At 43.9% G+C, this 144,179-nt stretch overlaps 3 protein-coding genes, 1 long non-coding RNA gene and 3 other non-coding genes across 13 annotated transcripts in view; 5 read left to right on the top strand and 2 right to left on the bottom strand.

The window, feature by feature from the left end:
* Positions 1-5,143, top strand: part of RPL4 (ribosomal protein L4) — a 9,799-nt gene extending 4,656 nt beyond the window's left edge. The window contains exons 5-10 of the mRNA XM_075858328.1: positions 1,654-1,778; positions 3,447-3,576; positions 3,753-3,909; positions 4,502-4,585; positions 4,793-4,913; positions 5,021-5,143. Of these exons, the coding sequence (XP_075714443.1) occupies positions 1,654-1,778; positions 3,447-3,576; positions 3,753-3,909; positions 4,502-4,585; positions 4,793-4,913; positions 5,021-5,089 (686 nt within the window). The 3' untranslated portion in view covers positions 5,090-5,143. The remainder of the gene's footprint in view (positions 1-1,653; positions 1,779-3,446; positions 3,577-3,752; positions 3,910-4,501; positions 4,586-4,792; positions 4,914-5,020) is intronic.
* LOC142751348 (small nucleolar RNA SNORD18) lies at positions 3,604-3,674 on the top strand. The gene has a single exon (XR_012882895.1). It is a non-coding gene; the product is annotated as a small nucleolar RNA SNORD18 (small nucleolar RNA).
* LOC142751346 (small nucleolar RNA SNORD18) lies at positions 4,355-4,425 on the top strand. The gene has a single exon (XR_012882894.1). It is a non-coding gene; the product is annotated as a small nucleolar RNA SNORD18 (small nucleolar RNA).
* Positions 4,650-4,719, top strand: LOC142751349 (small nucleolar RNA SNORD18). The gene has a single exon (XR_012882896.1). It is a non-coding gene; the product is annotated as a small nucleolar RNA SNORD18 (small nucleolar RNA).
* A 45,032-nt stretch (positions 5,144-50,175) lies between the features above and the next one.
* LOC142749827 (uncharacterized) lies at positions 50,176-75,069 on the bottom strand. 4 transcript variants are annotated; one of them, XR_012882469.1, is made up of 4 exons: positions 74,566-74,591; positions 73,993-74,129; positions 63,559-63,730; positions 50,176-51,977 (listed from the first exon to the last, which is right to left on the bottom strand). It is a non-coding gene; the product is annotated as an uncharacterized LOC142749827 (long non-coding RNA). The 4 variants fall into 4 exon arrangements; XR_012882471.1 differs by lacking the exons at positions 73,993-74,129; positions 74,566-74,591 and adding an exon at positions 75,046-75,069; XR_012882470.1 differs by lacking the exon at positions 73,993-74,129 and having other exon boundaries at positions 74,566-74,656.
* SNAPC5 (small nuclear RNA activating complex polypeptide 5) lies at positions 74,749-80,908 on the top strand. 3 transcript variants are annotated; one of them, XM_075858322.1, is made up of 4 exons: positions 74,749-74,937; positions 75,175-75,330; positions 76,039-76,119; positions 78,450-80,908. In XM_075858322.1, the coding sequence occupies exons 2-4, from the start codon at positions 75,241-75,243 to the stop codon at positions 78,558-78,560; spliced, it is 282 nt and encodes a 93-aa protein (XP_075714437.1). In that variant the 5' UTR covers positions 74,749-74,937; positions 75,175-75,240; the 3' UTR covers positions 78,561-80,908. The 3 variants fall into 3 exon arrangements, with proteins under 3 accessions (XP_075714437.1, XP_075714436.1, XP_075714435.1); XM_075858321.1 differs by having other exon boundaries at positions 75,088-75,330; XM_075858320.1 differs by having other exon boundaries at positions 74,749-74,971; positions 75,088-75,330.
* Positions 80,486-121,372, bottom strand: MAP2K1 (mitogen-activated protein kinase kinase 1). Of its 2 annotated transcripts, XM_075858317.1 has the most exons (12): positions 121,130-121,372; positions 109,146-109,229; positions 105,185-105,395; positions 104,467-104,613; positions 103,614-103,691; positions 103,059-103,110; positions 101,497-101,621; positions 96,393-96,600; positions 90,908-90,972; positions 86,307-86,368; positions 81,985-82,030; positions 80,486-81,839 (listed from the first exon to the last, which is right to left on the bottom strand). In XM_075858317.1, exons 1-12 carry the CDS (start codon positions 121,207-121,209, stop codon positions 81,726-81,728), a joined length of 1,272 nt encoding a protein of 423 aa, XP_075714432.1. In that variant the 5' UTR covers positions 121,210-121,372; the 3' UTR covers positions 80,486-81,725. The 2 variants fall into 2 exon arrangements, with proteins under 2 accessions (XP_075714432.1, XP_075714433.1); XM_075858318.1 differs by lacking the exon at positions 109,146-109,229 and having other exon boundaries at positions 121,130-121,370.
* Between the last annotated feature and the right edge of the window lie 22,807 nt (positions 121,373-144,179).

Genomic DNA, 144,179 nt, shown 5'->3' with positions numbered 1-144,179 from the left:
GAACTACCGTGTTTCCCCGATAGTAAGACACCCCCGATTGTAAGACGTATCGGGGGTTTCAGGGGGGTCGGCTAATATAAGCCGTACCCCGAAAGTAAGACATATGTCTTACTTTCGGGGAAACACGGGGGTATTGCCGCCTCCTGCCCACTTCCGCGCCGCCCCCCTCTCCATACGTCTCCATCAGCGGCAGGAGCACGGCTGTTATACACAGCCTGGCTCCTGCTGCAACTGCCGGAATCGAAGCGCGCGCCGATTCCGGCAGTTTAACCCATTAAATGCCGCTGTCAATAGTGACAGCGGCATTTAATGTGTTTGACAGAGGGGGGAGCTCCCTCTGTCACCCGATCGGCGCCCCCGCAAACAAATCGCGGGTCGCCGTCGGGTTTCCATGACAGCCGGGGGTCTAACAAAGACCCCCAGGTCTGCCTTCAGCATCTGCCTGTTAGGCGATGCCGGAGGCATGACCTAATAGGTTGCCTGTCAGTTTTACACTGACAGGCAATAATGCTTCGGTATACTAAGTATACCAAAGCATTATATATGCGATCGGCACATCGCATAGTGAAGTCCCCTGGTGGGACTAAAAAAAAAAATGTAAAACAGTTAAATAAAGTTTGTGAAAAAAAAAAAAAAAAAAATTCGACAATTTTTTTACAATATAAGACATACCCCGAAAGTAAGACATAGTCGGGCTTTTGGGGATAAAAAGAAAGTAAGACACTGTCTTACTTTCGGGGAAACACGGTAGAAAAAATCCCCTGGCCAAATCACCTTAAGAAGTCTCCTACTGCCCTGCCGTTCCATAACTGTGTACCCTTCTATACACTGACTTTAGATGATGGGAGTCTTACAAATGTATAATATGGGTAAGGGCATGTTCACATCACCGTTCATTTCCGTTCCGGGGGTTCTGTCGGGTGAACCCCCCAACGGAAAGTGCCAGCACAGCTTCCGTTTCAGTCACCATTGATCTCAATGGTGACGGAAACATCCCTGATGGTTTCCGTTCGTCACCATTCCAGGTGGTTTCCGGCTTTCCGACGGAATCAATAGCGAAGTCGACTACGCTATTGATTCCGTCTGAAAGCCGGAATGGTGACGAACGGAAACAATTAGCGATGTTTCCGTCACCATTGAGATCAATGGTGACTGAAACGGAAGCTGTGCTGTCACTTTTCGTTGCGGGGTTCACCCGACGGAAACCTCCGACGGAAAGCGAATGGTGATGTGAACAGGCCCTAAGTTGCATTATGCTGCTTGCTCTGGTATCTTAATGATCTCTCACCACAATTAATATACTGAAAGATGATGGAGAGCTCTTTAGGCATATCCTTGATGTTGGTTGCTAACTACAGACCAGCCTCTAAGTTTTTGCTCTAAACAGGATCAACAGTGACAGCATTTGCTATTATAAATCTTTCTATACTGCAGCTTTTTGTTGTCCATAGGCTGTATTGTATGGGTGCTAATGGATAATCTAGCTGCCAGTCTTTTATTTAGAATTTACATTGAAGTTAACACTTGTTTGAAAACTCCCTTGAAGTCTTAAGTCATCTTGTATTATCTGTGCTAAACCCGCCTCAAGACGTGACTACGTTGCTTCATTTATTGTATTACACAGAGGGCAAATTATTTGCGTGTTATATTTAGGCCACCGTATTGAGGAGATTCCAGAGGTCCCTTTGGTTGTTGAAGATAAAGTTGAAAGCTACAAGAAAACAAAGGAAGCTGTCCTGCTGCTGAAGAAATTGAAAGCCTGGAATGACATCAAGAAGGTGAGGTAATCATGGTGAAACAAGTCAAAGCTTCATGCTATAGTGTTTTTTTTGTTCCTTTCCCTTTCAAACCGGTGACTATGTAGCTATCCACTATTTTACACAAGAGTTTCCCATTGCCTGCTACTAGGTGTTTTAAGTGTAGGAGTCATGATAGATGGAATAGTTAAAATAAAAGCTCCCCCACTTTTTTTTTTCCTCCCACTTATTTTAGGAGCCGGTCCTTATGTTATCCTTTTATTTGTCATTAGGAAAGACTGTCTTTGATTAGATGGCTATATTGAGATGCTCTGTTCAGGGGCACAGGAAGACATTCATATGAGGTCACTGTTAAAGCCAGTCTAAGGTGATCACAGTTGCAACAACATTCTGTCAAGACTTCTGATCACAAGTGAAACATTGAGCCTTCATGTATGATTTCATGTCAAATTTCTATGTATGAATTATTATGTAAATATACAGATGTGTCCACCCATACCGTTGCTGTAATTTTATTAAAGGCTATGTACACCTTTCATAGGGTTTTTTTCTTATCAAAAATATCTGTTTGGTGCAACTTCCTAAATACATTTTATTAAAAATTACTTTTACTTTTTGTATAGAGCAGCTGTAGCGATCAGGCCTACGGGACTGACTGTTTCAGTGTCAGCGGGTCCTGCATGTCTGACACGCAGGACCTGCTTTCACTGAACCAGACAGTCCTGCAGACCAGACTGATTCAGGTCTTGGCGAACGACAACTGCTCTGTATACAAGGATACAAAGCAGTTGTATCTCAAAGTAAATTATTTTTTAATAAAATATTTGGGAGGTTGCACCAATCACACTGATACAAATTTTATTTAAAGAGGACCTTTCACCCTTCCATACTGTGCAGTATGTAATGGGCAGTGCTTCGAACTTCCTGTTTACATATTGGTGCCGTTCTATATTCGTGCCGATATTGTAAATAAGCCCCTGAACTGTCAATGGGGCGTGTTACTGACACTGGCCAGTGGCGTTGGAGCTGTGCGTGCACAACTCCTGCATCGCTGCAGGCCATACTCCCGCCGCCATGGAACACAAGAATTCACCTCTTCTGTTCCACAACGGCGGTGTTGCGCGTGCACACGCTCTCCTCTCCATCTCGTCAATCAGTGAAGGAAAGACTGATCTTGTGAGATCACACAGCACAAGCAGCTGTTACACTGCTTAGCTGATTGGACAGTGTCACAGCGATGGTAACATGCCCCATTGACCGTTTAGAGGGTTATTTACATATAGGGTGCCAAATATAACCGCACCGATATGTAAATAAAGGAGTAAGTTTGAAAAATTTCAAGTGAAACAGGGTTTGCGAAGCACTGCACACGTATGGGCAGGTGAAAAGTTCTCTTTCAAATAACAAACTCAAAGGTGTACATTGCCGTTAAGGACCCCAACTTCTCATGAAATTCAACATGGGATGACATATCACTCATCTCGGGATTTGTTAAGGAAAGTTACTGGAGGACACCTCTGTAATACACTGGACTACTATGGATCTGAATGATGTGAATTGTCCTGAAACTGCATATAGGTCAGGCTCAATTTAACTTAACATTCTGCCTACCCATTTGCCAGACGTCTATTTGTTTTAGATTTTCTATCTTCAACATTTACATAACTGTTTTATTTTTTTTCTATCTAGGTCTATGCTTCTCAGCGTATGCGTGCTGGTAAGGGTAAAATGAGAAACCGCCGCCGCGTCCAGCGCAGAGGACCTTGTGTTATCTACAACGATGATAATGGCATTGTTAAAGCCTTCAGAAATATCCCAGGTACTGAGAGCTCTTAAGAAGTGATCCAAGGAATGATGATTTTCCACTTCATTGGTCCGTGTTTCTGAAACCTGTGATTTCATGGAAGTTCTGACCTTGCTGTAAACCTAATGAGTAATGGGTTTCTGGATGCTGTGGTGTGTCCAGATAGAATAATTTATTTGTTCACCTTCTAGGAATCACACTCCTCAGTGTAAACAAACTGAACCTTTTGAGGTTGGCTCCAGGTGGTCATGTTGGACGGTTCTGCATCTGGACAGAAAGTGCCTTCCGCAAGCTGGATGAACTCTATGGCACATGGCGTAAATCAGCTAGCCTGAAGGCAGATTACAAGTACGTAAACTAATGAAATTTGTGCAAAACTCTATTGGACTATTCTTTTTTTTTTTAGTAGGATCAAAGTCCTGTTTCCTCAGTGTCAGGCTGGATTCACACGACCATGTTACATCCGTAATGGACGGAACGTATTTCGGCTGGAAGACCCGGACCGAACACAGTGCAGGGAGCTGGGCTCCTAGCATCATACTTATGTACGATGCTAGGAGTCCCTGCCTCGCTGCAGGACAACTGTCCCGTACTGTATCATGTTTTCAGTACGAGACAGTTGTCCGGCAGCGAGGCAGGGACTCCTAGCATCGTACATAAGTATGATGCTAGGAGCCTGGCACCCTGCAGTGTGTTCGGTCCAGGTCTTCTGGCCGAAATACGTTCCGTCCATTACGGACGTTACATGGTCGTGTGAATCCAGCCTTACACGTTTGCTGTCAGATATCTAGCTGTTTTATGATGAGCTACACTTCATGGTCCGTGTTTCTGATACTCCATGATATTAGTGGAAGATCTGAATAACTGCAATCTGCCATCTACTTCATAGATGAATCTCAAGAGCTACGCTTGCTTACTACTGCGATTTTTCTTTTTGCAGCCTTCCCATGCACAAGATGACAAACACAGATCTGAGCAGAATCCTGAAGAGTCAAGAGATCCAGAAGGCTCTGCGTGCTCCAATGTATGTTTGTTTGTCCACATTGTACAGACTTTTAAAAGTACTTATAGTATCTATTAACACTTCAATTGTATGATGATTTCCACTTCATTGGTCCGTGTTTCTGAATTTGTGACGTGAATGGAAGCTCTGACTGTAATATAGATGAGGGTGCAGTGTCTTTAGTGTCAGTAAATGATAGAACTGATCTTGTACGCACTTCAATTGCAGTAAGAAGGTGAAGCGCAGAGAGCTCAAGAAGAACCCACTGAAGAACTTGAGAATTATGATGAGGCTCAATCCATATGCAAAAACAGCAAAACGCAATGCCATCCTGCGCCAGGCTGAGAACGTGAGTGATCTTTAGAGTTCTATTCACCCACCTATTTACACTTGTAATTATTGCACCGACTGTAACAGAAAGTTTAATGGTTTGTAATATCTTCATTTTTATTTCAGATTAAGACAAAGATAACGAAACGGGAGGCCGTAGCAGCCGCTGCAGCAGCCAAGAAATCTAAAATCTGACTTGCTGAAGCTCAGCACTTTAGATTTATTCTCAATAAATGCTGTTAATATGAAGCGTTTGTTTTTATTTCGGTCTACAAACCTTACACGGCTACATCTTGAGTTGGTGTGTAGAAGCAAATCATGCTTAAAGGGGTTCTCCAGGACTTGGTAAAGGCCATCAGTTTCAAAGTATAGTCTTTATTGTGGAGCGAGTTATTTTTGGATTTCTGTCTCCCTCGACTGCATTGCATCCAAGAAATTTACACATGGTGCTGTTCCAATCTTTGGTTATTTTGGATATGTACATGTAGACATAGGCAGAATGTGTAAACTTTGCTTGGCTTAGACAGAAACAATATTTGTGTGAACAGACAGGTTTCTATTTTATAGTGTAGAAATTTAGGTGGTGTAAGGCATTCTGTACAGTGCCTTAGTTTCACACATTGCCAGAATATGCACCTTTTGTGTGGGTTTGACTCCAAGTAAGATTATTGCTACCCTTAGGCCCTGTTCACACAGAGTTCATTGACGCGGAAACCGCTCTGCAAAACGCCAAAAAAACACCTGAAAATGCCTCCATTGATTTCAATAGGAGGCAGATGAGGTTTTTACCAGGGGTGGAAAATCTGCATCACCGTAAAAAGGTGACATGACCTATCTTGAGGCAGTTTCCTCCTCCAAAACCATTTAAATTAGTCAAACTGGAAATAAACTCGAGTATTGACAAATTTTTGTCAAACCACTGTGCAAAAATGTCCAGTTTATGCAGGAGGAATTTTCCTCCTGCAAAAAACTGAACACAGCTGTAAGTACTGTGTTCACCACTAGCTGTTTGGACCTAGGTAAGGCTTTGTTAAAACTCTTATTAGTTTTGTATTTACAGGAGCCATGAGTAATCACTTTTGTAATGGAGCCTAGCTGAGTTTCCTAAGGTTTCCGCCTACCTCAATGGAGATTTACCTATACTTGAAGGAGGTTAAGGACAGTCAAGAGGATCTGATAGAACATAGTTTTTAGAGCGTCTATATAGATGTTAAAGGGAATGTATCTCAAAAAAAAAAAAAAATACTTTTTATGTTAGTATATATGATTACATATTTTAATTTTTTCACAAGTCAGGAAATATTATAAATTAGATTCTAATTTAAAACTTTTCCATGTGCTGTTCATTAGAGGGAGCAATTCCCAAAATTGCAGCATTGGCATGTGGTAAAGCAATGAGGTTGCTTTATGCTGCAAAATTGGAGAAGACACTAGTGGCCTCAAACAATTCTCCCTCCTTTATCCTGGCTTGTGCCAGGAGAAAGGAGGTGGTTTAATGTTCAAACCTCCTACACTGTGTGCTGCCATTTTTTGAGCGAATGCACAGTGTAGGAGGATTAGATACAGTGGGAATCACACAGTAGAACACGAACATACATGCATACATACCTTACTTGCTCCTGCTGCCTCCGCTCCTAGTCCTTGCTTCTGAACTTAAGGACGGAAGACGCGATGAAGTAGTCATCTTACTGTCCGGCCGCGGTTTCCGGTCCACATGAAAATGGAGCTGGATGGCACTCTGCCGAAGACCTTCCCTTTGGACTGTGGGCTATAGTGAATGGAACGGCTCCCGTTCGCATTCACTATGGGGATGTATGTGCTGTATTACATCTCTGTATGTGTTAATCGTTAAAAATAAATTGCAGCCCCCATAGAGAAGGAAAACACAAATAAATACAATTTATTTTAATAACATACTAAAAGCAAAAACATGTGCTGTGCCATGGGTTTTTGCACATGCTTCACACTATTGAATGCCATTTCTTTAAGGTTTTTAGACTTCCACAAGACATGGAACATATAATAATCTTTATATAGTGTCAACATCTCACAAAGTGCAAAATCTTACAGTGACAAGTAATTACCAATTCATGTAAGTTTAGTGAGAGCCTTGCTTACAATCTGAGGAAATACAGGTAACACTAGATGTAAGTGATTTGTACTATGGTCCAGCAATCTGTTATGCAGAATTGAGCCAGTCACCCAGCTAAGATTTGAGCAGTAGTAAGAGGAGTGAAGAGATGAGTTTTTGCACACGCTTAACTTGGAATTAGACCACTTTCACGTTAGTCTGTTTTGCATCAGTATTTGTAAGCCAAACTAGGAATGAGTCCCAAAAACATGAGTACACCCTTTTATTAAGTTTATGTTCCATTCCTGGATTTGGTTTACGAATACTAATGTAAATGGAGGGAACCAAAGGTGCTCAGTTTTTAAGTGTTTCAGACCGGGCATAATAGACAGCGGACAATCACTGGTGTATTAGAGCGGGGGTGATGTCACGGAAAGAGGAATATAATCGGGTGTCGCCAATGTACAAATGTTAACAAAGGTCAAGTCTACTGTCCTATAGGGGCTGTGTAGAGAGAAGAGGACCCTAGCCCTGAACTCAGGAATTCAAACATTAAGTGAAAGTAGTGCTTGCAAACGATGCACTTAAAGGGAACCTGTCACCAGCGGTTTACCTATTTACCCAGCCATATCTGGAGGAAGTGGGTGAATCATTTTTATATAACCCATAATAATCTTCGAAGTAGGCTCTACCATTTACGAGCGTCACAGACGCCTCGCATAATGCGAGGAGGAGCTTTTACGCCTGAAACGAGGCAGCTGGTTTGTCCTGAAAACAGTCTGTCTTTTCAGACGTATAAGCCACTTCTCGTGTGCACATACCCTTAAGGGTAAAGCCACACACCTTATGCAGGTTTTTGCAAGAGAAATGAACATGCTGCAGATTAGAGGCTCTGTCACCACATTATAAGTGCCCCATCGCCTACATAAGGAGATCCGCAGTATAATGTAGGTAACAGCAGTGATTTTTATTTAGAAAAAAATGATCTTGGCTTTATGCTAATTAGTTTCTTAATGCCCAACTAGGCGTGTTTTTACAGGGGAGTGTATGACGCTGACCAATCAGCGTCATGCACTTCTCTCCATTCATTTAGTCAGCGCATAGTGACACTGCGTTGTTCACTATGTGCGGTCTTATACGGACACATTAACGTTACTGAAGCGTTTAGACAGTGAATAGACATTCCTTCCAGCCAGGACGCCATGTCTATTCACAATCCTGGCACTTCGTTAACGTTTCTGAGGTACTTAGAGCAGAGCAAGCGTAATCTCGCGAGATCACGCTGTAAATGACAGGTTACAGCGAGATTACGCTTTGCGCTGCTGTAAATACCACAGAAACGTTAACGAAGTGCCAGGATTGTGAATAGACGTCCCGTCCTGGCTGGAAGGAATGTCTATTCACTGTCAGGACACTTCAGTAACGTTAATATGTCAGTATTCAGGTATGTTCACACACTAATTACGGACGTAATTCGGGCGTTTTTGCCCTGAATTACGTCCGAAAAATGCGCCTCAATAGAGTTGACAAACATCTGCCCATTGAAAGCAATGGGCTGACGTTTGTCTGTTCACACGAGGCGTATATTTAGGCGCCGCTGTCAAATGACGGCGCGTAAATAGACGCCCGCGTCAATGAAGTGACCTGTCACTTCTTGGGGCGTAATTGGAGCCGTTATTCATTGACTCCAATGAAAAGCAGCGCCAATTACAGCCGTAATGGACGCGGCGTTCAAGCGCCTGCACATGCCGTTACGGCAGAAATTACGGGGATGTTTTCTCCTGAAAACATCCCCGTAATTTCAGCCGTTACGGACGCTGCCGTGTGAACATACCCTTAGGGTATGTGCACACGATTTTGACAATTACGCCTGAAATTACGGAGAAAACAGCTGCATTTCAGACGTAATTGCTCGTACTCGCGTTTTGCGAGGCGTCAATTACGGGCGTAATTTGGAGCTGTTCTTCATTGGATTCAATGAAAAATAGCTCAAATTACGTCCCAAGAAGTGTCCTGCACTTCTTTGCCGAGGCTGTAATTTTACGCGCCGTCTTTTGATAGCGATGCGTAAAATTACAGGTCGTCGGCACAGTACATCGGCAAACCCATTGAAAGCAATGGGCGGACGTAACGTGATCGTGTGAACCCAGCCTTAGACAACACATAGTGAACAACGCAGTGTCACTATGCGCTGACTAAATGAATGGAGAGAAGTGCATGACACTGATTGGTCAGCGTCATACACTCCTGTACAACGCCCACTTGGTCTAAAGTAAAAACACACCCAGTTGGGCATTAAGAAACAAATTAGCATAAAGCTAAAATCGCTCCTAACGTAAAAATAGATCGTTTTTCTAAATAAAAATCACTGCTGTCACCTACATTATAGCGCCGATCCCATTATGTAGGAGATAGGGCACTTATAATGTGGTGACAGTCTCTTTAAAACCATAAACCACTCAAGGTCAATTTCCGCCCTTGTTTTCTGCAGTTTTCCACTGTAAGGCTACAGTTAGCGTAGCTAACCTTGGATGTGAAAAACGGCAGTGCACCTGTGGGGTGCAGTGTCACTGATCCCCCATAGACTAGTCTGGAGGGATGTGTGACATGCAGGAAAGTAGGGCATGTCCTATTTGACGGTGGTGTGAATGGCCCAATTGAAATAATTGAGTCTGTGACGGCCGTCACATGGATGAGATATACGCTCATCTGAATGAGCCCTATGTCAAGGAAACTTCTTCAAATCTCATCCACTTTGCTGCTACTGTAGTACACTGGCGTTTCCACACTGCAGTGTTTAGTTGTGTGTGGACTCCTTTCCATCATAAGCATTTATGGCATAAGCACATGAAATGCCAGAAATGCTTTGCTTGTTTCTCCATATGGGTACAATTACACGCAGCAGATTCTATTGCAGAAATTTTTGTGACTGAAAATAACTTCTATTCATCTAAATGAACTTGCAGAAATCCATGCTTACTGCAGAAACAACCAATTCGGATGAATGGAACTGATTTTCAGAAATTTTTGTAACGCAATCTGGTGGGTGTCACTGCACCCATGAAATCAAATGACTTCTTTATTGTACTGCTAGAGACCTAGTTAAGGCAGGATAGCAAATGGAAAACTTACCAGTGAAATTTTATGTTCTTTGAGTCCGTAGGTAGCACACCAAGAGATAATGATATTCCTTACACCATCGAATAGGGCGTAAAAAAATCCACCTGAAAGAATTGAAACCTCTTACATACAGTTAGGTCCAGAATTATTTGGACAGTGACACAAGTTTTGGCATTTTAGCTGTTTACCAAAAAATATTGAATATACAGTTATATAATCAATATGGGCTTGAAGTGCAGACTCTCAGCTTTAATTTGAGGGTATTCACATTCTAATTTGAGGAAGGGTTTAGGGATTACAGCTCTTTAACAGGTTCCCGACCGCTGGCCGTAAATATACGGCCAGCGGTCAGGGTCTCTAAAGTCCGGCGTATAGTATATATACGGCCGCACTTCAGAGACTGTGCACGCGCGATCGCGTGCACACAGCTCTATGCCCTGGCTGTTGCTAACAGCCATGGGCACTGGGCAGAATGTCAGGGGTCAATCTTTTGGCCCCTGAACATGTGATCGCTGTGACAACCAATCACAGCGATCACATGCATTTCTGCATAGAAAACAGTGTGCACGCGATCGCGTGCACACAGCCCTGTGCCCTCGCTGTTACCAACAGCTCTGGGCACTGGGCAGAGTATCAGGGACCAATCTGATGGTCCCTGAACATGTGGTCGCTATGACAACCAATCACAGCGATCACATGCATTCCTGCTTATAAAACAGTGTGCACGCGATCGCGTGCACACAGCCCTGTGCCCACGCTGTTACCAACAGCTCTGGGCACTGGGCAGAGTATCAGGGACCAATCTGATGGTCCCTGATCATGTGGTCGCTGTGAAAACCTATCACAGCGACCACATTTGTTTTATTTTGACTTTTCTGGCAGTAAATCTCCTGCCTCTTTTCTTCTCCTCAAACATTGTTTCAGTTTGAGGAGAAGAAGAGACTCGGGAGAATTGCTGCCAGAAGATTACAGTTACAGTTACAAAAAAATACAGTTACACTCTAAAACATTCTCTGTATAGATAGATTTCTATCTATCTATACAATCTATCTATCCATCTATCTTTTTTTCTATCTATCTACCTTTCTTTCTTTTATTCTATTAGAATAGGCAGGTAGGGAGTATATAATTATATATATATCCACATATATATAATATATATAGCAATAGCGGTTTATTTTTTTGTTAGCGGTAGTGTAGATATATATAGCAGTTAGTTTGTGTGTTTTATAAAAAAAAAAAAATTGTTTAGTTAGTGTTAGTTACGTTATGGCGAGGAAGTTGTTTAGCGCCGAGGAGGCATACGCCATGCTGTGGTCTGAGTCGGAGACCGCATCAGAGATGGCGTCCGAGATGGAACCTGTTTTGGGCAGTGACAATGACAGCGTCACTTCAGGTTCATCTTCAGGGGACGTTGTCCCTGATGCAGTCGAAACTGCAGAACATGAAAGCGCAGGGCCAAGTAGCGCTGTAGCACGGGACAGCCTGGTCCCTCCAGTCCAGGCTCTTGTATGGGCACCTGCCCCATCTTTTGGGCCTAGAATCCACGGATTTACGGCCACTCCTGGCATAACCGTGGACAATACAAATTTTGTCCAAATGGATTACTTCCATTTATTTATAACGGACGACATCCTAAATCAGATTGTCCACGAAACAAATTTATATGCCACGCAATATATAAGGCAGAAACCTTCATCCACCCATGCCAGAGATTGGACGCCCACCAATTTGCAGGAATTAAAATTTTTTTTGGGGCTCACCCTAAATATGGGTATTGTCAAAAAGCCCTCCATTAGGTCTTACTGGTCAACAAGACCCGCCCAAGCCACCCCAGTATATTCTGCAGTAATGCCCAGGTCTCGTTATGAGACAATAATGAGGTTCCTCCACTTCAATGACAACGCACAGGCCCCCCCAAGTACCGATGCAAACCGGGATCGGTTGTTCAAAATAAGACCGCTAATAAATTCCCTGAATAATTTATTTCTGCAACTCTACACCCCTGAGCAGAATGTAAGTGTGGACGAATCCCTCCTCAACTTTCATGGCAGACTTAGCTTTCGCCAATATCTACCTTCCAAAAGGGCAAGATATGGCGTTAAGCTCTACAAATTGTGTGAAAGCGGGTCAGGATATACCACCGCCTTCAGGATTTATGAAGGGCGGGACCGCACAATAAATGTTCCTGGATGCCCCCCTGATCTTTCCACCAGCAGTAAGATTGTGTGGGAGATAATGCAGCCTCTGCTTCACAAGGGGTACCACCTGTACTGTGATAATTTTTATTCGAGTGTGCCCCTGTTTAGGCATTTGCATGCTGCAAGGACTGGGGCATGTGGTACCATGCGCAAAAACCGAATTGGTTTTCCACAGCAATTAGTGGGGAAGCGCATGGTAAAGGGGGACTCCTGTGCTTATGCATCTGAGGAATTGCTGGCGGTCAAGTTCAGGGATCGCAAAGATGTGTATGTGCTAAGCACGATTCATACCGCAGGAACAGTGGCAGTGAGGGAAAGAGGGGCATCATCGGACAAGCACAAACCAGTGAGCGTGTCCGAATATAACAAGTACATGGGGGGGGTGGATTTAAGCGACCAGGTTTTACAGCCCTATTTAGTAAAACGCAAAACTAAAACCTGGTACAAAAAGGTGGCCATTTATTTGTTACAGGTGGCCATCCACAACTCATTTGTGCTCTATAAAAAAAACAGAGGCAGAGACACATACCTGGATTTCCAGGCAAAAAATTATTGAAGGCCTCATATTTGATGTTCAGGACACCCGAGAATGCCCCCAGTCTGAGAATGTCACGCGACTGACTGAAAGACACTTCAGTCGGATCCCCCCAACACCAACCAGAAGCAACCCCCAGAAAAAGTGCCGCGTCTGCAGAAAAGACGGGCACCGCAAAGATTCCCGATATTTCTGCCCATCATGTCCCTCGCAACCAGGCCTGTGCATTGAGCCATGTTTTAAAAAATACCACACTGTTCTGAATTATTAGATTTTAGTTAATTCGTTGAAAATCTATTTGCCCTACATTACTTTTTTATTTTTCCCCTGATTTTACTCCAAGGGTGAGGGAGGGAAGTCATGTTTGATGTTTTCTAAAGTTCATCTGCTGGAGAGCTCCATTTGCATAAACCTGCAATTTCTGATTTTAGAAAACGCAAAAAAATAAATTCCCATTATACCCCTAGATGAATATTTTGGGATTTCTGCTTCAAGAGCAGATATTTTGGAAGTGTTATAGAAACTCTGTTGAGTTTTGTAAAACCAGCTTTGAAAAAAAGAGATTTGTGAAATAAGCTTCTTCTATCGTCCGCCCTCCTACATCTCTATGTGATAATAAGGCACACATATTTGGTATCCCCATGCACGGGAGAAGTAGCAGAATGTGAAAGGAGATGAATTTTGTCCGTGGTCTATACTGTGTGTGAAAAATACTAGCATGAACTGACGCATTTGCTAAAAAATTGCTAATTTTATTTTGATCCATCTTATTCAAGAAACTTTCAGAAGAAAACGGGACTGTCTAAAAATATGATAAACCCCTTGAAGGAAACCTTGTGGGGTCTACTTGTGTGAATGAAGTCATTTATGGGGTGATTCTAATGTTTCAGCAGCATTACACCCCCCAGAAAACAGTATGCGGCTATAAAATCAAATGCAAAATTCCTGGACCGAAAAGGCCAAAAAGACTCCTTTTATGCCAAGCCCTGGCACATGCCCGTGAATAAAGCACACATATTTGGTATCCCCATGCACGGGAGAAGTGGCAGAATGTGAAAGGAGATGAATTTTTTCCGTGGTCGATACCGTGTGTGAAAAATGCTAGCCTAAACTGACGCAATTGCTAAATTCTTGAATTTTTTTCCAATTTTACCCACTTTAGAGAAAAAAATAAAAATGATATATACTGACAAATGCCACTAAAACAAAGCCCTATCTGTCCTTTAAAAAGAGTGTAAAATTCAAAGATGAACTTTATTCACCTGCTGAGTTATAGTCATCTAAAGAAGCGCATAGCAAAATTGTGAAATTTGCTCTGGTCATTTAGCTGTAAAACAGCCTAGTCCTTAACCGGTTAATATGTAGCTGCCTCTTTTTCAAGGGACCAAAGGTAATTTGACAATTATCTCAAAACCTATTTAATGGGCTGCATGGGCTATTCCCTCGTTAATCCATCATTTAACCCCTTCCTGACATTTCACCTATCCATACGCCAAAGTCGGGTAGGGGAAGTATGGAACGGGCTCATGGAGTAAACCCGCTCCATACGATGCGGGTGTCAGCTGTTTGTTACAGCCTACACTTCAGAGTAAAGAGCGGCATCGCGCTCGTTTAACTCGTTAAATGCTGCCGTCAATAGCGATTGCAGCATTTAAATAGTTAGAAAGAGGGGGTGACTCCCTCTAACAGCTCATCGCGCCCCCTGCAATGCAATCTTGGGGTGGGGTGTGATGGTTGCTATGGCTGCCTGGGGGCCTAATGAAGGCCCCCAGGTCCGCCATCTTTGTGCACCTAGGCTTAATAGAAGCCTGTCAGAATCACAATATACTGCAATTAGGGATGAGCGAACCGGGACAACCGAACCCGGTTTCGGTCCGAACTTCCGGAAAAGTTCGGTTCGCAGTGAATCCGAACTTCACCAGGTTCGGCCGAACCCGTTTTGACCGAACCCGGCTACATTTTGGCGCCTGCCACATGTTACATCTAAAATGGAGGATTTCACAAGATCACCGGACATCAGGCTACCCCATAATGCCTTGCAAACGGCTCTCCCAGCCAATCGGGAGGCAGCATAGGGGCGGGCTCAAACCTGCAATAAAAGTCTATGCACGGAGCTCAGCGGCCATTTTACAGACAGGAGCTGTAGGGATAGCATCTCTGCAGTAAGGGAAAGCTTTAGGAATCTAAAAGGCAGGAATCCAGCAATCGAAGGGGCTCATCCACTACTCACTACTCAGCCAGTGTGTGAATACGCTTTTATAAGGGGCTCATCCCCGTTGCATCCAACTTGCAATACAGGCATGCTTTGTAGTACTACAACGCCCAGCATTCCCTGAGTCAGTGCACAGTGGCTGATAGAAATTCTCATTCATTGCCATTTGCCAAGCCAGTGTCAGTGTGAATACGCTTTTAGAAGGGGCTCATCCCCGGCCGTTAACATAACAAACAAATAACAATCCAACTTGCAATACAGGCAGCCATTGTAGTAGTACTACAAGGCCCAGCATTCCTTGAGTGCACCGCGGCATGGCTGATAGAAATTCTCATTCATTGCCATTTGCCAAGCCAGTGTCAGTGTGAATACGCTTTTAGAAGGGGCTCATCCCCGGCCGTTAACATAACAAATAAATAACAATCCAACTTGCAATACAGGCAGCCTTTGTAGTAGTAGTAGTAGTACTACAAAGCCCAGCATTCCCTGAGTGCACCGCGGCGTGGCTGATAGAAATTCTCCTTCATTGCCATTTGCCAAGCCAGTGTCAGTGTGAATACGCTTTTAGAAGGGGCTCATCCCCGGCCGTTAACATAACAAACAAATAACAATCCAACTTGCAATACAGGCAGCCTTTGTAGTAGACGTAGTACTACAACGCCCAGCATTCCCTGAGTGCACTGCGGCTTGGCTGATAGAAATTCTCATTCATTGCCATTTGCCAAGCCAGTGTCAGTGTGAATACTCTTTTAGAAGGGGCTCATCCCCGGCCATTAACATAACAAACAAATAACAATCCAACTTGCAATACAGGCAGCCTTTGTAGTAGACGTAGTACTACAACGCCCAGCATTCCCTGAGTGCACTGCGGCGTGGCTGATAGAAATTCTCATTCATTGCCATTTGCCAAGCCAGTGTGAATACGCTTTTAGAAGGGGCTCATCCCCGGCCGTTAACATAACAAACAAATAACAATCCAACTTGCAATACAGGCAGCCTTTGTAGTAGACGTAGTACTACAACGCCCAGCATTCCCTGAGTGCACTGCGGCGTGGCTGATAGAAATTCTCATTCATTGCCATTTGCCAAGCCAGTGTCAATACGCTTTTAGAAGGGGCTCATCCCCGGCCGTTAACATAACAAACAAATAACAATCCAACTTGCAATACAGGCAGCCTTTGTAGTAGTAGTACTACAAGGCCCAGAATTCCCTGAGTGCACTGCAGCGTGGCTGATAGAAATTCTCATTCATTGCCATTTGCCAAGCCAGTATCAGTGTGTGAATACACTTTTAGAAGGGGCTCATCCCCGGCCGTTAACATAACAAACAAATAACAATCCAACTTGCAATACAGGCAGCCTTTGTAGTAGACGTAGTACTACAACGCCCAGCATTCCCTGAGTGCACTGCGGCGTGGCTGATAGAAATTCTCATTCATTGCCATTTGCCAAGCCAGTGTCAGTGTGAATACTCTTTTAGAAGGGGCTCATCCCCGGCCATTAACATAACAAACAAATAACAATCCAACTTGCAATACAGGCAGCCTTTGTAGTAGACGTAGTACTACAACGCCCAGCATTCCCTGAGTGCACTGCGGCGTGGCTGATAGAAATTCTCATTCATTGCCATTTGCCAAGCCAGTGTGAATACGCTTTTAGAAGGGGCTCATCCCCGGCCGTTAACATAACAAACAAATAACAATCCAACTTGCAATACAGGCAGCCTTTGTAGTAGACGTAGTACTACAACGCCCAGCATTCCCTGAGTGCACTGCGGCGTGGCTGATAGAAATTCTCATTCATTGCCATTTGCCAAGCCAGTGTCAATACGCTTTTAGAAGGGGCTCATCCCCGGCCGTTAACATAACAAACAAATAACAATCCAACTTGCAATACAGGCAGCCTTTGTAGTAGTAGTACTACAAGGCCCAGAATTCCCTGAGTGCACTGCAGCGTGGCTGATAGAAATTCTCATTCATTGCCATTTGCCAAGCCAGTATCAGTGTGTGAATACACTTTTAGAAGGGGCTCATCCCCGGCCGTTAACATAACAAACAAATAACAATCCAACTTGCAATACAGGCAGCCTTTGTAGTAGACGTAGTAATACAACACCCAGCATTCCCTGAGTTCACTGCGGCGTGGCTGATAGAAATTCTCATTCATTGCCATTTGCCAAGCCAGTGTCAGTGTGAATACGCTTTTAGAAGGGGCTCATCCCCGGCCGTTAACATAACAAACAAATAACAATCCAACTTGCAATACAGGCAGCCTTTGTAGTAGTAGTAGTAGTAGTACTACAAAGCCCAGCATTCCCTGAGTGCACCGCGGCGTGGCTGATAGAAATTCTCCTTCATTGCCATTTGCCAAGCCAGTGTCAGTGTGAATACGCTTTTAGAAGGGGCTCATCCCCGGCCGTTAACATAACAAACAAATAACAATCCAACTTGCAATACAGGCAGCCTTTGTAGTAGACGTAGTACTACAACGCCCAGCATTCCCTGAGTGCACTGCGGCGTGGCTGATAGAAATTCTCATTCATTGCCATTTGCCAAGCCAGTGTCAGTGTGAATACTCTTTTAGAAGGGGCTCATCCCCGGCCATTAACATAACAAACAAATAACAATCCAACTTGCAATACAGGCAGCCTTTGTAGTAGACGTAGTACTACAACGCCCAGCATTCCCTGAGTGCACTGCGGCGTGGCTGATAGAAATTCTCATTCATTGCCATTTGCCAAGCCAGTGTGAATACGCTTTTAGAAGGGGCTCATCCCCGGCCGTTAACATAACAAACAAATAACAATCCAACTTGCAATACAGGCAGCCTTTGTAGTAGTAGTAGTACTACAAGGCCCAGCATTCCCTGAGTGCACTGCGGCGTGGCTGATAGAAATTCTCATTTATTGCCATTTGCCAAGCCAGTGTCAGTGTGAATACGCTTTTAGAAGGGTCTCATCCCCCGGGTTTTGATTCAACTTGCTGCACTCCAGCAGTGAAATGTCTGGTAAAAAAAAGGTTGTGAAAGGACGGGGTAGAGGAAAAAACACCCATGCCGTCTCCTCTTCCAGTCCAAATGTTGGATCTGTTGGTGCCAGACCCAGTACCAGCATTTGTGACACAAGACATGTGCCCGGTTCCACCAGTAGAAGCAGCCATGTGCCTGCTGGTAGTAGTAGCAGTATCAGCAAGCCAGACTTGTCCATCTCCTCCGGTGGGCGGGTTACTTTAGACAATACGGCCATTGTGGACTGGTTGGCTGGCTCGCGGTCATCTCAGCAGGAAGACTCTGACGATCTGGCTTCAAGCCAGGTTTCGTTGGATTCCAGATCCTCTACAGTTCCTTGGCACAGTGACAGTAGTAATATAGGTATTTCTAGCGTTTCCATTCCATCATCTATGTCTTCGCTCCCCCTTCCTAGCGGGAAGCCATCTTTCCTGAGAGTCCTAAGAGACATCTCCTCGGGTGCAAAGGAAGATACTGAACAACATAGTGATGATGATGATTTGTTTTCCGCGAGTCAGCCAACGGAGTGTGTTGCGGTGGTGGTGGAGGTGGAAGCGGTGTCCGAGACGCATAGCTGCGGTAGTGGGGGTGTTGGTGGTGGTAGCCGTGGTGGCAGACGCAGTAATGAGGGGGGGCATGGAGCCCGCCATGATGTCACATCACATTCACAACACAGTGACAGAAGTGGCGGGGATGATGAGGAAGGCTATGATGATGATGTTGTTTTAGACAGGACGTGGGAACCAGGTGACGAGGTGATGACGGCGTCAGAGGAGGAGGGTAGTAGAGGCGGCACTGGCCGTGATAAACAGCCAAGCCGAGGTAGGGGCAGAAGTCAATCTGCAAAACGTTGCAGTGGTAGGGTTAGCTCAGGAGCCGGTGACGGCGACACTGATGCTGGTGTAGGCTCCCGAAAAAAGCCTGCCAGACAAAGGGCAAGCTCGGGTGATGGTGGTGGTGGTGGTGGACGTGGTACTACCTCTTTACGGTACTCTGCCGTGTGGTAATTTTTCTGTACCTTCCCTGAGGACGAAAACATGGCACAGTGCCGTATCTGCAAGCAGAAAGTAAGGCGTGGGCAGGGCAGCAATGTAGGAACTACCGCTCTACGTAAACACATGGAGCGGCATCACAAGGCCATGTGGGACAATCGACATGCCCCACCATCATCATGTACATCTAATGAAGACCCCTCTGCTGCTGCTGCTCCGAGTCCCTGTCATCTAAGTAGTAGTCAGGCCTTATCCACCATGTCGATGTCATCATCATCATCACGGTCATCTAGTGCTCCTCCTACGTCCCGTCAGTTATCCATTACGGAATCGTTGTCCAATAAGCAACAATATATACCCAGTCATCCACTTGTCGTGCGGCTTAATTCATACTTGGCTAAGTTGTTGGTGGTGCAGTCGCTGCCGTACCACCTGGTCGACTCCGCCGGCTTCAAACAATTGATGGCGTGCGCTCAGCCTAGGTGGCGAAAACCTAGCCGACATTACTTCTCCAAAACAGCTGTCCCTGCCTTGCACAAGCATGTGGAGGAAAAGGTGTGCCAGTCCTTGCAATTATCCGTGTGCAGCAGGGTACATGCCACCGTCGACACGTGGAGCAGCAACTATGGGCAGGGACAGTACATGTCTTTCACGGCCCACTGGGTCAATATTTTGCAGTCCGATGCACCACCGCAGCAATGCCAGGCATTACCACCTCCACGCTTGTATCTTTCTGGTTCAACTCCGGACACCAGGCGCCTACCATCCTCCTACTCCTCCTCCTTGCCTTCCTCCTTGGAGGTCTTCCAGTCCCCGACAGGACCCAGCGTATCTTCCACTCCTCCTCCCTCCTCTTTTCATAGGTGCAAGGTGAAGCGCCACAACGATGTCTTACACCTGCTGAGCCTGGGCGAGAAAAGCCACACAGGGCAGGAGCTGCTGCTGTGCATCAAGGAGGAAATCGCACGCTGGCTGTCTCCTCTGAAACTCACACTGGGCAATGTTGTCTCTGATAACGGCAAGAACGTTGTGGCTGCACTGCGTCTAGGTCACCTGACACATGCTCCTTGCATGGCACATGTGATCAATCTGGTCATAACATGCTTCCTAAAGTCATATGTTGGTTTGAAGGGTGTGCTGGCCATGTCCAGGAGGGTTTGCGTTCGCTTTAGACGTTCGTATGCATTTAAGCACGCCCTCCTGGACTTGCAGCGTCAAAACAATCTCCCAGAGACTTCCGGTTCTGGCGCTGGGGATGCAGGACGCGAGTGACTGAGCTCCCGCTCCCGTCCAGCCTATCTGCTTGCAATAGTCGCTTTGGCGGCGATAATCAGCGGTGAAGTCACCAGCCCTGCACACGGAATCATCACAGGTTGTGCCTGTATAGACAGGTACCTCCTCAGAAGCGCGCAGAAGCCAGCCATGGAAGACTCAGTCGTGGCCGTGGTAAAGGGAGGTAAGATGGCGGCGCTTCCCGCCACTGCGACCCTGCTATACACACAGGAAGACGAGCTGCAGCACCATCAGTCCCAGCTTTCAAGCCCGACAGAGCACATAATGTCCGCTCTTCCTGCAGCCATTGATTATGTAGCCCTGGCCCGAGAAGTAGCCAAACAGATAGCGCCAGACCTGCAAAAGGCGCTGGAAAAAACGGTGCAAGATTCCCTAAACCGCGTGCATGCGGAGCTTGCACAAGTCACTATCAGAGCTGATGAGTTAGAGCAGCGTATGACGCTGCTGGAGGATGAAAATCAGCGTCTGCAATCCAAACTCAGAGGGGTGCTGTCTGTTACTACGCAGTTGGGGGACAAGGTGGAGGATCTGGAAAACCGCTCCAGGAGGAGCAACCTGCGACTGGTGGGGCTGAAAGAAGCGGTGATATCTTCTGATTTGCAACGAGTGTGTGAGAGGACATTGCCAGAAGCTTTAGGTCTTCCCCGTCCCTGCCGGGTGGAGAGGGCGCACAGAGTGGGGCCGGACCCCAGAAACCTCCCAGCAACAGACGACCACAGTTCGCTTCGTCCCAGACAAGTAATCTTTAAACTGTTGGATTACAATGATAAGGTGGCACTTATGAAAGCATTCCGCAGCAGATCGCGTCCCTTGGAAATACTGGGCATGAAAGTGCTACATTTTGAGGATTTCTCGGCGGAGGTTGCAAAACGAAGGCGGGCTTTCAGCAAGATCTGCACCGCGTTGTTCCAAGCGAAAATAAGTTTTAACCTGCAGTACCCAGCCATCTTGCGGGTGTTTCAAGAGAACGGGCGGAACAAGGTTTTCACCACGCCACAGGAAGCGGAGGACGCACTTACGGAGCTTTGTAGGTACAGACCACAGCAAGAGGAGAGTCACAGTCCAGTACACAGTCCGAATCGCAAGTCGAGAGAAGCCAAACGGAACCGACTAAATATGGAGCGAACCTGGGCAGAAGCTTTAATGCCCACACCTGGAAGATCCCGGGGGGGTCGAGCCGGAAATGGAGGGGAATCTCCGAAACCGCAGAGGCGTACGCGGGACCGCACCCGATCCACGTCTCCTGATTGACGGACGAAGATCTTTTAAGCACATGTTTTTTCAGCTGATGTGATGATGATTTTGTGGACGCTGTAAACCAATTGCAGATTCCGACCAGATACAGATAAGTTTACAGATAATTTGAAAGTTTTGAGGGAGATATTTGGCGGTAGTATACGGCACTCTGTACCGGTCAACAGCTGGCCTATGGTTATAATGTTACAATGTTATAAGATTGAAATGTATGCACTCTGGTATTTCCCTGCATTTTCACTACAGGAGATTAGTGAGGGAGTTAGACCAGGCTCTGCGATTTTTCCTTGTGGGTGGGATTGACCGGGAATGAGACAATGCCTCCGCCACGCAAGGGATTAGCTGTATCTGTCACAGATGGCAGATTGGGGGAAATTGTGATAGAAGATATGGGAAAAGGAGGTAGGGAAACCTTGAGGCGAAGCAAGATTCAGGTGGATATGTGATTTTAAGTCTGTTTGCATAAAAGTCATGAAGATATAATCCAAACGGACGCTAGGCTGTTAAAATTAATGATATGGAAATGTATAAGAGTATGCACAGGCGACAAAGAGGTATTGAGGGGGCAAGGGCAGGTGTTACTTCCTCAGGGAAGGAGTCATATGTGCAGGCTGGGGGGGGAGGGGGAGGGAGGGGCGTGTTCTGACATAACAGAAAAAAGTGAAGTCACGTACACCAGTGGGTATGAAGGGGCTGCTAACCTTTGCCGCAGGTGATCTGAGGGTTTTGTTAGATAAGGGCCGGTTGGCCCTGTTGGTTCTGGCTTATAAGCCGGGTTTTGGTTATGTTGTTATTGTTTATACATGGCTCTTGGAAAAAGACGGATCTGACTCCCCGAACTTAGCACGACTTTTAGGCACTTTAGCTCATCTTATACATGGCCCAATAACATGAAAATAGTCTCTTGGAACGTTAAAGGGCTGAGATCCCCACAGAAACGGACCAAACTTTTATGACACATGAAAATATTGCACCCAGATGTGGCCCTATTGCAGGAAACTCACCTTACCGAGCCGGAGTTTAAGTATTTGCAAAAATTCTGGGTGGGTCAGGTTTTTGGCTCGTCGGCAAGGGAGGGTAAGGCGGGAGTTATAATTTTGGTAAATAAAAATGTTGTGTTTACACTGGGACAGGAGCGGGATGACGAGGGCCGTTGGATCCATCTAGTGATGGAGCATGCAGGGGAAACTGTCAGTATTCATAATGTGTATGGCCCAAATACGGTTAACACTGGTTTTTTTGGTCATTTGGAATCCCAACTCCAGCAGGATCGCACTAGGTTTTTGACTCTAGGGGGAGACCTTAACACTGTAAGATCTTCAAAGGAGGATAGGAGCGCAGGGACTAGTTCGCAGAGAAATAGAGATAAGATCTTGCCCGACTTTTTAAGACACACGGCCCTAATAGATGCGTGGAGGAGTCTGCACCCAGATGCGCAGGAATATACACATTTCTCCCATGTTCATCAGTCATGGTCGCGTATTGATTACTTGCTAGTTAGTGACGCATTATCGCGGCGTTTACGTGAAGCGACAATTGAAGATCTAGTCATTTCGGACCATGCTCCGGTTACCATTACCTTGGCCGACACAGTAGCTAGAGGAACGGATTTTATCTGGAGGTTTCCCGCCTTTCTGGCAAAGGATGAGGGCTTTATACAGAAGCTTAAGGGGTGGTGGATGGAATTTGATGGGGATAATGTATCGCATCGCTCGGAACCGTCATTGTATTGGCGTACAGCTAAAGCGGTAATACGAGGAAAAATCATGCAATATATGTCTAATCTTAAACGTAAGACGACCGAAGGATACAAGGCAGCGAGCGACAGATTACGGTGTGCATACACAGCATTTCTACACTCTCCATCACTGCCATTGGGGGAGGAATGGAGGGAAGCCAAGCGACAGTTTGATCAGTGGTTAGACAAAAGAGAGAGTATTTACCGGTCCCAATTTGATGGCGATTTAATGCGTTTCGTCAATAAAGCGGGCAAATTATTAGCGCGATTAGCAAAAGGGAGGTATGCACCGTCGCACATATCAACACTTAATGAATCAAATGGAACTCCTACTTCAGACCCCAAAAAAATCAATACCATATTAAGTAAGTACTACCAAGCCCTTTACTCAGAAACACCCATAGATCTCCAAAAAGGGAGGGAATTTTTGGAAAAGGTGAAGCTGCCAGGGCTCACCCAGGAGCAAAATGGTCACTTGAGCGCAGAGATTACATTAGAGGAAGTCTGGAGCGCCATTAAGACCTTATCTAACGGAAAGGCCCCGGGTCCGGATGGATTCACAGGGGAGTTTTTTAAATCTCTGAGAGAGGAAATCAGTCCTACCTTGGTGGCATACTATAATATTTTACTAGGCACGGGGGCTTTACCAGCAGAGGCTAAAGTAGTGCATATAAAGGTGCTACCCAAAAAGGGGAAGAATCCTCTTGACCCGGGGGCGTACCGTCCCATTTCGCTGATAGACCAAGATCAGAAATTGCTCACAAAAATTCTGGCCAATCGGCTGGCTATGTATCTACCCATACTGGTGGGAAAGTCCCAAGTAGGCTTTGTAAAGGGCAGGGCAGCAGTGACAAATCTACGCAAGGTGTTGACGGTGCTAGAAACAGTCAGGCATGATCCCCAGCCAGGTACCAGGCCGGCACTTTAAGCGCTAGACGCAGAGAAAGCCTTTGATAACATACAATGGGAATGGCTGGGGATGGTGCTAGACAAAATTAACATTCAGGGAGACTTCCGGCTCTTCCTGAAGCGAGTCTACAATAGCCCACAAGCACGTGTTCACTCCTCAGGGTTCCTATCAGATCCCTTCCAATTACATAAAGGAACACGACAGGGTTGCCCCCTATCCCCTTGTTATTCAATCTGGCATTGGAACCTATGGCTAGATACCTGGAGGAATCGGATATGTTCAGAGGCATTCAAGCAGGGTCCTGTGTAGTGAAATTAGCCCTGTTCGCTGATGATGTCATACTTTTTATGTCGAATCCTCAAGAGCATTTAGGGAAGGTTTTTCAATTTTTACAGGAATTTGGACAATGCTCGGGATATAAAGTAAACATAGCTAAGAGCGAACTGCTGGAGTTGGGCAGGCCATTGCCTAAGACCTTTTGGCAATCCTTGGGTTGCGGGATATCACCGGTTGAGCACTGCATTACTTACCTGGGTATCAAAATAGGGAGGGCACCAGACACTCTGTATGGCCTAAATTATCCCCCGTTAATTAAAAAAATACAAGCGGAACTCACTAGATGGGGCCAATTGCCGTTGTCCCTCCTGGGAAGATGCCATCTGATTAAGATGGTTAGTTTCCCCAGATTGCTATACCACTTTCAAACACTTCCTCTATTACTGAAGCATGTGGATGTCTCGAAATTGACGGCTTCATTCACTAAATTTATATGGGCAGGAAAAAGGCCGCGCATAGCACTTACCAAGCTTATGATGGGTAAACAAGAAGGGGGTGTGAACTTTCCGAATGTCAGGGGTTATAACGTGGTCTGTCTTTTTCGCCATGTAGTAGATTGGCTTCATGAGACAAGCAATTATTCCAACTTAGATCTGGAAGGGGAGTATGCCTCACCCTGGAACCTAAAAGCTTTGTTACATTGTAGAATTGCTTCTCTTCCGTGCCGTCTCAAAACCTCCATTGTATTGAGAGATACAGTTCTAGCTTGGAAAGTGGCACGTAAACAGTTTGGGCTACCTCACCTGGTCTCGAAATATATGCCGTTAAGCAGACATCCAGAGTTTTTACCGGGAATAGACAAGGGGGACGGAATTGCCTCATGGGGGAGGGTAGGCATGGGAAATGCAGGGGATCTTATGCACACAGAGGAAAAGAGGTGGTTAACTGGGGAGGAAATCACCACTAAACTCAGACACATAGCAGGGAGGGTCAATTTTTTGCAAGTACTTCAGGTACGAGCATTCTGCACCTCCAGGCTCAGGGATGTGAGTAAGGAAGCTACCTCGCACACTCTGGATGAGGTCATGGGTCCAACAACTGGGCGGGCGACCATTTCGGGGCTGTATGGAGCATTGAGAGATGGTTTTGTTCGGCCGCAATCAAGGATTAGTTTTAAAAGCTGGGAACGGTGGACTCAGGATCCAGGTATAGGAGAGATCATACTGGGGGGTTGGGAGACGGTACGGAAGAGTGTGATAAATGAGAGCTGGAGGGAAACCTATTTTAAGTTGATGCATGCAGCTATATATGGCTTTAATATTCTGCCTTCACAATCTTTCCCTGACCACATTACAAGTTGTCCCAAGTGCAATACACCACTGACGAATTTGTGGCATGGAGTGTGGGGGTGTGTACATACGAAACGATTTTGGGGGATGGTACAGAAATATATTGAGGATCATTGAAAAACGAATCTCCCAATGACGCCGCAAGCGCTACTATTCCATCAGGCGCGGCCGCCGGAGGAAGAGGGTGTTCGAGGAGTGAGATCACCTCCCGTGCTGGTGCACACGGTTCTACTGGTAGCCTTGAGATGCCTCCTGAGTAAATGGCTAGAGGCAGACATGCCGGGATTAGAAATGATTGTGTCGCGGCTGAAACAGTTATTGGTTCTTGAGAGGGTGGAGGTGGAAAGGCAGAAGGAAACGGGAACCAAGAAGCTATTTGATAAGTGGCAAACATTCATAGAATCGCAATGTACAGCAGCCGAAATAGCGGAAATTGTTAGGCCCTTCCAGTACACAAAGTGGTATTGTACACAGCTCTTGGCAGGCACTTTAGGGGGGTTGCAACTCTGAATCAGCTGTGGGAAAAAGGATGAGTAGAAACTTATTAATGACCTAGGTCTTGTCGGGGTTGGGGGAAGTCATGCTTTCGGTCCATCTGAAGATAGACAATTATGCCATGTTCATATGTTTATATGTTTATGTGTTATGTTGAATTTAATTCAAAGTTAATTCCATGACAGTAGAGTGCTGCGCACTCATGATGTAACTTTTACGTGAAATGTTTGTAAGAAAATGTGAAAACTGATAATAAAAAGGATATTTAAAAAAAAAAAAAACAATCTCCCAGAACACAGCCTGATTTGCGACGTTCCAACACGCTGGAATTCCACCCTGCACATGTTGGACCATCTGTACGAACAGCGGAAAGCCGTGAATGATTTCCTGATGCAGCAGACGGGCAGCGTTTGGAGCCAGTGTAATTTCGAGCTCAGGCACTGGCAGCTGGTTAGAGACGCATGTCGCGTTTTGAGGCCCTTTGAAGAGGCCACACGATTTGTGAGCCGTGACGCTAGCGGAATGAACGATGTTATGCCGCTGATATTCATTATAGAGCAAACGCTCACAGCGATGATTCAGCAAAGGATGGAGGAAGGATCACATCTGGCTATGGATGTTGAGGAGGAGGATGAGGAAACAGGACCTGAAGAGCTAGATTTGGAGATGGAATCACAGGAAGGGATAGGGGACGCGCAGCCGCACAACATGACAGTGATGGTGGTGATGACGAGTCTGACGACGACCTTGATGATGGACAACCATGGCAGTATGGGGTGGAGATGGAACCAACCGGGCCCTCTGAAACGCTGGCCAGGATGGCGAGATGTATGCTTCGTTACTTGCGCGCTGACTGTCGTATTGTTAGCATGAAGCAAAGAGATGAGTACTGGATAGCCACACTTTTAGACCCCCGGTATAAGGGTATGTGCACACACACTAATTACGTCCGTAATTGACGGACGTATTTCGGCCGCAAGTACCGGAGCGAACACAGTGCAGGGAGCCGGGCTCCTAGCATCATACTTATGTACGATGCTAGGAGTCCCTGCCTCGCTGCCGGACAACTGTCCCGTACTGAAAACATGATTACAGTACGGGACAGTTGTCCGGCAGCGAGGCAGGGACTCCTAGCGTCGTACATAAGTATGATGCTAGGAGCCCGGCTCCCTGCACTGTGTTCGGTCCGGTACTTGCGGCCGAAATACGTCCGTCAATTACGGACATAAATAGTGTGTGTGCACATACCCTTAAAACCAGAATGGGGGAGTTTTTTGCGCCTTCCGAGAGGGAGGCAAAATTGGCTTATTATCGAGAGAAGCTATGCAGCCAGCTTGTCACGGCTTTCAAACGGCAAACACCTGCTGCAAGCATGTCTGACCGGGGGGCCACTCTCCGCTCCCCACTGTCTCATTGTTCCACCGCCTCTGGCAGAGCTACCTCTGCAATAGGCGGCAGCAGCGGTGGCAGCAGCAGCAGCAGCCAATTCAGTTTGGAAAATATGATGACAACATTTTTACATCCAATACCCCGACCTGACACACATCGTAGTCACCATAGGGATGTTCACCATCACCAGGTGCAGCACCTAAACAACCAGGTTCACTCGTACCTGGACTGTGCCCTTTCTCCGTCAGAAATGCTGATCCCAGACCCCATGGACTTCTGGGTCAGCAGATTGGATCATTGGCAAGAACTGGCCCAGTTTGCCATGGGTGTACTGTCTTGTCCACCCTCCAGTGTAGCGTAAGAGAGGGTATTCAGCGCGGCAGGGGGCTTCGTCACCCCTAAGCGAACAAGATTGTCCGCCAACAGCTTGGAAAATCTCACGTTTCTGAAAATGAATCAAGCGTGGATCGGTGAGGATTTTAAAACCCCTGTGCCTGATGCCACTGATTAGATCTGACATTGCTGCTGCTGCTGCCGCCTGCTACTGCCGCCTGCTACTACGGGATTCTGTCCTGTCCACTCTTTTTTTAATGTGCCACTGTTGGTGCTGGTACTACTTCTACCACCAATCCACCCCCAGTGCCGTCTGCTACAAGCAGGCCTGCCCCACTACAGGGCTTTGTCCTGTGACTGTCGTACAGTCGCTTTTTTTAATGTGCTGCTACTACTACTACCACCCTTGCTGTCTGTGTTGGTTACCTCTACTACCACCAATACACCTCCACTGCCGCCCGTCTGCTACAAGCAGGCCTGCCCCACCACAGGGCTTTGTCCTGTGACTGTCCAGTCTCTTTTAATGTGCTGCTACTACTACGACCACCCTTGCTGTCTGTGTTAGCTACCTCTACTACCACCAATACACCTCCACTGCCGTCTGCTACAAGCAGGCCTGCCCCACCACAGGGCTTTGTCCTGTGACTGTCGTCCAGTCTCTTTTTTTAATGTGCTGCTTCTACTACTACCACCCTTGCTGTCTGTGTTGGCTACCTCTACTACCACCAATACACCTCCACTGCCGTCTGCTACAAGCAGGCCTGCCCCACCACAGGGCTTTGTCCTGTGACTGTCGTCCAGTCTCTTTTTTTAATGTGCTGCTACTACTACTACTACCACCCTTGCTGTCTGTGTTGGCTACCTCTACTACCACCAATACACCTCCACTGCCGTCTGCTACAAGCAGGCCTGCCCCACCACAGGGCATTGTCCTGTGACTGTCCAGTCTCTTTTTTTAATGTGCTGCTGCTACTACTACTACTGCTACCACCCTTGCTGTCTGTTGGCTACCTCTACTACCACCAATACACCTCCACTGCCGCCCGTCTGCTACAAGCAGGCCTGGAGGGCTTGTCAAAAGCCATTGCTTGTTGCTTTTACATTACATCCATGCATGGATGAACCCCGGCAGGCATCTGCCAATAAAAAGGGTCAATTTTTGGAGGGCTTGTGAAAAGCCATTGCTTGTTGCTTTTACATCCATGTATGGATGAACCCCAGCAGGCATCTGCCAATAAAAAGGGTAAATTTTTGGAGGGCTTGCACTCAAAAGCCATTGCTTGTTGCTTTTACATCCATGTATGGATGAACCCCGGCAGGCATCTGCCAATAAAAAGGGTCAATTTTTGGAGGGCTTGTCAAAAGCCATTGCTTGTTGCTTTTACATTACATCCATGTATGGATGAACCCCGGCAGGCATCTGCCAATAAAAAGGGTACATTTTTGGAGGGCTTGTCAAAAGCCATTGCTTGTTGCTTTTACATTACATCCATGTATGGATGAACCCCGGCAGGCATCTGCCAAAAAAAGGGTAAATTTTTGGAGGGCTTGTCAAAAGCCATTGCTGTTGCTTTTACATCCATGTATGGATGAACCCTGGCAGGCATCTGCCAATAAAAAGGGTAAATTTTTGGAGGGCTTGTGAAAAGCCATTGCTTGTTGCTTTTACATCCATGTATGGATGAACCCCGGCAGGCATCTGCCACCATAAAGGGTCAATTTTTTTGAGGGCTTGTTAAAAGCCATTGCTTCTTCTTTTACCACCTTATATGTATGAACCCTGGCAGACATCTGCCGCCAAAAATGGTTAATTTTTGTAGCTTCTTTAACAATGCATTAAGCATACAACATGTACAAGTGCAGTGGTTTCTGTTAGTTATCACCGTGTCCCATCCGTTTTCCTATAGCCATACATGTTGGCGTAACTGTGACACTAACTATGACACTAACTTTGCCTTAAAGACAGCTCAAAAGTACTTGGATACACTCATGGGTGACCTAAGAGTGTTATACAGGGCTTCTAGGGCTTTTAAACAGTGTTATACACGATTTTTAGGGGCTTTCTTGTATTACAGGTTCGGTCAGAATCGAACTTTTTCATGAAATTCGGCGAACCTGCCGAACCGAACTTTTCATAAGTTCGCTCATCTCTAACTGCAATACATTAGTATTGCAGTATATCGTGCAAGCGATCTAACGATCGCTGGTTGAAGTCCCCTAGGGGGACTAATAAAAAAAAGTAAAAATTTGTAAAATAACTGGTTCCCGACCGCTGACTGTGTTTTTACGGCCAGTGGTCAGGGTCCTTAAAACCCGAGCCATAGACTTTTTACGGCTCGGGTTTTAACTTGCTGCCCGAACGATCGGGCAGCTGAATGTCAGGTCTCCGGCTGTCAGTGACTGCCGGGGACCCTGAGGAGAGGATAGAAGCAGCTTTCGCTGCTTCTGTCTTCTCTGATCACTTGTACACAGCGCTCAATGAACGCTGTGTATAGGAATAGAGGCAGCGGCCGCGCCGCTGTCTCTATTGCTCCAGGTGTTCATGTGACTGGTCACATGATCGCCGGGTGCTGTTAGTGACAGAAAGCTGCTGTGTCTAACTAGACCCAGCACAGCCCTATTAGTGACAATCGTCACTATGAGAGGGCTGATTTCCCCTGTAATTCGGGCTGCTGTGCAGCTCCAGTTACAGTGGAAAAGATGGTGTAAAAAAAAAATATATATAAAGTCCCCCAAAGGTCTTTTCTGACCTTTGAGAGACAGACCATAGTAATAAAAAAATTGTAAAGTAAAGTGCAAATTTTTTTTAATAATAAATACACATAAAATACCCGCGCCAAAAAAAAACGTCCCCCCCGCCAATCATTGTTGTAACGCTAGCGCTGACCCAATTACCCTAATATAGACATGTAATATATTAAAATTTACGGTAGACAATGACGATCACAAATAAAAGGTCTATTTTAGGGTAAAACTATGTTATTACAAAAAAAAAATAGCTGAAAGGTAAAAAAAGCTTATTTTTTTACTATTATCTTCAAACTTTAAGAATAAATATTCTAAAATAGCAAAAAGGATGTGTATAAAAACGATAAAAAAAGAAACCTGCATTGTCTACGGAAAAAAACATCGCAAAAATCACGTCGCTAGCCCAACAAATAAAAAAGTTATAGCCATTTAACTAACACGTGCTAAAAAGGGCTAAACGGTGTCTGGTCCTGAAGGCTTAAAATATCCCGGAACTGGTAAGGCTTCATGCCCACTTCAATCTTTTCCTTCAGGGTGCTATCCGTTTTTGCCACTGATAGCACCCTGAACCTATTCATTTCAATGGGCCCATGCACACTTCAGTTATTTAAACGGATCCGTTGTTCCGTTCCATCAAAAGTAGAGCATGTCCTACTTTGGTCAGTGATTCAGTGACCGTGTGGCCCATAGAAGTCAATGGGTCAGTCAAAAAAACGGATGGCATACGGAAGGCTTCCGTGTGCCATCCGTTTTTGATGGATCCGTTGCCATAGCAACGGCTGGGTGAGCCAAAGTTCACAGACTCACAGACTACAGTAAACATTAATTCCTGAAGATGGATGTGGAAAGACTCATAGCATTGGTGCATGATTACCCAGAACTGTGGGATATGCGGGCAGAATGCTACCACGACCGCTATAAATAGGACGCCGCATGGGAGGAACTTGCCAAGGACCTTTTGACGCACAGATGGCAGCAGGGAACTAGTGCTCAGCGTCACGAAATAAGTAAGTAAACGCACACATTTCACTCCAAAAATCCCAAAAAAACAAAGCAAGCCAAGCAGAGTAATCTCAAACTGTTCTCTATGCTCTGAAAGCTACAGAAAACAGCACCAAAAACGTCTTGTAACCTTTCTATGGGTGTTTCCTGGGACATGTGACAAGTTCAAATGAAGTTTACCTTACGTTTTTAAAACGGAATAACGGAAGCCAAACGGAAGCACAACGTCCGTGTAAAACAGAAACACGGAACGGAAACGGAGTCCACACGGAAACAAAACCGGACACACGGATCCGTCAAAAACGTCAGATAAAACGGTGATGTAAGTGTGCATGAGGCCTTGTTTTTTTTTGTGTAAAAAAAATAAATTAAAAGTTAAAAAAAACCACCTTTTTCCATTTTCCCCCTAGAGCATAGAAAAATAAATAAAATAAACATAATTGGTATCGCCGCATCCGTAAAAGTCTGAACTATTACAATATATCATTATTTAACCTGCACGGTGAACGCCGTAAAAAAAATAAAATTGTAAACGCCAGAATCTCTATTTATTTGGTCACCTCATCTCCCACAAAAAATGAAATAAAAAGTGATCAAAACGTTGCATGTACACCAAAATGGTATTATAAAAAACTACAGCTTATTCAACAAAAAATAAGCCCTCATACCACTTAATCGACGGAAAAATAAAAAAGTTATGGCTCTCGGAATTTTTTACACTTAGGTTTTTACTTGTAAAAGTAGTAAAATATAGAAAAAACTATATATATTTGGTATCGCCGTAATCGTATTGACCCGCAGAATAAAGTTAACATGTTGTTTTAATTGCACAGTGAATTCCGTAAAAACGGCGCACAAAAAACCATGGAGGAATCGCTGTTTTTTTTCATTTTCTACCCCACAAATAATTTTTTGCCCGTTTCCTAGTACATTATATGGCAAAATAAATTGTGCTACGAAAAACTACAAATTAGTTCCGCAAAAATCAAGCCCTCATATTACTATATCGACGGAAAAATAAAGACGTTATGGCTTTTGGAAGGTGGGGAGGAAAAAACGAAAATGAAAATCTGAAAAAGGGCTGCGGCGGGAAGGGGTTAAGCTGATAAAAGGTCTGGAGTTGATTCCAGGTGTGGCATTTGCATTTGGAAGCTGTTGCTGTGAACCCACAACATGAGGTCAAAGGAGCTCTCAATGCAAGTGAACAGACCATCGTAAGGGTATGTGCACACACAAAATCAAAAACGTCTGAAAATATGGAGCTGTTTTCAAGGCCTGATTTTCAGACGTTTTTTAATCCACCAGCGTTTTTCTATAGTCAATGAAAAATGGCTCAAGTAGTGATATGCACTTCTTCGCAGGCGTCTTTTTACACGCCATTTTTTTGAAAATGAGGCGTAAAAAACCACCCCGTCTGAACAAAACGCCGTATTTTCCAATGAAATCAATGGGCAGATGTTTGTAGGCGTTCTGCTACGTGTTCACATACCCTTAGGCTGAAAAAAAAATGAAGAAATCCATCAGAGAGATTAGCATAAGGCTGGGTTCACACAAGCATGTTACGTCCATAAAGGACGGAACGTAATTCGGCCGCAAGTCCCGGACCGAACACACTGCAGGGAGGCGGGCTCCTAGCATCATAGTTATGTACGACGCTAGGAGTCCCTGCCTCTCCGTGGAACTACTGTCCCGTACTGAAAACATGATTACAGTACAGGACAGTTGTCCGGCAGCGAGGCAGGGACTCCTAGCATCGTACATAACTATGATGATAGGAGCCCCGCTTCCTGCAGTGTGTTCGGTCCGGGACTTGCGGCCGAAATACGTTCCGTCCTTTACGGACGTAACATGCTCGTATGAACCTAGCCTAAATGTTAGTAGTGGCCAAATCAACACTTTGGTACATTCTTGGGGAAAAAAGAGCGCAATGGTGATCCCGTGAACTCCAAAAGGCCTGGACGTCCACGGAAGACAACAGTGGTGGATGATTGCAGAATCCTTTCCCTGGTGAAGAAAACCCTCCTCACAACATATACCCAAGTGAATAACACTCTCCTGGAAGTAGTTGTATCAGTATCTAAGTCTACCATAAAGAGAAGACTTCATGAGAGCAAATACAGAGGGTTCACCACAAGGTGCAAACCATTAATCAGCCTCAAAAATAAAAAGGCCAGATTAGACATTGCCAAACAACATCTAAAGAAGCCAGCCCAGTTCTGGAACAGCATTCATTGGACAGATGAAACGAAGATCAACCTGTACCAAAATGATGGGAGGAAGAAAGTATGGAGAAGGCTTGGAACGGCTCTTGATCCAAACCACACCACATCCTCTGTAAAACATGGTGGAGGCAGTGTGATGGCATGGGCATGCATGGCTGCCAAAGGCACTGGGGCACTAGTGTTTACTGATGATGTGACTGAAGACAGAAGCAGCCGGATGAATTCTGAAGTGTTCAGGGATTTACTTTCTACTCAGATTCAACCAAATGCAGCAAGGTTGATTGGACGTCGCTTCATGGTACAGATGGACAATGACCCAAAACATACTGCGAAAGCAACCCAGGAGTTTTTTAAGGCAAAGAAGTGGAATATTCTGCAATGGCCAAGTCAATCACCAGATCTCAACCCGATCGAGCTGCATTTCACTTGCTTAAAGAGGCTCTGTCACCAGATTTTGCAACTCCTATCTGCTATTGCAGCAGATAGGCGCTGCAATGTAGATTACAGTGACGTTTTTATTTTTAAAAAACGAGCATTTTTGGCCAAGTTATGACCATTTTTGTAGTTATGCAAATGAGGCTTGCAAAAGTCCAAGTGGGTGTGTTTAAAAGTAAAAGTCCAAGTGGGCGTGTATTATGTGCGTACATCGGGGCGTTTTTACTACTTTTACTAGCTGGGCATTCTGACGAGAAGTATCATCCACTTCTCTTCAGAACGCCCAGCTTCTGCCAGATCACGCTGTGACGTCACTCACAGGTCCTGCATCGTGTCAGACGAGCGAGGACACATCGGCACCAGAGGCTTCAGTTGATTCTGCAGCAGCATCGGCGTTAGCAGGTAAGTCGATGTAGCTACATTTTGAAAAAAATTTGGAGCCATTTTTCATTCACTCTAAAGAAAAAATCTCCAAAAACGCAGCGAAAAACGCAAGTTTGATTAAAAAACGGCTGAAAACAGCTCTGTATTTTCAGACGTTTTTTTAGTAAGTGTGTGAACATACCCTCAGCCTTTTGGTGTGTCCTATAGCGTCTACAAGCTGCATTGTACAATAACTCCCAAAATGGGAGCCGGACAATGCTTAGCAATTTGAAGAGACTTTTTCCTGGCTTGTAGCCAAAATTAGGGAGGGGGTGAGATTCCCTCCCACATTTACAGCAGCTGTGAGTCAGTTTGCTTTACCTTATTCACCTTGCTGTAATTCTGGGAAGTGCTCCCTCTGGTGGCCAACATAGGAAAGCATGTCAAATTATTATTTAATTTTTAATACGTTTAATACTTTCCACCATGTGGAAAAAAAAAAAATGCAGCAAAAAATATAATAAAAATAAATAACTTACTTAAAAAAAATATAATAATTACACGAGGCAATGTACACTTTGGAAAAATTTATTTTTTTTTTTATAAAAATGTATCAGTAGATTTGGGTGTTTCTAATTACTTTTTATTCAAAATAATTTTCACTCTTTGAGATACAGCTAATTTGGATCCTGTATACAGAGCAGCTGTATTTTGCACTCAGACTTGAATCTGTAAGGTCTGCGGGTCCTGCATGTCTCTGACACGAAGGATCCACCTGTTATCGATCACATCTAAGTTATGAACTTAGATGTGATCAGTAACAGCTCGATCTTGCGTGTAAGGGTATGTTCACACGGCCTATTTACGGACGTAATTCGGGCGTTTTTGCCCCGAATTACGTCCGAAAATAGTGCCTCAATAGCGCTGACAAACATCTGCCCATTGAAAGCAATGGGCAGACGTTTGTCTGTTCACACGAGGCGTATATTTACGCGCCACTGTCAAATGACGGCGCGTAAATAGACGCCCGCGTCAAAGAAGTGACCTGTCACTTCTTTGGGCGTAATTGGAGCCGTTATTCATTGACTCCAATGAATAGCAGCGCTAACTACGCCCGTAATGGACGCGGCGTTCAAGCGCCTGCACATGCCGGTACGGCTGAAATTACGGGGATGTTTTCAGGCTGAAACATCCCCGTAATTTCAGCCGTTACGGGCGCCCTCGTGTGAACATACCCTCATAAACACGCAGGACCCGCTGGCACTGATCCTGTCAGTGCCGCTGACCTGATGGATACATGTTTCAGCTGTACAGAATAAAAAGCAGCTGTATCTCAAAAAGTCAAAATAATTGTTAATAAAGTGTAATTTCTAATTCACCATAAATTCTCTTTCCTTAAGGCTGGGTTCACACGACCTATTTTCAGGCGTAAACGAGGCGTATTATGCCTCGTTTTACGTCTGAAAATAGGGCTACAATACGTCGGCAAACATCTGCCCATTCATTTGAATGGGTTTGCCGACGTATTGTGCAGACGACCTGTAATTTACGCGTCGTCGTTTGACAGCTGTCAAACGACGACGCGTAAATTGACTGCCTCGGCAAAGAAGTGCAGGGCACATCTTTGCAACGTAATTTGAGCCGTTCTTCATTGAACTCAATGAAGAACAGCTCAAGATTTACGAGCGTCACAGACGCCTCGTAAATTACGCGGAGGAGCATTTACGTGTGAAACGAGGCAGCTGTAAACAGTCTGTCTTTTCACACGTAAATGCCTCTCATCGTGTGAACATACCCTTAGGCCTCATTTACACGAGCGTAATATACGCGCGTGCGACGCGCGTGCTTTTCACGCGTGTCGTACGCACCTATATTACTCTATGGGCAGTGTAGACGATGCGTGATTTTTGCACAGTGCGCGTGCGTTGCGTAAAACTCACGACATGTTCTATAATCGTGCGTTTTTTGCGCATCACGCACCCATTGAAGTCAATGGGTGCGTGAAAACAACGCATGACACACGGACGCTCCTGCGTTGCATGCGCAAAAATCACGCATCACTTGTTATGTCCATGAAAAACAGTCTATAAAGCTGGACAAAGCAAACAAAAACCAGGAAGTGCTTGCGTTTCCACTGCGAGTGGGCAGGGCTAGTGACTGGAGACTGTGAAGGTATCTTCCACTGTGAACATCTGCTGCCATGCCGTGTGGGATGGACGTGGAGCGCCTCCTCGTCCTGGTCCAGGGACATCCAGAAATTTGGGACACTCGCTCGGAGGCGTACCACAACCGGACGGTCAAGGAGGACGCCTGGGAGGTGGTCGCAAGGGAGCTGTTCGGCCAGGAGTGGGAGAGTGGCCGAACCCGTGACCGCAGTCGGTTGGGTGAGTACCAGGCATTTTCTGGCAATGCATGTCATCCCTTTTGAAGAACTGGGACCCTGTATGTGTCTTCTGCGCATTTTCACGAGGAACTTTTGTGGAGCAGGCGCATCACCGTGTACCACGTCATTGGCAGTGCAGGGCCCCTCATTTAAGTGAGAGGTCATAGTTCTGATGGCGTGATATCTGTTTTTTTACTCCAACAGTCCAAGAGATCAAAACACGGTGGCGGAGCTGCCGTGACCAATTTCCGGCGTGAAATGGGTGAAAGGGGACGCAGCGGGGATGGTGCATCTCGCAAGTGACCCTATATGTACACCAAACAGCTGATGTACTTGAAGGACATCATGGAGATGCGCACGTAAGTGTTTCTGCCATTGCATGTGTCTAATGTGTGTTCGCCCATGTCCTGTTTGAGCTCGTGTTGTTGTAGGCATTGTTATATATTCTGTTCTAACGTAATTTTCTCATTCTAGAACCACCGTCAATTTGGAGGATACCACAGAGGAGACAGACGTTGGCGAGTCTCGGCCGGAACCTCCTGCTGCTCATGTCCTGCCCCCTAGCCCAGAGCCGACACCCCTGGAGCCCACCCCTGGCCAGTCTGCACGGGCCGTCGCCTCTCCGGCAGAGGAGCGCCCCGTGCGTGCCCGCACTCGCCGGGCCCGTGCTCAACAGGCCTCCGCAGCGGGGCAAGTAGATACCCGGGTCCTGGAGTATGTAAGGCGAGCCGCTGATGAGGACGGGAACGAGGCCTTTGGGCAAAGCATCGTTCCCCTCCTCCGGCTGGTCCCCATGGACCGTATGGGCCGTCTGCAAGCGTCGATCGTGACGTTGATCGACGCTTCCAGACCGCCCCACAATCCGAACGTGTGCTTCACGGCCATTGAACAGTGGCGCTGTTCAGCCATGCCGGCCACCACGCCCCAGTTGCCGGGCCCATTCCTCCCAGGCCCCCAGATGCAACGCCCGCATCCGTATATGCGCCCTATGGCTCCCCACTTCCCTGGCCCAACATACCCCGGGCAACATCAGCTCCACTATGCTGCCGAGGAACAACCTACACAGCTCCAGGTCCAGCATAGTGGTGCTGAAATGCAGACCTATTCGTTCCCGGGCCACCAGTACCAACACCTTTGAGTGTGTTGGAGGCCTGAATTTTTGACGCCACAGTTTTTTTGGTTGCAGGGATGCCAACTCGCCGTCCTCTTTTTTGTTGGATGTATATTATACACCATATTGGTGTTTTTTGTTTGAAGCAAAATGTTTCGGTTTTTGCAAAACCCAGTATTAAAAACTTGCATGTTGAATGGTTAGATTTCGTGTTGTTTTTCATTGATACCCCTCAACACAATGTTTGGGCCACATTTCCTTTGCCTATACCCTCGCACAACTCTGGGATTTGGGTCCAATGCATACACACATGATATGAGGTTTTATTTAATCACTCAGGGTTTGATATGGTTTGCAAGAGGTGCGGACGTTTAGGTGCTGTCATGGGCCCCGAGGCAAACTATGTACACTAGCAATTGGACTTTCCAAACTTTAGCCCACACAACATTCTATCTCCAGAAAGAAGGTTGCAAACTTTCTAAAGTCCTGCTCAAACCCCGACAGATGTAAGGTCGCAGCCCGCGTCAAGACTCCTCTTGTTTTGCAAGTCCCTAACCCAAGAACAACCACGAAAAACAGAAAAACCCCAGGCCACATGTGACGTGTGTAGGGAAGCCGACAAACAACAGAGAACCCTTCAAAGGTCATCACGCACCCACGGTGCGGCTCCAGATCGACACTCAAAATATGCCGCCAAAGTATCCCTCACGCGAAGCCAGGATGAGAGAGATCGGCCGAGAGGAATAACCGGGACACTGAGGCTGCTGCCTGCATGTGTAAGGATATTTGCTGCATCAAAGATAGCATCATTAATGCAGCAGAAGTTATGCAGACCGACACACAATTCTATAACACGTGTCACATTCTGCATGGACAATTGCATTGTCGTCCCAAAGACACGCCACCTGCGCGACATAATGCCAAAGCCACATTCCACACATCGACGAGCTCGGCAGAGGCGGAGATTATGGTGCTAAACCTGCTTCTCCCAGCAAGCAGGGGTTGGGCCAGTTGGCATATTTGTAGGCTGGCTTGCCATGAATCTCCTCTGCGTTTTTGACGCGCGTTGAAAACGCTAGTCGTGCGCGCGTTTAAAACGCACCAACGCTGCGTATACGCAGCCAAAACGCAATGTCAACGCGCGCAACACGCAGCGTTTTTTGCGCGCGCAAAACGCACACGCTCGTGTAAATGAGGCCTTAGTCTAAGCAGAAGCACCAATGGGGATTTTATCCTCCTGGAAAATAGGACAGACAGTATCAATTAACTAATTATTTAATTAGGCACCCTATATAGGATACCTGCTACTTAGCTGCATTGTGTACTACCAAGTAATGACAAAATAAAACCTTAAAGCTTGCTGAACAAAACATAACCTTTATTGGGCGGGAAAGCAGTGCTACTGCTGGGACTAAAGGAAACAGAATTTACAGTGAGTAGAAATTACACTTTCCTTGACGTCCACAGCAGCAGCACCAATGGGGATTTAGCAATTAATCAACTTAGGGTGGGTTACTATTAACCGCGGACTCTAACACTACTTGACCAAAGGCTGCTTCCCCAGTCCTTCTGATGTCTAGTCTATAATGATTTACAAATGTATGAGGTGTACTCCATGAGGCAGTCCTGCAGATCTGGTCCATTGGAACAGGATTTCTCTTGGCCCAAGATGTTGCATTTGCGTGAGTTGAATGGGCTCTAATAGGTCATGGGGCCTGAAGACCTGCTTGTTTATAGAAGAGGGTAATCGCTTCCCTTATCCATCTGGACAGGGCTGCCCTAGAGACCTTCTGGCCTCTACTTCTGCCATGGAAGGAGATAAAAAGATGATTCGACCTCCTAAACGCTTCAGTGCGATTCAGATAGACTTCCAAAGCCCTCACGACATCCAAGGAATTGAGTTTGTCCTCTTCCTCTGAGGAGGGATCTAGGTAAAAGATTGGCAGTTCAATCTGCTGGTTAATATTCTGCGGTGAAGCCACCTTAGGGATAAAATTAGGTAGGATTCTGAGCAAGATTCGGTCTTGAAGAAAAAAGAGGTAAGGTTCAACAGCACCCAATGCTTGGATCTCACTAACACGTTTCGCTGACGTTATAGCCACCAGGAAACAGACCTTGAGAGCTAGATGTTTCAGGTCAATGTTCTGCAAGGGTTCAAAGGGGGATAACAAAGAATGTCCAAGATAAGAGCAAGATCCCATTTTGGGACTGGATAGGAAATGGCAGGCCTGATTTTCTGGACGGCTTTGACAAACCTTTGTATTAAGGGTTCACTTAACAATTTCTTCCCCAGAACTGCTGACGAGGCAGAAATCTGCACTCTGATCATGGCAGGTTTAGAGCCCCTGTCAAATCCATTCTGCATAAAACTCAGGATATCTCAGAAGAATGTTCAGAAGTGACCTGTTTGTTTCTGCACCACCTGACACTAGCAATCTTAATCCTTAGATAGATCTTGTTTGTGTTCCTACCTCTGGACTGCAGGAGGGTATTAATGACCCCCTCGGACAAGCCAGATCCCCTCAAAAGGGAGCTGTAAACCTCCATGCCGTCAGATGGAGACGATCGAGGTGTGAACTGCATCGGCCATCCTGTGTCACCAGGTGCGGAATCAGGGGTAGTCTCCAGAAGACTCTCGTGCTCCTGGTCATCAATTGAGCAAACCAGGCTCTCTTCGGCTAGTAGGGGCAAATGGCAATTACCGAGACTTGTTTCCATCTGATCTTCTCAAAGAACTTTGGGTCCATAGGGACTGGTGGAAATACATAAGCAAGGTGTAACTCCCAAGGTATCGAGAGGGCATCCAGAACTCATGGTTTGTCGTTCCTGAGTATGTGCTGTCACATACTCCCAAATTAACTTTACCGAAGTGTCTTGAGAGTGAATAGACATCCCCCCCAGGCAGGATGCAATGTCTGTTCACATTCCCGAAACTTCGGTAACGTTTCTGTGTGACTTATTCACAGCACAGCATGATCTCGCGAGCACACCGTGCTACTATACTTTATAATGGGAGCCCGGGTGACAGTCCACGGCCGTCCGTACCCGTAATCATGGACTGTGCACACGGCTACGGCCGTGTGCAGGGGACCTGACCGCCATGTGCAGCACGGACAGCAGCTAGACAGGCTGGGATAGACTCAATAAGGTGCTGGTAGGTTGTCTCAGGTATCTGGAGCCATGCTGACTGTAGTGCACCCCACATTTCCTGGAGGGTGCGTGGGGGAGGATCCATAGAGCGAACAAGACGATCGAGATTGGTCTCATAGATGCCCAATTGGGTACAGGTCTGGCGAATTAGGGGCCAGGGAAGTACTTGGATGTCCTGGTCGTGCTCTTCCAACCACTGTCAGACATTTCTAGCCATGTGACATGTCGCATTGTCTTGCTGGAAGATTCCATCTGCCCCAGGGAAGACAAACAGCATGTATGGGTGGACGTGATCTGCAACGATGGATTCATACCCAGATCAGTTAAGAGTGACTTTCACATGGATGTGTGGGCCCAGAGAATGCCATGAAAAAATTCCCCAAACGCTGCCGCCACCAGCTTGTGTCCTTCCTGCAATGGTTGCAGGGTGTTTGTTTTCTGATGTTTCTTGCCTGACACGCCAAGGTCCATTCGTTCGATGAAGCAGAAAACGTGACTCATCAGAGAAGACACCGCTTTGCCAATCATCGGTGGTCCAATTCTGATACTGCCGTGCAAATTGAAGACTTTTTTTCCGATGCACCTTTGTTAGCATAGGAGCAGTGTCCATCCGTCTGCTTTGGAGCCACATACGCAGTAGGGTTCGCTGAACTGATGTTTTAGACACACGTCTGGTAGCCCCCTGGTTGATTTTCACGGTGATCTTCCCACTGTAGCGTGTTGTTCAGCCCTCGCGAACCTACGTAGCTGATGTAGGTGATCTCACATCAATGGCACGTGGTGCACCGCAGTTATTTCCAATGGTGCGATTTGTCCAATTAACACCAAACAGTACAACGTGACTGTGTGGCATTCTTCTTCATCCACCATCTAAGAACAACGAGCATTACACTGATTAAAACCGCTACACTAATGTAGGAAGACTCCCAAAAACTTGCATTGTTATGGACTCCTTTACTGGTGTTGAATACCATTGATTTCTTTTTTAAGCATGTATAATGTCAATTGATGCTGAGCATCTGTACAATGTATATAGTGAACATGCTGCACCGTTTAATGTACAAGGTATCTATATACAGATAATGCTCAGTATTTATACTGTTGTGGCCGACACGTGAAGAGCTCATCGCTGTCAATTAGTATACAATGAGAATTTCACCATACTTATACCACAGCAGCACGCGAACAGTTCACAAACTGCGCTATTTGAGAAATACTGCCACCCTTGGCCCTAAAGCCAATAATCATCCCTTTTTGCAACTCTGATAAATCGCCCCTTTTACCCATGGCAACAACGATTGATATGTGTTCAGACAGCCTATCGCACACCTTATATACCCGCCAAGCCAGCCCACGACATAGATAGATATTAGATAGATAGATAGGCTGTATTGCTGTTCTAATGTCGCTGTGTCCATCGTGTGTGTGTGTGTGTGTATTGCCAGGAGGAAACCTCCAGCTCACCAGTTTGATGTGTCTCCAGACTCTCCGCTCGGATCCCCGCTACGGCTTGCGGTATGCAAATAGAAGAAATGATCCAGCGCTGAGTCGTACTTTGGATTTAAAAAGGAAGCAGTATTCCCACCTTTAATGGGGTATTGAAATAAAATTGAAGGGAGACGCAGTCCCAAGACGTGTGTGAATAGTAGGCGGTTTGCCCTGGCCTACGCGTTTCAAGCACGAGCTGTGCTCTTACTCATGGCAAAAAGAATGTGAAAAGCTTTTTCACATTCTTTTTGCCATGAGTAAGAGCACAGCTCGTGCTTGAAACGCGTAGGCCAGGGCAAACCGCCTACTATTCACACACGTCTTGGGACTGCGTCTCCCTTCAATTTTATTTCAATACCCCAATAAAGGTGGGAATACTGCTTCCTTTTTAAATCCAAAGTACGACTCAGCGCTGGATCATTTCTTCTTTTCTTCTGTGTGTATTGCCCTGTAGGTTACGACTGTAGTGGAAGAGAAGGAGACATAAATAATAAGCTTTCTCTTTTTATGCAGCTCTTAGGAATTAGATAATATTTAGGTTGCCAGAACTGCTGTAAATCCAATCCGGGTTCTATTAAGAGAGCAGTAAATATGGGACCAAGATTGACGCATGCACAGCACATCTGTGAAGCTGATGCCCATAGCAGGGAAAGACACTGCACACGCACCGAATCCTAACTGCACGGCGCAAGCTAGGGATTTGGACCAAGCGGTGTCTGACGCAGCAGCTTGGCCTAAACGTCAGAGATGTCTAGAGGGGAGGCAACGGGAGGTGTTAGGAGAAAAAGTGCAGGGCAATTCCTGCTACGATGAGTCTTTGTGCCCAATAAGCATATGTTGCGGAACTAGGAAAGACCGGGCCCCATAGCAAACTTTTGACTGGGCTCACCCACAACCAGCCTGTGGCTCTGCTGAGGTGATATCAATGTGGCGTGGCATGGAGGCGATCAGCCTATGGCACTGCTGAGGTGTTATAGAAGCCCAGGTTGCTTTGATAGCAGTCTTCGTCTCGTCTGCATTGTTGGGTCTGGTGTCTCTCATCTTCCCCTTGACAATACCCAATAGATTCTATGTGGAGTTTAGGTCAGGCGAGTTTGCTGGCCAATCAAGCGCAGTTATACTGTGGTTATTAAACCAGGTATTGGTACTTTTGGCAGTGTGGATAGGTGCCAAGTCCTGCTGGAAAATGAAATCAGCATCTCCATAAAGCTTGTCAGCAGAGGGAAGTATGAAGTGCTCGAAAATTTCTTGGTAGACGGCTGCGTTGACTCTGGATTTGATATAACACAGTGGACCAACACCAGCAGATGACATGGCCCCCCAAACCATCACTGACTGTGGAAACTTCACACTGGACGGTAAACAACTTGGATTGATGCCTCTCCACTCTTCCTCCAGAATCTGGGACCTTGATTTCCAAATGAAATGCAACATTTACTTTCATCTGAAAACATGACTTTGTACAACTGAGCAACAGACCAGTCCTTTTTCTCTTTAGCCCATGTAAGACGCTTCTGATGTTGTTTCTGGGTCATGAGTGGCTTGACACAAGGAATGCGACAGTTGTAGCCCATGTCCTGGATATGTCTGTGTGTGGTGGCTCTTAAAGCAATGACTCCAGCCGCAGTCCACTCCTTGTGAATCTCCCCCAGATTCTTGAATGGCCTTTTCGTGACAATCATTTCAAGGCTGCGGTTATCCCTGTTGCTTGTGTACCTTTTCTGCCACACTTTTTCCTTCCTCTCAACCTTCTATTAATGTTTGGATATGATATAGCACTCTGTGGACAGCCAGCTTCTTTAGCAATATCCTTTTGTGGCTTACCCTCCTTGTGGAGGGTGTCAATGACTGTCTTCTGGACAACTGTCAAGTCAGCAGTCTTCCCCGTGATTGTGTAGCCTACTGAACCAGACTGTTGGACCATTTAAAGGCTTAGGAAACCTTTGCAGGTGTTTTGTGTTGTTTATCTGATTAGAGTGTCACACCATGAGTCTACAATCTTCAACTTTTACCCAATATTCTAATTTTCTGAGGTGTGACAAACAGATGCCAGGCTGTCCCGTTGCTAGGACTTCTAGCAATCTGCTATAATCTATGGAGGAACTGACAGCACCACCACAGAGGAACTGAAACATTACACAATGCCCACTAAAAATAAAGGGGTTGTCCGAGAATCCATAGACATACCGAATCCTTGAGGACTAGAGATGCTCCCTATATAGAGGTTAAAGGAAAGGTGTCATGATTTTTTTTTTTTATTAATTTATGTGTTTTTATTCAATAAAATATATTTACTTTATTTTTTGTCACAAAATGTTTTTTTATTTACACTTTACTGTACTGTGGCTGCCATTTTTTATTTCGTCTGTGTATTTGTCTCTTCACAACACATACACAGATGAAATATGGCAGCTACAGGGCATAAGACATAGGAACGGCTCCCGTTCCTATATCCTGTGCTTCTGCCGTCTAGCTCTGTACAGCGCATGCTCTGTGGCATGCGCAGTTCAGAGCAACCCAGCATAGAAGCTGGTTTGTAGGGAAAAAGCCGCTGCCATTTTGGCTGCACTGCAGGTAAGTTGTGTGTGCGGGTGTTTTGCATATTTGGGGTGGTGCTTGCATGGGGGGGGGGGTTTGTGTGTGCCGCGGCTGCATGTTTGGGGTGGGGGTGCGTGTGGGGTTGTTTGTGGTACGGCTGCATGTTTGGGGGGTTTGTGTGTGGGGAGCCGGGGGTGCATGTGGGGGGGTTGTGTAAGACTGGGTGGTATGTGTGTGGGTACATGAGGGGGGGGGTGTGCGTGTGGGGGGGACGTGTGTTGGGGTGGTGTCTGTGGGGCGATAGGTGTGGGGGGGGGGTAGGTGTGTGTGGGGTGGCACGTGTGTGTGAGTGTGGCGGGGTACAAGTGTGTGTGGGGAGCTCCATGATGCGCCAGAATTAGAAATAACTATTAATATTTCTGCTGCATCTCTAGCTCCCATCCCAGTTCATTGATATCTAGTTTCTTTTGCAGTGCAGGGGAGAAGACAGACGTCTGCTTTAGGGGAGTAGAAGTATTTTTTTTTTCATATTACTAACTTTATTTTTTTGCTTTGCTGGGTCCGCTGGACATATTTGACTACATCGTAGATTCGGTGGACTACTGCGATAATCTACGTTTTTAAAAAAAAATTAAAAATAAAATGGTTAACGAGGGTCTTGTGGGGGAGTTTTTATTTCAATAAAAATAAAATACTTATGTCTGTTTTTTTTTAATACTTTAATAGCGCCTTAGTAATGGCAGTTGTCTGTTTGACGACGTCCATTACTAAGGCGGGGCATAGTGTTAGCCAGTAAAAAGGCTAGCACTGACCCCCCATTATTACCCTGGTACCCACCGCCACCAGGGGACATAATTAGGACTCTGACTATGGGAACATTTGGAGCGTTTTTTGCACCCAAAAATTGACCAGACGTCTCCTTTTTTACGCAACACGCTTTTTAAATACAATCACGTAAAAAGCGCGCTGTATGTACTAACAGCGCACTCTACCACTGATGTAAATGGGAAGCTTAATCAAACATTTATAAAATGCGACAAAAACCATGTAAAATACACGCCGTGTGAACCTGTCAACTGAACAGTCATTCACCACAGGGTCTTCCCACTTGATTTTCATCATTCTTAGGGCATGTTCACACGCAGTGTTTTCAGGCGTAATTCGGGTGTTTTACGCCTCGAATTACGCCTGAAAAGACGGCACCATTACGCCTACAAACATCTGCCCATTGCTTGCAATGGGTTTTACGATGTTCTGTTCCCACGAGGTGTAATTTTACGCGTCGCTGTCAAAAGACGGCACGTAAAAAGACACCCGTGTCAAAGAGGTGCATGTCACTTCTTTGGACGTTTTTCAGACGTAATTTGTTAAGACGTGTGAACATACCCTAAGCCTTTTGGTGTGTTCTAGAGCTTCTGCCATCTAGCATGCTACAATCTCCTCAAAAATGGCAGTTGGACAATGGTTGACAATTTGGAGACAGCTTTACCTGGCTTGGAGCCAAAAATAGGGAGGGCGGGTGAGCCTCCCCACCACATTTACAGGAGCTGTGAGTCTAGTCACCTTGCCTGACTCACCTTGCTGTAATTCTGGGAAGTGCTTCCTCTGGTGGCCAAAATAGGAAATCATGTCAAATTATTATTTAATTTTTAATACTTTCCACTTTGTGGAAGAAAAAAAACCATAAACCAAAAAAAAAAAAAATATAAAAAAAATAAGTAACTTGCGTGAATTTTTTTTAATTCGCGACACATTCCCTTTAAGAATGGGGCTATTTTCTAGTTACTTTTTTTAATATTTGAAAATGTGTTATCTAAACCATTTTAGGCTGAGTTTACACACAGCATTTAATAGCATTTTTCATGGTATATTTTTATATATTTCAGATTTATATTTTTCTTTTTTGCGTTTCTTTGAAGGCATAACGCTGCGTCCTGATGTTAGTTGAAATTCTATTTTAAAACATGAGAACATCTGCTGTAAGCTGTGACTGGGAAAGTACTAGAGGGGATGTACTTCTCATCTTGTTAAGATGGGTGAGGAATCCAGGAAATTTGGGTTTCTCAGCAAAATGTTGTTTGCTTATGTTTTTTCAAGTCTATTTTTCGGAACTGGATTTCTATGGAATGGCAGGTAGGATTGGTAGAGGGACTTGAAATTCCTTCTCCAGTACAGGTGTGCTCACGGGGCTATTTGGGGCTGCAGTGAATAAAGTCCAGTGTCAGAGCCTGGGAATCCACACAAGGATAGTGTAAAGCCTGATCCATAGAACACTGCCCCCTGGTTTATCGCGAGAGATCACACAGTCTTGTACTTGTCTGCCGAGTGCTGAAGAGTGAGTGAGTGAGAGGGCGCGTGTGCAGCTTCCGAGCTGCGCGTGCACGCGCTCTCCTTCCTCCAGCTCTTGCTGTGGCACTGTCCGTAGCTGATTGGACAGTGTCACAGCGATATTACACGCCCCCTTGCCATTACACGCCTCATTGACATTTCAGGGGGTTATTTGAATATCGGGCGCCAAATTTAATGGCACCGATATCTAAATAACAGAGAAGAGTAGGAAAAAACTGTAAAGTGCCCCAGAGTTTGTGCAGCCCTGCCAATTACATGCTGCAGATGTATGGGCAGGTGAAAGATTGTCTTTAAGCGCTGAGCCCGGGGAAGCCCTTGACATATATGGACAGTGACGTCAGTAGCTTTGCCAGGAGCGGAATCACCTGCCAGAGTGTTGCCGACGCTCTGGACGGGGATTCCGCTCATAGGGTCAGGGGCTCCTCCTTGAGCGGGAATCCCCTGCCACAGCGTCGGCAACGCTCCAACCGGGGATTCCGCTCCAGGAGGAGCCACTGAGTCACTGTCCATATACTGTCTGATGCTCTGGCTGTGGATTCCTCCCCTAGAGGAAGTCCCAATGGCTACAGGGGGGGTACCGCTATCTACAGGTGGGTGACACTATCTTTAAGGGTTTGTGGCACTATCTACGTGGGTACTGGTACTTTATATGTGGGCACTGACACTAGGGGCAGCTTAGGGGGCATTATACTGTATGGGGGCAGCTAAGTCAGCATTATACTGTATGGGGGAAGCTATAGGGGCATTTTACTGTATGGGCAGCTGAGGGGGCATTATAGTGTATAGTGGCAGCTGAGGGGGCATTATACTTTATGGTGGAAGCTAAAGGGGCATTACACTGCATCACAGAAGCTATAGTCATTATACTGTATGGGCAGCTGAGGGGGCATTATAGTGTATGTTGGCAGCTGAGCGGACATTATACTGTATGGGGCAGCTAAAGGGGCATTATACTGTATGTTGACAGCTATGGGGGCATTATACTGTATCGGGAAATTATAGGGGCATTATACTGTATGGGCAGCTGTCAGTGCATTATAGTGTATGGTTGTTTTGCCAACTACTACAAAAGTTGGGTTCATAAACCATTTAAAGAGAGACTCACACTTATAATAAACTAATTATAGTTTAACTAATTATAGTTTATTAAACTCAATATTAAGCAATAATAATCTTTGGTGAAATAATGTCCTACTTTTGTAAAGATATACAAAGGATAAAGGTTACTTACATCACCACTGAGTTAAGTATCATCTGACAGGTCATCAACCGGGAAGCCCCCCCGATGCTGATCAGAGAACTCAAATGGGAAATTTGACATTGCATAGAGGCATCTCTCAGAGTTGCAGGTACAAGAGCTTCATTCTTTGCCATTCCACCACCTTGTTACCCTCCTGGTGTTTCCGTTACTTTGTGTCACTGTTCGTGGATTATTTTTCAATAAAGTGGGAACTCAGTTTTCCCTTATCTACACCATACATCGCTGGATCCTTTCTCTTCGTTACAAGAGCTTCTAATCAGCATTGAGAAAGTCCCCAATTTTTACAGTACATTTGGCACATTATGCAACGTGGCAATAGCCAGTGCATGCACACTTTAAATCAGCGTACGTATTGTTTATTTGATCCCCCCATAACCTGGAGTGGCCATCTCCAGGCCTTGAGAAAATCAAAAGCACAAGACTTAGTCCAAAACAATGCTGGCTCAGACAACGCTCAATTTGTTCGAAACCTATGATATAGCAACATTATTTAGGCACCGAACCAGCTGATCTGTGCGGGGTCCGGGTATCGGACCCCCACAGATCATGTACTGATGACCTATCTGGTGGTTAGGTCATCAGGAGGTGTAAAACGCCTTTAATGGAATCATTTCGGGTGTCTTAGTTTTACATATTTTATGCGTAATGCAACAATTCCAAAGGGTTAATAAAAGACATATAATTAGTACTATAAGCATAGGATGTAATAACAAATTTAGCACACCCGTAGCTGAAGGAGACCATACATTAAAAATATCATACCAATGGTGGCCTGTGTCGGCTTGAATTTTAGAGGCTATAGATACTAATTGTTTGCCCACTATAACTGTATCTTTTATAACTGGATTTCTATTGCAAATTTGTAAATGCTTTTTCATATGTTCTGTCTTTTGAAGAAGAACCAACAAATGTTCTAATGAAATGGACAATTTTTCCATAGGAAAATGTCAAGATGCCAATAATCTAGCTTTTTGTTTTTTCTCACCAGGTAAAAAAGGTATAACTGGTTATTCCATGTTAGGAAACTAACGTTTTGAAGACATCCAGCAAAAGGTAGTCAGATTATAACTATTTAATATTTTACTATCATCAGTTACTATACATACAAATTGTGGCCCTATTTCTACAAACATTTTAAATTCTTGTGGCAATACAGTAAATGAACATATACTCACCGAATGTTGTAATAAACACGGTCCATAAACTGTGGGCGCCCACAGACTAAACCGTCCAAAGTGTTAGTACACGTTTTATTATCCCCATCAATAAATCTGCGATTAAAATGGGGTAACCAGTATTGATAAGGAGAACTTGGTGGGCCTAACATAGCTGGGATAACAATATATTTACACATTAGTTGGGCAGCACTTGAAAATACATAAACTGCCCTATACATAAGGAATCTGTACATATAGTGGATTCTGGTTTAGGTAACAAACATCGATCTTTAGGAATCACATTCTTTAATATATTTCTCCATAGTTGTTCATTGTTAGTCATTAAATCAGATTGCGCTTTGTCTTTTTTATGCAACGCATATATATATATACTGCAAACTATACATAGTAAAGTTAATACACGAGTAATATTTTCATCTATAACATATTGTTGATATATCGATCTGTTAAGTAAAATAATAATCTCTGTGTCATATTGTAGAGATAATTGGGCAGGTAGGAGCATTGAAGGCATCCATTGAGCTTGGATACTGACTAACTGTGCTATATACGTTCCTGCTCCCACAACTTTAATTTGAAGTGTTTCTATGTCCATTGATTTAAGGATCCCTGCTCCAGCTCAAACTCTTCCTAGCAATGTATCATACCGGGCTCTTCGATTTCACAAACACTTAGGCAACACAGGAAAAGTTACATTAAGATGTATAACTGTCTTCCGAGTCCTGTTGAGACATTTTGACATGTGGCAGGTATTCTTACTATATTAGGCTTCGTTCATATTTGAGTTCCGTCTGAACCCGGACTGAAAGAAACGGAAACCATAGGTTCCCGTTTGAATCACCATTGATTTCAATGGTGAAGGATCAGATGCGAATAGTTTCCGTTTGTCACCGTTGTTTAAGAGTTCCGTCGTTTTGACGGAATGAATAGCGCAGTTCACTATGGTATTGATTGCGTCAAAACGACGGAACCCTTAAATAACGATGACAAACGGAAACCATTTGCACCGGATCTGTCACCATTGAAATCAATGGTGATGCAAACGGAAAACATTGGTTTCTGTTTGTTTCAGTCACGGTTTCGTTCATGTGTTCCCCTGACGGAAAGCTTAGACGGAACCCATAAACGGAGCCCTGAGGCAGATGTGAACGAAGCCTTATCTGTATTTACTTTAGGCGTCATTTGCATATGTTATTGTCTGTATCCAATGACTTCTATTCATAATTACCGTACCATTATGACACATCAATGTATATTGTCCTTTCAAACTAATAGAGTTATTGTATACATTGGTGGTACAGCAGATCAAGGCTTTTAACACAGCCGGTGTTGTCTTCTGTTGGTCCCAGTCGAACATACAAGTCTTATTGATAAAGCAACACTTTATTACAGTTTTATTTGTTATCTCTATTCGAGGGTTAGGTCCATTACCCTGTGCATACATTCGATTTCCTCCTATTTCTTTCCACATTTTAACATCATGAGCCATCACATTTGCGATCACGCATCTCCGATTCGATTTACAAGTATAAGTGTCCTGTATTCGGCGCTTTGTGGAATTAGCCCAAGACCAATTTCCTTTATTAGAAATGGATTGTAGACGGCTTCCCACCATAATGGGCTCGACCAAATGGACCGTAAGTAGGCATATTGTGCTTAGCATCATCCAGATTGGAGCATTCTGGAAAGAGAAACACACGTTATTCCCGTAAATAACAACTTTCTGCGGGAATGTATTCCCATTTTTCTTGTCCTGGTTTCATCACATGAACTGTGTTATCATTGCCCCTTGCAATAACTTCTGCAGCTCCAGGAGGAGCCCCTCCTTTGGGAGAATGTACCCACTTTTTTGCTCCACTATTTAAAGGATCTGTTGATCCAAATCCTTTGGTTTCAACTGTATTTTTATTGAAAGGTTTTTCAAGAAACACACAAAACATAGAGTCGTACAGGCAGGCCGTACAAACCATATTAGAAATGCCTAATAGGCAGACATGGAAATCAAATCAGATCCGCAATACAATAATTTGCATGTTACCAGTGAGAAAAAGTGCATAACAAACTTTATTAGATTAGAGCACTTTAGGGAGATCGAACTAGACAAAAGGAAGGAAAGGGGGGAACGATAGACAGAATGTAGACAGAGGCCTCCAAGAGGTCGGTCAAGGGTCTATCCCAAGGATACTGGTAACCGGTACTTGTCCCAAGGATCCCAAATTATTTAAATTTGTCCAAAGAGTTGCAAAGTGATGCAGTCATATGTTCTATATGTGGATCTCCCTAATCCTAGTCAACAAATCAGTGTTGGAGGGCGGTGTAATTTGTCTCCATTTCCACGCAATCAAGGTTTTAGCCGCTGTGAGAATGAGGTGGAATAGTCTTTCCCTATAGACCGAGGAGAGACATTTAGTAAATAATGTAGAGGGTCCAGGGGAATATCCTGCTGCAACACTGCATTAGTCAGATTCTTAACCTCCAACCAGAACCGCTACACAAGGGGGCAGTCCCAATAAATATGAAACTGGTCACACCTCCGACTTTGGCATCGCCAACAATCTGATGGGATGCTCGGGTTGAAGCTATGTAAGAGGGTAGTGGTGTTATACCAGAACATAAGGATTTTATATTGGTTTTCTTCTTACGTTGTACAGAGAGACATTTTAGCTGCTTTTGACCAAATTATCTGCCACAATGAGGAAGGGACGGGTCTACCCAGTATGGTTTCCCACTTAGTCATATATCTATCTATAGGTGGAGAGGAGTTATCTGGGGAGAGCAATATGCTATAAATGGCAGATATAAGACCCCTAGTTGTGTTATTGTGGCAACATAATTTTTCAAATCTGGTGGGCTTAGAGACCTGAGTGGATCCGAATGTTTGTTGCATATAGTGTCTAATTTGCAGGTAGTGGTAAAATGCAAAAGAGGGGACCTTATGGTGCAGTTGGAAGTAAGAAAATGGTTGTAGACCTAGTGTAAGGGGATTTACCATATCAGCCAGGTGGACGATATCTGCCCTAGCCCAAAGTCGGACCATCTGTGAGGTGGTGCCCCCTGGTATAGTAGGGGTATATAACACCTAAGTCAATGGCGGACATTCCGACGCCAGGTGGAAGCGTGTCTCGCAGACCTCCAAAATTTCTCTCTGAAAGAGCATGAGACCCAAAAGAGTAGACGAAGGCAAGACTAGGGGGTCACCCCATAACATGGAGTTAGGATGGATCAGGGCCATCCCGAGTTTCTCTATTTCAGTCCATTTGTTGTATGCCCAAAGGGACCCCCAAAGGGGGATGCGGCGGAGATGAGACGCCCAGTATACTTCACAACGTCAGGAACAGATAGTCCCCCAGCAGATTTACTAGACAGTAATACAGATTTAGGGATTCTGTGCCTGCCGGAGTACCATATGAATCTGAGGATGGAAGACTGCAATGTTCTCAATTCCCCTATGGGTATTGCCACAGGCAGTGTCTCGAAAAAATATAATAGTTTAGGAAGAAGGGTCATCTTGACCACCATGATGTACCCAAAAAAGGACACGGGGAGAGAGAGCCACCTGGCCATAAGGCTACGTAGTTCTGCAAAAAGAGGAAAGTTGGCCTTGTAAACTGAGTGTATGAGGTGAGTTGGACCGATCCAAATCCTTTGACAACTCGTACTGTGATCAATTGAGGAGCTTGACCTTTGACTATCGTCATATTAGTACTTGAGGGTATTAACAACTGAGCTACCCGATCTCCTTTTTGAACTAGATCTTGTTTCTCTGAATTTAACAAAATGACCCTAAAGGGACAGTGTCATGTCTTTTTTAATAAATTTATGTCTTTTTATTTAATAAAATATTATATTGACTTTATTTATTTTTTCACACACAATGTTTTTTTTTTATTAACACTTTCTTACTGTTTTATTTCAAATACGGCAGCACAGTGCATAGGACACAATGAACGGCTCCTGTCCATTGCATCTGCCTTTCTGGCTCTGTACTGCGCAAGCGCAGTTCAGAGTGACCCAGAAACCAAGCTGGTTTGTAGGGGGAAAGCCGGCAACATTATGAAGACCGGCCGCACTGCAGGTAAGGTATGTGTGTCTCTGTCTGTCCCTCTCTCACACCCACGCCTCTCACGACCCCCCCCGCACACCTGCTGTAACTGTGTGTGTCTGCGTGTATATGTGTAGCAGAGCTGTGTGTGCGTGTGTAGAAGAGATGTGTTTGCGCGTGTTGCAGATCTGTGTGTGTGCGTGCAGCAGAGCGGAGTGTGCGCGTGCAGTAGAGCGGAGTGTGCGCGTGCAGTAGAGCGGAGTGTGCGCGTGCAGTAGAGCGGTGTGTGTGTACGCGCGCGCAGCAGAGCTGTGTCCTATTTTTGTGCAGCGGAATATGCACGGGCGCGCCGCTGATCCTTCATAGCCGCTTCTCAGCTGTTTTGACGAATCAGCGGCGAGCACACCCCCCCCCCCACACACAAAAACGCTTTTGTTTTAAAAACGCTTGCGTAAAAAACTAACGGCTTGCTTTCCCATTGATGTAAATGTGAAGCTTAATCAAGCATTTGACGCTTTTTTTGCAGGTTTTTTTTACGCATTTTGTGTGCGCTTTTTGGCGCATAATTAGGACTCCCATTGACTATGGGAACATTTGGCGTGTTTTACGTGCAAAGGAATTGACTTGACACTTCTTTATTAACACAACGCGTTTTTTAAAAACGCGTATGTAAAAAAAGCGCATTGTATGTACTAACAGTGCACCTTACCAATTATGTAAATGAAAAGCGTAATCAATCGTTTTTTGATGCGTTTTTTGGCACGTAAAATGCGCAAAAAAAACAAGTCAAATACACACCGTGTGAGCCTGTCAACTGAAAAGTCATTCACTTCACTTTCATCATTCTTAGGGTATGTTCACACGCAGTGTTTTCAGGCGTATTTTGGGGTGTTTACGCCTGAAAAAATGGAAGCTGAACGCCTACAAAAATCTGCCCATTGAAATCAATGGGAAAAACAGCATTTAGCTCATACAGGGCGTCTTTTTACGCCGCTGTTTTAAAAAATGGAGCGTAAGGGTATGTTCACACGATGAGAGGCATTTACGTGTGAAAAGACAGACTGTAAACAGCTGCCTCGTTTCACACGTAAATGCTCCTCCTCGTAATTTACGAGGCGTCTGAGACAGCTCTGAAGCAGAAAATTACCACAGCACTGGACCACAAGTGGGTGCACGCCTCAATAGGACCGGATCCGTGGTCCCCAATATCAGAGACAGCTCTGAGACGCTCGTAAATCTTGAGCTGTGCTTCATTGAGTTCAATGAAGAACAGCTCAAATTACGTGGCAAAGAAGTGCCCTGCACTTCTTTGCCGAGGCAGTCCATTTACGTGTCGTCGTTTGACAGCTGTCAAACGACGACGCGTAAATGACAGGTTGTCTGCACAGTACGTCGGCAAACCCATTCAAATGAATGGGCAGATGTTTGCCGACGTATTGCAGCCCTATTTTCAGACGTAAAACGAGCAATAATACGCCTCGTTTACGTCTGAAAATAGGTAGTGTGAACCCAGCCTAAAAAGAAGTAGCATGTTCCTTCTTGAGGCGTTTTTTGGAGCTGATTTTCCATTGAACACTATGAAAAACGCCTCAAAAAATGCCTCAAAAGAAGCCTGAAAAGAAGCTCCAAATTCATTTTCAGCTTCAAAAACGCCTGAAAATCAGGAGCTGTTTTCCCTTGAAAACAGCTCCGTATTTTCAGACGTTTTTGAGTTTGTGTGTGAACATACCCTTAGGGTATGTGCAAACACAAAATCAAAAACGTCTGAAAATACAGAGCTGTTTTCTCTGCTCCTGATTTTCAGAAGTTTTTTTTTAGCAACTCCACGTCGGAACTGAACGCCGTATTTCCCATTGAAATTAATGGGCAGATGTTTGTAAGCGTTCAGCTTCCGATTTTTCGGCTGTTTTTCAGCCGTTTACGGCCGAAAATAAACAGTGTGAACATACCCTTAGGGTATGTGCACACGTAGTGTTTTGAGCCATTTTTCGGGCCGTAAACTTCCCGAAAAAAGGCAGAAAATCAAAAGAAGAACGCCTACAAACATCTGGCCATTGATTTCAATGGGAAACAAGGCATTCTGTTCGACGTGGCGTTTTTGTACACCTCATTATCAAAAAACGGCACGTAAAAAGACGCCCGCGAAAAAGAAGTGCATGTCACTTCTTGGGATGTTTTTGTAGCCGTTTTTTATTGACTCTATAGAAAAACAGCCATAAAAAAACGCAGCGAAAAACGCTAGTTTGATTAAAAAACGGCTCCGTATTTTCATTTGACTTTTTTTAGTAAGCGTGTGAATATACCCTGAGCCTTTTGGTGTGTTCTATAGCTTCTGCCAGCTGCCATTTGTACAATCTCTCCCAAAATGGGAGCCGGACACTGCTTAGCAATTTGAAGACACCTTTTCCTGGCTTGTAGCCAAAAATAGGGAGGGGGGTGAGATTCCCTCCCACATTGACAGCAGCTATGAGTCAGGTTGCTTTGCCTTATTCACCTTGCTGTAATTCTGGGAAGTGCTCCCTCTGGTGGCCAACATAGGAAAACATGTAAAACTATTATTTAATTTTAAATACATCCCATCATGTGGAAAAAAAAATACCGCAAAAAAACTTAAAAATATATAACAGAAATAAGGAACTTGCTTAAAAAAAAAAAAAAAAAGGTTAAATTCGCAAGTGATTCCCTTTAATCTCTCCTTAATAATCTTGGTCTATTATCCCTCCCATCATATTTATGCCTTTTAAGGCCAACCCGAGGAGCTATTAATCCAAAACGTTCAGGTGGAATCATTAATCCTAGTCCAGTAGAAATAATCGGAATATCTTGTTTTTTTCTCTAGCTTGTTCAATTGCATATAAATCCAATCCAGCTGCATCAGGCGTAGGGATGTCACGATACCAGAATTTAGACTTCGATACTGATACTTTGTGTAGTATTGCGATTTCGATACCAAAATGATACTTTGCCAACAGTAATAAAAAAAAGTTCTTCCATTTTCTGATGTGAGGCGCGAGGTGTGATGAATTTTGAATGCAAGGAAATGTGGTTGGACCCTTGGTAACTGGCAGGCAACTAACAGACAGCACTTAATTCAGGACACAAGTAAAAACCGCGTTGCTACTGAGTCATCCAATACCATTCGTTGCATTGGTACATATGATGTATGTTCCTCCCAGGTTATGGACATCCTTAGAAAACACTGGTCAATACTTACCACCGATCCAGACCTTGGAAGCGTTATCTCATCAGCTCCGAGTATCACATACCGCCGTGGTAAGAATTTACGAGAACTCCTGGTACACAGCCATTATTCCATAAAAGATAATTCCCAACAAACTTGGCTAAGGTCATTAGTTAGAGGCTCCCACCCTTGTGGCCGCTGCTCCTTCTGTCCTCTCATGCCCACGACAAAGACTTTTGCTAATCCACCCGATGGTAAGATCTACACTATCAAGCAGTTTATTAACTGTCAGAGTAGCGGAGTGATATATATAGCGAAATGTCCTTGTCCTAAACTATATGTGGGTAAGACCATACAGCAATTAAGAAGGAGAATCTCTAAGCATCTGAGTACAATTAATCAGAAAGAGGACACTACGTTGTCCAGACATATGCACCAACTACATGGTGGCGACACCAAGTTACTTCAATTCTGGGGTGTCACCCAGATTAAATTAGGACCTAGAGCTGGTAACCTAGATCAGATTTTATTACAGGAGGAGGCACGATGGATTCATTGTTTGAGCTCTCTCAGCCCCTCTGGCCTGAATGAAGGATTTACATTTGCAGCTTTTCTTTGATATTCATGTATCAGCTTCAGTGTCACGTTAATCGTGTCAATGCTCCATAATCTTATTAACATTCGTATACGTTTTACCTTTACGTAAATAGGACATAATATCTACAGACATTGTCCAACTTTGAGTTCTGATGGCCCCATATTCTGTCTGTTTTATTCAGGGTATCTATATCCTCTCGTACCTATATCCTCTTGTGACTCTCAATAGATATTGTTCATGATGAATGCTTGGGTGTGTTTTAGTAATCTACAATTAGCATCTGTTATATACGACTACCTACATATCCATCACTATGTTTGTTTAAAATAAACCTTACAACCTAATATATATTGTCACCTTTATTATTAATTCAGTCTATAGTTGACATACTAGTGTGCACATACATCTATTAACCTGATTCATCCTTTTGTACTTCACTGATATTTCATTGGCAAACGATACTTGCTGCCATATCACTTATTTCATGTGCATAGATATATTTTTATATTTAATATTCTATCTCAACACCAGTGATCTATGTTCGATTCAATTATAAACATAATATTTTCAATATGACCGCGAGGTGTCCTATGTACAGCTATTGAACTAGCTCTAGAGCGCGAGCGTTAGCTGTCTGGCTCGGCTGCCCGGGCTCTTTACTGCCCCATTGGCGGTTTCACCTGTTATTCTAACTGGCATCATATCAACATCGATAATATTGTCATATCATCGATCTTTTCTCATACTTCATAAATTGCTCACATCATGCTTTCTCATTTACTAGAGTAGATATCCTGGCTTTGTTTTTTAATATCAGTGACTTTCGGTTGCCTTAGTGATCTAAATATAGATACAACACTCACCGATATGAGTGGTCCCGAGTACAAGTATCGTTTGTGCCCTAGAGCGCATGCGTGAGCTTTCCGGCTCAGCTGCCCGGGCATACAACTGATCTATTGGCAGTCTTATCTGTCACTCAAACTGGGGCCGGAGCCTCCCGCCTACCCCCATTACTATTGGCTATACTTGCACACACACCCCCGTGTACGTCACTGAGGATTCCCATAACAGCCAGAACTCTTCGGCGCGCCGTCAGTAGCCCCATGAACCCCTGAGGACGCTACATTCGTAGCGAAACATGTCGGGGGGGCTCTCTCTTCAATTTTAATACATGCTGGATACTAGGGTTTAGCAATCTAACAATTTAACAATTTAACTGTTAGGAGTCCATTGGTACAAACCACGCTCTCCGGACCCTGCCTGTCTATAGGATATAGACGGCAAATACATGTGCTCACTGACACAGTTATTAATGATTGCTGACCCGCTCCTCGCATAGAGAATTTTAAACATTTATGTTGGTCTGTCTGTCTGTCTGTTTTTTTGCTCAAATAGCATAATAAAGATTAGTTTATATAATTTAACAATTTCTATGGTAGCTGGGAAACAGCGCTTCCCTGCCTCTGGCATTTGTTTTTTCATTGATGAATTTTGAATGTGCCTCACATTAATAGTAATTAACCCCATCATGTTTCTCAGTCATAATGGGTTAATGTGTAAGGTACATGATGGGGTTAATTACTATTAATGTGAGGCACATGGACGTTAAATTCCTCACACCTCGTGCCCCACATTAAGTGAAAGAAAGCAGGTTGAAAGTGTACACATCATAAATTACGCTAAAAAATTGTTGTGAAGGGTACTACGGCCGCGCCAATACTGAATGTGTATATTTCATGTATTGAGACTTATTTTAATGTTTATTGTAAAAAATGTGTGTGTATTTTTTCTAAAATGTAATATTACTTTTTTACTTTTTACTGTTTTTACTTTATTTTTAAACTTTAATGTACTGGCATACATCTATATTACAGTACATTAGCCTGTGTACTAATAGTACACAGGCAGTTGTTAGGACATACATAAGTATGCCCTAACAACAGGAAATATGGTAAGACAGCCCTGGGGTCCTTCAATGGACCCAGGGCTGTCTGCCCACATATGGTATGTCCCTCAATCGCGTGCCTGTGATGCAATCCAAGGGGCATCCCCCCTTCTCATTTTCTCCTGAATGCTGCAGTCCCCTGTGATCGCAGCATTCAGGTGAAAAACGGCAGAGATAAGAGATTTTTCTGATCTCCGCTGTTATAGAGCGGGGCTGCGGCTGTATAATACAGCCATTGCCCCGCTCCTGACAATAAGTGCGCGCGTGGTCAGAATGAGGCGATGCGGCCGGCACTGCACTAATGAGCGGCAGTTCAGGCACTGTAGACAGAACATGGGGGTGTTTTGAAATACACCCGCCATGTTTTGTCTTCGGTGCCACCGCTCATTAGTGCAGCACTGGCCGCATCGCATAATGCAGACCACGCGCGCAATTATCAGGGCTCAGGAGCGGGGCAATGACTGTATTACACAGCCGCAGCCCAGCTCTCATACATTTATGTGTTACTATATTAAACAGCTTAATATCGAAATACATGAAATAACGGTATCGAGGGGGTGCACGGTATCGAAGTTTCGATGCATCCCTAATCAGGAGTGGCTCTATATAGAGCCAGGGCTTCATTGCCTAGGACAGTTTCCCAGTGCATGACACGATCTCCTGAGGCTGAGGCCCTCATTGGCATTATCTGCAAATTAGGATTAGGTGAATACTGTGTACCTCATTCAAATTAGTCTTCAATTTTTTGTAAGATCCTTCTCCTAATTTTCTTAATTGCTGTTTCATCAATCCGTTCATCCTCTTCACTAACCCAGCTGCTTGAGGATAATAGGGAATGTGAAAGATCCATTCGATTTTATTAGGAGCACAAAAGTCTGCAACCTTATTATTCTTAAAATTTGTAAAGGAAGATCATAATATAAAAAAATTGGTCTGTAGGGTACGCAAGGTACTATTAGCATTAGCAAACTTACTAGGACAAGCAATGAGGTACCCACTGTATGTATCCACTGCAGTATAGATAAAGGCACATCCAGGGCCGGCCTTAGGATTGTGCGACCTGTGCCATTGCACAGGGTTCATCACTTCAGCAGGTTGAAGAGGGCGCTGCGCTGGCTCCATTACCCTGCTTGTTTGAGAAGCGCCCGGGCACGGCAACTCAGCAGCTGCCTTTCCGCTCTGGCACTTCTTCATTCAGTGGCGTCACTACCACTGTAGCAACCATAGCGGCAGCTAGCGGCGACACCGGCCATCAGGGCGCCCGTGCCGCTGCTACAGTGGTAGTAACACCACTATAGCAGAGCAGGGAGGTATCTCCCTGCTCTGCTATCTACTAGCGCCACTGTAACTCCCTGAATGGGGCGAGATCCACAAATGGACAAACGACAGGGACTTCTCCTGGAGTGGAATCCCCGGTCACAGCGTCGGCAACGCTGTGGACGGGGATTCTGCTTCAGAAGTTCCCCTGATGTCACTGTCCATATATTGTCAGGGACATCAAGCAGAGCGCTCCAGGAGCGGAATCCCCAGCCACAGGGGGATTCCGCTCCTTCAGGGAGCTACAGTGGCGCTATCTACAGGAAGGGGGGGTGCGATCTACAAGGGAGCTGTGGGCTGTTTGGCACTACCTACAAGGGGACTGTGTGCCACTACCTACAAGGGGACTGTGTGCCACTTCCCACCAGGGGGCTGTGTGGCACTACCTACAAGAGGGCTGTGTGGCACTACCTACAAGGGGCTGTGATGCACTACCTACAAGGGGCTGTGTGGCAGTATCTTCAGAGGGCTGTGTGGCACTATCTACAAGTGGGGCTGTGTTGAACTACCTACAAGTGGGCTGTGTGGCACTATCTACGGGAACTTTGTGGCACTACCTACAAGGGGACTGTGTGGCACTACCTACAAGGGGGCTGTGTGGCACTACCTACAAGGGGGCTGTGTGGCACTACCTACAAGGGGGCTGTGTGGCACTACCTACAAGGGGGCTGTGTGGCACTACCTACAAGGGGGCTGTGTGGCACTACCTACAAGGGGGCTGTGTGGCACTATCTTCAGAGGGCTGTGTGGCACTATCTTCAGAGGGCTGTGTGGCACTATCTACAAGTGGGGCTGTGTTGAACTACCTACAAGTGGGCTGTGTGGCACTATCTACAGGGAGCTTTGTGGCACTACCTACGAGGGGGATGTGTCCCTATCTACAGGGGGAATCTGTGAGTGGGCGGCTGATGGTCATTTTACTGTGAGTGGCGGGCTGATGGTCATTTTACTGTGAGTGCTGGGCTGATGGTCATTTTACTGTGAGTGGGGGGCTGATGGTCATTTTACTGTGAGTGGGGGGCTGATGGTCATTTTACTGTGAGTGGGGGGCTGATAGTTTTCAAGTGTTTTCCACCTCTGAGCTCCAATTTAAATTAATATGAGGCAGAAAATACCTGCGGCTCCCGTTTGGAGCTTTTTTTTGCCGGCGTCTTTTGCATTAGCTTCAATGGCTTAAAAAAACGCAACAAGACAAGTCAACTGTCAGGTCAACACTGTCAATTCAAAATCTGCTTCAAAATTCCTGAAGGTATTTTGAGGCAGATTTTTTTTGCCTTACAAAAAAACTCTGTGTGAACATACCCTACGAGTGTAGTATTTGTTTTTAGCCATTTTCTTTCTTTCTCGAAATAATTTTTGGTAGGGGTGCCCTGAGGAAATGATATTTTCCCAGTAGTGCCTGGAGTCCGAAAAGGGTGGGAAACTCTGTACTAGGCTACAGGATCACGCCGGCCTACGCAAGGATCCCATTGTGGAGCAGCTCAGTTCGTCGTGGGTAAGGGCCTAGGTGAGTACAATATTTTTGTTTGGGGGCACTGTCTACAGGGGGGAGGTGGAGGGTTGTATGGCACGATCTACAAAGGGAAGGTGGGGGATTATGGCACGGTCTACAGGGAGGCTGTATGGCACAATCTACATGGGGGCATTATCTACGAGGGGGGCTGTGTGTGGCAGCCAGAGGAGGGGGGCATTATACTGTGTGGGAGTCACTAAGAGGACATTATACTGTGTAGGGTTACTACAGGGGGCAATATACTGTGTGTGGCACTTAGGAGACATAAAATTGTGTGGGCACAATTAGAGGACAAAATACTGTACAATAATGTTCTTGAAGGGGTTATATTATTATTATTATTATACTGTATGGGGGCACTAAAGGGGCATTATACAGTGTGGGGCACTATATAGGGCATCATACTGTGGGGGGCATTATACTTTTTTATGGGGCATTTTTTTATGATGGGGGTGGGGCGCCGAAAGATAATTTCGCACAGGCACCATCTATCTTAAGGCCGGCCCTGGGCACATCCGGCATCCATGGTAAAGGTCCCACAAAATCTGTTTGCCATATTTGCCCTGGTAATTTTCTTCGAGTAATGTGTCAGTATGTGGTAAATGTCGCTGTTTGGTATGTTGGCATACTGTTCAATTTAAAATCACCTCCTTTAACAGTTCTAACCTGATGGGCACTCCTCTGGATTGTGCCCGCTGATAAGTGGCTTTTTCTCCGAAATGACCACATTTTTGGTGTGTCCACTTAGCCAAACCCAAATGACTTTCACTTCCAGGGTCAACGGCATCCGCATCCAAAATATTCGCTTGTTGATCGGCAATTGAATAAGTCGGTCGATCTAGGGTATCAGAAGCACAATGAGCATCAACATGAAAAACAGTTACTGCATAGTACAATAGACCAAATATCTTGCCATAACTAATTTTTACCGGCCACACTGGGTTTTTCACTCTGTAGTGGTAGGTATCAACACTCCAGCGTCCAATAGATCCTGAATAGTTTCTCCTATTTCTTTGTCCCCCCCCCCCCCCCCCACGGTAATTCAATATTGTTTCATGCTAATTACCTTGGTGGATGGAGGAATGTCTACCGGTGGCATTTTTACCTTTCCTACTACTGCTGGTCTAGCTGTAATGTAGGGTTTTACTCCAAATTGATATTTGCCATCCAGTAATTGTAAAGTCATTCCCTTGGTATATCTATTCCAATTATATATTCGGGAATGGGAACTATCATTATATTGTAATCTTGTGTAGGTAAATCCCCACTTTTAATTTTATCTTGGTTTGCACTGCCTCAATTTCTTTTCCTCCCAATCCCAAGATAATTACCCTCCGCCCTTTATATTGTTTTGGGTTTCCATAAATTAACCCCTTCCCGCTTTGGCCACTTTTGTCCTTCCTGACAGAGCCTCATTTTTCAAATCTGACATGTTTCACTTTATGTGGTAATAACGTCGGAATGCTTTTACCTATCCAAGCGATTCTGAGATTTTCTCGAGACACATTGGACTTTAAGTTAGTGGTAAAATTTGGTCGATAGATTCAGTATTTAATTGTGAAAAACACCAAAATGTAGCAAAAAATTTGCATTTTTCTCAATTTAAATGTATCTGCTTGTAAGACAGGCAGTTATACCACACAAAATGGTTGCTAATTAACATCCCCCATATGTCTACTTTATATTTGCATCGTTTTTTGAATATTGTTTTAATTTTCTAGGACGTTACAAGGCTTAGAACTTTAGCTGCAATTTCTCACATTTTCAAGAAAATGTCAAAAGGCTATTTTTACAGGGGCCAGTTCAGTTGTGAAGTGGCTTTGAGGGCTTTATATATTAGAAACCCCAAATAAGACACCCCATTTTAAAAACTTCACCCCTCAAATTATTAAAAACAGCATTTAGAAAGTTTCTTAACCCTTTAGACGTTTCAGAGGAATTAAAGCAAAGTAGAGGTGAAATTTACATATTTCCTTTTTTTTGCAGAAATTCAATTATAATCCATTTTTTTTTTGTAACACAGAAAGTTTTACCAGAGAAATGCAACTCAATATTTATTGCCCAGAGTCTGCCGTTTTTAGAAATATCCCACATGTGGCCCTAGCGTGCTAATGGACTGAAGCACCGGCCTCAGAAGCAAAGGAGCACCTAGTGGATCTTGGGGCCCACTTTTTATTAGAAAATATTTTAGGCACCATGTCAGGTTTGAACTGCTCTTGCGGTGCCAAAACAGTGGAAATCCCCCAAAAGTGATGTCATTTGGGAAATTAGACCCCTCAAGGAATTTAGCTAGGGGAAAAGAGAACATTTTGACAGCAAAGATTTATTGCAGAAATTATTAAAGTAGGCCGTGAAAATTAAAATCGACATTCTTTTAATGAAAATGTAGGTTTAGCTATTTTATTTTTCATTTCCACGAGGACTAAAGAAGAAAAAGCACCGCCACATTTGTAAAGCAATTTCTCCCGATTAAAACAACACCCCACATGTAGTCCTAAATGGCTGTTTGGACACACGGCAGGGCTTAGAAGGGAAAGAGCGCCATTTGGCTTTTGAAGCTCAAATATAGCAGGAATGGTTTGCGGAGGCAATTTCGCATTTGCAAAGCCCCCGAAGGGACAAAACAGTGGAAACCTCCCACAAGTGACCCCATTTTGGAAACTACATTCCTTGAGAAATTCATCTACGGGTGTAGTGAGCATTTTGACCCCACAGGGGTTTTATAGATTTTTTTAGAATTGGGCAGTGAAAATAAAAAAAATCCTTTTTCTTCAATAAGACGTAGAAATATTTTCATTTTCTTAATAAATAAAGGAAAAAAGAACCACAGCGTTTGTAAAGCAATTTCTCCTGAGTACGGCAAAACCCGATATGTGGTCATAAACTGCTATTTGGGCACACGGCAGGGCTCAGGAGGAAAAGAGCGCCATTTGGCTTTTGGAGTGCAGATTTTGCTGGATTGGTTTCTGGGCACTCTGTCGTATTTGCAAAGCCCCTGTGGGACCAAAACAGTGGAAACCCCACACAAGTGACCCCATTTTGGAAACTACTCCGCTCCAGGTATTCACCTAGGGGTGTAACGAGCATTTTAACCCCGAAGGTGTTTTACAGAAATTAGTTTGCACTCGATGTTGCAGAGTGAAAATGTTATTTTTTCCATAGATATGCCAATATGTGGTGCCCAGCTTGTGCCACCATAACAAGACCGCTCTCTAATTATTATGCTGTGTTTCCCGGTTTTAGAAACACCCTACATGTGGCCCTAATCTTTTGCATGGACTATCGACAGGGCTCAGGAGTGAGAGAGTACCATGTGAAATCACAATTGCAGAGGCTCTGATGTGAAATAATAAAAGAAACCGCTGAGAAGTAACCCTATTTAGGAAACTACACCCCTCAAGGCATTTATTAAGGAGTGTAGTGAGCATTTTCACCCCACAGGTCTTTTCCATAAATGATTGCGCTGCGGATGGTGCAAAGTAAAAATGTAAATTTTTGCCTAGATATGACACTGGAGACACACACCCCAAAAATTGTTAAAAGGGTTCTCCCAGGTATGGCAATGCCATATATGTGGAAGTAAACTGCTGTTTGGGAACGCTGTAGGGCTCAGAAGGGAAGGAGCGCCATTTAGCTTTTGGAGCGTGTATTTTGCTTGGTAGTAGTTTTGTTTGGAGTTTTACTGGTATAAACTTGGCGCATATGTAAGCTGGGCAGAGTATATTAGGGGCATAGTCAGGTGGTATAATAATGGTGTAAACAATAAAATAATCCATATTTTTTTTTTTACGCTGTGAAGCAATCCTTTCTGCACAGGCTGGTGTCGCACTGATAAATGGTGTCCTTGCTTATCTCCCATTTGGTCCACACTTCGCACCTTTGCAGTTTGAGGAATTTTGCTGGGAAGTGTTGTCCTGGTATAATACAGGCGTCTTCACTTCCAGCAGATATATATTTGAGTCCTCCCCTTCATGGTTCCCTAATTTTAGGGCCTTGATAAATCGCCACTTGAAACAGAAGAAATGTTCCCCTCGGGCCGGCACAAATGCATATTTTTCTTTCCTGACTTATTGGAGCATTAACTAATTTTATTTTTTCATAGACGTAGTGGTATGAGAGCTATTTTTTTTGTTGCGGGGCGACCTGTTGTTATTATTGGTGCCATTTTGGGGTACATGAGACTTTTTGATCTCTTATCCTTTTATTTGGGTGGCAAGGTAATAAAAAAACAGCAATTCTGCCATAGTTTTTTTTAGTTATTTTTATACAGAGTTCACCATGCGTCAAGTTATTTTTATTCTGCGGGTCGGTCCAATTCCAGCGATACCTACTTTATAGAACTTTTTTATGTTTTACAACTTTTTGCACAATAAAATTACTTTTGTAAAAAGAATGTATTTTTTCTGTCGCCAAGTTGTAAGAGCCATAACTTTTTAATTTTTTCGTTGATGGAGCTGTATGAGGGCTTGTTTTTTTGCGAGACGAGCTATAGTTTTTATAGGTACCATTTTTGGATACATGCGACTTTTTGATCACTTTTTATTTCAATTTTTGGAAGACAAAGTAGCCCAAAAAAAAGCAATTCTGGCAATATTTTTTAGGTTGTTTTTTTACGCCATTCACTGCGAGGGACAAATAACATAATATTTTTATAATTCAGGTCGTTACAGACGCGGCAATACCAAATATGTATTTTTGTATGTTTATTATTTTTTTTCAATACTAAATGACTTGATAAGGGAAAAAGGGCAATCGTGTTTTATATTATTACTTGAAACTAACTTTTTTTTTACACTTTTTTTTACTCTTTTCTTTAGTCCCACTAGGGAACTTGAAGGTCCAACTGTTTGATTGATGTTCTAATACATTGCACTACCTATGTAGTGTAATGTATTAGAACTGTCAGTTATTCACTGACAGCAAGCCGATCAAGCTCCGGTCGGGGCCTAATCAGCTTCCGTAATGGCAGACAGGAGGCCATTGTTAGGCCTCCTGTTGCCATAGTAGCAGTTGGCAGGCTGCCGATTTGCTACAAACCACTTTGATGCAGCGATCGCATTGGATCGCTGCATCGAAGGGGTTAATGGCAGGAATCGGAGCTAGCTGCTGATACATCGGGGTGTCCGCTGTAACATACAGCGGACACCCACTGCTGATGCCGGCTCAGCTTCTGAGCTGGAAGCTTAGCCGGCGGCATCTTGCCGATGGTACCGGAAGACTTTTAGGCCCCGCTGCCGAGCGGGGCATAGGAGGCTTCCATTGCTAGCAGACTGGGAGGTAAGTATTAGGCCTCCGATCGCCTTTTCAGCCACCGGCAACCCAGCGATCACGTTGCTGGGGTGCCGGTGGCTGAAAACTCACATGCTGCGATCTCTATTGAACGCAGCATCTGAGGGGTTAATAGGCCGGATTGGATGCTAGCTCCGGTCTTGGCTGATACCTCAGGGTGCCAGCTGTAACATAACATACAGCTATCACTCGGAGATGATGGTGTGGGCTCAGCTCCTGAACCCGCACTATCACTGCGACATAATGGTACTGCGCTTTGCGGGAAGCCCTGCCTGACAGCACCGTGTATATATATACGGCGGAGTCGGGAAGGGGTTAAAGAAGACTCTGCTCCTGTATCTACCAAAGCCTGCACGGTTTGTTTTTATTTTTCCAATGAATTGTCAAATTTACATGTGAGCGGAGATCCCTTTTTGTAAGAACTCGGCTTTGAAGTCAATCCTCCTTCTCCCTTTTGTCATCATTGAGATGACTCCGCTTATGCTGCAGCATCGATTGTTTGACCTCTCTATACAGATCCTCGTACTCCGGAGTGATTCTAGGCAATATCCCAGTGGTGGCCCCTCCACCAGGACGTGTCCCTTCCTCCTCCTTTGGTGCACTGGGCCGTATTACAGAATTCCATTTTCTATTTTGCTGGACAGGAGGGTTGGAAGTTTTCCCTTTATTTAATCCCCTCTTCTTGTACAACTGCCACATCTCATCTGTCCCAATTTCATCTATTTTATCCTTTATCTTTAATTAACGCTAAGAAAAATATTCTTGTGGCTTACCAGATTAGACACATTTCTTTGAGCGTTGGCATTTCCTTTTGACCCAGGGTTTTGGGATCTTTCTTCGGTAACAGTTTTCCCTACAAGATTTGCTACTAGTAGTGTCATTATGAGCGTATGATCCCGTTACGTTCACTCAAGCTGAAAGCATTTTGCATCATTTCATCAGCATGTTCCACATATATAGCAGTTTTCATCATTTCTTCCTTTATTCGTTGTGCACAATCTCGCAATGTATACCATGGTTTCTCATTGGGTTGCCAATCTGCCTCAGTGGGATATTTGTGGTCACATCCCATTGCAGCAATGGCCAACAAGCTAGTCATTCTCCCATCCTCGGGATTCTGATATTCCCCATCCCTATACTTGGGGCTCATTACGTAGTGTTATAAACTTGTGACAATCTTTCGCATCCAATGATATTCCAGCTGCACCCAAGTCATACAAGTGTACCATCCATGCAATTAAACTCTCCCCTGACTTCTGCTGAAATCTCTCGGTAAGGTCAGTTATTTCTTGTTGACTAATATCTTCCACTGTATCATACATTTTCTCTACAGGTACTCCATTAGCCCCTTCAGTAGTAGTGGTATGTTTCCTCTTAAATGCGGGTTTTGCTTCTATAAAGGGAGGGTCAATTTCTCGTGATTCGTTGAACCACCCATCATCCCTTTCCTCCTCATCTGTACAATCCCACATCATCATCCAATTTATCGGGATCCCATTCAACACCTGCTTTAGCCCCTACTATTCTCACCTTCTTCGTACTGATCCGTCCTTTCCTTTTGCGATATTTATAGCTTTCTCTGCCACGGTTTGATACATAGTTACATAGTTACATAGTTCGTACAGTTAAAAAAACACACATGTCCATCAAGTTTAACCAAGGGATGGGAAAAGGGAAGGGAAACATTTCTACACCTTGGAAATGATCTAAGCCTTTTTTAAAGCCATCTACTGTCCCTGCTGTGACCAGCTCCTGCGGTAGGCTATTCCATAAATTCACCGTTCTTACTGTAAAGAAGCCTTGTCGCCTCTGCACGGTGAACCTTTTTTTCTCCAGACGGAGGGAGTGCCCCCTTGTTTTTTTAGGGGGTTTTACATGGAACAGGATTTCACCATATTTTTTGTATGTGCCATTAATATATTTATATAAGTTAATCATGTCCCCCCTTAGTCGTCTATTTTCAAGGCTAAATAGGTTTAGTTCTTTTTATCTTTCCTCATAACTTAGATTCTCCATGCCCCTTATTAGCTTCGTTGCTCTTCTTTGTATTTTTTCCAACTCCAGCGCATCCTTTCTATGAACTGGAGCCCAGAACTGAACTGCATATTCTAGATGAGGCCTCACTAATGCTTTGTAAAGTGGTAATATTACATCCCTGTCCCGCGAGTCCATGCCTCTTTTAATACACGACAATATCCTGCTGGCCTTTGAAGCAGCTGATTGACACTGCATGCTGTTATTTAGTCTATGATATACAAGTACACCCAGATCCTTCTCAACAAGTGACTCCCCCAGTGTAGCTACCCCTAGGACATATGATGCATGCAGGTTGTTGGTACCCAGATGCATAACTTTACATTTATCTACATTAAACTTCATTTGCCAACTGGATGCCCAAACACTTAATTTGTTTAAATCCGTTCAATATTAAACAATATTCTTTGGTGAAAGAATGTCCTACTTTTGTAAAGATATACAAAGGATAAAGGTTACTTACATCACCACTGAGTTAGGCTTCGTTCACATCTGCGCTACGGCTCCGTTCCGACGGAGCTTTCCGTCGGAATGGAGCCCTGACAGACACAAACGAAAACCATAGGTTTTAGTTTCCATCACCATTGATTTCAATGGTGACGGATCCGGTGCCAACGGTTTCCGTTTGTCTCCGTTGTGCAAGGGTTCCATTGTTTTGATGGAATCAATACCGTAGTCGACTACGCTATTGATTGGGGACATCTGTTGGGGATTAAACTGCATGGGGGTATCTGTGTGGGCATTATACTGCATGGGGGCAGCTGTGGGACATTATGCTGTATGGGGAAATTTGTTTGGGCGTTATACTGTATGGGGGCATCTGTTTGGGCATTATACTACATGGGGCATCAGTGTGGGCATTATAATGATTGGGGGCATCTGTGTGGGCATTATACTGTATGGGGGCATCTGTGTTGGCTTTATACAGTATGGGTGCATCATACTGTATGGTGGCAGCTATTTGGAATTATACTGTATGGGGCAATCTGTGTGGGCATTATGCTGTATGGGGGCAGCTATGGGGCATTATTCTCTTTGGGGAAATTTATTTGGGCATTATACTGCATGGGGGCATCTGTGTGGACATTATGCTGTATGGGGGCAGCTATTGGGCATTACGCTGTATGGGGGGAATGTTTGGGCATTATACTGTATGGGGGCATCTTTTTGGGCATTATACTGCATGGGGGCATCTGTGTGGGCATTATACTGCATGGGGCATCTGTGTGGGCATTATACTGTATGGGAGCAGCTGTGGGGCATTATGCTGTATGGGGGAATTTGTTTGGGTATTATACTGTATGGGGGCATCTGTTTGGGCATTATACTGCACTGGGTATCTGTGGGGGCATTATACTGCATGGGGGCATCTGTGGGCATTATACTGCATGGGGGCATCTTTTTGGCCATTATACTGCATGGGGGCATCTTTTTGGCCATTATACTGCATGGGGGCATCTGTGTGGGCATTATACTGTATGGGGGCATCTGTTTGGGCATTACACTGCACTAGGCATCTGTGGGGGAATTATACTGCATGGGGCATCTGTGTGATCATTATACTGTATGGGAGCAGCTGTGGGGCATTATGCTGTATGGGGAATTTGTTTAGGCATTATACTGCATAGGGGCATCTTGGCATTATACTGCCCTGGGCATCTGTTTGGGCATTATACTGCATAGGGGCATCTGTGTTGGCTTTATACTATAAGGGTGCATCTATGGGAGCATTATACTGTATGGTGACAGCTATGGGGGCATTATACGGTATGGGGCAGCTGTGGGGGCATTATACTGTATGGGGCAGCTATAGGGCATTATACTGTATAGGGCAGCTTTTTGAAATTATACTGTATGGGACAATCTGTGGGCATTATACTGTATGGGGCAGCTATGGGGCATTATTCTCTATGGGGAAATCTGTTTGGGCATTATACTGCATGGGGGCATCTGTGTGTGGGCATTATGCTGTATGGGTGCAGCTATGGGGCATTATGCTGTAGGGGGAAATTTGTTTGGGCATTATACTGTATGGGGGCATCTTTTGGGCATTATACTGCATGGGGGCATCTGTGTGGGCATTATACTGCATGGGGGCATCTGTGTGGGCATTATACTGTATGAGGGCAGCTGTGGGGCATTATGCTGTATGGGGGAATTTGTTTGGGTATTATACTGTATGGGGACATCTGTTTGGGCATTATACTGCATGGGGGCATCTGTGTGGGCATTATACAGCATGGGAGCCTCTGTATGGGCATTATACTGCATGGGGGCATCTATGTGGGCATTATACTGCATGGGGCATCTATGTGGGCATTATACTGCATGGGGGCATCTGTGTTGGCTTTATACTGTATGGGTGCATCTATGGGGGCATTATACTGTATGGGGAATCTATGGGGCATCATACCGTATGGGGCAGCTATTTGGAATTATACTGTGTGAGAGGCACTATGGGAGCATGATACTGTGTGAGCTGAACCAGGTGTGTATGGTCGGGGATTAGAGGCGTGGCTTAAAAGGAAATAACCTTGGTTGTCCCTCTTTGCGTTACTTGAAAGTTAAGAGGTATGCTTCTATGTATACCATGTTACAGAGCTATTCCCCACTAAAAGCATTGCTTCTAATGGGGGATATGCTGACTCACAGAGGCATCATTTGGGGGCACACAGACCTTTGGCATCATTTGGGGGTACCCCATGTTCCCCTTAGGGCTTATTCAGATGATCGTATAATACGTCCGTGCCACGCGCGTGATTTTCAAGCGCGTCGCACGGACCTATGTTAGTCAAAGGGGCCGTTCAGACTGTCAGTGATTTTCACGCAGCGTAAAACTCACGACATGTCCTATATTTGCCCGTTTTTCGCGCATCACGCACCCATTGAAGTCAATGGGTGCGTGAAAACCGCGCACGGCACACGGATGCACTTCCGTATGCCGAGCGTGATGCGCGCTACAGTAGTCAAAACAATTAATTAAAACAGAAAAGCACCACGTGCTTTTTTGTTTACAAACATAAAAACAGAGTGTCATAATGATGGCGGCTGTGCGAAAATCACGCAGCCACGCATCATACGCAGCTGAGACACGGAGCTTTTATGGACCTTTTGCGCGCGCAATAGGCCGCATTTTTTGCGCGCGCAAAACGCTCGTGTGAATCCGGCCTTACAGAGATAATTCTGATTGGCATTGCGGTCTGCATGAGGCTATAGGCTGGGGCTACACTATGGAACAGATTTACTAAGATTGGTGTTTCATAAGTCAGTCTTAGCGATCAGCTCTTCTGGAGTAAGATGTGACAAATTTATTAAGGCTCTGTTCACATCTGCATTGGGGTCCCATTCTGACGTTCCGTCAGAGCTTTCCGTGACCCTGAACAGACACAAACTGACACAGACGGAAACCAGAGGTTTCCGTTTCCATCCCCATTGATTACATTATAAACTGATATCAATGGTGACGGATCCGGTGCCCGTGGTTTCCGTTTATCTCTGTCATGCACAGACGACTACGGGTCCGGTGCATAACAGAGACAAACGGAAACCGGATCCGTCACCATTGATATCAGTTTATGTCTTTTCAGGGTCCCGTTCTGACGGAAAGCTCAGACGGAACGTCAGAACGGGACCCCCAACGCAGATGTGAACAGAGCCTCAGATGTGTACGTCTCTTATTAAATCTTTTGCATCTTCCCGCTGGCTTTGACAGTAGCTGTGCACCATGTATTCCCACCCCACAAACAGACATAAAATAAAAAAAGATACTCAACTCACCGCTCCTCTACCCTCCGGGTCACTTCTACATGCTGCGGCGCATACAAGGTCCTGATTCCGAGCAGCGTCATGGCCTTATAAGCGATGCAGCACTCAACGTCATCAGCGCTGTGACGCATACAACATCCTGACGCTGCCTGGCACCAAATAATGATCGTGGCATCAAATTAGTCTGAGTGTGTGTGTGTGTGTGTGTGTGTGTACGGTACAAAAACAGAATTATATAGGGTCAGTTCATACGTTGCGTGGTTTTTCCGCAACAGAATTATTTGCGGAAAATCCGCAGCAAATACAGTAGCAGCAAAGTGGATGAGATAAAAAAAAAATCTCATCCACACGCTGCGTAAATACAAAGCGGAAAACCCATTCAGAAATTGACCTGCGATGCAGAATTTTATTCCGCTGCATGTCAACTGTATTTGCGTAAACGCTGCTTATTTGTTGCGGGTTTTCCCCATTGAATTCAATGGGGAGGTAAATAGCGCAACAAATAACAGTTATTGCGTTTATTGCGGTGGGGGTCACGCCGCAACAAACGCAATTCAGAAGAAAACACAAAAAATTGATTCTTACCCAGAAGTCTGTGTTCCTCCCTCCAGCGCGGCCTCCTGGGATGACGTTTCAGCCCATGTGGCCGCCGCAGCCAATCACAGGCTGTAGTGGCGGTCACATGGGATAAAACATCATCCCAGGAGGCCGGCCTGTATGACGTCAGAGGGCCGGTCTCCTGTGAAGACGTTTCATCCCATGTGACAGCCACTGGCGCAGCGGTCTCCTGGGATGAAACGTCATCCCAGGAGACCGGCCTGCTAGCAGATTTCCGCAGCGGACATTCCGGGCGAAAAACTGCACCACACTTTGGTGCGTTTTTTCGCCCGGAATTCCCTGCGGCACACAGAGCGGAACTTCAGCCTTGGATAGAAGTTATGCCATGATGGGCAACAGGTGATACAGCACACAGTAATAGAATGTAACCCCGGTAAAGATTTATGTGACGCTTTCCTACCAATACCACAAGGTGGCGCAGCACAATTTACGTGGTTGAATGCATACCTGCCTATTAGTGGGATTTTTTTTTTGACTGCCTGCCCTTAGTAAGCATGGCTGCCTGACAGCCCGTCGCCCCGCAGTTACGTCAGGGGATTCCGCGCAGTGTGATGATGCGGCACAGTGTCGTGACAGGTAATGTGAGTGCAGCTGCCTGGATTCTGGGTGATGGGGCGGCCGAGACGGTGACCTGGCTGCAAGATGCTGAGTCGCTTGCAAGAACTTAAAAAGGAGGAAGAGACACTGCTCAAGATTAAGGCGGCCCTGCACGATCAGCTCAACAGGTTAAAGGTCAGAGGGCAAGGGGCGGATGGTCAACCAGCTTATATGTATATAATGAGTATGTATCAGATGAAACCGTTATAGGGGAGATTGCAGGTTCTCAGTAGTTCTAATGGTCAGCCTTTACTATGCTGCACAAGAACCTTTCCCCCCTAAGTTTATAAGAAAGGAAAGAGGGGCACTAATAACACCCATAGATATATTATGTATACAGTGCCCAGATAGTGCCATATATCGCACCCATAACTGTACTCTGCATAAGATTGGCTAAAAAGCTGGAAGCTTCTCATCCTGGCATTTGCATAGGTGGCAGAAAAGGTTTCCTGGCACTGATTCCCCTCATAAATCAACATTGAATTAGAAAAAGGTGAACATTCGTGTTGCTCAGATCTTCACACCCCCTTTATGTTTGCTTCATATTAGGGGAAATGGTGACCAGTACTCTTTAGGGCTCCATTGCAACTAAAAGCATGATTATCATACTAATACGGTTGCATTGGGCATGCGTTTTACAGTACAGTCTCATACGAGATCACATGAGATAAGCCGCCATGGAGCGCCAGCCTAAAACCGCCCATACATACAAGATAGCTGACAGCTGTCTCCCCCGACTCCCATAAATGTGCACACTTAACTGGGCACGTTGGGGATTGAAGTTTGAGAGAAACTCTTTGCCCCCTGAGTGACCGTATCATCTCCTATGGCCTTATTTTACAGGTTGAGGAACTTGCTCTTCAGTCCATGATAAATGCAGGAGAAGAGCAGGATCAGGATCAGCATGTTGTGCAGCCCGAGGTGGTGAGTATATACTATATACAACACATTCAGCTCTGTTTATGAAGGGGATCTCATGATCACTAAAACTATTCCCATGAAAGACTTCCGTCTGGAATTGTGGCGAGGGGGGCTGGCCGCTGAGACCTCCACCGTACCCCACCTGCCACAGTAGGAGATAGTTGACTGTACTTACAATTTTACCCCCAAAAAAAGATACTGTCTATTGGGGTCCCACCTAAACTATGTGCCCAGCCAAGCTCCAGAACGTATGGGGTTCCTGGTTTAATTCCCCACTTAACTTATGTACTGTTAATTCTCAATCAAATTTACTTGCCTGGCACACACATGGGTATTTGGGGGTAACGTTACTAAGGTTCATATCCGGATGTCATATTTATTGCATGGCCTTTTATTAAGAAGTGTATTTCATGTGACCTGTTGTTGGATCAATCTTGTTCAGTAAAACAAGAAATGGATTTAACCAACATGCACAGTGTTAATTATTCATGCCAGGCCTCGTGCCACGTCATTAGTGTTACATGAGATGTTATGTACATAATACAGCTATAGATGCCGTCCAATCGGATGTAAATTCAATATCAACATCATACACAGAAATATATCTAATGATTGAACCATAGAAAATCATTCTGATCATTCTAACAATATTTTGGCATGAACCATATGGAAATAATGTAATGATCTTTCATGCTATGATTGTTACTATAGTGTTTAAAAATTGCAATTTTTTTTTTCTGTTTTGTTTTTGCACCAGTAGAACAAATTTGTTTTGGTTCATATTACCTAGATCAGTGGTAGACAATTCCCTACTATACTCACTTTAAAGAGAAATTAAATAAACTCTTTATTTATATACATATATTTAAGAACTTTACTGGTTGCCCTTGGCAACAGACAGCAGTTGATCCCCAGTCAGACATGTGACCTAAGAACTTAGTTTTAAGTGTCCGTTTCACACAAGCATATGCCTTGTATACAAGGTACATGCTTAAATAAGTCCATAATTACAGATCATATTGCCTCTGTGTCATCCGTATTGCATCCTCATTACGGATCTGTAATACTGATGGGATGCCTTCTAGGGAGGAGCAGAAACACATAAGACATCCACATAAATGGCTCTATAGACTTCAACAGACACACTGGAGGAGATATATCAAAACTGGTGCAAAGGAAAAGTGGAGCATTTTCCCATGACAGCCAATCAGATTCCACCTCTCATTTTCAAAGATCGTTCGGAAAATAAAAGCAGCAACCTGATTGGTTGCCGTGGGCAACTACTCCACTTTTCCTATACACCAGTTTTGATATCTCCCCCATTGCATCTGAAGAATGGATAAGAAGAGGGATAGCGTTCCTGCTCTCCAATTGCAGACAGAGCAGTGGGAGAGGGCTCCATCTGCAGTCAGACACAGATCTTTGAAGGAGGAAAACATGTCTGATCTGGAGCATTATAGGATTGTTAAAATATTTCAGACAGTTTTGAGGAGATCTGAGGCAGAATAAGATTAAAGGGTTATGGAGAGGATATGCCATAATTTTATGATAAGTAGGGGACCCCCACCGATCCTGAAAATAAAGGGGCTGCAGCGCTGATTTAGCACGGAGTCCCCTTCTAACTTTATCCTGCACAGTCAGGTGGCCTGGGACGCCGCTGTGCGGGGAAAAACTTAGAAGGGGACTCCAAACTAAATCAGCTATGCGGCCCCTTCATTCTCAGGATCGGTGGGGATCCAAGAGGTCGGACCTCAATTGATCATAAAGTGATGGATATGCCATTACTTTATAAGAAGGGAATACCCCTACATTTTTTGGTATGTTTTTACGTAGCTTAAACACTTTTTGAACAGATTTTCTGTGTGGAAATTCTGCAGCATTTTCGAAAAAGAGAAATTGACACTGCAGGTCAATTTCCACATATTTTCTACGCAGTGTGTGGATGAGATTTTTGAAGTCTCATCCACTTTGCTGCCACTGTATCATGCTGCAAAATTTCCACACAGAAAATCTGAATGAAAATTCTGCAGTGTATACACTACATGTGAACATACCCCTAGAGGAAGTAACTGATGACTACATTGGAGAGGTTTACTCACCAGTGTAAAGAAGCGCAGTGGTGTATATTGATCATCACCAGCACTTCTTTACCCTGGGTCTCAGGTGAGGATAGCTGCCAGTCCCCACACAGGAATGGTGATTTTTTTTTTTTTTTCTTTTTCTATGAGCATTTTGAAAGGAACGGGTGCACTGGCAATAGACCTTATGTATTCCTGGTGGAGATTTTCTTTAATATGCAAGTACCTTTTTTTTTTTTTTCTGAAAAACTGCAGGATTCTATGAATGTGGATGATGAAGCTGTGATAAATCAGACAGAGCTGCAGCTTAGCACAATGGATTACAATGAAGAAGAGGAGGAGGAAGAAGAGGATTCAGACACTTAGAAGATGACTCCAGGAATAGGCGGTGTCTGATTATACAGATGTTAAAGGATATAATGTCCTTCTCTTGTCCATAGGGTCAAGGACTGTAGTATATTACTTCACCTCTATTCTGTTTTTAGCTCTAAGCCGGTTCCATATCTTCTGGCTCTTAAAGAGGAAGGCCACGCTAAATCTGACGTATTATCAGTTGTGTGTTCATGAACTCTGACCTCCACAGATTCCAAAATTGAAGCGGTTGCAGGGTTGTGTAGAGCACATGGAGGAATTTGTGTGCTTCGGTCCCAGCCAATAACATCTCACTATATAATTTAGCGTGAATTTCCTCTTTACAAGAATAACGCCATAAGATAGGAGTACATTACAATTACATGCCAATCTATGAGAGCTGCGATTGAGAGCATCTTAGAGTGCACTGAATCTTTACTTATCGCTGTGAGTAGATTGTCAGTGTGTACCAAGGTGCCATGACTCTAGAAGCAAGCCTGGCTTCTCAGGGGCTGCCATGTTTGGAGCAAACCTATTGTAAGAAGTTTACACTATCAAAGTTTAGCTCTTGTTTATGTGGTACAATGTTGTTTGTCTTTTTATGGATTACTTAAAGCAATCTTGTAGCAAAGGACTAAGGGCCTCTGCAGCTGTAAATCCATAGAGCGTGAATCATGCAGCCCAGTAGACGGGTACTAACGCACAGCACAATATAGAAGCCGTGCACTGTAAATAAATCAGTATGGAAATTCGTGTGTGTGCATTGTCTGGTGAACTCTCAAATAAAATGGATTAATTGTTACTCAGGCTAGAAACCCTCATATTAAAATTCAGTGTAGCACATGTCAGTTGGGCTGCTCATATTTTCTGCATGTGTGATATATATGGTATTAAATTTAAAAAAAAATGAAGTAGCATTTCTGGTTGTGGCCACTAGAGGGAGCAATATGGCAGTCGGGGACCTAATGTAGGAGTGTGAATATCTCAGTATTTAGTTTTTTTTCTGTTGTGTATTTGTGGGGGGGCTCCATCTCCCTGCCAGAGTTGTACTTCACCTAGGTTTTCTGGCCTTTACAGGTCCAACAAGGACTGTCATCCAGCTTTCCTAGAGTACTGAATGGCTGTCTAATTATGTACTAGTATAGCAGTGAATGCACTACTGTATAACAAGGTTGATTTGATTCGGATTGGTTGCTATGGGCAACTGCACCATTTTTCCTTTGTACCAGTATTCCCCTCAATGTATTTACAGGTGATTTATTTTGTTAGAGGGAAATGCTCTTTATAAAGGGGTTATCCGGGTTCTGATATTTTTTTTTTTAAATAGCTGCAAATGAGATAAGAAAATTGAGTAAAAAAGCAGTACTCCCCTATCCTTTTCCCTGGCAATCCAGCTGTGATGGCACCCCTGGTAGTCACATGCATGTAGCATGTGACATCTGAGCCCTTTGACTGGCTGCAGCAGACAATGTATTTCTGGGATAATGCCAGAAATACAACACTTGACCGCTGAGCCCTCCGATTGGGTGCAGCGGTCACGTGCTACATGTATGTACACAATCACCAGGAGAGCGCTACATCGCTGGGGGAAAGGATAGGCGAGTACTGATCCTTTTCTTAAAGGGGTCGTCCCAAGATTAAACGTTAACCCCCAACCACAGGATTGGTGAGAACATGCTGATTGGTGGGGGTCGGACCGCTGGGACCCCCACAGATTACGAGAAAGGGGGTCTCGTATCTCTGAATGGACTTGCAGCCATTAGCAAAAAAAAAAAAATTCAGGACCCAGATAACCCCTTTAAATATTGTAGCTGAATGTTCAGTTGTCCAAATTGCATTTTTTTTGTATTATTTTTTTTTAAGAATTTAACCTCAAATTGAGTTAATAGGTCAGTAGCTTATGTTATAAATTTTTTCCAAGTATCCAGATCAGACAAGAGTTTTTGTCATCGGTTTATTGTAGTCAAAGTTAATACATCTGAGTATTCAAGAGGTACAGGTTATAAGAACTGAAGGCTTCTCCTGGAACCAGGTGCTGGCATCAACCTCCCCTCTATCACCTCGGAGTGTCTGCTGTAAGAAGCAGGACACTTACATACACTTGGTACATGATAATGAGGATTAGAAGCCCGACACACCTAAAGGATTCTGAGCGATCACATCACATCACATAAAATAAATATGAAAAGTCAGGGCAGGTGAAGAGGCACAGGCAAGAGGCAGCAGAACGCCTGCTGGATACACATCCCCTCCTCTACCGGAGCGACATGCAGGGGTACTATCACTTAATGCTATAGATTTGCCTTTGCCACTGCTCATCTGTAATGCTCCATGTGCCTGTAATAAAATGGACTCCACTGCTATGGATTACTGTGGTCATTAAGAAAATCGGAAATGTAATATCATTGATTTTATTAAAATGTATTAAAACAAGTGGTTTGTACCAAGGGAGATTAAGTGCAGTAGCCAGTTTAACGCTCCGGCAGAGAATCTCAAAAAGGCAGCAAATTCCTTGATGGCAGGCTCTGGGCTATGGCTTTGGACGCTGGTTTTATTGCGGACAGCTACCCGCATGGCTCAGATCCCCAGGCAGCTCAGGGTACTGGCTGACAGTGTGGATAGTATTCTTGGTCTCACATGGGACCAGTTTCAGCTGTTGCAAACAGTAACATCAACAAAAATATTTTTATTTTTTTTGTATCTCAGAGAAATATATGTAGATACCTGGTACAAAATAGCCTTGTATCTTTATCTGTTCAAACTGCGCTAGCTCCGTCACTTACAGAAAGCAGACAAAATAAATATATTACAGACCTTGGCTGAGATTGGGCCCACATAGGACTGAGCCATTAAACTTTTTTTTTTTTAGGAAATTGAAATGGACAGTTTGTTCCCCTCCTAAACACAGACTGGAAGAATTCTCCTGTTATGGATTTAAAACATTGTATGTATCACAAAGCATCATGGGAAAGAAGCAGAGACCCTACTGCAGGTAAAGCCCACGGGAGACACTGGGATACATCTATTCTTGACCCACACCCTTCTTTGAATGAAGGGGTATAGAGAATGAATAGAAACGGTTTCTTTTTGGCACGTTCTGCAGAGATCGCTGCAGGGTGGCAGAAGCGGGATATGTTGGCGGTAGCGCTCTGCCTGGACCAGAACCTTGTCTCATTTTCCTCACACGCCTGCAGCATGGGTGGGGGTGCTGGGCTGTTTCAGGCCCATAGTGGAGCACAGCCATCCAGCAAAGTCCACCTCCTCTTGTTCGGACGTCTTAATGAAGCTGTGAACCTGAAGGACAAAAGAAGATGATGTAAATTAGTGACAGAAGGTAAAGTCATGGGTTCCCACACACGACTTGTTGGCAAGTGCCCAAGAAATTCATCTGCATTTCACAGATGGGGACATTCGTAAAATAAAAGCAGGAAGTCGTTACCATTAGCTGTTTGAGGTCGGCTCTCTCTGCTGGGTTCTTCACCAAGCTGGAAGAAAAAGAACGACATCAATTCAACAAGACTATAAATAAAACATTACCATGCGTAAAATATTATTCATGTCTACAGTTAAAGAATTAAATGTGCAGCTCCATCTTTTCAGACCAGGAAATCAATATTGCAATTCAGTAATACAATTGTTATTTGATTCAGTTACTGCAGGACCTGTGTGAAATTATACCATGCTTGTCAGTCTGTAGTCTGGATCCCATTCCCGAGGCTCCTGTAAGGCTATGTTCACACACCTAGACAAACGTCTGAAAATATAGAGCTTTTCAAGGGAAAACAGCTCCTGATTTTCCGATATTTTATTAGAGGCTCGCAGTTTTTTTACAGACATTTTTGGAGTTGTTTTTCTATAGAGTCAATGAAAAAAAGGCTCAAGAAGTGACATGCACGTTTTTAGAAACGGCCGTGTAAAAAAAACGGCCTGTCGGAACAATGGGCAGATGTTTGGAGGAGTTCTGCTTCCGATTTTTCGGCCGTTTACGGGCCAAAAATAAGCCGTGTGAACATACCCTTAGAATGCAGTCTACAAACTGCTGAATTCTAGTTGTTTGGCATCCTTTGGGATTTTCTTTTTGTGGGGGAGTGTGATCCGGTTTTACCTTGACCTCTGCTCAAGAAACGCTTCAGGAAAAACGGATACACTTATGCCTAGTAGCTTGGCACTTTGGGGCGATACATGACTATTGTCTTGTACTCTTTAAATACTTGAGTCGTGTACTGCCATCTTAGGCCCAGCGCTATTTAGAACACTACATTTTCTAGAGTAAGGGCTCATTCACACGAACGTAAATCTCGTCCGTGTGCTGGACCCATTGATATCAACGGGGCTATTCACACATGCGTGAGTTTTCACGCAGTGAGCATCGGTTGCGTGAAACTCACTGCATGTCCTCACACACCTAACCACCCATTAGGTGCGTGAAAACCACGGACAGCACACAGATGCACATCTGTGTGCCATCTGTGTTTTACATATCAATTACATTGAAAAAAACGTGAAACACATGCCACTTGCAAAGCACACTGATGAATAACACAACGCACATGGACAGATTTACGCGCATAAAATCTGCCACGCTCGTGTGAATGTAGCCTTACACTTCCTTTAAAGAGCATTTTTGTTTAAAGCAACACTTAACATGCAAAAATAAATAAATCTTCTGTGTGGCCCAGGAGCTCAGCCATGTTCCCCCCCTCACTACAATCTGGTGTCTGGCTGTAAGACAACTGGCTGGAGTAGGAGACTGAAATTACCTAATTTAAAAGTTGGTAGGTATGATACACACACATACGGGCCTGTTCACATCAGCGTTGACTTTCCGTTCCGGGGTTCCGTCAGAGGTTTCCGTCGGGTGAATCCCGCAATGGAAAGTCAAACTGAAACCACAGCTTCTGTTTCCGTCACCATTGATATCATGATAATGGTTTCCATTTGTCACTATTCCGGAAGGTTTCCGTTTTTCGACGGAATCAATAGCTCAGTCGACTCCACTATTGATTCTGTCATTAAAACGGAATCCTGCCGTAATGGTGACGAACAGAAACCATTATCAATGTTTCCGTCACCATTGAGATCAATGGTGACGGAAACAGAAGCTATTGTTTCAGTTTGACTTTCCGTTGCGGGGTTCACCCGACGGTAACCTCAGCCGAAACGGATAGCCAACGCTGATGTGAACAGGCCCTACCTACAACTAATTCAAGCCAGGTCAAGTGAAAGAATATATGCTTGTAGTTGGGTCATTAGAATCCATGCATGGTCACCATGACAACGCTGTACCTGACAGGAATCGTCAGAAGCTGTCTTCAGGCTCTGGGCCTGCAACTTTGTGATCATATCTCAGCATACAAGTTTGATATTAAGAAACAGATTTGAAATCTGAATGTGCACTAAAAAGGACTCCTCCATTTTCTTCTGGTAGGTATCCTTTAAGAACTGATCTAATTTACTGCAACATGGACAGTTCTGAAAAAGGCAATGCTTGTGGTCCTTGAGGACTGTGCTTTAAGTATATGCATGTCTCCTTTCACACATCCTTAAAGTGAAATTCATTTGTATACAGGGCATTCGAAAAGTCTTCAGTCCCTTTCACTTTTATTTACATTTTGTTATATTGAGGCCTTGTGCTAAAATAAAAAAAGATATATATAGTTTTTCCCAATCATTCTGTACTTAATACCCCATAATGAGAAAGAGAAAAAAAGAAAGAATTAGACGTTTTTGCAAATTTATGAAAAACTTAAAATTTTGCTTGGACATAAGTATTCAGACACTTTGCTATGACACTTGAAATGTAGCTCTGGGGCCTCCCATTTCTCTAGATCATCTTTTCATCTTTGAAATGTTTCTACACCTTGATTGGCGTCCACCTGTGGTAAATTCATTTGATTGGACATGATTTGGAAAGACACACCCCTGTCTATAAAAGGTCTCACAGCTGACAATGCATATCAGAGCAAAAACCAAGCCAAGAGGAAGAAAGAACTGCCTGTAGAGCTCAGAAACAGGATTGTGTGGAGGTACAGATCTGGAGAAGGGTACAGAAAAATAAAAAATAGTCTGCTGCACTGAAAGTTCCCAAGAGCACAGTGTCCTCCATAATTTTAAGGGTATGTTTACACGAGGTCATTACGTCTGTAATTGACGGATGTATTTCGGCCGCAAGTACCGGACAGAACACAGTGCAGGGAGCCGGGCTCCTAGCATCATACTTCTGTACGACGCTAGGAGTCCCTGCCTCGCTGCCGGACAACTGTCCCATACTGTAATCAGGTTTTCAGTACGGGACAGTTGTCCGGCAGCGAGGCAGGGACTCCTAGCGTCGTACATAACTATGATGCTAGGAGCCCGGCTCCCTGCACTGTGTTCGGTCCGGTACTTGCGGCCGAAATACGTCCGTCAATTACGGACGTAATGACCTCGTGTGAACATACCCTAAATTGGAAGAAGTTTGGAATAACTAGGATTTTGCCCCACCAAACCAAGTAAAATCGGGGGAGAAGGGTCTGAGTAAGAGGGGTGATCAAGAACACAATGGTCACTCTGGCTGAGCTCCAAAGATCCTGTGTGCAGATGGGAAAAACTTCCAGAAGGTCAACCATCACTGCATCACTCCACCAATCTGGGCTTTATGGCAACGTGGCCAGAAAGAAGCCTCTTCTCAGTAAAAGACACACAAAAGCCGCTTGGAGTTTGCAAAAAAAAAAACAAAAAAACACCTAAAGAACTCTCAGACTGAGAAACAAGATTCTGTGGTCTTATGAAACCAAGAATGAACTTTTTGGCTTCAATTCTGAGCATCATGCTATGGGGGTGTTTTTCAGCGGCTGGGGCAGGGAGACTCGTCAGGGTTGAGAGAAAGATGAAGGAAGCAAAGTATAGAGGTATTCTTAATGAAAACCTGATCCAGAGTGCTCGGGAACTCCGACTGGGCTGAAGGTTCACCTTCCATCAAGGCAACACAGGAGTTGTTTTGGTAACAACTCTCTGAATGTCCTTGAATGACCCAGCCAGAGCCCTGAATTGAACCCAATCGGACAACTCTGGAGAGACCTAAAAATGTCTGTCGACCGACTGCCCCCATCCAACCTGAGGATCTGCAGAGAAAAATGGCAGAAAACCCCCAAATCCAGGTGTACAACCCTAGTGGCATCATACCCAAGAAGACTGGAGGCCGTTATCACTGCTAAAGGCGCTTCAACTAAGTACTGAGTAAAGGGTCTGAATACTTAAGTCAATGCAATATTTTAGTTTTTCCTTTTCAATAAATTAGCAAAGATTACTAACATTCTGTTTTCACTTTGTCATTATGGGGTATGGAGTGCAGAATTTTATTTTAGCACAAGGCCTCAACATAACAAAATCTGAAAAAATTTAAAGGGTCTGAAGACTTTCCGAATGTATTTGTAATATAAGCAGCAATGGTCCATAGAAAACTACCATCGATCATTTAGGTTATGTTCACTTATCGTGGATATTTGAATGAATAAGAGACAGAAAATGGAGGCCGGGACTCGCATTTCTGCTGCGAACGTGCCAGCGGATCTGCGTGCAGAGTGCTGCAGATTTTAAACATCTGGGGCATGGTCATTCTGGGCAGATTTTTTCCATTGCATGTAAATGGGGTATAAGATACCTCTTGCATTGGTGCGGAATGTCAGCAGATTTGATAAGGATATAGGAATCTGCACCTAAATCCTCATCAAATCCTGAATATGTGAACATGGCCTTATATGCACCACGTAAAGAACCAACCATTTATTCACGAAGTCCTGGAATTCTGCTCCAAACACTCCAATGGGCAACTTGGGAGGTGGCTGTAAAAAAAGACAAGAGTTATACAGAGAAATAAATTACATGTCAAAGCATTTTTTTTCCCATTGATTAAGCTGTACGAGGGCTTCTTTTTGGGTGACGAGTTGTATTTTTCAATAATACTACTTTGGGGCACATATAATTTCTGAGTTATTTTTTTTTTCTTGGGGGGAGGGGGATTAAAAAATAAAAACCCAGCAATTCTGGCATCGCTTTTTGCATTTTTTACCCGTGCTGTTTATTGGAGGGTAAAAATAGGAAATTAAACTTTGCTCTACAGATCAGTATGAATATGGCAATACCAAATATGTAGAAAGTTGATTTTTTGGTGGGGGGGGGTTTAAGCTATGTTTACATCTACGCTAAGGGATTCAGTTTCTCGGTTCCGTTTTTCTATTCCGATAATGGAATTCAAGGCTGTAACAGATTAGCCACAAGATGAACGCAAACAGCGCTTGATGGAACTCATTGACTAATGGGATTCCATCATGGTTTCTGCATGCTGCGCAATTTTATCCAGGATTTATGATGGCATCTGCAACGGAGATTCCGAACGGACACAGAGGTGATTTAGTAAAAAAGTGTTCTATAGAAAATAAAATAAATTGTGTAGTCGCTTTCCGAGACCTATAACTTTACATTTTTTTCGTGCCAGCCATGTGAGAGCCTGTTTTTTTGAGGGATGTGTAAAAGATTTGAATCGGTACCATTTTGGAATACAAATTAATCTAACAATGTAGTAAACATTTTTTTGGGTGGGGAATGGGGAAGAAAAAAAAAGAGAAAAGGTAGACCCGCCGCCACAGTATAAATAATAAATTACCTTTATTCTATGGGTAGTTACCATTGCGGCAGTGCCCTTTATGTATTTTTTTTTTTTTTGAGCACTTGACTACCAAGCCTATTTTAGCGTTAAGGCCTGTAGCAATAAAAATTTTTTGTGTCTCTGCATTCTGAGAGTTATAACTTTTTGGTTTTTCCATCAACAAAGCCATATAAGGGCTTTTTTTTTGCAGGAGTTGTATTTTTCAATGGCACCATTTTGGAGTACATAAAAGTTAATCAATAAGTTATATTAAAAGGGGTTGTCCAGGAATTTTTTTTTTCTAAAAAGTGTCCCCCAGTCTTGGTTTGCCTTCCCTAATACACCCTATTAAACTCCTAACCAGTTTCTGATTGATCTCCATCGTCACGGCTGCTCTTTCGGTTTGTTTACATCCCTTGCTTCTGGTCCTGGCTGTTTCCTGTCTTGTAACCCACCATACCCATGATGCATCTGAGGAGACAGTTGCATTCCCCCCCCCCCCCCCCCTTCCCTGCTCTAATTCCAGGCAGCTCCCTCCCTGCACACGGTCTTACACACTAATAATCATTATCCTTTGTGCCTCCATCTATCCCTGATCTAAGTACAGGCACCCATCTCCCTCCCCCGCCCCTTTCACAGCTTGATAAATGTATGTCTGCCCACTCCAGCTATGTCAGACATCTTGGTACACACAATCCAGTCAGCACATTTTCCTCACCTGCTGCTGGATCTATTCCAAGAGATCCTGTATTAGGCACAGAGTTTTTTGCTGGCAGAAAATTCTGCCTCAAAATTCTGTCTTGAATTTTGAGGCAGATTTTGACCAGCCTGCACACCACTTGCCGCATTTTTTGTCCGCGGCCATTGAGCGCCGCGGGCAAAAACGCAGCAGAAAACGCTTTCTCTGCCTCCCATTGATGTCAATGGGACGTCAGAGATGTAAATGCCCGAAGATGGGGCATGTCGCTTCTTTTTCCCGCAAACCGGTTTTACCGCCCACAGGAAAAAAACACCTCCGCCTCCCATTTAAATCAATAGGAGGCGTTTTCGGACCGCTTTTGGCGAGTTTTTCGATGCGGTTTCCGCGTGAAAAAACGGCTGAACATGCCGCGGGCAAGAAACGCTGTGAAAAACGTGGCAAACGGCGTGCAGGCAGATCAAAATCTGCCTCAATTCTAGAAGGATTTTTTAGGCAGAATTTTCTGTCTGCAAAAAAACTCTGTGTGAACAGGGCCTTACAGTGAAGCAAACACCAAACACTGCGTGCGTGTGTGTGTGTGTTAGAGGAGAGACAAGGTGGCCAGGCAGCGCAGAAACCCCTAGAGTGGAGGAGGTGTGGATGACGCGATAGGAGGAGAGGGGAGTGCTCTGATTGCTAAGACAGCACTTCCGACTGTGTAGAGACACGGCGCGTCATCCACTAACTTTAGGCTCTATTCACGCAACAGGGTCCGAGTGTCGGCCGATAAAAATGGCGGTTTTGGTCCGTTTTTCTCGGCCATTTTGCATTTGTTTCAATTTCATTTGTCAATTTTCTGCCACACACTACCTTCTGTAGATACTGCCACAGCTCCCCTGTAAGCAATGCCACACCGCCCCCTTGTAAGCAATGCCGCACGGCGCCCCCCCCTGTAGGTAATGCCGCGCGGGCCCCCCCCCCCCTGTAGGTAATGCCGCGCGGGCCCCCTTGTACATAGTCACCCCCCTTCCTGTAGGGGACGGCTCCAGGAGAAGTCTCTCACTTCACTGTCCATATATGGGCAGGGACTTCTCCTAGAGCGGAATTCCCGACCACAGCAGTGGGGATTCCGCTTCAGAAGTCCATGACGTCACTGTGTCCATATATGGACAGTGAAGGCAGGGACTTCTCCTGGAGTGGAATCCCTGGCCACGGATTAGGAGGAGGCGGCGACGAGACAGGAGGTGGGGGCGTGTACTATGATTGATGACGCTCCGTATCTTTGCTCAGCCAGCACTTCCTGCTGTGTAAAGACACGGCGTGTCATCAACTACATCTACAGGTGGCGGGACCAGAGGAGGCGGAGCTCTGAAGAGCTCATGAACCATCCGCCCGGCCCACTGCCTGGAAATGTAGATGACGCGCCGTGCCTTTCTCAGCCGGGAGTGCTGGTTGAGCAAAGACACGGTACCGCACAGGAAATAAAAAAATTAACCCTGGGTGCGGTCACGTGACGGCAGATCAGAACAGGAGAACGCTAGCACAGGTAAGTACAGACTATATTACAAATGTTATTAAATATGACTAATTAAAGGGAAGGGGTCATGAAATTTTTTATGATCATATTGCTTTTAATATGATATGAACATACATTTTATTTATTTGTGTTCTCATGTTCTACTTTTTACTGTGTTCTTACTTTTACCTCTCTATGGGGGCTTCCATTTTTTTCATCTCTGTATGTGTGGATTAATGACACATACAGAGATGGAATACGGCACATACAACCCCATAGAGAATGCGAACGGGAGCCGTTCTAATCTTAGAAGCGTACGCCGTCTGTGTGGGAACGGCACATGCGCCGCTCCCACACAGACCAAAACTTGTTTGCAGAGCGAAATACGGCGCCATTTTCATGTGTACCGGAAGCCACTGCCGGACAGTTAGATGGCGGCTTCCGGCCATATGTTCAGGCGCAAGGAATAGGAGCGTAGACCAGCGGAGGCGGCAGGTAATTTATGTTAGTGCATGTGATATGTGTATTATGTTCGTGTGATACTGTCTGCTGAGCCCTGTATCTAATCCTCCTACACTGTGCAGTCGCTCAGAAAATGGCGGCACACAGTGTAGGAGGTTTGAAGATTCAAACCCCTCCTTCTCCTGGCACTACCCAGAATAAGGGAGGGGGGATTGTGTGAGGACACTAAAGAGTGTGCTGTCTACCCCAAATTTGCAGCATAAATCAATGAGGTTGCTTTACCACATTGACCATGCTGCAATTTTGGGAACTGCTCCCTCTAGTGACCAGCACATGGAAATGTTATAAATTAGAATCAAATTTATAATATTTCCTGACTTGTGAAAAAATTAAAACAATGTGTAATCACTCAAATAATAATTGTTTAACTGAAAAAAATAAAAAAAATATTTCTAGCGACACATTCCCTTTAAGTTAAAATTTAAATAAAATTTATTTCCAGACAACCCCTTTAAGTCTTTCTGGGGGCTAAATTAGAAAAAAAAACTGAAATTCCACCATAGATTTTTGTGTGCTTAAAAATGTCCGCAGTTCACCGTGCGGTGTAAATCGCATGTTTCTTTATTCTACAGGTTGATACGATTACAAAGACCAAATAAATATATATATATATATATATATATATATATATGTTTTACTACTTTTGCACAATAAAAACCTTTTTGTTTTTTTCAAATAATTTGTTTTTGCAGCACCACATTTTGAGAGCCATAACATTTTTTTATTTTTCTGTCAACGTAGCCGTATGTGGGTTGTCTTTTGCGGACCGAGATGTACTTATTAATTCTACATTTTGGTGTACAAGGGACTTACCTGCCGAATGGCCATGTTTTCCTATGGGGAAGAAAGTTGCAAGCAACCTTATGTTCCTTGCAACGCTCTTTCCCATAGGGAAACAATGAAGTTGTCCGCGAGCTGCTGTAATTCCGCTATTTTACCGTGAATCATTGGTTAAGTCGTTTATATGCATAGGAGACATCAACAGAAATATAAATTTAAAAATTAATGTGGAAATGTACCTCATTTACTATATAATCCAATAACTCAAAAATGGCCATAGGAGGTCGACTGTCTGGACCACAGGCTGCAGCAACAAAAAATATAAAATTAGACACAGTTTTATAAATGATAAAAGACAGTTTTGAGAGCAGAAAAAAAACCAAAAAAAAAAACCGCTATGCTTTAAAAATGTATTGCTTTAAAATGAACTTGATAAAAAAAAAAAAAAAAAAAAAAAACTTCTGACCAGATATTGACAAGACCTCCACCAACTGCTAAAAAGAATCAGCAAAGTTCAAAACTAAGAGCTATGCCCATCCGGCTGATTTTTTTGGGCTCGTTCCAGAAAGTAGTGTACGGGCTCATACAAATTTGGAGGAGAGACAGAAAAAGACATAACCAATGGGAAACTGCTCTCAGCCGAGAACTTTTGCCTTTTGTTCTAGCGATCGAAGGGGGGTTTTGCACCCTGATCCCACTGACCTGTCACTATGAAACGGTAGTTACAAATCCTTCAAGGAGCCTTATATTTATTTTTCTCTTTTTTTTTTTTTCTTGAAATGTCCATAGTGGTAGTTTTGGTGCCTACAAGTATGCAATACATGCTGCAATTCTAAAGAACTTAACAATAGACTCCCAGTCAGTACAGACAGGGCCATAACATGACAGACTAATCTGGTTTCTAAATCCTTGTGGAAGAGCTGCTGGCAAACACTAAAAAGGTTTATCCTTGACTTTTCTAAATTCGGTCTAAAATTTCTTGTAACGTGCAAAATAAACCAGAAAAGGTCCTCGCCTCCTTAGTCATATACGGAAGACTTTATTTTATCACTTTATGTGATAGAACAGAACAGGTCATTGTGGCAAGTACTGTTATTTTTAGAACATTATTGTCCCTTTAAAATGTCACCTAACAAATAGCTTACTATGTGAAGGCATCAGCCTACAGTATGAAGAATGAAAGCTTACCTTTATTACATTAACACGTGCATGTAAATCATATTGTTGGGCATTACTTTAGAGATGCGAGTTGGGCATAGGCCAATTTCACATAATGGTTGGCAACAACAACCCACACACTGTCAATAAGGATGCTAAACATATGCAACTGTATTCCTACATTTGCATACACCTGCCATTGACTTCCATTATAAATAAAACCTACACACCTACGTGCATAAGTCAGCCTCATAGAAGCCTATGTACAGTAAACATCTGGAGACTATCTTTTTAATTCCAGATGTATACTCTCAACTGCATGGTCAAATACAATGTTAACCTAGACGGATTCATTTTATTGCGTTGGTATCTTAAAGAGGCTCTGTCACCAGATTCTCAAATCCCTATCTCCTATTGCATGTGATCGGCGCTGCAATGTAGATAACCGTAACGTTTGTTTTTTTTAAAAACGTTCATTTTTGGCCAAGTTATGAGCTATTTTATATATATGCAAATGAGCTTTGAAACGGACAACTTGGCGTGTTTTTTTTCGTATGTCCAACTGGGCGTGTATTGTGTTTTTAACTGGGCGTGTTTACTGGTTTTACTAACTGGGCGTTGTGAATAGAAGTGTATGATGCTGACGAATCAGTGACCAATCGGCATCATGCACTCCTCTCCATTCATTTACACAGCACATAGTGTTCTTACTAGAACGATGTGCAGCCAGATACACAAGTGTCCTGATAATGAATACACATGACCTCCAGCCTGGACGTCATGTGTATTCAGAATCCTGACACTTCTGAATCTTTTCTGGGAGATTCCAGCAAGCCACATGTAATCTCGCGAGATTACGAGGTAAACGAGATTTCATTTCCCTTGCTGGAAATCTCACAGAAAAGATTCAGAAGTGTCAGGATTCTGAATACACATGACGTCCAGGCTGGAGGTAATGTGTATTCATTATCAGGACACTTGTGTATGTGGCTGCACATCGTTCTAGTAAGAACGTGATGCTGCTGTGTAAATGAATGGAGAGGAGTGCATGATGCCGATTGGTCACGGATTCGTCAGCATCATACACTTCTATTCACAACGCCCAGTTAGTAAAACAAGTAAACACGCCCAGTTAAAAACACAATACACGCCCAGTTTGACATACAAAAAAAAACACGCCCAGTTGTCCATTTCAAAGCTCATTTGCATATATATATATATATATATATATATATATATATATATATAAAATAGCTCATAACTTGCCCAAAAATGAACGTTTTTCAAAAAAAACAAAAACGTTACGGTTATCTACAGTGCAGCGCCGATCACATGCAATAGGAGATAGGGATTTGAGAATCTGGTGACAGAGCCTCTTTAAAGGCGTTGTCCAGAATTTGAAAAAAAGGATCTGTTTTTTCCCCAGAAACAGTGGCACACAGGGGCATCTCTAGCACCGGGCCTTCGAGGTCCAAGCCCCGGATCTTTGGCCCAGTGCACCAGATTCCCCGTGACTGCCACATTGGGGTTGCAGCGATCGCAATTACGACCGGGCCGCAGCACCGCATTTGTGAAAGTCACTATAGTAACTGGGGCCTATGTAATCAAATACACGGGCCCTTGTTACTATAGTAACGACACATACTTACCCATCTTTCTTCCCGAGCACAGTGGAAGTCCTGATGTCACGACGCTAGATGGTGTTGGGACATCCGCTGCACCCAGAGCCGAAGAGGAGGTCTGCTGGGTTCCAGTATCTAAGCCTGCCTTGTGGTAAGCATAGATAAAGGGTATAACCGACCGTGTCACACATAGACCCTGTATCTAAGCCTACCACATGGTATTCTTAGATACATGGCCCAAGTCTGATGGGCCCTGTATCTAAGCTTACCACATAGTAGGCTTAGAGACATGGTCTAACAGACAGTATCACACGTGGGCCCTGTATCTAAGCATACCACATGTGTTACTAATGGTTTACTTTTGGGTTTGTGTTTTTTTTTTTTTACAGATTCGGTCATTGGATTCGAGGACAGCTTTTTTTTATTTTCAATAAAATGGTTAATGAGGGTTGTGTGGGGGAAGGTTTATCTCAATCAAATATTTTTTCTATGTCTTTGTATTTTCTTTTAAACTTTATTACAACCACCTTAGTAATGGCTGCTGGGTGATTGACAACGTCCATTACTAAGATGGGCCTTAATGTTAGCCGCTGCAGAGGCCAACACAAATCCCCATTATTACCCCGGTACTAACTGTATCTGGCTGGTTATGAAAGCTAGGGGCACCCTACATAATTTTCTTTAATAAATAATTGTAAAAACGACATGGCCACTCCCCCCCCCCATTTTTCATAATCAGCCAGATACAACACAGCAGCCGCAGCCTAGCATTACCAGGGTGGGAAGGGCCACTATTTTTGACCTTTCCCAGCCTAATAACACCAGCCTGCGGCCACCCCAGTGCCCGACCATCGCTACAGGTGGTTTGGTGCTGGATCATACCCGGATCTTCCCGGCACCCCTGGTAGCCGTGGGTACCGGGGTAATAATGGGGGGGGTTAGTGTTAGCCTCTGCACCGGCTAACACTAAGCCCCACCTTAGTAATGGACATTGTCAATCAGCCAGTGGCCATTATTAAGGCGGTAGTAATAAAGTTTAAAAGAAAATACAAAATTTTTTTTTTATTAAAATAAAAAAAAAAACCCACACAACGCTCAGTAACCATTTCATTGAGAATAAAAAAAAAAGAAGTCTTTGAAGTCCTCGAATCCGACGTAGACCAACAACCAAACCTGTAAAAAAACAACAAACCACAAATACACCCATTAGTACAAGGATACTTACTGCAGGGGCCATGTATTTTAGCCTATCATGTGTGATACGGTCTGCTGGGGCCATGTATCTAAGCCTATCATGTATGATACTGTCTGCTGAGACAAGGTGGGTATGTGGCACTACCTACAGGCATGGCAGTGTCTACAAGGTGGGTTTGTATTGCAGGGGGACGGTGTGTGGAACCATACCTGGGGGTGTGACACTTTATACAGGGGGCATTGTGTGGGGAACTCTCTACAGGTGTCTGATTAGAGCCCCTAGACATAACTTTGCTTGGGGCCCGAGAATTCGGCCCTGAGGTTTAGTACAAAGATACTTACTGCTGGGGCCTTGTATCTAAGACTACAATCACACGAGTGTGACAAACGTACTTGCGTAAAAAACACGGGTAAATCTGGTTGTGTGCGTTGCGTTTTTAAATCAGTGTGATTTGCGCGTTTTTCACGCACTTGCAAGCACTTTTTTTTTTCAATGTAATTGATGCGTGAAACACGGACAGCACATGGATGTCGTCCGTGTGCGTGAAAACGCACCAATATAGGACATGCAGTGAGTTTCACGCAACAGACACTTGCTGCGTGAAAACTCACTCATGTGTGAATAGCCCCATTGAAATCATACGGGTCTGTGTACGGTGCGTCATTTCAGCGCACAGCCCACAGATGAGATTCATACTCGTCTGAATGAGCGTCAAGTCTACCATATGTGATACTGTCTGCTGGAGCCCTGTATCTAAGCCGATCATGTATGATACGGTCTGCTGGGGCCATGTATTTAAGCCCATCATGTGTGATACTGTCTGCTGAGACAATGCATTTAATTCTATTCAGCGGTGTAGCTATAGGAGCCTTCGCCTTATAGATACGCTACCTTCGATATACATGTAAAAAAAAAAACCGCCACGTTTGTCCAAGGGCTGTGTCTGGTTTGGCCATTCAGCCCTTTTCACTTGGATGGGGACGAGCTGCAATACCAGACACAGCCCATGGACAGTCGTGGAGCGGTTTCTGGCAAAAAACAAGAAACAGATCAATTATTCTAATCATGGACAACCCAAGTCGTCCCATGAAATCCTGCATTTTCTCACTGTACAACATTGACTCCTATTATGGCACCCATAGGAGTATATGGACCCATAGTGAACTCTGTGCACAGCTGCACAGATCCATGTTGGCACATTCTAAAATAAAGAGGACAACCTCTCACGCAATATTCCCTGTACTGTTAGGGGCCACATGTATTTTATATTAAAATTTCTGACAGTACTTCCAGCTATACTAAAAAAATCATTGTGCACAGCATGTCACATACTTTATAAGTCATTTATGCAAGGGATCCAGGGTACACAGACCAGGGCTGCCTCATGTCCGCACTGCATGCTTGGGATAAATTACAGAAAAGCATACACAAAAAAAAAAAAGTGAGGGCACAGACTTTCGCACCGGTTTCTATATAGAACAGTGCACAACCTCACTGTACGGCTCTTATTATACACAACAGTGCAGGAAGGATCTCAATAGAAAGAAAAGCAGCTGTAGGGAAAAACAAGACAGCAGTTTAAATCCACATTAAAGAGATTTGGTACTCCTATTTCTACACACAGATTCATTCAGTTAACTGGTCAAATTGAAGAAGCAAATGGAGTTTGCAAATCCAATTGCATTTTAAATAAGGTTTGTGCCGTGCAGATAAGTAAAACACTGAAGTGCACAGAACAGCAAAACTCACAGCTAATGGGGCGTCCTGGGGGCCTGGGACGAGGAGGCAGATCAGATGACGCTGGGTCTCCTTCAACGGAACAGCCAAAAATCAGTTCCAACTCCTTAGCATCAGGAGGTGGAATTGGATACCGTCCAATAGCCATTTCCACCAGTGAGAGACCCATGCTCCAGATGTCAGACTGCACAGAGTAGTGAGTGCCTTGTAGTCGCTCCGGCTAGAAGAGAGAACACGCTGATACTCATACGGTCTCAAATTATATATATTGTAGTAAAAAAAAAAATATATATATAAGAGAGTGATGTCCAGGGGCTATTTTTACTTAAAGGATACATATAGTTTGGGGAAAATTATTTTTTATTGCTCCAATGAATTAAAAAAAATAAGCAAATTTACAAATAATGTTGGTTAAAATCTCCTACCGTTTTGGGTCTACAGCTCATATACAGACATCTCATGAAGACAGCCTCTTTTGCAAACAAATGGATGTTCAACGGCAAGCCAGAGCAATAATCGGGGGTCCTCCTCCATATGCCCTCTTAAGTGAAACATTCCCTTTAATTGTATCGTAACCGTTTTTATTTTTTTAGCACCTCTATCCTGTATGCACCAATCGCAGTAGATATCAATACGGTCATTTTTACTACTAACGTCTGATCTGTTGGTCTATGCCAGATCCTCTCAAGGTTAGTACCATAGGGTAATATCTACTCCCAGGGACCCCCTACTCCCATTTGGCACCCATGGAGACTCCCCTTAACTGCAAATAAAAAGTGCCGTCAAAATGAAAATAGTTGTGGGTCATCAAAAAAGATAATACTTGTAAGATGAAAATCTGAAGCTGGTCGCTATAGTTACTATGCATATTCAAGTGATGTTTAACTGATATATAGGCGATGTGATGTGGGATGCTGGTGTATAGTGATGTCACGTCGCATGTTACCCATGTAAAATTTTCAGACCATGTTTCATTGTGAAAGGCACGAAGTACGTCCGCTGTGTCCTTGAGGTAACCTGGTGTATGTTGTGATATGGGCTGTAACAGGGAATCAAGCCACTCGGATGTTTTTTCCAAGAGGGAGCCTATGCCTGACACAATGGGTCTCATTGGTGGAGGAAAAACATTTTTGTGAGTTTTGGGGAGTGCGTGCATGATAGGTGTAATTGGATGATTAACATACATATACTCAGATTGTTTTAATGTTAATGAACCAGTTTGGAGTCCTGTATCTAATAGATGTTTAATTTCTTTTTGGAATTTTGATGTAGGATTGTCCTTCAAAACTTCATAGGTACCAAGATCTGCCAATAGTTCTTTAATTTGGGTTTTATAATCGTCCTTATTCATGATGGTGATGCTCCCGCCTTTATCAGACATTTTGATAACAATATCCTTGTTTTCTTGAAGGGTTTTGATTGCCTTTTTGAGGTTATTGGATATATTCTTAGGTTCTTTTGACTTGTCCTGGGTATCTAGTAGATGTTGTAAGTCCTTTTCTACAATTGCTTGGAAGCGGTCCATGTTGTCAGTCCTTGAAGTGGTGGGATAGAATTTAGTGTTTGGCGTCTTGAAATTGTTTGAAAAGTAAGTATCCCTGGGTTGTGATTCTGTATTCAAGTTTTCCAAACAAATGAGGGTCCTGGATTCTTCAAATGAGAGGGTATGATGGATGGGTATATCCTTTATTCCTTCGATATTATGTACTGTCGTGGGTGTCTCTTCTGTTGTGGTGATCACATCCTCTTGCTTAATTACATGTGTCTTGGAATCTTCCATATAAAAATGCCTTTTGACAGTCAAGTTTCTGACAAATTTATTAATGTCCATTAGGGTTCCAAAGAGGTCAAAGTTTAGGCTGGGAGCAAAATTTAAACCGAGGGATAATACCTCTGCTTGCTCTTTAGTGAGTACTGTGTTGGAGAGGTTAATGATACTCAAATCGGATACAGGTTCTTGCGAGATCGGAGGCGACGGCTCTGTTCTTGATCCGTGTTTATGTTTACGGCCGCCCCTCCTTCCCCGTTTTTTGGTGTATATTTATTTTTGTCAAAAATATGCCTAGGTTTGTATCCTCTAGTATTTTCGGTGTCAGATCCATCATTGTCGCCCTCAGCTGAGTCAAATTCAGTGGAACTGAAACTCACGCGATGTTGGTAGTTTCCATAATTTTTGCGGCGTTGTCGTTGTTTCAGAATAGGTTTTGTTTTGTTGTATATTTTCGTACGATTCTTCCACTCATATACTTGATTGTTGGCATAATCGTGTAAGTCCCGCTGGAATTTAGTTCTTTTAATTTCAGCTATGGACTTATCCACCTTGTCTATGTTTTGCGTAGTACGTGTTTCCAGTGCGACAAATTCAGGTGAGCTGGGGAATGAATCCAGTTTTGTTTTGGATCTGGAAATTTCCTCCTTTAATTCCACAAGCTTACACTCTTCTTGTTGTATAATAAGTTCCATCAATTTTAGGGAACAATTTGTGAGGGTCTGATTCCACTCTTTGCAAAAATCATCAGAGTAATTGAATGATGGAGTTTTTTTCAGACGTAGGCCTCTGGGTATCATTTCTTTTGTGCAATAATTTTTAAGGGTTGTTAAGTCCCACCATATTTTCGCCTCTTGTATCATAGATTTCTCTAATGAATGGAACATGTCTTTCATTTCAAAATCTGTTTCACCACTGTTAGTTGTATTGCCGAACACTCTGGCAGCCATTTCAGATCGAGTTTGATATGTATCAGAAGCCATGGTATAACAAGAATAATAGTTACTCGTTGGAAAATGATTTATATACAGTTATTTCAAAAGTCTTCACTTCAAAAATAAAGAGTGCAACCGCACTATGGTTTAAAAACAAAGAAAATAAGCCACTGAGCTAGGTATAATCTGGCAGTGTATTGAGAATGAAAACAACTTTACTTCTTTAATCTCTTGTTGTGTAAGTAAGACTGCCGTCATAAACCCCATGAAGATCAACAACGTTTGACATCACAATGTGTGGGAATATCTGTAAATTACCATAGGGTAATATCTACTCCCAGGGACCCCCTACTCCCATTCTCACCTCAAAATAACTTTGTGTAGGGGTGAAGCATTGTATAATCTATTTTCTGGACATTTGTTGACTTTTTTGCCTGTCCCATGCCCTGTTTAGGAAACATTGGCCTATGCATTATATTCTTCAAAACCATCAGGAATGCAGAGCACAGACCCACTGTGGGCCAACAGTACTGATCCAGGAGCACTGGTTAATGCTGTAGTTTTGTGTGTATTATACTTTGTTTGTGCCCAACCAACCATCTGCAGCATTTGACACTGTAGACCACGGACTTCTACTCCATATGCTCCATTCTATTGGTCTTTAAAGGCTATGTACACCTTTGAAAAAGTATTCTTTCTTAAATAAAAATGTCAGTGTGTTTGGTGCAACATTCTAAAAAAACTTTTATAAAAATTTTTTACTTTGAGATACAGCTGTTTTTAGCCTGTATACAGAGCAGCTGTATCATGCGCTAAGACCTGTATCTGTCAGGTCCGTGGCACTGGCGGGTTTTATCAATCTGTTATCGATCACATATAAGTTCGTAACTGTCGGATTCTGGTCTCAGCACAACATACAGATGCTCTGTATACAGGATGCAAAGAAGCTGTATCTCAGAATGTAAAAATAAGTTTTCTATATATTTTTGCAATTACAAAGTTGAACCAATCACACGGATATACATTTTTATAAAAAAATAAAAAATTATTCAAAAAAGTATGCAAAAATGTATGCATAGCCTTTAAAGGGACACTGCTCGCTCTTGGTTTTCTTCGGACCTTGTTCAGTGTGTCATTTGCTGGTTATACTTCTTACTGTTGGGTTCTTCAGACATCAGTCCTAGGTCCACACTTCTTTTCTCTCTACACAGCCCCTATTGGACAAACAATCAGCAGATTTGGCTTCCAGTACCATCTCTACGCAGATGACACCCAATTATATGCCTCTTCCGATTACATCACCCCTGCTCTAATACAAAACACCAGAGATGGTGTCCGCTGTCACTAACATCATGTCCTCTATCTGAACCTTTCTAAAACGGAGCTCCGTGTGTTCCCACCATCTACTAACCTACCTGAACCGGATGCCTCCATCTCTGTGTGTGGGTCTACCATAACTCCTAGGCAGCACGGTCTTGGGGTTATGTTGGACTCAGACCTTTCCTTTAGGCCCCATGCACACGTTCGTAAAAACGCTCTATAATTGCAGACCATAACACGGTCCACAATTACGGACCCATTCAGTTCTATAGGACACCTTTCCATATCGCTACGGATGGGTGTCCATGCCATAGAAATGTTCAGAAAATTCCAATACTTTGTATGGTAGCACGGCCCAAAAAAGGGTGCCCGTTGGTGGCTGGTCTTGATTACGGGCACGGCCGTGTGCATGGGGCCTTACTCCTCACATTCAATCACTTTCATGCTCATGTCAGCTGCACCTTAAAAACATCTCCAGAATCTGCTCTTTTCTTACAGTGCAAATAGCCCAAACTCTCTTTGTCGCTCCGATTCATTCTCATCTTGACTACTCTAACTCATTACTAATAGTCTTCCCCTCATTCAATTCTGCCCTCTCCAATCTCTCCTGAATGCAACAGCCAGGCTCATCTTTCTGACCAACCGCTACACCAACGCCTCTATCCTGTGCCAGTCACTGCACTGGTTGCCCAATTCACTTTGGAATACAATCTAAACGTATTACTCTCACCCACCTCCTTACATGATTTCTGCAGCAAAGCGTTAACAATCTGTTTTCTGTAATACATCAAAAATGTCTCTGCGAAACATAATGCAAATGCGATACACCCACCCCCAAGTGTATCGGAGAGCTGTTATTACACACAATCACAGTGTGGGAGGACATTTCTAATACTCCATCTGCTGCGTGACACACAATGTGAATAAATGGAGTACACAGATAACACATCATCTAGAAAATTACATAACACACATGCAACACAAGGCATGCAACTCTGTATGCTATACAAGCACCCAGCATAATACGCCGTGATATTGAGTGGAATCTGTAGACAGAAGGCCCGTATATGCTTAAAGACATAGAGACACTCACGGACATGTATGATCTTGTCCCCACAAAAGAATTTGCCATAGAGTCAATGAGTTGTCCACTGACTCCAAAGTCGCACAGCTTAATTTCTCCTCTTGAGTTGACGAGAATATTAGATGGTTTCACATCTACAACAAAGTAAAACAAGAATTAGGGCGAGTGAAGGAACAGTAATGTGAAGTCAAGGCTGTAGGGAGGCGGGGAGCAGGCAGCTGTAAGGGGGGGGGGGTGCCTGCTTCCGCTACATCTCTATATAAGCCCGGTATTCAGAGTATTCTTTCCTCTAACAATATGTTTCAGTTACTAGGAGACAGATGCTCTAAAAGCTTCTCCCATGGGGGCAATTAAAGCACTTGTGGATTAACTCTACTGCTACATGAAGATTGTCTTCCTCCTGACAGCCTCCCGCTGTCCTTGGTGAAACACCGAAGATAGGTGTCTGTCGTATACAGTGATCAATCTGATCTACTGTCATCTCATAAGCTGGATGTAGTTAACGGATATGCCTGGACGCAGCCGGCTTCCTACTGGAGGGTGGAATCCAGATTTCATTTTCTTTACAAACTACTTTGTATGAAACAACGTGATGGTAAATGTATTGTTGGTTTTTTTTCTACGAAGATTTTTATCTAAAATAAAGAGGAACATCTATCCCCCCATTACAAAGCAGCAAACACATTTCATATGCCCTTAAAAGAAAATGTATCACTAAATAATAAAAGTAAAAAACAAAATCACCAATAAAAAGTTGTAGGAAACAGTCCATTTTTTAGTTCTATCTGTTATTGGGAAAACTGGGTAACAACCGGTATGGCCACGTTATTGGGAAAGCTGGGTAACAACCGATATGTCCACGTTATTGGGAAAACTGGGTAACAACCGGTATGGCCACGTTATTGGGAAAGCTGGGTAACAACCGGTATGGCCACGTTATTGGGAAAACTGGGTAACAACCGGTATGGCCACGTTATTGGGAAAACTGGGTAACAACCGGTATGGCCACGTTATTGGGAAAACTGGGTAACAACCGCTATGTCCACGTTATTGGGAAAACTGGGTAACAACCGGTATGGCCACGTTATTGGGAAAGCTGGGTAACAACCGCTATGTCCACGAGAACAGTTATCCCAGACAAAAAAAAAACACAAATTTTCCTAGTTTTGGAGGAATACTTCCCCTGCTGCAGTATAGTTGCATGATAGGAGATATCGGTCATTAAGAATATGGGAAAGTTGGGTGACAAGAACACTTGTTGCGACTTTTGCAAAATTCAATATAGAAGAAACAGCTGAATAGAATTTAACAATTTGATAGAAGAGGATATCTTATTATTTATGCATCTACAGTTGTCAATTTAGAAATTTCCAGGAGCAAGAACAGAGGAACTGCACAATGCAGAATTCGAAGATTCTCCACAATGGTTATTGTATAGGCAATGCAAGTATTCAATAATACAGTCATGTCCGGAGAGATGACAGGTCCTCTTTAACAATACCTCCTCCCATATTTGGCCTTCTTTATTAGAGTATAATATGGTAACATATATGTATATGTTTGTTTCTTACCCCGATGCATGATTTTATGCTTCTCTCTCAGATAAGTCAGGCCTTTTATCACCTATTTAAAAACAGGTCAGTGTCATATCAAGCAACATATACATAACCACAGAAACAGCGCAAACGACTGCAAGATCAAGTCACTATCTCCGTTTAGTTGGTGCGCGGTCAGAATAGAACATATTTAGATTAGTTATTTCTGGTAAACCTCTCTGGGAAATAGTAATTTCAATAATAATAGTTTGGCTCTGCTCAGTCGTATTTTATGGCATGGTATTTTAGCAGACAGAATTCAATGAACGGTCATATGTTTTACATTCACTTCCTCTTAAACAAATGCCTATGTGCGAAGAACTGCAGTCTAATCTACATAAATATGTGCACTAAAATAACATCGGTGTGAACAATCTTACACTTTAAAAATAGGTTGTTACCAAATGTAACCAATCTAAATCACTTTGAATAAAACTACCTTTCAGAGTAACCAGTCTTCCAAAGTTGGTTAAAAAGAATATCTAGTCAATGCAAAATTTATATGGATGCAGATTACGTATCGATACTCACTGCAATGCTGACTTTTCCCAAAATTTTCTCTGGAATTTTTCCAGCTTTCTTCAGCACTTGATCCAGTGATCCACCATCCTGGCGGAAAAAAAAAAAAGGACAACACTTAAAGAAGTGGCATCTATATCGGGTCACTCATTAGTACCACACCCTGTCTTGATATATTGTACGTAGCAAAACAAAAGCATGGCAAGTATGCCAACAGATCTGAAGTTTTCACCATGAAAATAGAACACTTTCTTTACTGTAAGAGAAGTGAGACTACGGAACACCGTTGTGACGGTTAAAGAGGCTCTCTGGGACTTCAACATTGATGGCCTATCCTTGGGAGGGGGTCATCAAAGTTTGAATGCTGCACAGGAGCGCTCAGCCCCTTCAATTTACTGATCTGCTGAGCTCCTAGAGGTCAGACCTCCACCAATCAACCCTTAGGATACAGGTTATGAATAATCTTGTTTAAGTGCTGTGATCTAATTTTCAATTGTCTCCAAATTAGGGGATAATATTCTTTCTGATTGATGGTAAATCTGTAATTTAATCAGTTATTCATCCCATCCTAATAATATGCCATCAATGTTGAAGTCCCGGAGAACTCCCTTAATTAATTTAACAGGGGTTTGAACGTCTTTCTTTAAATTACAATTTATCCGCATTGATTGCTTGGGATGGGTAACTGATTTCATTTAAGGATTTATTCGAATTGCCAACAATCAGATAGATTATTTTTTTCCCTAATTTGAAGACAATTGGAAATGACATCACAGCACTTAATGAAGATTGTTCATGTTTTCACCATTTGCCTTTGCTACAATGCTCTTGCATCACCCCATCCTATCCACAAACCCATTCTCACCATATGCTCCATGCAGATACTGATTTCCCCATCACTGTAGAATGACCCATAGAAGCCGACAATGTACGGGGAGTTGCACTCATGCAGAACTTGTAGCTCTCGAATAATCTGGTTTCGGATAGCTGGCTTAATCTCCAAGTGAATCAACTGTAGGAAGAAATAACTTATTTAAAAAAATAAATTAAATAAATCAATGTTATGCATCTGTTCTGTCAAAGTAACATTTTGTTTACCCCTTAATGATCCTAAAATAATAACAGACAGATACTTTGCAATGAACGGTGTCGGAAGGGCCATGAAGCTGCTGCTCCAGCAGTAGTGTTGGTCAGAGACTAAACATTGTACAAGGCATGCTGTGTAAAGCCAACAGAGTAGAGCAGACGCCTCTTAACGCTCTTGGTTGAGGTGTTCTACTAATCAAAGAATCGTGGCCATAATTCTGCCACGGAGAAGGGTTTATAAAAGGTTCTCAGTAGTAGTCATGTATTCACCAACATACAGAATAGGGTCGCCCTTTTTGGTCTTTGAATTCTTCTACAAATCACCCATTGACCATGATTCCCTAGTGTATACAGGACTAAAAGAAAAAATTAGATCTCCCCACATTTAGTCCATCCACCACTTGGAGCCAGAGTAGTTTTGGATTACACATATTTCAGTACACTTCAAGTCAACTTATTAGACTTGATAAACCTATAAGGGAAGGTCAATGGCTCACCTTTCTAGCCATGATAAGACTGGATGGTTTGTGTGAAACTTTAAAGACCACACCACCATTTCCAGCACCAAGCTCGGAAACTTTTTCAAAGTCATCATCCTTCAATTCTCCAACTTTCTGCTTCTGAGTGAGAAATGCTTCCAGGCGCTTCCTCTGCTGTTCATCCAGTTCTAGCTCCTCTAACTTCTTCTGAAGGGCTTCAAGGTTCGTCCTGAAAAAGGAAGAAGTTGAAAAATAAACATTTGTTTAGCCACGGATAACAGTAAAATGTGTAACTGCTCATTACAAAAAGGCCTAAAATGCTTGACTTGTTATAATATGCAGCAGGCTGGGATGCATCAATATTTCATGGACTTTTCAACAGCTGATGCATCACTAAGACTGGCCATGGACGCTACAGTACAGAAATATTGTTCCAATACTATACTGTCTAATAGGTGAAACTTATGTAGATAGGTTGTATGAGGCTGCATATGTGTTCTTCTAACCAGATGTTAAAAAAAAAAAAAAATCTGTTATATGGCTATGATCAAATCTGAATTCCAGCCTGAGATTTGATAAGCCATGAACCTGGTCAGGTATGGGTAACATATCAGGAGCAGTTTCCCTGTTGGTGACAGTTGAATTAAGGGGTTTCCAGTTGTAAGATCCCCCTACAATCAGCCGTGTCCAAATTGGGCAATTTAATGCCCTTTCTTGAATGCCATTCAACTTAAACTAAAATGGTTCCCAAATCTGCGCCGATTCATTTCATAATTATTTGGTGGGAGCTCAATTTCTCTGATACAGAGCTCTAAATTCCCTGCATAGCATTAAAACATAAAACATTCTGGTTGCCTGCAGCTGTCACTAGAGGGAGCTTGCTGCATACCGTTATACATTGAACGTCAAAATAAGAAACAGTTCGCAGTAAGCTCCCTCTAGTGGTGGCTACAGGCAGCCAGAATAGTATATTTTAAATCTATGTCTATGCAGAGGATTTGGAGCTCTATCTCAGAAAATCATAACTTCAACTGCTATAAAGTAAAATATTAAATCAGTAAATAATTGAACAGCAAATAATTTTGTATGTAAAAAATACTTGGTCTTAAAAGGTGGACACTCACCAGGGAAAGAGATTGCTGAAATTTAGACCTACGTGAATAACCCACATATATACAGCTAGGGGAAAAAGCTGTTCCTCACAGTCACTAAGTGTTATATACCATCGTCATGTAGTCACTGAACAAATCAAATAGTACAACCTAAAAAGAGAACATAGAAGTGAAGGGGTGTATTAGGGTATGTTCACACGCTTAGCAAAAAACGTCTGAAAATACGGAGCCGTTTTCAAGGGAAAACAGCTCCTGATTTTCAGACGTTTTTTAAGCTACTCGCGATTTTCGCTGCGTTTTTCACGGCCGTTTTTTGGAGCGGTTTTCTATAGACTCAATGAAAAACAGCTCCAAAAACCGTCCCAAGAAGTGTCCTGCACTTAATTTTCGCGGCCGTTTTTCAAAACAGCCGCGTAAAAAAAACAGCCCATCGGAGCAGAACGTTTTTCCCATTGAAATCAATGGGCAGATGTTTGGAGGCGTTCTGCTTCCGATTTTTCGGGCGTTTACGGCCCGAAAACACTCTGTGTGAACATACCCTTACTGTGGAGATAGAGTTGAGTGTCAAAATTTTAGTCAGATTTATGCATTTTAAAGGGGTTTAAAAAAAAGAAATAAAAAAAGCCTCTGACAAATTGACATATTAAAGAGACTCTGTCACCACATTATAAGTGCCCTAACTCCTACATAAGGAGATGGGCGCTATAATGTAGGGGACAGTAATGCTTTTTATTTAAAAAACAATCTATTTTTACCACTTTATTAGCGATTTTGGTTTATGCTAATGAGTTTCTTAATGCCCAAGTGGGCGCGTTTTTACTTTCGGCCAAGTGGGCGTTGTACAGAGTGTATGACGCTGACCAATCAGCGTCATGCACTCCTCTCCATTCATTTACACAGCAGCATCGCATTCTTACTAGAACGCGATGTGCAGCCACATACACAGACATTAACGTTAATCCAGTGTCCTGATAATGAATACACACGACCTCCAGCCTGGACGTCATGTGTATCCAGAATCCTGACACTTCTGAATCTTTTCTGTGAGATTTCCAGCAAGAGAAACGAAATCTCGTTTACCTCGTAATCTCGCAAGATTACACGTGGCTTGCTGGAATCTCCCAGAAAAGATTCAGAAGTGTCAGGATTCTGAATACACATGACGTCCAGGCTGGTAGTGATGTGTGCTCATTATCAGGACACTTGATTAACGTTAATGTCTGTGTATGTGGCTGCACATCGTGTTCTAGTAAGAACGCGATGCTGCTGTGTAAATGAATGGAGAGGAGTGTATGACGCTGACTGGTCACTGATTGGTCAGCGTCATACACTCTGTACAACTCCCACTTGGTCGAAAGTAAAAACACGCCCACTTGGGCATTAAGAAACTCATTAGCATAAACCAAAATCGCTCATAAAGTGGTTTAAAATAGATAGTTTTTCTAAATAAAAAGCATTACTGTCACCTACATTATAGCGCCCATCTCCTTATGTAGGAGACAGGGCACTTATAATGTGGTGACAGAGCCTCTTTAAGATATACTGTAATTTATTACTGCCACAAAGTCCACATTCATCAACCCATTTAGGCTGTCAGGAATTGTCTTCCATCTGCATTTTTAAACATGTTCAACAATATCTCTCAATTTTAGGAGTACTGTTATCTCTAAAATATGTGTTTTCAGCCCATATACCTAGTTACATTAGATCAGATTAGACACTTTGAGCCTCATTTATCAATACTTACTAACATAAACACTGGCCACGTTGCCAGTAGAAACCACAACGTGAAAAGTTTGAGAAATTAAAGCTGAGCTCAGATTATTTGCCATCAACAAGAAAGTCTTTTTTTTTATTTTTATGGTAGACCGCATAACAGTTTAGATAAGCGAGGTCCTTTATGCTAGTGGTGTGGTATACTTACTACAGGCCTGTACAAATCTCAGCCAGTGCCAAAGTGTTTTCCCACTAAATACATATATGTGAACTGGGACCTGCACCAATTGCTAGTGCAGGTTACCCATGCTTCCTCACCACGGGACAGCAATGAGGAGGATTTTGAATGGAGTTGCGGTCGAGCATGCGCACTGCTGCTCCATTCAAGGTCTATGGGACTGACAGAGACAACCCAGTGTGGTTCCATATTGAGGCTGTACTGTTGCAGTTCTGAGCCGTGGGGCCCCAGCGACCATCCATTTATCAGCTATCCTGTGGATAAACATATCTTGTGGTAAAACCCCTTTAAGAAATGGCAACAGTACCGTCTGAAAATGGAGCCATGTCTTGTGACTAAGATTGAGCATATTTTACTTTGTATCTGCAGAAAGATCTAAAAAATAAAAAAATAAAATGTACGCTTCCAAATTCTCTACATGGTGTTGTCAGCCACATGGCAGTGCCCAAGCAGCAACTTCAGTCAGGATAGAGCCCATACCATGGGTCACAGTAATCCATCCACAGTAGGTTCTGTGCAAGGGCCAGTAGTAGTGCCGGTAGTACCAACACAGATACCTGGCGCCAGATACTGTATGGTCTATACAGAAGCCTGGCCAGAGTTGTGCTCATGCAGTATCCATACGAACCTCAACACAACTGCTTTTTAGGAGTACACCAAAAGCTAATCCCGTTCTCCATGCCAGTAATCCAAGTAGGACAACAGCAACACAGTAAAACCATACAGCAATGTGTGCACCGTGTTCTGCTAAATACACTAACCACTCTAGTATACTAACAGGAGAGGTTTTCTAGTCCATGTGGTGACCTAGCAATAAAGATTTGTCCATCCCTGGTATATAATGTCTTTTGTAATCGTGTTATTGTGTAGAAGTCACTAGACAATCTTCAACTTCCCCCACGCACATACTCACAGGATTTCAGGAAGCGGAGGTCTGGGGTACTCTTCTGCAGGGTCATCATACTGGAGAAGAAGTGCTTTAGCTGTCCCTGGAGAACTGACATGGAAGGAACAAGGGGGTCACAGGTAAATCTTGCTCCCTGACTACAGAAGAATAGTTCTGCAGGGTCAAAAAATAAAAAATAAATGGATTTTTTGGGAATGGAGTCGAATATTGTGTTCAACCTGAATTTTCACCTTCCTATTCTGTAACCATCAATGTTGACAAAGGGCTACATATTCCTGTACTTGTAGCCAGGAAAGTGAGGCATCAGTTGGCACAGGTGTGTACCACCACTGAGTGCTGAATAAACTCATTGCCTAGTTGGACAAAACTCACTATTTATTGAACTAGATGATAGTACCGTATTGGTTGGCAGAAACATTCAGTGCGCCTTGCTGCTTTTTGTGGTGTGTGTAGAGTGTTGGTGTTTGGATTATTTTTAAGCACAATTTACAGGCCCTGCTAGTCTTTGTCTCAATGAAGACTACGTGAAAAGTGTTTTTGACTAGGAGCATTTTCATTGCCACCACGTTTCATGTATCAAAATGCAGCAAGTCACAATGTCAATGTCTTCTTCTATTTCCACCTGTCTCAATGTTCATGTCTGAATTACAACCTGCTGAAACCCATATCTAAAAAGTCTAGAAATACATAGTGATTCAAAGGAAGAAGTGATGTTGATGTTCAGTGAGAAAAAAACCAACACGTACTAAGTCACACAAAGATACAGTATGCGCTACGTTTGGGCGCTGTATTTCTGTTCTGTGTGACACAAACACAAAAAAGTAGAAACTCAGTAACTTTACTAGGATTAATAAGGAGGTTCCATGAAATCACGTATGTGCCCACACAATCCCATTCACTGCAGTGTACCATCTGGCTGTTTTGGTAATGAACTTCTTTACACCACCTTTTAGGTGCTGTACTTTAGACCAGCATTTTGCAGCACAAAAAACTGACGCACCCGATAAAACTGGCGCATTTCACGACTCGGCACGGTCACGGCCAAGTATGCGAACCAACGTACATAAGTATTGCAGTATATTGTGCAGGAAAACCAACGATCACTAGTTCATGTTTACCAGGGGGGACGAATAAAAAATAAAATAAAAAAATAACTTAACCCGTTAATGGCAAGCTATTTTTTGCGTTTTTCCATCGTCGCATTCCAAGAGCTAACTTTTTATTTTTGCGTCGACATAGCTTTATAAGGTCTTGTTTTTTTGCGGGACAAGTGGTGTTTTTTAACAGCACCGTTTTGGGGTACATATAATTGATTAACTTTTATTAACTTTTTTTTGGGGGGGGGGGTAATAAAAAAATCCCCATACATTTCGCCACTCTTTTTTGCATCTTAGATTTACGCCGTTTGCGGTGTGGTATAAATAACAGAATAACTTTATTCAGTGGGTTATTACGATTGTGGCGATACCAAATTTATATTGATTTTTTATGTTTTACTACTTTTAAAAACACTTTTGCAAAATTATTTGTTTTTGTGTCGCCATGTTTTAAGAGCCATAATAGTTTTATTTTTGTGCCAATTCAGCCGTATGAGGGCTAGTTTTTTGTGGGACGACTTCTCGTTTTTATTGGTACCATTTTGGAGTACTTGCGACTTATCAAATTTTTTTATAGGCAGGATTTACAGAAAACAGCAATTCTGGCATTCTTTATTACGGCGTTCACCGTGCGGGTTAAATAACGTAATCGCTTTATAGGTGGGGTCATTACGGACGCGGCGATACCAAATAGGTGTAATGTTTTTTTTTTAAAAATTCTTTTTTCATATTAAAGTATTATATAAGGGGAAAAGTGGAAGTGGGATTTTTATTTATTTATTAACTTTATTAAACTTTGATAACTTTCTTTTTAGTCCCACTAGGGGACTTCACTATGTGATCTTCTGATCGCCTTTATAATACACTGCAATACTTCTGTATTGCAACGCATTATTGCCTGTCAGTGTAAAACGGACAGTCACCTGCTAGGTCATGCCTCAGGAATGGCTTAGCAGGCATCCCTCCCTCCAAAACCACTTGGATGCGGTTCTCGCTATTGGGTGCGGCATCTAAGGGGTTAAATGGGTGAGATAGATGTTGAAATCAATCCCACTTGTTAGAGCAGGTGTCTGGCTGTCTTCAGACCGCCCGACACCCGCTGTAGCCGGCACAGGACACCCGTGCCGGGCTTATGTCAGAGCGCCGTGAAAAGGTGGCGCTCTGGCATTTGTACCCTTAATGGCCGTCGTGAAAAAGCGTATTGGCGGTCGTTAAGGGGTTAAAGAAAAGCTTTTCCCATTTTTTTTCCCAAAAGTAATATAAAAAAATAAAAAATAAAAAAACAGTCGACATGGTTGCCGGTGTAAAAGTCTGAACGATTAGGCCATGTTCAGACATGGCGGAATTTTCCCGCTGAAAATGTTGCTGCAGATTCTTTGCGAATTTGCACCAACATTTTCATATTTGACAGGTAATTCAGACGTTGCGGAAATCACAGCCGACTTGCTGCAGATTTCAGCCTTTGCAATGCAAAGGCTGAAATCCGTAGTGAAATTTCGCCGCTGCTCCGCAACATAATGAGAATGCTGCGGAGGGAAAATTCTGCACAGTTATTTTCCGCAACGTCTGAACTAAGTTTCCTAAAAATGTATAGAAAGAAATGTAAAAAAAAAAAGTCTGCTGCAGAATGCCACTGCGGATTGTCCGCAGCGGAATCAACAGCAATTCCGCCATATCTGAACGTGCCCTAACATTTCCTAAATCACACTTTTATTTTTTACTGTGTACACCAACAACAAAAAACACATGAACAATTGTTTTTGGTCACCTTGTCTCCAGCAAAAAAAAATATTAAAAAGGATAAAAAAGTTGAATGTACCCCAAATGGTACCACTAAAAACTGCAGCTTCCCCCACAAAAATTGTGACCGTGGGCGGCCGAAGGGTGACAGAGGTCCCCTCCCTCAAACTACTAAAATGTTGCAGACGCTATTGACCGAGTTTCTGACTGTACGCCATGGTGATTTAATGTAAGTGAATACATGACGTACAGTTAGACACCGCGGTGGCTTAATGGGTTAAACATGTAATCCAGACCATCAACACAAGAAGGAAAACAAAAGTGGAACACGCAAACAACAGTGTCAGGTGTAGACCTGATCTTTCAGTCACGGACAAATCTATGCTCCTAATATAAGAAGGCCAATACAAGCATTAATACCAATCATGGAAAATGCTGCAGCTGTTAGGCAGCGTATCCATAGCAACCAGACTCAGCCCAAGAACTGCTTTTCCCCTTCTCTGCCGTCAGTCAACCTGCCATTCCTTATGTCAGCCAGAATTAGTAACCACATTTTTCCAAAAAACACATCAAAGGGAAAACGGCAGATTAAATAACACAACCAATATCAGACAAAATAACTAGGCAGCCCTAGGAACTAAAATTGAGGTCCATATTTACGATCAATATTTTTTACTGTTCCAATACATCTAGAATGAAAAATGAAGCAACTTTGCAAATAGCCCTAAAGTGAACCGGTCAGTGACTTCATGCAGTCATATCGGAGGGCAGCATAAAGTAGTGATGGGCACGCAAGTCTTAGCGGTATGTCACTTATGTCGTTTAGTTAAGTGATTTTAGAGAACTTACATTTAGAACGTTGCAGCACTCACATCGTGCGGGGAGGAAGGAGTCCGGTGTATTCATAAGCATTGGACATAAGTGACAGACCACAAAAATCAGCATGTCTGGCACTACTTAGGGCAACACAAAGTCACTGGCTGGTTCACTTTCATTAAAAATCGATAATATTGCGTCTACAGCTCCTATGCAGACCTATGTGTCTCTATAGTAACAGGCTACAAACTCTGTGTGGTCTGATGCTGCAGTCATATTGCCATCCTTTTGTCCTCTACTTCTAGGAAACGCACCAAGTTCCTAAGAATTAGGGGACAGGTGGAACAAAGCAAGATTGCAGAATCAACCGACACAAAATTGGTTTCAAAGGTGAATCTATGGGCCCATACTTTCCCTCTGTGCCTCGAATTTCACAGGGAACCACACAGAGGTTTTAATGAATCTGTAAGAGGCCCCTGGACGAAGCTTGTGCATATGGTAATGTCGTGTGTATGAGCCCTTTGTCTAAGGGGGGAAATGACCTGTGCAGCTTCCATATAGTGGTGACCCCCAAATGTATGCTACTAATAACCCTCGTGTGGGTGTCCGGATTATACAGGTGGTGTATTACTGGCCGCTGATATTCCATCATGTTCAGGCGATTACCGAATGCCATGAACTTGTACAGTATTTCACCGGCCAGCATGCCTACCGATTAACCCCTTCCAGTCATTATAATCCTATTATTCTGTACAATGGTAGATCATGTTCCCATTACATTTGATTGTGCGAGTGATGCGGGCTCAGCACACAATCCATAAACACAACCGGGCCTATTAACACTTGCTGTGCATTCACGCTAAAGAAATAAGGAGCCATATAAATTAACTATTGTATTTGCAGTTTTTATCCAGAGATTGGGTGAGATGAAGCCATTGTTCTGTCTTAACTATAACATTGCTGGATCTCTGCTTGTAATGACAAATCCAGAGATGCTTGCTCCTGTCTTTAGACATGGGAGTGTTAATGGGTTCTGTAGGCGGAGAGTGTTTCAAGAGTAGTATTTATAAGGATTCAGCTGGTTTCCAATGCCTCTGTTGCTAAGCAACATAAACAACAAGTACATCCTTACCTCAGCCCCCCCATAAACAAAGCACCTCCCCCACTTTATAATTCCATGGATTGAAACATACATTCATATACTCTTATGGATTAGCCATCTTTTCTATCCTACAGAATACATAATGCAATGTAAGGCTGGTTTTGCAACATGTGCGGTGTTAAAAAAACATTGAGAAATTGCAGGTTTTTATTTTTACTTTTTTTTGCTTCAGGTTGCACACAATTTTAGAGCATGTTGTGGTTTGGGTGGTTTTGTGGTGCTTTCCTTTTCCCCAACGGATGTCAATTGGAGAAAAACAATACTTTAAAAATGCAATCTGCAAAACTGAAAAAGATAACGCTACATTAAAAGACAAAACAAACAACAAAAACGAGTTTGCTGTTTTTATGAGCTCCCAACGCCTTTCCCTACCCCCTCTACTATAACTGAAGGACGCTGTGTAAACAGGTAGATACATCACCAGCCGGGAATCACTGGTGAGGGGACGAGGAGCGGCGTGGGGTGCTGGCCTCATGGATACAGCAGACTCATAACTCATCTTGCAGTAACCCCCCTTCCATCTATCCCCTACTTATTGCTTCCTACCAACTAGAAGTTTGCAAAAGTAGGAGATAGATGGAATAAAGTAGGACTGCGGGATCGGACTAAACATGGTTTGTTTGTGATTTGCTAACATGGATCTGTATAGTAGCTGTAGATACAAAATACTAGAATATTTTTAATGAAGACTATTTACAAAGTTGCTTCACTTTGGAGCAATAAATGGTTACAAACGTTAGGCAAGGAATTATTTTTGTCTCTAAATGTACTGTGCAAACAGTAGGACAGGTGTTCAGAGGAATACACAGTTTACATATATATCTTCAGAATAATAATTAAATATCTTTTAATAAGATAGCAGATGAATCTTCTAGACCTGCCCTATCAGCTGCTCAGCATCCAGAGGGACCCACCAAGAGGAGTAAGGGTATGTTCACACGAGGGCGTCCGTAACGGCTGAAATTACGGGGATGTTTTCAGGAGGAAACATCCCCGTAATTTCAGCCGTAACGGCATGTGCAGGCGCTTGAACGCCGCGTCCATTACGGACGTAATTGGCGCTGCTTTTCATTGGAGTCAAAGAATAACGGCTCCAATTACGCCCCAAGAAGTGACAGGTCACTTCTTTGACGCGGGCGTCCATTTACGCGCTGTCTTTTGACAGCGGTGCGAAAATATACGCCTCGTGTGAACAGACAAACGTCAGCCCATTGCAGAGGTTTGTCAACGCTTTAAAGCCGCATTTTTAGGACGTAATTCGGGGCAAAAACGCCCGAATTACATCCGTAAATAGTGTGTGTGAACATACCCTCAAAGATGAAGACGCAGGTGCTAGGTAAGGAAGAAACATGATAAGCTCCTATTTGAATCAGACTTACACTATTCTGTCCAAAAGTATGTGGACACATGACCATCACACCTACATGAGCTTGTTGGACATCCCATTCCAAAACCTTGTGTGTTAACCTGGAGTTTCCACGAAGTTGGAAGCATATGATGGTTTAGAATGTCTTTGTATGCTGTAGCATTAACATTACCCTTTAGTGGAAACAAGGGGCTCAGCCCACACTCTGAAAAACAGCCCTAAACCACTGCCGCTCCTCAACCAAATTTTACAATAACACTATGCATTTGTAGGTAGCAAACTCCTGGCATTCGACCAAACCAAGATCTGTCCATCAGACTGCCAGAAAGTGAAACGTGATTCATCACTCCATACAACACGTTTTCATTACTCTATAGTCCAGTGGTGGCGTGCCTTACACCACTCCAGCTGACGCTTGGCATTCTGCTTGGTGATCTTAAGCCTGCGTGCAGATGTTGGACCATGGATACCCATTTCATGTAGCTCCCGATGCTAATTTTTGTGCTGATGTCACTTTCAGAGGCAACTTGGAACTCTGTAGTGAGTGATGTAACAGGATAGGCGATTTCTATGCGACGCACACTTCAGAACTTGGCGGCCTCACACTGAGATTGCGCGGTCTATAACTTTGCGGCTGAGCTGTTATTACAGTTCACCAGGGTAGATCTAGATCAGAGATTTCACAATTTGACTTGTACTGAAAAGCTCAGTGACAATGTCACCTTTTCCACGACTCATACTACTACCAATTTTTGTCTATGCAGATTGCATGGCTGTGTGCGTGATTTTATGTGCCTGTTTGCAAGGTTTGTGGCTTAAAAACATGAATTCAATCATAAGGAGGGATGTCCAAACGCTGTTGGTTATATAGTATATGTACATGTTCATCTCCGTACTGTCACTAATAGGTAAACTTCTTTTTCACCATTCCAGTAAAATGCTACATAAAATATTGAGTAAATTCTTTGTCTAATGGCTCATGCTCACGGCAATATTTTTGATTCATGTTGTTCAGATATGTAATGTGGCACCAATAGCCTGCTATGGATCAATACTCTACCACCAAATGCCTCCGATTTTTTCTCATTGATTCACAAGGAATCCACAAGAAAGTAAATTGCCTCATGTTCTAGCATTACGGAGGCATTGTCCTATAAAAGCATTGCTTCGAGGGGAGAATATGAAATATTCCTAGGATTTACCTTCAATGTGTGATTGGTAGTGGTACTATTCCCGCCGACCACGAGAACAATTGGGTGCAGAGGCCCTTTTGGAGTTTTACTAGACAGAACATGAAGAGTAGCGCTGCATGTAGTTAAACTGGAAAGAGCCGCAGTGCTTTCAGCAGTCAGCTCCTCACCGGTCACACATTGATGGCATATCCCTAGGATATACTATCAACTACAAATTGTTGAGCAGCTTACACCTGGTCAGACCAGGCATACAGTGAAGAAGGGTTCTACTAAGGCCTTGTTTACATGAGCGTGATATACGTGTGGGCGACACGCATGTTTTTCACGCGTGTCGTACGCACCTATATTAGTCTATGGGGGCATGCAGACAGTCCGCGAGTTTTGCTCAGCGTGAGTGCGCTGAAAAATACTCACGACATGTCCTATCTTTGTGCGCTGTTCGCGCATCACGCACCCATTGAAGTCAATGGGTGCGTGGAAATCACGCTCACCGCACGGAAGCACTTCCGTGCGAACAGCGTGATTCGCGCAACAGCTGTGAAAAGGATGAATGAAAACAGAAAAGCACCACGTGCTTTTCTGTTTACAAACATCCAAACGGAGTGTCATCATGATGGCGGCTGCGTGAAAATCACGCAGCCGCGCATCATACAGGGCTGACACACGGAACTGGTAAGTGCCTTTTGCGCACGCAAAACGCCGCGTTTTTTGCGTGCGCAAAACACACACGCTCGTGTAAACCAGGCCTAAGGGGCACATACAAAAGTAACATTTCATTTATTTTGCAATATTTTAGATTACAGCAAAAGTGCTCCAAAATGTATTAGGGTATGTTCATACGACCTATTTTCAGCCGTTTTTCGGGCCGTGAACGCCCCGAAAAACGGCTGAAAATACGTAGGCTGAACGCCTCCAAACATCTGCCCATTGATTTCAATGGGAAAAAGGCTTTCCGTTCCCACAGGGCTTTCTTTACGTGCCATTTTTAAAAACCGCACATAAAAAAAATGCCCCATAAAAAAGAAGTGCATGTCACTTTTTGAGACGTTTTTGGAGCAGATTTTCATTGTCTCAATAGATAAACAAACAGCTCCAAAAACGGCTGTAAAAAACGTATCATAAAATGCCTGATGCATAAAAAACGGCTGTAATTCAGAGGCTGTTTTCCCTTGAAAACAGCTCCGTATTTTACAGCCGTTTTTTGTGTAGTGTGTGAACATACCCTTACAATGCAGCACAAGACCCCACCTGAAAATGATTGCCAAATTAGGAATATCGATATGCCGCCGATACTTATATTTACAAGTTTCAAGGTAGAAGTAAAAATTGTATTGTTCGTATAAGGCTTTATTCAGACGAACATAAATATAGTCTGTGACGACCATTTTTTCTATTTTTTTTTTTTAACAGCAGCATGTATTTCAATGGGGCGGTTCACATGGCCGTTAATTTAACAGACCATGCGAAGGGCCCGTGAAAAAAATAGGACGTCCCATTTTTGTCCGTTTTCACGAATCCCACAATAGACTCAAGTCCAAGTCCCACACAGGTGCGACACAGACGTGAAAAACTTTCGTTTTTCACGTACGAGTTTACACTCGTTCGTCTGAATAAAGCCTGACAGGATTGACTCCATTTATCCTGATCGTTTTGGTCTACAAAAACCTGCTGTCATTCATATTGGATGAATAACAATTCACTCGGGACTTCATATGCTAAAATGATTTCTGTGTAAAATATTACTTGTTTTCCACCGCAACTAATCAAATATCATGTTTCATTGTTTCAATGCCGTTTTAGAAAAGGTGAATGCTAATTAGATGCCATGGCCTCCGAGGCCATTTTTCTTTTGCTCTAAGCAATTTTCATACATGAGGCCTAGAGATGTAATGAAGGAGGAAGGCTCAGTTCACATCTGCATCCTATATTTCCATAGTTCTACTCCGTCATAGGAGTAGAACGACAAAAACAATGGCAGTGACTTATCCGTCGCATGACAGACACCAACGCAGCCCGATAGAACCCATTGACTATAATGGCGTCCGTCGGATTTCCATCATGGTATCATTTTACCGGACAAAACATCACAGCATGCTGCTCTATTTTGTCCGGCATTATTTACCAGATCTGCGACGGAGGCTCTTAACTGAGAATCTGATGCAGATGTAAACAGAGGCTACGGGGTTAACTAAAAAGTGATAATTGATAAATCTTTAAAAGGAAATACACAAATAGGGAGAGATCTGTCAACCAAGCGGAGATGGGTGGGGAGAAACTGGTGGGGAGCCACCGTTTAGGCACTTCTCCCCGAGCTCGGCACATCTTCAAACTAGGTTTTCTCTGAAACGCTTCAGAGTACAACATAGCTATCTGTAATCAGGGTACCTGTCACTATTTCACGCTGCTTGTAGTTAGGGCAGCATGAACCCGCTGACAGGTTCCCTTTAAAAGATGTGTACCTTTGAACATCTGGAGAGTTTATCGGAGGGGGTCAGTGAGCTGAAGGAAGGGACTGCCACACTTTGTAGTCAGCTTCACTTGGAGATTTCTGTAACTCAGACAAAAGCTAATAAACCCCTCATAAAACACGGCCATATAACAGCTCCATGCAACATGTAATTGTAGAGAGCCATAATAAGGCAGCCCTATGGGGCCCTACTGTATTTCCATATGCGTCCAATATCATACGGAGGCAATATGGACGTTTTTTTCTGGCAGATTCTATATCAATCAGATAAACAATCGTGAATGCCTTAGAACAGAAGTAGATCTCTGTAATATGGTGACAACATATGGGGCCATTTTTATACATACTACCTACAGTGTCTCTTTAAATGTATATACACGTTTTAACATTGATGTGGGTCAGTGATCCAAGACCGTTAGTGATCGATAGAAGAAAAGGGCCATAGCGCTAAGGTGACTGCTCTATACCCTCAACCTGTTGGTTTTACTCACATAATTACATGGGAAAGGCTCTCCAAGTGATGCAGACTGAACAGCACTGCATTGCAACCCCTTTGTTCTGTTGTAATTGGGGGCCTCGACTCACACCCCCAATTACATCTTCTAACATGTCTCAAAGATATGTCAGAAAAGGTTAAAAATGCAAAACAGTAAAAAAGAAAGTCTCAACTGCACAATAGGAATAGACAGCTATTGGCTACAATAAATTTCCAATACTTTGAAAAAGTTTCAAAATGTTTTATACATGTCGCACAATGGCTTTTTGGAAGTGTCAGAACAAAATAAAAAAAGTTTTTTGTATATGGCTCAAGTATACGCGTCATTTCTCATCATTGAAAAACACACAAGCCCCTATCTATGTGCTTACCTATTGTTAACACAAGCTCAGCCGGCAAGGTGGACAAGTGTAACCCGACCTGATCACTTCCAAATAGCAAGGATTCTTACCGTAACTGGGCAGAATACCAACCCTCAGCCCCCTCACATATTCATTTCAGCCTAAAGATTTGTGCTAGTATGACCAGCAAAATCCACTGCCTGCGGCTTTACGTTCTATAGAGAAAGTGATAACGGAGTATCAGGGAGAATTGACCGGGTCATGTGTGTATAGCGCCCGGTTTTTACAAAGATGGAGGGTCCCAGCTGAGCATGTCTGGGCATTTATAAACCTGTAGCTGAGACTCACTGCAGGAGGAAGAGAAAATCTGAACATTCTTGTCATGTCCCAGGGCATGCTCACTCCACACCTTCCCAGCCAGACACACCCAGGCAGAAGAAAGCACCCGTTATACCTGGCACCGCTGGCACAGCACAAACTTTACACAACCTCAAGGGCTGCATTTTTTATTTCAGATTTTGTTCTTTTATTGGATAGATCAGTGTAGTGTGACTACCACAGATGCTTCAGTGGTCTGAAACCCACTGTGCCACATACACTGATCCAACTCCTCTTGTCTCAGCCCCTTGGACTCATTAGAATTAGGACATTTCTAACAAGTCTGACAGGGAGTCATGTGAGCCTTCCCAACACTGCTGATTGGCTGATCATTTTGGGTAGCAGCATTAGGATTTGCACCATGTTTTACTATGCTACCTCCAACATGGGCACTCAAGGGAGCAGTATAGAGGGTTGAATTGCCCCCAGGGCGTCTTACATTATCGGTAATTTCTAGATACATCTTCGGAGCCCGTTGGATTATATAAGCGAGTTGCAGGATCAGGATTTGTGTGATATATGTGTATTATGACTTGCAATGCCTGGCAGCAGACTGTGGCGCTCCCCCTATGTACAGAACTATGGGTAGTAACAGAAATAAGGAACTATTCACCAGTACTGGCTGTACAGGTCTAAACCAAAGCACTTGTACCAATATCTTCATTGTGCAACCACAGTGCCAGGCTGCAGTGAATATAGTGCCATGAGAGCTGCCACAGCCCTGCACATACCAGTCACATCATGGAGACGTGTGGTCTGTGCATCAAGTGTCTCCCGTCCACTAGAGGAAAAGTCTCAGAAAATGCAACAGGACAATGACTCGCTAGTAGGTGCATGCCTGCTATGCATCCAGTAGGAAGGGTCAGGGGCATCTCCCTCCCTCCCTCCTCCAGTACAGCGTGCCAAGGCTTCATCACCCCCCGCGGTCACTTACTCTGCAGATGGGGTCCCGTTCACAGTGGTCCCATCAGGGGTGGGGTTCAGCTGGATGGGTCCGGGCTTCCTCTTGGGCATGGTTAGCCTTGGCTTTACAAAGTGCTCCCCGGCAGTTATATAGAGCGGCTGTCCCAGTCCCTGGCTGTCACTCTCTGCATTCAGCGAGGGGCGTAATGTGTGCGTTACCTTGAGTCTCTGCTATCAGCAGCAGCCAATGGGAGGAGCCCACAGACAGACAGAGGGACCGCGGAAACACGTCACGCAAATGTACAGAGGTGAGCAAGAGCGCCATCTGGTGCTGAAGGAGGGAGACGCAGCTGTACCAGTCATTTCATGGATGGATTGAGAAGGGTGTGGGGAGGGACAGTTCCGTATGAAGGACATAGAAAGCCTATGCTTTCTTTTACGGCAGTTTTTTTAAATCCTATTGTGTGTTTTTTTAAAAGTCGTCTACACTTAGTGACCATCAACACTGCAATTGGGTTAAAACCTGTCATAGACAGTCAAAAGGATACCGTCGAAACAACGTGTGTAGGGCAGTGATTCCTAACCTTTTAAGTTTTGGGGATCCCCTATTAATTTTTTTTTACTTAATTTGCAGAAGTGCAACAAAAAGTTGTCTAAGTCATCACCACCACATTTTTCTGTAGGGTTGATGTTTTCACTGGGCAATGCTTATGCCAAACATAATAATGGGATTTGTGTTGTCCAAGGTGTTCTGCTTTTGAACTATTAAACAGTAGGATAATTCACACGAGCATGTTCGGTCCGTAAAGGATGGAACGTATTTCGGCCGCAAGTCCCGGACCGAACACACTGCAGTTATGTATGATGCTAGGAGTCCCTGCCTCTCCGTGGAACTACTGTCCCGTACTGAAAACATGATTACAGTACGGGACAGTTGTCCCGCAGCGAGGCAGGGACTCCTAGCGTCGTACATAAAGCCTTATTCACACGAACGTGTACATTTTGCGAGCGCAAAAAATGCAGCGTATTGCGCGCGTTGCAGTTCCGTGTGACATCCGTGTATGGTGCGTTATTTTCGCACTTATGGCATCGTTATGACACGGTTTTTATGTTTCAAATCAGAAATGAAGGAGGTGCTATTATTTTTGCCTTCATTTCTTAAACAACTGGCGCGAAAAACCGCTCAAGTATAGGACATGTCGTGAGTTTTACGCAGCGGACACACGCTGCGTGAAAATCACAGACTGTCTGAACGGCCCCATTGAGTTACATAGGTCCGTGCGACGTGCGTGATTTTCACGCGTGTATCACGGACGTGAACTACGCTCGTATGAATAAGGCCTAACTATGATGCTAGGAGCCCGGCTCTATGCAGTGTGTTCAATCCGGGACTTGCGGCCGAAATATGTTCCGTCCTTTACGGACCAAACATGCTCGTGTGAATCCAGCCTAATACTATAAAATCCAGCCATTGTGCCCTTCAGTGCCCTCATACCACTGCTAGCCATAGTTAAAGGGGTTCTCAATGTTTAGAGAAACATTGCACATTACAAATATAAGCCCAACATACCTTATATTTCTTTTTTTTGTCTGCGTTTATGAAGAAAATATACATGCCATGATAAATAATGTGCATTTATGTATTTCTCTTTTAGCAAAATATTCATCTTGGGCACTGTTCACATTGGTGTAATAACTTTCCCTTTTAAAGCTTCTGACAGATTCATTTTGTAATCTATTCTAACGTATCCCATTGATCCAGATCGACCTGTCATGCTTCCTACTTATCTACTAAATATATGAACATATCCAGGGCCGGCCCTAGGATAGATGGCGCCCTGTGCGAAATTATCTTTCGGCGCCCCACCCCATCATTAAAAAAAAATGCCCCATAAAAAAATTATAATGCCCCTTTAGTGCCCCCAGAGTATAATAATAATATTTAATAATTTAATATATTACAACCCCTTCAAGGACACAGTATTTTGTTCTTCTAATTGTGCCCACAGTATTATGCCATCTGTAGTACCCCTACACAGTATAATGTCCGCTTAGTGGCCCCCACACAGTATAGTGCCCCCCTGTAGATTTTGCCAAACAGCCTCCCTGTAGAGAGTGCCATAATCCCCCACCTCCTTTTTGTAGATCGTGCCATACAGCCCCTCCACCTCCCCCTTGTATACAGTGCCATACAGTCCCGCACCTCCCCCTTGTAGACAGTGCCCCCAAACAAAAACAAAAATTGTACTCACCTAGGCCCCGTCCCCACGACGAACTGGGCTGCTCCACGGCGAGACCATTGCGTAGGCCGGCGTGATCCTGTAGCCTAGTACAGAGTTTCCCAACCTTTTCGGACTCGAGGCAGCACTGGAAAAATACAATTTCCTCAGGGCCCCCCTACCAAATATTGTTTTGAGAAAGCCAGAAAACGGCTAAGAACAAGCACTACACTCGTACGGTATGTTCACACATGTTTTTTGTAAGGCAAAAAAAATCTGCCTCAAAATTCCTTCAGGAACTGACAGCGTTGTTTGACCTTTTTTGTGTGTTTTTTCTTAAGCTGTTGAAGCGAATGCAAAAGACGCAGGAAAAAAGCTCCAAACGAGCGTTGCAGGTATTTTCTGCCTCCTATTATTTCAATTGGAGGTCAGAGACAGAAACCACTTGAAGACCATCAGCTCCCCACTCTCCCCATTCAGTTTGGCGCCCCCCCCCCCAACCTCTTTCTCGGCATCTCCTTCCCCCTCGCCATGTTTGTTTTCCCTACCAATCAATGACGTGTCATTTCTTTTCCACGTTTTTTTTATGTAACTCAAGCATAAAAACATTTGTACATTTTACAAGCAATATAGTTCTATACACAACCAGAACCCAGCTCATTACATATATACAGCACCGGAACAAAGCTCATTACATATATACAGCACCAGAACAAGGCTCATTACATATATACAGCACCAGAACAAAGCTCATTACATATATACAGTACCAGAAACAAGCTCAGTACATAAATACAGCTCCAGAACCAAGATCATTACATATATACAGCACCAGAACAAAGCTTAAATACATAAATACAGTTCCAGAACAAAGCTCAGTACATAAATACAGCCCGAGAAGCAAGCTCAGCACATATATATATATATATATAGTACCAGAACCAAGCTCAGTACATATATACAGCACCAGAACCCAGCTCATTACATATATACAACACCAGCACAAATACAGCTCAATTTAGTGCAACCCCTGCCGTATAGGTTTGCACTAAATTGTTTCCAGCTCCCAGCATGGCCCAAACAATGGTAAGGATATGCTGGGAGATGCTGTTTCAAAAAAATTATATCATAATCATACCACCCATCATCTCGCTGTAGATTATACAGTGACTACTGTGCTGATTGGAGGCAGAATAAACATTTACATTAAAGAGACTCTGTCACCACATTATAAGTGCCCTATCTCAAACATAAGGAGATTGGCGCTGTAATGTAGGTGACAGCAGTGCTTTTTATTTAGAAAAACGATCTATTTTTACCAAGTTATTAGCGATTTTAGCTTTATGCTAATTACTTTCTTAATGCCTAACTGGGCGTGTTTTTACTTTAGACCAAGTGGGCGTTGTACAGAGGAGTGTATGACGCTGACCAATCAGCGTCATACACTTCTCTCCATTAATTTCCTCAGCGCAAAGATCCTGCTAGATCAGTATGTGTTGTCTTATACTGACACATTAACGTTACTGAAGTGTCTTGACAGTGAATAGACATTCCTTCCAGCCAGGACGGGATGTCTAGTCACAATCCTGACACTTCAGTAACGTTTGTGTGGGACTTACAACAGCGCAAGCATAATCTCGCTGTAATCTGTCATTTACAGCGTGATCTCGCAAGATTACTCTTGCTCTGCTATAAATCCCTCACAAACGTTACTGAAGTGTCAGGATTGTGTAAAGACATCCCGTCCTGGCTGGAAGGAATGTCTATTCACTGTCAAAACACTTCAGTAAAGTTAATGTGTCAGTATAAGACAGCACATCGTGAACAACGCAGTGTCACTATGCGCGGAGTAAATTAATGGAGAGAAGTGTATGACGCTGATTGGTCACTGATTGGTCAGCGTCATACACTTTTCTTTACAATGCTCACTTGGTCTAAAGTAAAAACACGCCCAGTTGGGCATTAAGAAACTAATTAGCATAAAGCTAAAATAGATCGTTTTTCTACATAAAAAACACTGCTGTCACCTACATTACAGCGCCCATCTCCTTATGTAGGAGATAGGACACTTATAATGTGGTGACAGAGCCTCTTTAAGTGACTCACCGGTGACGTCTCAGATTCTAGTTATTTTTCTCCATCCGGTCCAGACCTCTAAGACTTCTCTCGGCCACAGCCCATTTCTGCAGTTTGCCGCTCAGATGTCTTCAGCTTCTCACTTTTCAAACATTTCTACACCTATAAACAAAAATAAAGTTCTCATTATACCTCACACTACGCCCCTAAATATAATAGAGCCATACACTGCACCTCTAATTATAATAGCACCATACACTGTTTCCCACACATACACCATGCCCCCTGTAGATAGTGCCTGCCATAGAGCCCTCTGTAGATAGTGCCCCCATAGAGCCCCCTGCAGATAGTGCCCCCCATATTGCCCACCCCTGTATATAGTGTTCCACATATAGCTCCCCTTATAGTGCTCCAAAGATAGCCCACCCCTGTATATAGCCCCCTGTAGATATAGCCGACCCCTGTATATAGTGCTCCACATATAGCCCACCCCTGTATATAGTGCTCCACAGATAGCTCACCCCTGTATATAGCCCACCCCAGTATATAGTGCTTCACATGTAGCCCACCCCTGTATATAGTGCTCCACATATAGCCCACCCCAGTATATAGCCCCCCTATAGAGCCCCCCCGTAGATAATGCCCCCCGTAGATTAAGCCCCCATGTAGATAAAGCCACCCCCGTAGATAAAGCCCCCCTTGTAGATAAGGCCCCCCTGTAGATAAAGCCCCCATGTAGCTTTAGCTCTCTTCTGCGCAGGTCTCCTGGCGTTGAACGACGCAAGCAGCACGATGACGTGATCGCGACGCTTGCGTGTATGAAAGGCACTGATTGACAGGGCAGAATTACTTTCCCTGTCAATCAGCGGGACATACCCCCGGGACAACGGGACACCACCCGGAATACGGGACTGTCCGGCTGAATTCGAGACGGTTGGGAGGTATAAGATAGATAATAGATAGATATGAGATGGATGGATGGATAGATAGACAGATAAATATGCGGCAGCCGCAAAAAGAATGTGCCTGGAGACACAAGAGTTTCTAAAATCATAAACTAATGTCAGTTATTTTATGATTTTAGAAACGTTAGTGTTCCCAGGCACTAAATTGTTTACACTGTACTCACCACTGTCCTGTTTTTCCTGTGCTCTGCTCCGGTGTGTCTGCTCCCTCTCTCCAGGCAGACTGCTGCATCATAGACTGTGCGGTGCTGGCGCCCCCCTCTAAATTGCGCCCGGGACACATGCCCCGCCTGCCCCCCCTAGCTACGCCCCTGCCATCAGCCCCCACTCACAGTAAAATGACCATCAGCCCACCACTCACAGTAAAATGAACATCAGCCCACCACTCACATATTCCCCCTGTAGGTAGCACCACACTGCCCCTTGTAGGTAGCGCCAGACAGCCCCTTGTGGGTAGGGCCACACAGCCCCCTTGTGGGTAGCACCACACAGCCCCTTGTAGGTAGCGCCACACAGCCCCCTTGTAGGTATTGCCAGACAGCCCCCTTGTAGGTAGCGCCACACAGCCCCCTTGTAGGTAGCGCCACACAGCCCCCTGTAAAGAGCGCCACACAGCCCCCTTGTGGGTAGCACCACACAGCCCCTTGTGGGTAGCACCACACAGCCCCTTGTGGGTAGCGCCACACAGCCCCCTTGTAGGTAGCGCCAGAGAGCCCCCTTGTAGGGAGCGCCAGACAGCTCCCTTGTAGGTAGCGCCACCCAGCCCCCTTGTAGATAGCGCCACACAGCCCCCTTGTAGATAGCGCCACACAGCCCCCTTGTAGATAGCGCCACACAGCCCCCTCGTAGATAGCGCCACACAGCCCGCTTGTACATAGCGCCACACAGCCCCCTGTAGAGTGCGCCACACAGCCCCCTGTAGGGAGTGCCACACAGCCCCCGTAGGGAGTGCCGCACAGCCCCCTGCTATGGAGTGCTGCACAGACCCCTGGTACGGAGTGCAACACAGCCAACAGCCCCCTGGTAGGGAGTGCCACACAGCCCCCTGGTTGGTAGTGCCCCACAGCCCCCTGGTTGGTAGTGCCACACAGCCTACAGCCCCCTGATTGGTAGTGCCACACAGCCCACAGCCCCCTGGTTGGTAGTACCACACTGCCCACAGCCCCCTTGTAGGTAGTGCAAGGACTACGAAATGCAGGAGCACACAAAATACCCAGCTTTCCCGGCTATCAAATAAATGTGTGGAATTAAACTAAGATATAACTTTTATTTAGTCTAGCTAAAAAAAAAAATATTAAAAGTTTAAAAAAAAACAACCTTTTCCCATTTTCGCCCTAGAGAATAGTAAAATATTAAATAAATAAACATAATTGGTATCGCCGGGTCCGTAAAAGTCTGAACTATTACAATAAATCATTATTTAACCTGCACGGTGAACGGCGTAAAAAAAAATTCTAAACGCCAATATCTCTATTTTGTTCACCTAATCTCCCACAAAAAATGAAATAAAAAGTGATCAAACTGTCGCATGTACACCAAAATGGTATTATTAAAAACTACGGCTTATTCCGCAAAAAATAAGCCCTCATACCACTTAATCGACGGAAAAATAAAAAAGTTATGGCTCTCGGAATTTGGCGACACAAAATACATTTTCTTTTTTACACTTAGGTTTTTACTTGTAAAAGTAGTAAAATATAGAAAAAACTATATATATTTGGTATCGCCGTAATCGTATTGACCCACAGAATAAAGTTAACATGTTGTTTTAATTGCACAGTGAATTCCGTAAAAACGGCGCACAAAAAACCATGGAGGAATCGCTGTTGTTTTTATTTTCTACCCCACAAAAAAAAATGTTAGTTTCCTAGTACATTATATGGCAAAATAAATTACAACTCGTCCCGCAAAAATCAAGCCCCCATAGTACTATATCGACGGAAAAATAAAGACGTTATGGCTTTTGGAAGGTGGGGAGGAAAGAATGAAAATGGAAATCTGAAAAAGGGCTGCGGCGGGAAAGGGTTAAATATGTACCTATTTATCAATGACTATAAAGCATACAAGTGAAAATTAAAATAGCAATGTGAACTGAAAGTCTCTGTATGGCAATGCTATTATTAGGTACCTGGGAAACAAGGGCTAATGTATTTGCCTTCGGCAATATTGATGTGTTTTGTCCTTAGTATGTGGGGGCACTAAGGGGACATCTTTACTATGTGTAGACACTAGTGGGACATAAATACTGTGAGAGGGCATCCCTACTGTGGAAGGACTACTAAGGGGGCAATTTTATTATGTGGGGGCACTAAGGGGGCATCCTTACTATGTGAGATCACTAAGGGGCATCCTTACTATGTGTAGGTACTAAGGGGCCATGAATACTGTGAGGGGGCATTCTTACTGTGTGAGGACTACTAAGGGGGCATTATTACTATGAGAGGGCACTAGGTGAGCATCCTTACTATGTGGGGGCACTAAAGGGACATAAATACTGTGAGAGGGCATACCTACTGTGCAAGGACAATACGTTTCATGTTAGCTTCTTCCGGGAGTGGTGGCTGGTGGGATAACGGGTGGGACCTTAAAAGATGAAGCTGGGCCAATTAAATGCAAAGTTAATATGTAGTCATATATAGGCGCCATATATAGGCGCCATATCTATCAGGCGCTTGGATTATGCCACAGCCGCATACCCGCACCACCGGAGCCCACCTAACATGTCAATGAAGTGCGCTGGTAAGCACAGTTCATGACGTGATCGGAAAGGCAGCAGAAGCCAGGGCAGGCAGTGCATGCGCGATCCATGCGCACAGCACCAGAGCGGCCATATTAGTTTTATGGGTAAACGGCGCGTGCGCAGCAAATGCGCTCAACATCCCGGTGGCCATATTAGTAGTGGGTAGGCTGCAGCTTGATAAATGCTTAGTCAAGGAGACCAGGCATACACATATATTGTGGATATTGAGTATCAACTATATCAAGATATTGTCTATAAACATACGTAAATATACAAAAGGTGAAAGGATAAAAATAAGAAATATAATGTAAAATGTACAAAAATCGGAGTGTGTGATGTGAATACCAACAAACGACAGGGTGCGAAACTTGTAGCGATGTTAAATAAATTATTTTAATGAGATAATTAATTGTGCAGTGTATAAAGAGACCATTTAGAGAAAACCAAAAATGAAAAAAAAAATTGTGGAAGTGATGGAATGATGAATATGTGTAAGAAAAAGAATAAGATATGTGAATGAGTGAATGCATGTGAAGAATGGATGACAATATGTCATATATAAAGACAAATTAATATAGTGCGGGAAACCGACACCAACATCTGCACCACCTATGTTGGTGGTAAATGCAAAAAACAAAAATTATTGATTGTTCTCATCCATCCATATATCTTGATAGTAGCCACCTCTCTACCATCAGCAGTAGAACACATGAACCTCCCAAGTGTTCAATAATAGCGATGACCAACCGATAGTAGTGGTAGTGTATAATATTCCAATCCTATATAATACTCGAATGGTGTAGATGTATATGTACCTTAGGGAAAATAAGAACAATCCCATGAGATAAAAGAAGTACACGAAAAAAAGGTCCCACACCGTATCCAACATAAAAATCATATGTATACAAAAATACTCATTCATTCACAGGAAGTCAGCTGTACATACTTACAGATAACAGGCAAAGGACACCCTTTCTGCATTAGATTTCCACCTCTTGATCCAAGATGTACATGGTCAATTCCTCTTACTTTTAATTGGGTCCACTGACACAAGTGATATTGAAAAAAGAATTTTCTCATAAATCGGTTGGTAACAATGATCACGCTTTCTTGATATCATTGACATGTTCAAGTATCCGATCCCGCAATTCCCTTGAGATCAAGCCAATGTATATTAGTCCACAGGGACAGGTTGCAAAATATATAACGGCAGATGTTCTACATGTTATGTGATGCACAATTTGATATTCTTTATCCTTCTTTAACCGGTTAAGGACTAGGCTGTTTTACAGCTAAATGACCAGAGCAAATTTCACAATTTTGCTATGCGCTTCTTTAGATGACTATAACTCTGTAGGTGAATAAAGTTCATCTTTGAATTTTACACTCTTTTTAAAGGACAGATAGGGCTTTGTTTTAGTGGCATTTGTCAGTATATATCATTTTTATTTTTTTCTCTAAAGTGGGCAAAATTGGAAAAAAATGCAAGAATTTAGCAAATGCGTCAGTTTAGGCTAGTATTTTTCACACACGGTATAGTCCACGGACAAAATTCATCTCCTTTCACATTCTTCCACTTCTCCCGTGCATGGGGATACCAAATATGTGTGCCTTATTCGCTGTGCGGGCATGTGCCAGGGCTTGGCATAAAAGGAGGCTTTTTGGCCTTTTCGGTCCAGGAATTTTGCATTTGATTTTATAGCCGCATACTGTTTTCTGGGGGGCCTAATGCTGCTGAAACATTAGAAACACCCCATAAATGACTTCATTCACACAAGTAGACCCCACAAGGTTTCCTTCAAGGGGTTTATCATATTTTTAGCAAGTCCAGTTTTCTTCTGAAAGTTTCTTGAATAAGATGGAACAAAATAAAATCAGCACTTTTTTAGCAAATGCGTCAGTTTAGGCTAGTATTTTTCACACACGGTATAGACCACGGCCAAAATTCATCTCCTTTCACGTTCTTCCACTTCTCCCGTGCATGGGGATACCAAATATGTGTGCCTTATTCACTGTGCGGGCATGTGCCAGGGCTTGGCATAAAAGGAGGCTTTTTGGCCTTTTCGGTCCAGGAATTTTGCATTTGATTTTATAGCCGCATACTGTTTTCTGGGGGGCCTAATGCTGCTGAAACATTAGAAACACCCCATAAATGACTTCATTCACACAAGTAGACCCCACAAGGTTTCCTTCAAGGGGTTTATCATATTTTTAGCAAGTCCAGTTTTCTTCTGAAAGTTTCTTGAATAAGATGGAACAAAATAAAATCAGCACTTTTTTAGCAAATGCGTCAGTTTAGGCTAGTATTTTTCACACACGGTATAGACCACGGCCAAAATTCATCTCCTTTCACGTTCTTCCACTTCTCCCGTGCATGGGGATACAAAATATGTGTGCCTTATTCACTGTGCGGGCATGTGCCAGGGCTTGGCATAAAAGGAGGCTTTTTGGCCTTTTCGGTCCAGGAATTTTGCATTTGATTTTATAGCCGCATACTGTTTTCTGGGGGGCCTAATGCTGCTGAAACATTAGAATCACCCCATAAATGACTTCATTCACACAATTAGACCCCACAAGGTTTCCTTCAAGGGGTTTATCATATTTTTAGCAAGTCCAGTTTTCTTCTGAAAGTTTCTTGAATAAGATGGAACAAAATAAAATTAGCAATTTTTTAGCAAATGCGTCAGTTTAGGCTAGTATTTTTCACACACGGTATAGACCACGGCCAAAATTCATCTCCTTTCACGTTCTTCCACTTCTCCCGTGCATGGGGATACCAAATATGTGTGCCTTATTCACTGTGCGGGCATGTGCCAGGGCTTGGCATAAAAGGAGGCTTTTTGGCCTTTTCGGTCCAGGAATTTTGCATTTGATTTTATAGCCGCATACTGTTTTCTGGGGGGCCTAATGCTGCTGAAACATTAGAAACACCCCATAAATGACTTCATTCACACAAGTAGACCCCACAAGGTTTCCTTCAAGGGGTTTATCATATTTTTAGCAAGTCCAGTTTTCTTCTGAAAGTTTCTTGAATAAGATGGAACAAAATAAAATTAGCAATTTTTTAGCAAATGCGTCAGTTTAGGCTAGTATTTTTTACACACGGTATAGACCACGGTCAAAATTAATCTCCGTTCACATTCTGCCACTTCTCCCGTGCATGGGGATACCAAATATGTGGCCTTATTTATCACATAGAGATGTAGGAGGGCGGAGGATAGAAGAAGATTATTTCACATATCGCTTTTTTTCAAAGCTGGTTTTACAAAACTCAACAGAGTTGCTATAACACTTCCAAAATATCTGCTCTTGAAGCAGAAATCCCAAAATATTCATCTAGGGGTATAATGGGAATTTATTTTTTGGGGTTTTCTAAAATAAGAAATTGCAGGTTAATGCAAATGGAGCTCTCCAGCAGATGAACTTTAGAAAACATCAAACATGACATCCACCCCCCACCCATTCCCTCCCTCACCCTTGGAGTAAAATCATGGGAAAAATAAAAACGTAATGTAGGGCAAATATATTTTCAACAAATTAACTAAAATCTAATAATTCAGAACAGTGTGGTATTTTTTAAAACATGGCTCAATGCACAGGCCTGGTTGCGAGGGACATGAGGGACAGAAATATCGGGAATCTTTGCGGTGCCCGTCTTTTCTGCAGACGCGGCACTTTTTCTGGGGGTTGCTTCTGGTTGCTGTTGGGGGAATCCGACTGATGAAGTGTCTTTCAGTCAGTCGCGTGACATCCTCAGACTGGGGGCATTCTCGGGTGTCCTGAACATCAAAAATGAGGCCTTCAATAATTTTTTCCTGGAAATCCAGGTATGTGTCTCTGCCTCTGTTTTTTTTGTAGAGCACAAATGAGTTGTGGATTGCCACCTGTAACAAATAAATGGCCACCTTTTTGTACCAGGTTTTAGTTTTGCGTTTTACTAAATAGGGCTGTAAAACCTGGTCGCTTAAATCCACCCCCCCCCATGTACTTGTTATATTCGGACACGCTCACTGGTTTGTGCTTGTCCGATGTTGCCCCTCTTTCCCTCACTGCCACTGTTCCTGCGGTATGAATCGTGCTTAGCACATACACGTCTTTGCGATCCCTGAACTTGACCGCCAGCAATTCTTCAGATGCATAAGCACAGGAGTCCCCCTTTACCATGCGCTTCCCCACTAATTGCTGTGGAAAACCAATTCTGTTTTTGCGCATGGTACCACATGCCCCAGTCCTTGCAGCATGCAAATGCCTAAACAGGGGCACACTCGAATAAAAATTATCACAGTACAGGTGGTACCCCTTGTGAAGCAGAGGCTGCATTATCTCCCACACGATCTTACTGCTGGTGGAAAGATCAGGGGGGCAACCAGGAACATTTATTGTGCGGTCCCGCCCTTCATAAATTCTGAAGGCGGTGGTATATCCTGACCCGCTTTCACACAATTTGTAGAGCTTAACGCCATATCTTGCCCTTTTGGAAGGTAGATATTGGCGAAAGCTAAGTCTGCCATGAAAGTTAAGGAGGGATTCGTCCACACTTACATTCTGCTCAGGGGTGTAGAGTTGCAGAAATAAATTATTCAGGGAATTTATTAGCGGTCTTATTTTGAACAACCGATCCCGGTTTGCATCGGTACTTGGGGGGGCCTGTGCGTTGTCATTGAAGTGGAGGAACCTCATTATTGTCTCATAACGAGACCTGGGCATTACTGCAGAATATACTGGGGTGGCTTGGGCGGGTCTTGTTGACCAGTAAGACCTAATGGAGGGCTTTTTGACAATACCCATATTTAGGGTGAGCCCCAAAAAATTTTTTAATTCCTGCAAATTGGTGGGCGTCCAATCTCTGGCATGGGTGGATGAAGGTTTCTGCCTTATATATTGCGTGGCATATAAATTTGTTTCGTGGACAATCTGATTTAGGATGTTGTCCGTTATAAATAAATGGAAGTAATCCATTTGGACAAAATTTGTATTGTCCACGGTTATGCCAGGAGTGGCCGTAAATCCGTGGATTCTAGGCCCAAAAGATGGGGCAGGTGCCCATACAAGAGCCTGGACTGGAGGGACCAGGCTGTCCCGTGCTACAGCGCTACTTGGCCCTGCGCTTTCATGTTCTGCAGTTTCGACTGCATCAGGGACAACGTCCCCTGAAGATGAACCTGAAGTGACGCTGTCATCGTCACTACCTAAAACAGGTTCCATCTCGGACGCCATCTCTGATGCGGTCTCCGACTCAGACCACAGCATGGCGTATGCCTCCTCGGCGCTAAACAACTTCCTCGCCATAACGTAACTAACACTAACTAAACAAATTTTTTTTTTTTTTTTTTTTTTTTATAAAACACACAAACTAACTGCTATATATATCTACACTACCGCTAACAAAAAAATAAACCGCTATTGCTATATATATTATATATATGTGGATATATATATAATTATATACTCCCTACCTGCCTATTCTAATAGAATAAAAGAAAGAAAGGTAGATAGATAGAAAAAAAGATAGATGGATAGATAGATTGTATAGATAGATAGAAATCTATCTATACAGAGAATGTTTTAGAGTGTAACTGTATTTTTTTGTAACTGTAACTGTAATCTTCTGGCAGCAATTCTCCCGAGTCTCTTCTTCTCCTCAAACTGAAACAATGTTTGAGGAGAAGAAAAGAGGCAGGAGATTTACTGCCAGAAAAGTCAAAATAAAACAAATGTGGTCGCTGTGATAGGTTTTCACAGCGACCACATGTTCAGGGACCATCAGATTGGTCCCTGATACTCTGCCCAGTGCCCAGAGCTGTTGGTAACAGCGTGGGCACAGGGCTGTGTGCACGCGATCGCGTGCACACTGTTTTATAAGCAGGAATGCATGTGATCGCTGTGATTGGTTGTCACAGCGACCACATGTTCAGGGACCATCAGATTGGTCCCTGATACTCTGCCCAGTGCCCAGAGCTATTGATAACAGCGAGGGCACAGGGCTGTGTGCACGCGATCGCGTGCACACCGTTTTCTATGCAGAAATGCATGTGATCGCTGTGATTGGTTGTCACAGCGATCACATGTTCAGGGGCCAAAAGATTGACCCCTGACATTCTGCCCAGTGCCCATGGCTGTTAGCAACAGCCAGGGCATAGAGCTGTGTGCACGCGATCCCGCGTGCACAGTCTCTGAAGTGCGGCCGTATATATACTATACGCCGGACTTTAGAGACCCTGACCGCTGGCCGTATAAATACGGCCAGCGGTCGGGAACCTGTTAAATTATGAAAGACATTGGTTTTCTCCATGTATCTGCATGCCGTACAGTCACCACATGCACTGGAACCTCATTTAGGTCCTTTAGATTTAAAAATAAAGTTGGATTTTGGTGAGATGTAATGGCTGTGAACAAGCATTTTACCAATGGTTTTGCTGCGTTTAGCCACAACATTGAGATCATTATCCTGTTGAAGAATTGGCCAGTATTTTTGAAGAATTTCTGTCATATCACGCCATCTTGTATGAAAATTCGTGATTAGTCGTACTTGTGTCTGTTGTCTAGTATGTCGTACTTTAGTGATCAGTAGTTATTTTCTTTGTTGGTTTTTAGAACGCGCTATTGATACCCCCGATTTGTGTCGTGCGGTTTATAGCCACGCTTCAAAAATCTCTGTTGTAAGTCCCTCGCCTGTCTTTCAAATTCCTGGGTCTCATCACAAATCCTTCGGACTCTAATAAATTGTCCCGTTGGGATAGCTCTTATAACATGCTGGAGATGAGATGACATAGCATGTAAAACTGCATTGATACTGGTCTGTTTGCGATGGACAGTCGTATGGATAATACCATCGCTGATATAGAGAAAATGTCAAAGGCCCTTAAATTTTTTTTAATAATATGATAATAAGAAACCACACAAGGTGTACACCACCAGTAAATTGACAGTAAATTGTAGGGAAAGGGGAAAATGAAAAGTGTGTGGAGGTATAACAAGAACTGTAAAATAATAATACCATCGTTGCCAACCAGTAGTTGATTTCCAAGAAATCCATCGATATCTGGCTAATAATATGGGTTAACCGGATATTCAAATCATTATCATTGAGTTGTTTAATAAATGATTCAAGAGCCATTTTTGGACCTTGCCAGATAAATAATACATCATCAATGAATCGCATCCATGCGAATTACCGACCCCGAAGTTGTTGACTCATGATGTTGGATAAACTCCCGTTCCCATAATCCAAGAAAAAGACTTAGGTAGGAGAGGGCACATGTTGCCCCCATGGCCACACACCTCCCTGTTGTAAATAATACCAGTCTTTGAACAAAAAAAATTGTGTTTTAAAACGAAATCCATTAAATTCTGTAAAAAAAAAAAATCAATAAAAATATCCAAGCCACTCATTTCAAGAAAAAACGTAGTCGCAATTGGACCCTGCTGATGTCCAATACAGGTGAGATATATCCCTAGACGGCTATTAAAGGACAGGTGTCGCGAAATATATATTTTTTATATATATAAATCTGCTTTTAGTGTGTTAATAAAATAAATATTATTTATTTGTGTGTTTGTGTTTTACTTTCTTATTTTTTCTAACTTTTACTTCACTATGGAGGCTGCCATTTTTTTTTCATCTCTGTGTCGATTAACGACACATACAGATATGGAATACGGCACATACATCCCCATAGAGAATGCGAACGGGAGCCGTTCCATTCACTATGGTGTACGCCGTCTGTGTGGGAACGGCGCATGCGCCGCTCCCACACAGTCCAAAAGGAAGGTCTTTGGCCGACTACTTCCGGTCGCGGCTTCCGGACATGTCTTCAGAAGCAAGGACTAGGAGCGGAGCGAGCGGACGGAGCGGCGGCAGCGGCGGCGGCAGGAGCAGGTAAGTTATGTTTGTGTATGTTCGTGTTTTAGTGTGTGATTACCACTGTATCTAATCCTCCTACACTGTGCATTCGCTCAAAAAATGGCGGCACACAGTGTAGGAGGTTTGAACATTCAACCCCCTCCTTTCTCCTGGCACTAGCCAAGAGAAAGGAGGGGGATTAATTGAGCAAACTAGAGCGAGTGTGTCTTCTCCAATTTTGCAGCATAAAGCAATGAGGTTGCTTTACCACATGCCAATGATGCCATTTTGGGAATTGCTCCCTCTAGTGACCAGCACATGGAAATGTTATAAATTAGAATCGAATTTATAATATTTCCTGAATTGTGAAAAAATAAAAAAATTAGAACAATGTCTAATCATGTATATACTGTTTAACAAAATAAATAAATATTTCTAGCGACACATTCCCTTTAAGAGGTTAACATAGGCTCTTCCCTCCATACAGGTGAGGGGAATTAACTAAGAGAAAAGCACTGCTGGGGGAGTGTGTCAGAGAGAGAGAGGAAGCAGAGAAGGTGAAGACTGGTTTGCTACTGAACAGATCTGACATTTACAGAGGGGTGAGAGCTAACCTCTGCAAAGGGCTGGACTGTGTGAGTTATACCTGGACTTTTGTTACGTGAAACATTTCTTGCTATTCTAACCTTTGTGTATGCTGATGAAACAAGCTACCGTTGTGTTTACTGGATTTCCGTGATTGAAAGAGAAATAAAGCTTCTAAAGTCCTGTTTAAACAAGAATACTGCGCTGAGAGTGTCACTTTGCCTATCTACATTTCCCAAACTGCTACAAGGTATATAATGATTCAACATCGCAGGAAACCAAGAACATGTCTGGTTCCAAAGTTATGCCAACCATTCTCTGCAAAACATCTCCAGAGTTCCAAATATATGATGGTAGATTTGTGACACATGGTTTTTGATAGTAATCCAAAAATTTACACACTGGTTCGCATAAACTCCCCCGCCCCGATACTATCGGTCGACACAGGGGGGACACCTTTGTGAACCTACTACTTGTTCATGACTACCTTTTGTGACTTCTATCAGTGATTTAAAATTGTTGGATATTATGTCCTACCCACCTCCTTGGGTTATATTTTATTCATGTCTTGTGTATTTGTCTTTTTATTCTGGGCATTTCAGCCGCATCTATTTATAATAAAGATTTTTTGTATTTTGATTAATATATTTTTTCGCCAATTTGTTGATACCCTCCTATTGGTATATATACACAGGGCCGCCATCAGGGGGGTATTAGGGGTACTGGTGTGAGGGGCCCGGCCAAATCTAATTGAAAGGGGGGCCCGGCAACTGCCGCAACATTCTTTTGGTAGGAAAAAACGGGCCCCTGCAATGGGGCCCGTTTTTTTCACCGAAAGAATGTCGTGAGCTGCTGCGGGCCCCCTCCCCTCCCCTCGTCATGGGCGGCCGTCAAACTGTCCGCCCGCGCGCGTGCACCCGATCGAGCGCACAAGGAAACTCCCGCGCGTGCGCACTAGCGAGCGCGCACCCACGAACGCCCGCACCCGCGATCGGCCGCACGCACCCGCGTTCAGCCGCAGATTTTGACCTGCCCACACTATCTTGCCGCGTTTTTTTGCTGCGTTTTTTGCCCGCGGCCATTGAGGACAGCAGACAAAAAACGCAGCGAAAAATGCATTTTCTGCCTCCCATTGATTTCGATGGGAGGTCAGAGGCGGAACCGCGGCAAGAAAGGACGTGCTGCTTTTTCTTTTTTCCGCGACTGGCTCCCATTGATTTCAGATTAAATCAATGGGAGGCGGTTTTGGAAGTTGTTTGGTGCTGATTCTGACGCAGTGTCCGAGTCAATATCAAGGCCCAAAAACTCTGTGAACTGGGCCTTATTGTTGGGGCTTATTCAGACGAACGTGTAATACGTCCGTGCAACGCGTGTGATTTTCACGCGCCTCGCACGGAACTATGTTACTCTACGGGGCCGTGCAGACTGTCAGTGATTTTCACGCAGTGTGTGTCTGTGTTCCCGCTGCGTAAAACTCACGACATGTCCTATATTTGTGCATTGTTCGCGCATCACGCACCCATTGAAGTCAATGGGTGCGTGAAAATCACGCCCAGCACTTCCGCAGCCGTATAAACTATGAATGAAAACAGAAAAGCACCACGTGCTACAAACATACAAACAGAGTGTCATAATGATGGCGGCTGCGCGAAAATCACGCAGCCGCGCATCATACGCTGCTGACACACGGAGCTGTTATGGACCTTTTGCATGCGCAAAACACCACGTTTTTTGCGCGCGCAAAAAGCACGCGCTTGTGTAAATCCGGCCTTAGGGTAGGAACACACTAGGCATGAACACTGCGGATTTTATGCAACACATTTTATTGTGGAAAATCTGCAGCGTATTACAGTCGCAGCAGAGTGGATGAGATTAGCACAAATCTCACCCACATGCTGCAAAAAAAATGGACCTGCAGTGTGGCTTTTTAAGCCGCAGCGTGTCAATGTATTCTGTGGAATCGGCGCTCCTCTGTTGCGGAAATGCTGCGGTTCTGCCACAAAAATCACAAATGAGAAAAAAAAAAGGTACTTTTTTAAATTGATAAAGTTTAGACTTGCCCCGGCCGTAGTCCTGGTGACGCGATCCTCTATTCTTAGCGCAGCCCGGCCTCCTGTCATGACGTTTCATCCCATGTGACTGCTGCAGCAGTCACATGGTCTACAGCGTCATCCCAGGAGGCGGGGCTACGTTCAGAAGAGAGGGACGTGTCGCCCTAAACTACGGCCGGGGCAAGTCTAAACTTTTTTTTCCCTACAGGATTCCCGCAGCGGACACGCCTCACGAAACCTGCGCCACTATTTGGTGCGGTTTTGCTGGCAGAATTCCCTGCGGCTACCAGGGCGGATAAGCTGTGGAGTTTTACTCAGCATATCCGCCTAGTGTGTCCCTTATGATGTCGCTCCTGGAGCTGCTGCCGGTCTCTAAATAGGCAGTTGGTCCAGTAGAATTTGGAATTATTTTTTTTTGTGAACCAGCTTAAAAAAATACAAAACTTTTGTGTTAGGGCCTGTTCACATCACCGTTTGCTTCCGCTCCGGGGTTCCGTCTGAGGTTTCCGTCGGGTGAACCCCGCAACGGAAAGTGAAAGTGACAGCACAGCTTCCGTTTCAGTCACCATTGATCTCAATGGTGACGGAAACATCGCTAATGGTTTCTGTTCATCACCATTCCGGCTGGTTTTCGGACGGAATCAATAGCGCAGTCGACTGCGCTAATGGTGACGGAAACGGAAGCTGTGCTGTCACTTTCACTTTCCGTTGCGGGGTTCACCCGACAGAAACCTCAGACGGAACCCCGGAGCGGAAGCGAACGGTGATGTGAACAGGCCCTAACACAAAAGTTTTGTATTTTTTTAAGCTGGTTCACAAAAAAAAATAATTCCAAATTCTACTGGACCAACTGCCTATTTAGAGACCGGCAGCAGCTCCAGGAGCGACATCATAAGGAACACACTAGGCGGATATGCTGAGTAAAACTACACAGCTTATCCGCCCCGGTAGCCGCAGGGAATTCTGCCAGCAAAATCGCACCAAATAATGGCGCAGGTTTCGTGAGGCATGTCCGCTGCGGGAATACTGCAGGGAAAAAAAAGTTTAGACTTGCCCCGGCCGTAGTTTAGGGCGACACGTCTCTCTCTTCTGAACGTAGCCCTGCCTCCTGGGATGACGCTGTAGACCATGTGACTGCTGCAGCGGTCACATGGGATGAAACGTCATGACAGGAGGCGGGGCTGTGCTAAGAATAGAGGATCGCGTCACCAGGACTACGGCCGGGGCAAGTCTAGACTTTTTTCTAAATTTAAAAAAGTGCCTTTTTTTTTTTCTCATGTGTGGTTTTTGCGGCAGAAGCGCAGCATTTCCGCAACAGAGGAGCAGTGATCCCACAGAATACATTGACACGCTGCGGTTTAAAAAGCCACACTGCAGGTCCATTTTTTTTGCAGCATGTGGGTGAGATTTGTTCTAATCTCATCCACTCTGCTGCGACTGTAATACGCTGCGGATTTACCACAATAAAATGTGTTGCATAAAATCCGCAGTGTTCATGCCTAGTGTGTTCCTACCCTAAGGCCGGATTTACACGAGCGTGTGCTTTTTGCGCGCGCAAAAGGTCCATAACAGCTCCGTGTGTCAGCAGCGTATGATGCATGGCTGCGTGATTTCCGCGCAGCCGCCATCATTATGACACTCTGTTTGTATGTTTGTAGCACGTGGTGCTTTTCTGTTTTCATTCATAGTTTATACTGCTGCGGAAGTGCTGGGCGGAATTTTCACGCACCCATTGACTTCAATGGGTGCATGATACGCCAACAATGCACAAATATCGGACATGTCGTGAGTTTTACGCAGCGGACACACGGACGAACGCTGCGTGAAAATCACTGACAGTCCGCACGGCCCCATAGAGTAACATAGGTCCGTGCGAGGCACGTGAAAATCACACACGTTGCACGGACGTATTACACGTTCGTCTTAATAAGCCCTAACAATAAGGCCCAGTTCACAGAGTTTTTGGGCCTTGATATTGACTCGGACACTGCGTCAGAATCAGCACCAAAAAACTTCCAAAACCGCCTCCCATTGATTTAATCTGAAATCAATGGGAGCCAGTCGCGGAAAAAAGAAAAAGCAGCACGTCCTTTCTTGCCGCGGTTCCGCCTCTGACCTCCCATCGAAATCAATGGGAGGCAGACAATGCATTTTTCGCTGCGTTTTCTGTCTGCTGTCCTCAATCGCCGCGGGCAAAAAACGCGGCAAGATAGTGTGGGCAGGTCAAAATCTGCCTCAAAATTCGGTGCGTGCTTCCAGGCGGTCGCCGGTGCGCATGCGCGGGAGTTTTCGGGTGCGCGCGATCGGTCGGCGGTGTTTGACGGCCCTCATGCTACCCAGGGCCGCTATCAGGGGGGGTATTAGGGGTACTGATGTGAGAGGCCCGGCCAAACCTAATTGAAAGGGGGGCCCGCAGCTCATGACATTCTTTTGGTGAAAAAAACGGGCCCCATTGCAGGGGCCTGTTTTTTTTTCTACCAAAGACAAGTCGCGGCAGTTTGCCGGGCCCCCCTTTCAATTAGGTTTGGCCAGGCCTCTCACATCAGTACCCCTAATACCCCCCCTGATGGTGGCCCTGGGCACCATGATATAGTGCTGGACGGAGTACCGTTAACAGGCGGTGCCACGGTAGGGGGGCCCAGAAAATTTAGCTGTAGGGGGCCCTGAAATTCCTGATGGCGGCCCTGTATATACATCTGTGTATATGGGCACTGTACTGTGATGTATGCAGGAGCCTCAGTGCACTGTCTTCTTGTAACCGTGATTTCAGGACCTTTGAGAACATCACATGACTATGACGTGATCAAAGGTCCTAAACCAATCACTGCAGCTGCAAGACTCCGGACACAGGAGAGAAGGAATCCTAAAAAAGGTAAGTGATAAATGATGTGTGTGTATATATATGTGTGTGTATACATATGTGTATATATGAGTGCGTGTATATATATATATATATATATATATATATATATGTGTGTATGTGTATGTATGTATGTATATATATATATATATATATATATATATATATATATGTGTGTGTGTGTGTGTATATATATGAGTGTGTGTATACAGGGGCGTAACTAGGAAAGACTGGGCCACATAGCAAACTTTTGACTGGGGCCCCCACGGGTAGCACACGCAGCCCACATTATAGATAGTTTCCATACAGATATAGATTATGCCATACAGCCCCCCTGTAGACCGTGTCACAACCCACCTGTAGATAGAGCCCCCCACCTCCCCGTTGTAGATCGTGCCATACAGCCCCCCTGTAGATATAGGCATAAAGCACCCCTTGTATATAGTGCCACACAGGCTTCCCCTTAGAAGATAGTGCCACACACAGACCCCTGTAGATTGAGCCACACACAGCCCCCTGTAGATAGCACTACAGCCCTCCCCCTTGTAATACATACAGCCCCCCTAGTACATAGTGCCACAGCCCCCCTTAGTGGGGCCACACAGACCCCCCTTAGTAGTGCCACATAGCCCCTCATGTATAGTGCCACACAGCTCCCCCTTGTGTATAGTTCCACACAGCCCCCCCTGTATAGTGCCACACAGCCCCCCCTTGTATATAGTGCACCACAGCCCCCTTAGTATATAGTGACACTCTGCTCCCCCCTTTGTATATAGTGCCACCCTGCTCCCCCTTATATATAGTGCCACCCTGAACCCCCCCTTGTATATAATGCCACCCTGCTCTCCCCCTTGTATATAGAGCTACCCTGCTCACCCCCCTTGAATATAGTGCCATCCTGCTCCCCCCTCTTGTATATAGTGCCACTCAGTCCCCCCAAATCTTTTTTATATATTGTACTTACCTTGCCCCGTTCTTGCGACAGACGGAGCGCTGCACAGGCTACGGTCGGGAAACATGCGCAGACCAACGTGATGCAGTGACATCATCATGCAGGCCTGCGCAGGGAGTCTTCCCAGCACCTTATAGGCTGCAGGCCTAAAGTGGCCTGCAGCCTCAGGGTCGACTCTAGCTTTTCTTCTGCATGAGGCGAAAATTGAAATGGCGCCCCCCAGATTTTGATTGACATCCCCTTGACTGATCGACATCACTACCAGCCTCCTCGAACTCTTGCGGATGACCGTTGCCTTGTACTCCCCTGGCATGCGTGGTACAGCGATGAAGCTGGGCAGAGTACACCTCACTGCACAGTGCGTTCCCAACTAGTACAAGGCAATGATTTCTTTCGAGAAAGTTGTATCAGCCAGGGGGATGTCAATCAAACATGGAAAGGTGGGTTTGAAGGCAGGACTATGTGACTCAGGATAGCGGCACCGCCCCATGACCCTTTAATGAGTAATTAACATATAGTGTGCGCCGTTTTAATATTAGATTTTATAGATTTTGCTGCATCTGAAAGAAACATACATTTGGAAATACTGTCAGGTCATGTATTACCGCATGGTGGTGGTTCAAGCGGTTGAAACTACCAGACAGGTTCCCATTAAATATACAATGAATTGAAAACAATTCCATCTGCCCTGTAATTTTCTTATTATAAATATATCTTATATAATTACAGCTCCAGAACCAAGCTTACACATATATACAGCATAAGAGCCAAGCGCAATACACATATACAG

The sequence above is a fragment of the Rhinoderma darwinii genome, chromosome 3, assembly GCF_050947455.1.
Source record: "Rhinoderma darwinii isolate aRhiDar2 chromosome 3, aRhiDar2.hap1, whole genome shotgun sequence".
NCBI lineage: Eukaryota > Metazoa > Chordata > Amphibia > Anura > Rhinodermatidae > Rhinoderma > Rhinoderma darwinii.
Note: the sequence above shows the minus strand (reverse complement) of the source record. Positions and strands in the feature narration are given on the sequence as shown.

Excerpts from the sequence above, each read along its gene's own strand:
- SNAPC5 (XM_075858322.1), top strand. The coding sequence starts at position 75,241 with ATGCTGAGTCGCTTGCAAGAACTTAAAAAGGAGGAAGAGACACTGCTC. Across the intron at positions 75,331-76,038 it reads ATCAGCTCAACAGGTTAAAG|GTTGAGGAACTTGCTCTTCA; the intron begins GTCAGAGGGCAA and ends CTTATTTTACAG. Across the intron at positions 76,120-78,449 it reads ATGTTGTGCAGCCCGAGGTG|GATTCTATGAATGTGGATGA; the intron begins GTGAGTATATAC and ends GAAAAACTGCAG.
- MAP2K1 (XM_075858317.1), bottom strand. The coding sequence starts at position 121,209 with ATGCCCAAGAGGAAGCCCGGACCCATCCAGCTGAACCCCACCCCTGAT. Across the intron at positions 109,230-121,129 it reads AACGGGACCCCATCTGCAGA|TTCTCCAGGGACAGCTAAAG; the intron begins GTAAGTGACCGC and ends CTTCCATGTCAG. Across the intron at positions 103,692-104,466 it reads GTATCTGCATGGAGCATATG|GATGGTGGATCACTGGATCA; the intron begins GTGAGAATGGGT and ends TTTTTCCGCCAG.